The following is a 144,179-nucleotide window of genomic DNA, read 5'->3' as shown; positions in this document are numbered from 1 at the left end:
ACCTTAGAGAGTGTTGTGGACGATTGGCTAAGGCGTGGGACTTGTGATCCAAGGATTGCTGGTTCGACTCCTGCCTAGTCCATTACGTTGTGTCCTTGGGCAAGATGCTTTATCTCAATTGCCTCTCTCCACCCAGAGGTTAAATGGGTACCTGTGAGGTAACTTGTCATTGGGCGCAGTATATAACTGCAGCCGCCTGGAGGGATTGTCTCTGGGACAGGTTATCATTGACCAGTGGTAACATATCTTTTTTAAAGTGCTTTGATACCTATTGCTGGTATTAGCGCTATATAAAAGTGAAATATTCTGTGGGTCTGTTTCAAAACCTGCGTGTTCAAAACCTTAGAGAGTGTTGTGGACGATTGGCTAAGGCGTGGGACTTGTGATCCAAGGATTGCTGGTTCGACTCCTGCCTAGTCCATTACGTTGTGTCCTTGGGCAAGATGCTTTATCTCAATTGCCTCTCTCCACCCAGAGGTTAAATGGGTACCTGTGAGGTAACTTGTCATTGGGCGCAGTATATAACTGCAGCCGCCTGGAGGGATTGTCTCTGGGACAGGTTATCATTGACCAGGGATAACTTATCTTCTGTAAAGTGCTTTGATACCTATTGCTGGTACAAGCGCTATATAAAAGTGAAATATTCTGTGGGTCTGTTTCAAAACCTGCGTGTTCAAAACCTTAGAGAGTGTTGTGGACGATTGGCTAAGAGGACGGACTTGTGATCCAAGGATTGCTGGTTCGACTCCTGCCTAGTCCATTACGTTGTGTCCTTGGGCAAGATGCTTTATCTCAATTGCCTCTCTCCACCCAGAGGTTAAATGGGTACCTGTGAGGTAACTTGTCATTGGGCGCAGTATGTAACTGCAGCCGCCTGGAGGGATTGTCTCTGGGACAGGTTATCATTGACCAGGGATAACTTATCTTCTGTAAAGTGCTTTGATACCAATTGCTGGTATAAGCGCTATATAAAAGTGAAATATTCTGTGGGTCTGTTTCAAAACCTGCGTGTTCAAAACCTTAGGGAGTGTTGTGGACGATTGGCTAAGGCGTGGGACTTGTGATCCAAGGATTGCTGGTTCGACTCCTGCCTAGTCCATTACCTTGTGTCCTTGGGCAAGATGCTTTATCTCAATTGCCTCTCTCCACCCAGGGGTTAAATGGGTACCTGTGAGGTAACTTGTCATTGGGCGCAGTATATAACTGCAGCCGCCTGGAGGGATTGTCTCTGGGACAGGTTATCATTGACCAGGGGTAACATATCTTCTGTAAAGTGCTTTGATACCTATTGCTGGTATAAGCGCTATATAAAAGTGAAATATTCTGTGGGTCTGTTTCAAAACCTGCGTGTTCAAAACCTTAGAGAGTGTTGTGGACGATTGGCTAAGAGGACGGACTTGTGATCCAAGGATTGCTGGTTCGACTCCTGCCTAGTCCATTACGTTGTGTCCTTGGGCAAGATGCTTTATCTCAATTGCCTCTCTCCACCCAGAGGTTAAATGGGTACCTGTGAGGTAACTTGTCATTGGGCGCAGTATATAACTGCAGCCGCCTGGAGGGATTGTCTCTGGGACAGGTTATCATTGACCAGGGATAACATATCTTCTGTAAAGTGCTTTGATACCTATTGCTGGTATAAGCGCTATATAAAAGTGAAATATTCTGTGGGTCTGTTTCAAAACCTGCGTGTTCAAAACCTTAGAGAGTGTTGTGGACGATTGGCTAAGGCGTGGGACTTGTGATCCAAGGATTGCTGGTTCGACTCCTGCCTAGTCCATTATGTTGTGTCCTTGGGCAAGATGCTTTATCTCAATTGCCTCTCTCCACCCAGGGGTTAAATGGGTACCTGTGAGGTAACTTGTCATTGGGCGCAGTATATAACTGCAGCCGCCTGGAGGGATTTTCTCTGGGACAGGTTATCATTGACCAGGGATAACATATCTTCTTTAAAGCGCTTTGATACCTATTGCTGGTATAAGCGCTATATAAAAGTGAAATATTCTGTGGGTCTGTTTTAAAACCTGCGTGTTCAAAACCTTAGAGAGTGTTGTGGACGATTGGCTAAGGCGTGGGACTTGTGATCCAAGGATTGCTGGTTCGACTCCTGCCTAGTCCATTACGTTGTGTCCTTGGGCAAGATGCTTTATCTCAATTGCCTCTCTCCACCCAGGGGTTAAATGGGTACCTGCTAGGTAACTTGTCATTGGGCGCAGTATATAACTGCAGCCGCCTGGAGGGATTGTCTCTGGGACAGGTTATCATTGACCAGGGATAACATATCTTCTTTAAAGCGCTTTGATACCTATTGCTGGTATAAAGCGCTATATAAAAGTGAAATATTCTGTGGGTCTGTTTTAAAACCTGCGTGTTCAAAACCTTAGAGAGTGTTGTGGACGATTGGCTAAGGCGTGGGACTTGTGATCCAAGGATTGCTGGTTCGACTCCTGCCTAGTCCATTACGTTGTGTCCTTGGGCAAGATGCTTTATCTCAATTGCCTCTCTCCACCCAGGGGTTAAATGGGTACCTGTGAGGTAACTTGTCATTGGGCGCAGTATATAACTGCAGCCGCCTGGAGGGATTTTCTCTGGGACAGGTTATCATTGACCAGGGATAACATATCTTCTTTAAAGCGCTTTGATACCTATTGCTGGTATAAAGCGCTATATAAAAGTGAAATATTCTGTGGGTCTGTTTCAAAACCTGCGTGTTCAAAACCTTAGAGAGTGTTGTGGACGATTGGCTAAGGCGTGGGACTTGTGATCCAAGGATTGCTGGTTCGACTCCTGCCTAGTCCATTACGTTGTGTCCTTGGGCAAGATGCTTTATCTCAATTGCCTCTCTCCACCCAGGGGTTAAATGGGTACCTGCTAGGTAACTTGTCATTGGGCGCAGTATATAACTGCAGCCGCCTGGAGGGATTGTCTCTGGTACAGGTTATCATTGACCAGGGATAACATATCTTCTGTAAAGTGCTTTGATACCTATTGCTGGTATAAGCGCTATATAAAAGTGAAATATTCTGTGGGTCTGTTTCAAAACCTGCGTGTTCAAAACCTTAGAGAGTGTTGTGGACGATTGGCTAAGGCGTGGGACTTGTGATCCAAGGATTGCTGGTTCGACTCCTGCCTAGTCCATTACGTTGTGTCCTTGGGCAAGATGCTTTATCTCAATTGCCTCTCTCCACCCAGGGGTTAAATGGGTACCTGTGAGGTAACTTGTCATTGGGCGCAGTATATACAGTAACTGCAGCCGCCTGGAGGGATTGTCTCTGGGACAGGTTATCATTGACCAGGGGTAACATATCCTCTGTAAAGCGCTTTGAGACCTATTGCTGGTATAAGCGCTATATATAAGTGAAATATTATTATTACTATTTTTTTTTTTTGGGGTAATAATAATTAACATTAGGGGCAATATAACGTCATCATCAAATGATGGCATGATTTTTATTAAGCAAGAGGAATTTGTGCTTTGTTGCTGAAAATTGAAAAAATTATGACAGGTTATGAAACCTTAAAATTTAGCAAAAATTAAACAGTTTAGAAACTAGGAATTCCCCCCCAAACTAGGGTCTGGTTTATTCTTGACTTAAAAGTGGGGTTCTATGAAATATTAAGCCTCACATTATGATATAGCTTTGAATAACACTGAATTTAATTGAACCCTTTGCATTTTTATAATCAACAGGGCATCCTATGCATCACTTTGGGAACAATTTAAAAATTTTGTGATTCTAGAAAAAAAATCATAACGACTAAAGACTTACAATAATTATATGGAAGGTATTAAAAAAGGACTATATATTAAGTCAGAGTGCTAAAATATTGATTTCAAAAGCTCAGATATACCTAACTTTAAATTGTTAAATTGGGACAAACAAGAAAGAAAGTTCTCAAATGCCAGTCAGAATGCTCAATATGGATTCCCAGAGCTCAAAAATATGCTTTTCTCTAAAAATTAAAATGTTAGTTTATGGAACTTAGAGCCTCTAAATATTAAAATGATTTTGAAATGTTTTGTAATAACTTCATTCAAATTAGGAATTGATTATATCGTTGTTGCTTAATTCAGAAAGACATCCTCTATCTGATGCATTATTGTGGAAAAACTTAGAACCTCATTATTTTTGCCCAAAAAGTAAAACATATTTATAAGGTTTTAGCCTTAAAAAATTGTTAAATTTGGACATACAGAAATAGAAAGTTCTCAAATGCCAGTCAGGATGCTCATTATGGATTCCTAGAGCTCAGAAATATGTTTTTCTTCTGAAATGTGTTAGTTTATGGAACTTAAAGCCTCTAAATATTTAAATGATTTTTAAAATGTTTTATTACATCTCTTTCAAATTTGGAATTGATTATATCATTGATGCCTAATTTAGAAGGACACCCTCTATATGATGCATAATTGTGGAAAAACCTAAAAGGTCAATAGTTTTGGCAAAAATTAAAACAAAATTATAATGTTTTAGCCTTACAAAATTGTTAAATTTGAACAAACAGATATAGAAAGTTCTCAAATGCCAGTCAGGATGCTCATTATGGATTCCTAGAGCTCAGAAATATGCTTTTCTTCTGAAATGTGTTAGTCTATGGAACTTAAAGCATGATTTTTAAAATGTTTTGTTATAACTTCTTTTAAATTAGGAATTGATTATATCATTGTTGCTTAATTTAGAAGGACCCCCTCTATCTTATGTATCATTGTGGTAAAACTTAAAATGGTCATGATTTTTGGCAAAATATTAAACAAAATTATAAGGTTTTAGCCCTACAAAATTGTTAAAATTTGGACAAAAAAAAGGTTCTCAAATGCCAGTCAGAATGCTCATTATAGATTCCCATAGCTCAGAAATATCCTTCTCTCTGAAGTTAAAATGTGTTAGTCTATGTATTTTTATGCTTATTGAAATGATTTTCAAAATGTTTTATTATAACTTCTTTCAAATTAGGAATTGGTGATATCATTGTTGCTTAATTCAGAAGGACACCTTCTATCTAATGCATAATTGTTGGTAAACTTAAAAAGGTCATGATTTTTGGCCAAAAAATTGTAAGGTTTTAGCACTACAAAATTGTTAAATTTGGACAAACAAAAGTAGAAAGTTCTCAAATGCCAGTCAGGATGCTCACTATAGATTCCCAGAGCTCAGAAATATGCTTCTCTCTGAAGTTAAAATGTGTTAGTCTATGTATTTTTATGCTTATTAAAATGATTTTCAAAATGTTTAATCATAACTTCTTTCACATTGGGAATGTATGATATCACTGTTGCTTAATTCAAAAGGACACCCTCTATCTAATGCATATGTGTAGAAAGAACTTAAAAGGTCATGATTTTGGCCAAAAAAAATTAAACTCATAAGGTTTATAGCCATACAAATTCATTAAATTTGGACCAAAAAAAAAGTTCTCAAATGCCAGTCAGGATGCTCATTATAGATTCACAGAGCTCAGAAATATGCTTCTCTCTGAAGTTAAAATGTGTTAGTCTATGGATTTTTATGCTTATTGAAATGATTTTTAAAATGTTTCATTATAACTTCTTTCACATTGGGAATGTATGATATTATTGTTGCTTAATTTAGAAGGACATCCTCTATCTAATGCATATGTGTGGAAAGAACTAAAAAAGTCATGGTTTTGGCCGCAAAAAAAAAGACTTGTAAAGTTTACAACGCCTTACAAAACTGTTAAATTTTGGGCAAAAAAGAAAGTTCTCAAATGCCAGTCAGGATGCTCATTATGGATTCCCAGAGCTCAAAAATATGCTATTCTCTGAAGTTAAAAGTGGTAGTGTATGGATTTTTATACTTATTAAAATGATTTTCAAAATGTTTCTAAAAATTCCTTTCACATTGGGAATGTTTTATATCATATTGCTTCCTTCAGAAGGACACCTTCCATCTAATGCATCACCGTGGAAAGAATTAAACTGTTCATGATATCTAAATTGGGGCCAAAAACTCAACAAGTTCTCCAATGCCACTCAGGATGCCCATTACGGAACCAGAGCTTGGAAACATACTTTTCTCTGAAGTTAAAAGTGGTAGTGTATGGAATTTCATGCTTATTAAATGATTTTCAAAATGTTTCATAATTACTTCTTGGGAGTGTATTTTATCATTGTTGCTTTATACAGAAGGACACCCTCCATCCTATGCATTATTGTGGAAAAACTTAAAGGTCATGATTGTGGCCACAAAAAAAAAAAACTTGTAAGGCTTACAAGGCCTTACAAAACTGTTAAATTTGGGACAAAAAAAAAAGTTCTCAAATGCCAGTCAGGATGCTCATTATGGATTCCCAGAGCTCAAAAATATGCTATTCTCTGAAGTTAAAAGTGGTAAGTGAATGGATTTTTATGCTTATTAAAATGATTTTCAAAATGTTTCTAAAAATTCCTTTCACATTGGGAATGTTTTATATCATATTGCTTCCTTCAGAAGAACACCTTCCATCTAATGCATCACCGTGGAAGAATTAAACTGTTCATGATATCTAAATTGGGGCCAAACACTCAACAAGTTCTCCAATGCCACTCAGGATGCCCATTACGGAACCAGAGCTTGGAAACATACTTTCTCTGAAGTTAAAAGTGGTAGTGTATGGATTTTTATGCTTATTAAAATGATTTTCAAAATGTTTCATAATTACTTCTTTCACATTGGGAATGTATTATATCATTGTTGCTTACTTTAGGAGGGACAGCCTTTGTCACTTACGCATCATTGTGGAAAGAATGAAAATGGTCATGATATTTTGTTTTGGTGGAAAATTTAAAAATTCGTAAGGCGATATGAATAGTCTTACTAAATCAATTAACTTGAACAAACAAAATGTTCTCAAATGCCAGTCAGGATGCTCATTACCAATTCCCCGAGCTTGGAAACGTACTTTTCTCTGAAGGTTAAAAGTGGTAATGTTTGGATTTTTATGCTTATTAAAATGATTTTCAAAATGTTTTTCATAACTTCTGTTACATTGGGAATGAATTATATCATTGGTGCTGAATTTAGGAGGACACCCTAAATCATATGCATATATTTGTGGAACAACTTAAAAGGTCATGATTTTGGTAAAAAGTAAAACAAAAATCATTAAGCTTTAGCATTACAAAACATTAAATTGGGACAAATATAAAAAGGTTCTCATATGCCAGTCAGGATGCTCATTATGGATTCCCAGAGACCAGAAATTTGCTTTTCTCTGAAGTAAAAAGTGTTAGTCTATGGAACTTAAAGCCTCTAAATATTTAAAATGATTTTTAACATGTTTGATTATAACTTCTTTCAAATTTGGAATTGATTGTATCCATTGTTGCCTAACACAGAAGGAAACCCTCCATTTCATGCGTAATTGTGGAAAAAAATTAAATGGTTATGACTTTGGCCAAAAATGATAAAAATCATAAGGTTTTAGCCTTACAAAATTATTAAATTTGGACCAAAACGAAAGTTTTCAAATGCAGAAACATGTATTGAGTTAAAATGAAAAGATAAAATGAGTGTGTCCAAAAACAAATTGAATCACAAGGCTATTGCCCATTACATAATAAATAATTGGGATCAAATCATTTTAGAAACAGGTCATTATTTTGGCAAATAATAAAAAATCATCATAAGGCAAACAAAATAAGGTATTTATAAGCATGTACAATATCATTATAGTTCAAACAAAATATGAAAGTTCTAAAATAGATTCACAGAGCCCAGAAATGATCTTTTCTCTGAAAGTTAACCTTCTAAACATTAAAGTGATTTTCCCCAAGAAATGTCTATAACTTCTTTCAAGGTAGGAACTAATATAATTCAGAATGACAACTTCCAATCTAGGTATAATATTAGAAAGAATTAAAAATAGGTCACGATTGTAGCCACAGAAAGAAAAATGGAGTTAAAGGTGGTAGTCTTTAGAAGTTTTACCCTCTAAACATTAAAGTGATTTTACAAAAAAATGGCTATAACTTCTATCAATGTGGGAACAGATCATATTACTTAATTCAGAAGTAATAATAACTCAGAAGTAATAAGTACTCAGACGTAATAAGTCAGAAGTAATAATTCAGAAGTAATAATAACTTAAATCAGAATGACAACTTCCAATCTAGGTATAATATTAGAAAGAATTAAAAAAAGGTCAGAATTTTAGCCACAGAAAAAATGGAGTTTTAACCCTCTTAAGATGCCACTTTTAGCTTCAGAGAAAAGCATAAAATTCTTGGTGCTGAGAATCTAACTTGAATGATTTTGTGTTATATGAAATTATTTTGATAATTAGGGACTACCACTAAAATAAATGCAAACCAGGGCTCTAGGAATCCATAAAAAGCATCCAGACCTGATAATTGAGAATAAAAGACATTCTATGCATAATTTTGGAAAGAATTATTTTTGCTAAAGAATTAAAAAAAAAAGTCATAGGCTATATATGGCCCTACAAAACTTTCAATTTGACAGAAGTTTTCAAATGCCATTGTTGCTTTTTGCTGAAGGACACCCTCCATCCTATGCGTAATTTTGGAAAGGCCTTAAAAGGTCATGATTGTTTTCAAATATTATCAAAAATCATTCAATCATTCAATTTGGACAGAAGTCAGGATACTCATAATGGCATCTCAAAGCTCAGAAATGTGCATAAAATGATTTTCAAAATTTGTCATAATAATTTCTTTCAAATTTGGATTGTATTATATGATTGTTGCTTAATTCAGAAAGACACACACCATCCTATGCATCATTGTGGAAATACTTAAAAAGGTCATGGTTTAGCTAAAGAAAATCATAACTTAGTTAATTTAAATTTAACTTAAATTTAATTTTACAAACTTATTTAATTTGGACCAAATAACAATGCCAGTCAGGATGCTCATTATGGATTCTCAGAGCTAGGCCTCTTATAGTATAAAATAATTTTATGGTTTTAGAGTAACAAAACTGTTAAAGTTGGACAAACAAAAATAGAAAGTTCTGATGTAAAAGTGTTAGTCTATGGAACCAAAAGCCTCTAAATATTACAATGATTTTTTAAAATGTTATATTATAATTTCTTTCAAATTAGGAATTGATATAATTGTTGCTTAATTCAGAAGGATACCCTCAACTTAAAAGTTAATTTTTTTGCGCCAAAAAATAAAACAAAATTATAAGGTTTCAGCCTACAAAACTGTTAAATATGGACCCAAAAAAATAGAAAGTTCTCAAATGCCAGTCAGGATGTTCATTATGGATTCCAAGTTAAATAGTTAGTCTATGGAACTTAGAGCCGCTAAATATTAAAATGATTTTTAAAATGTTTTGTTATAACTTCTTTCAAATTAGGAATTTATTATATCATTGTTGCTTGTGGAAAAAACAGGAAGGCATGATTTGCCACAAAAAAATCATTAGGTTTCAGCCATGCAAAAATCATTAAATTGGGACAAACAACAAAGGTTCTCAAATGCCATTCAGGATGCTCATTATAAATTCCCAGAGCTCAGAAACATGCTTTATACTGAAACTAATAGTTGAAGTCTATGGACTGTTAAACCTCTAAATATTAAAATAATTATCAGAATGTTTCATTTCACTTCCTTTCAAATTGAGAATGTAGCATATTATTTGAACTTAATGCAGTAGGACAACTTCCATCCTAACCATAATTTTGGAAAGAATTAAAAAAGTCTGTGATTTTAACCAAAAGCTAAAACAAAAAAATCATCAGTCAATAATATTAATAATAATAAGTAATATTTTAAGCGCATAATCAGCAACACTGCTCAAAGCGCTTTGCAAATGTAAAACCTAAAAACAAATAGTAACAAAAACTTAAATATTAAATATATAGAACCAATAAGGCATAAAATGTAAAAGCCCAACAATATAAAAAACACTCGTACTAAACGATAATAAAAAAAATACAACCTGAACGCATACAGTCCAAAACAATTTCAGAAGTATGTAAATAGTAAAATAATTTTAAAAACTTAACAAAATGCACAAAAGATTAAATCATAGTCTATGTTTATAAATATAAATAAGTGTGAGAAACAATAGCACAGTAAGACAATTATTGTAAAAGCCTAAAACAGATAGTAATAAACACCAAATGCTAAAAAAAAACACAAATTACTGCATAGTAAAGCATATTTCTGAGCTCTGTATGAAAACATAGGGAGCATCCTGACTGTCAATTGAGAACTAATTGGGTGTCTTTCTTAATTCAGCAATAATGATATTCTCTCTATAGTTTGACTAAAAGTTACAAGGACCCACTTTGAGAATCATTTTATGGTATAAATTCCATAGACTGCCACTAAACTTCATAGAAGAGTAAACTTGAGCTCTTGGAATCAATTATAACCATCCTGACTGGCATTTGAGAACTTTTGTTCTCCAAATTCACTAAATTTGCAGCCGTATGGCCCACATCATGACCTATTTAATTCTTTCCACACATGTGCATTAGATAGAGGGTGTCGTTCTTATTAAGCAGCAATGATATTATTCTTAATTTGAGAGAATTTATAAATGAAACATTTTGAAAATCATTTTAATAGGCTAAATATTCCAAAGATTACCACTTTTAACTTTAGAGAGAAGCATATCTGGGCTCTTGGAACATTAATGAGCATCCCGACTGGCATTTGAGAACTTTTTTATGTCTGAATTTGATGAGTTTGTATGGCTAAAGCCTTGATTTTTGGGGGAGGGGGAGAGGGGGGTCAAAAATCATGACCTTTTGAATTCTTTCCACACATATGCATTGTATAGAGGGTGTCCTTCTTATAAAGCAACAATGATATAATTCATTCTCAGTTTGAGAGAATTTATAATGAAACATTTTGAGAATCATTTTAATATGCTAAAAATTCCATATGCTACCACTTATAACTTCAGAGAGAAGCATATCTGGGCTCTTGAGCATCCTGACTGGCATTTGAGAACTTTTTTTGTCTGAATTTATTGAGTTTGTATGGCCAAAGCCTTACATTGGGGAGGGGGGAGGTAAAAATCATGACCCTTTTAGTTCTTTCCACACATATGCATTGGATGGAGGGTGTCCTTCTGATTAAGCAACAATGATATTATTCATTCTCAATTTGAGAGAATTTATAATGAAACATTTTGAGAATCATTTTAATATGCTAAAAATTCCATAAACTACCACTTTTAACTTCAGAGAGAAGCATAACTGGGCTCTGGGAATCCATAATGAGCATCCTGACTGGCATTTGAGAACTTTTTTTTGTCTGAATTTAATGATTTTGTATGGCCAAAGCCTTACTTTGGGGAGGTAAAAATCATGACCCTTTTAGTTCTTTCCACACATATGCATTGGATGGAGGGTGTCCCTCTGATTAAGCAACAATGATATTATTCATTCTCAATTTGAGAGAATTTATAATGAAACATTTTGAGAATCATTTTAATATGCTAAAAATTCCATAAACTACCACTTTTAACTTCAGAGAGAAGCATATCTGGGCTCTGGGAATCCATAATGAGCATCCTGACTGGCATTTGAGAACTTTTTTTTGTCTGAATTTAATGATTTTGTATGGCCAAAGCCTTACTTTGGGGAGGGGGGGAGGTAAAAATCATGACCCTTTTAGTTCTTTCCACACATATGCATTGGATGGAGGGTGTCCTTCTTATTAAGCAACAATGATATTATTCATTCTCAACTTAAGAGAATTTATAATGAAACATTTTGAGAATCATTTTAATAGGCTAAAAATTCCATAAACTACCACTTTTAACTTCAGAGAGAAGCATATCTGGGCTCTGGGAATCCATAATGAGCATCCTGACTGGTATTTGAGAACTTTTTTTTTTGTTTCCAAAATTTAATGATTTTGTATAGCTTATAGCCTTATGAGTTTTTTTGGGGGGCCAAAATCATGACCTTTATAGTTCTTACCATGCATATGCATTAGATAGAGGGTGTCCTTCTTATAAAGCAACAGTGATATTATTCATTCTCAATTTGAGAATTTATAATGAAACATTTTGAGAATCATTTTAATAGGCTAAAAATTTCATAGACTTCCACTTTTAACTTCAGAGACAAGCATATCTGGGCTCTGGGAATCCATAATGAGTATCCTGACTGGCATTTGAGAACTTTTTTTTTTTGTTTCCAAAATTTAATGATTTTGTATGGTTATAGCCTTACGAGTTTGTTTTTTTTGGGCCAAAATCATGACCTTTATAGTTCTTACCATGCATATGCATTAGATAGAGGGTGTCCTTCTTATAAAGCAACAGTGATATTATTCATTCTCAATTTGAGAGAATTTATAATGAAAAATTTTGAGAATCATTTTAATAGGCTAAAAATTTCATAAACTACCACTTTTAACTTCAGAGAGAAGCATATCTGGTCTCTTGGTATCCATAATGAGCATCCCGACTGGCATTTGAGAACTTTTTTTTTTTGGTCAAAATTTTGGGGATTTTGTATGGCTTACAGCCTTATCAATTCTCTTTGTTTTTTTTTTGGCCAATTTTTTTTAGTTTTTTCTACACTGTATAGAGGGTGTCCTTCTTATTAAGCAATAATGAGATTATTCGTTCTCAATTTAAAGAAAGTACAAAGACACATTTAAAAATCATTTTATTAGTGTTCCATAGACTGACACTTACCTTCATTGAAGAGTATACCCGAGCTCTTGGAATCCATAATGAGCATCCTGACTGGCATTTGAGAACATTTTTTTTTCTTTCAAAATTTAATGATTTTGTCTGGCCAAAGCATTAAGATTTTATTTCTCATTTTTGGCCAAAATCAGAACACTCACAATTTGAAATAAAGCACAAGGAAACATTTTGAAAATCGTTTTATTATGTGAAACACTTACAATCCCAAACCCTGCCACTTCATTGAAGAGTTTACCTGAGCCCTTGGAATCCATAATGAGCATCTTGATTGGCATCTTAGAATTTGTTTTGTCCAAATTCATTGATAATGTATTTCTTCACCCCACATCCTCCCCCCCCCCAGGCCCCCAATTTGAAAAATAAGAATAATTTGTTAAAAACAGTTGACACATCATACTGTAGCTCTAGGAATCAATAATCAAATATATAAATGAAAACATCATAAGGCTCAGCTATAGTCCTGTTGAATTCCAACCAATCAGTTTTAATTAATCTTATCTAATCAATGGTCTAATCAATCTCTCCTACAGTGAATATATTAGTGATTCTTATTTTGATATTTTTATAATTTTCTTGACATACAAACTAGTAGGCCGGGTTGTCAGATGGGCAACCAGTCAAAATCCGTAAAAAATTTGCCCCTAGCTTACATCGTAGCATGAAACATCAACAGAGAGGTACTAGCATTCAAATCTTGTTCAGATTACATATTGAATTGATTGCATATATAATAAAATATATATATATATATATAAATATGTGTTTTAGACTCTTCCATTCAACGTGAGACTTGCATCATCTATCTCCTCACGAATCAACCCGTTCTGCTTGTCCTCTCTCTATCCTCTTTCAGGAAGATACACGTCGCTCTCTGATGTCTGGAGTTATGGAGTACTCCTCTGGGAGATATTCTCCAGAGGTAGCACTCTGTACCCCGGCATGAATAACAACGAGGCCAGAGAGAAAATAGAGGGCGGTAAGTACTGAAAAACAATGAGAGAGGAATATGAAGTCACCTTAACCTTACCCTCCCCCTTTAAGGAAAATAAGAATATTGGCCAGATGAACTGGAAAATAATAGTACTCACTGTATACAATTAAAATAAAAAGATGATATATAATAGATAACAAAAGTTACACCAGGTGGTCCTCAGTTGGTTACTATAGTTACACAAGAAAGCCACAGTAGGTATAATAGAGGGTTTCCAAAGCTGTACCAGACAGTTAATGAATTATTCTTTGGGGGAGTGGAGGGGGGGGTTAATTTTTTTAAAGCTGTAACTGCTTCCATATTTTCGTCCTCAAGAAAAATGCCACCTTAATTTACGTTAGATACACTAACTACTGCTAGTTACATATATATATGAATGATACAAATGATGTAGAAAAAAGTCTGACATTCTGGAAATATGCCTAAAATGTCTCGTTATTGACCACTACCATAGCGACCGTTAGATGCCTGTGCCAGTTTGTTGTTGTCATGGTTATAAGCCTATCTTCTCCTCAATTTCAGGCTATCGGATGAACCAGTCTCCGGAATGTCCAGATGCCGTCTGGGAATGGATCCAGGCCTGCTGGAGGAAAGAACCAGAGGACGGACCAAACTTTTCAGAAATCAAGACAGCGATGAAGAAGATACATAAAATATTTAAATAGAATGTAATCTCTTTGTAAAAAATACAATTATTTCAACATCCAATAGTGTGAGATTCAGTCTGATACAACTCAAGGGTACAGAGGTGAAAAGCCACCATCTTTACAAATCTATTGCCAATGTTTTGCTCAGGAAACATCCCAGAAATATGGCCGCCGATAACGTGAATCCTAAAGAATGTGATTGAGAATGTTTCATGTTAGCCGGTGTTTCCTGGTGAGGAAGAGAATGGATTATATGGGTTGCATGGTTCCCCTATCAAACACTGGATTCTTGGAACGATTGGAATCGATAACAGATTCAAAATGGATTATACATAGCATGGCATTTACCTACGTTAAGTTTGTTCAGGACAGTACTCATCCAATCATCGTAGAATGCAGTCTTGTTAAGAAATGATCTATTTACAAATATTTGTCACCCTGTAGAGTTAATTGTCATTTATACAGTTTGAAACAGTTTTGATTAAGTAAGTGTACCTAAGTAAGTGTACCTAAATTCCAACTGATATACATTAATGGTAATTCTCGTTAACTATTTTGTCGTGGGATGACACCAGGTCTTTTATTTAAAGGTGAGATGTTGTTCATTGTCACATTGTGACGGCCATTAGCATATTTACCACAGTTACCCTGATATAGTTGATGGCAAAGTAAATTTGATCAGTGAAACAACATATATCTTTGTGTTCCAACTCTTTTTTTTCTGTATCAGGAAATTTCAAATACTTCTTATAAATTAATTGGCAACAAAAAAGTTTGATCAATAACATCAAGGGAAATATATCCAATGAGTTTTTAGCCATGTTGGAGACACAAGCTGCTTCTTTGGTATTTGCTTTTGCAGTATTTGCTTTGCAAGAAAAGTTTGTATCACACTATTGGACCATTTGCAGGCAAAAAGCTGGATTATTGATTTGAAACTATTGAAAAAATTTGAAGAAAAAAAGATGAAAATGAGGTTCATATGCAAAAGTTAATATTGATTGTCCCAATGTGCACAAAACATATTGATTGTTCAACATATTGAAATTCATACAGGCAGAGCTTCGTTAGTGGATTAATAACATGAATTCAATTTTCATAATGAATAATACAGTTGTAATATTGTCTTGCAACGTAACAACAATAGATAATAGAAAATAGAAAACACATACTGCTAAATGGTTACTCATTACAATGGGGTCTATTAAATAGCTCATTGCTGGATAATTACACGTACTGCTAAATGGTCACTAATTTCAATGGGTCTATGACATAACTCATTGCTGGATCATTACATGTACTGCTAAATGGTCACTAATTACAATTAGTTCGTAAAACTAGGTCATTGATTTGTATTAAATCCAAAATAGTTTTGGATCGAGTGCTCATTAAGATGGCTATTTTTTTTCAGCATTTGGAAAAGAAATGCATTTTCTTTATATTCATTTAAGGTTAATGGGCGATTCATGTTCTCCCCCAAAATTAAAAATCAATGTGTTACACATAATAACTTTTTCATTTCTGATATCTCATCATAATTTTGCAATATTTATATGTATCCCAGAATTGCTTGGAGGACTTTTGTCTCCTTTTCTGCCATTGTAGATATTTTTTTTATTTACACAGGAATAGTTTGTATTACATTTTACAGACCAACATTCATAAAGTTTTTTTTTCTTTTGTGTTACAAAGTTAGTATTTTTTACCTCTTAGACTACATTACACACTTTGTGTTTTACTTTCTGTTCTTCAATGGTAACAAATTTGTTGTATCAGAAAAAGAGTTCCTTGTATTTTCACTTCCTTCTAAGTGTGTTTCAAAAAAACTTTATAAAAACTGCGCACGAAACAAAAATGTATATATGCCATAAGAAGACATGAAGTTTCATTCTTAACAAGAATTAACACAAGCAGAACTGGAGGAAATGTATAAAAATGAGTTCTAAGGCCATGTATAATTTTGAACAATAATGCAACAGGTTAGCTACATATTTGTATCAATGATTTCTGTATTGGGGTAGGGGGGGCGTTTACCTCGTAAACAAACCAATTCATTTTACCCTATATGAATAGGACTTACAACAGGAAAGGAATAAATTGCTTTCAACCAAAAACAACAACTTTCTTGGAACAATTACAGAAGCTTTATGCGTTTAATTGTAAATTTAATCAAGCCGACAGTGGTTAAAGTGGTTAACAAATCCATTAATCTTCAATATTTAACACTCAGATACTTTTCATATTTTAAGCACAGAAATCACATGGATCTTGTTTGAAATTGTTCCACTTGGAATACATTATTTGAGGTTAAAGTTGTCTAAGTGAAATTAATGGCCTTCAGTTGCATGGGATTTTAGTATCTTGACAGGGCCTAAAAGAAAATTGAACTTTTCCTCAAAATGCTCCTTTAAACATCTGGATATGAGCAAGGTGCAATATGATGTATGTTATGTTCAAGATCTCAAACAATAGCAAGATTTTTTGGGGGGTTTTTGTACATTTTTGTCATTTTTATGTTTTAAACAGTGTTCTGTTTTTTTCTGGAAGAGGGAAATCTTAACTTCCAGATATATATTATTTTGCAATCCCATGTTATTATTATCAAAAGTAAAGTTTTTGGTTCCTTGCTTTTTGCAAAGCAAGGAACCTATGCGTTCAACTTGGCGTGTGTGTGTATGTGTGTGTGTGTGTGTGTGTGTGTGTATGTGTGTGTGTGTGTATGTGACGCTTGGCTTGTGTACACGATATCTCAATAAGGAAATGATGTATCATCATCAAACTTGTTGGGTGGATAGCCCATAGTAAGAGGAAGATCCCTATTTTTTTTGGTGCCCGCAAAGGTCACCAAAGGTCAGTTAGATGCCAAAAACCAATATATTAAAAACAGCAATAACTCCCATTGACAGGGTCCCACATGATTGATATTTTGGGAGTAGTTGTGAATGGGGTAAGGGATCGTTTTCAAACATAACGGTAATGTGATCCAAGGTCAACAAAGGTCAATTAATGATAAAAAACTAGTATTTTTGCGATAACTTGAGAACGAAATGTCCGTTAGAGTTGGGAGTTGCTTCAGTGTTATCCAATTGTCGACCCGCATCTGGGTGACCCTTGACCTCAATTTGACCTCTGGTGACCTTTACGTGTTTTTGGGGATTTTTACAGTTTTGATGCTATTTTCAGATGTCAAAGGTACCTTCTGATCATAAATGTCAATAGGTTGACCCCGTGTGACCTTTATGTGCGAAGATATATGGGGTCAAAGTTTTTCGGTCGGAGTTAGGATGGCTGTACAGACTTGTCGTTTTGTTTTTTGGAATCAGGAGATTAAACTACATCTGAAACCAAGGTCAAAGGTCAAATTAGAAAAAATGTGCTTATTTTGGGAGGAAACGAGCAAAAAAGAAAATGTTAGGTTTTGATGCTAGATTTGGATATCAAAGGTACCTTCCGATCAAAAATGTCAATTGGTTGACCTTCGTGTGACCTTCGTGTGCGAAGTTATACGAGGTCAAAGTTAATTTTCAGACATTTAATGCAACAACTCCCAGTTCCAAGGTGTGACATGCTTGATATTTTTGGACAAGTTGCAATTGGTATAGGGGAATATTTTCAAACTTAACGGTCATGTGATCCGAGGTCACCAAAGGTCAATTAATGTTAAAAAACTAGTATTTTGGGGGTAGAAAATGGGCAAAGAAAAAAATGTTTGAATTTGTATAGTTTGATTCTCTATTTAGGTCTCATCAATCAAAAATGTCAATAAGTTGACCCAAGGTGACCTTTGTGTGTTAAGTTATATGAGGTCAAAGTTAATTTTCAGACATTTAGTGTAATAACTCCCAGTGCCAAGGTGTTGCACAGTTGATATTTTGAGACAAGTTGCAAATGGTATAGGGGAATATTTTCAAACTTAACGGTCATGTGATCCGAGGTCACCAAAGGTCAATTAATGATAAAAAACTAATATTTTTGCAATAATTTGAGAACAAATTGTCTGTTAGGGTTGGGAGTTGCTTCAATGTAATCCAATTGTCGACCCGCATCTGGGTGACCCTTGACCTCAATTTGACCTCTGGTGACCTTTTTGTGTTTTGTGGATTTTTACAGTTTTGATGCTATTTTCAGATGTTAAAGGTACCTTCTGATCAAAAATGTCAATGGGTTGACCCCCGTGTGACCTTCGTGTGCGAAGTTATATGAGGTCAAAGTTAATTTTCAGACATTTAATGCAATAACTCCCAGTTCCAAGGTGCGACAAGGCTGATTTTTTTAGAGAAGTTGCAAAAGGTATAGGGAAATATTTTCAAACTTAACGGTCATGTGATACAAGGTCACCAAAAGTCAACTAATAATAAAAAACTAGTATTTTTGCGATCACTTGAGAACAAATTGTCCGTTAGGGTTGGGAGTTGCTTCAATGTAATCCAATTGTCGACCCGCATCTGGGTGACCCTTGACCTCAATTTGACCTTTGGTGACCTTTTCGTGTTTTGTGGATTTTTACAGTTTCGATGCTATTTTCAGATGTCAAAGGTACCTTCTGATCACAAATGTCAACGGGTTGACCACTGTGTGACCTTCGTGTGCGAAGTTATATGAGGTCAAAGTTAATTTTCAGACATTTAATGCAATAACTCCCAGTTCCAAGGTGTTACAAGGTTCATTTTTTTGGAAAAGTTGCAAATGGTATAGGAGAATATTTTCAAACTTAGCGGTCATGTGATCCAACGTCACCAAAGGTCAGCTAATGATAAAAAAGTAGTATTTTGGGGGGAGAAATTGGGCACAGAAAAAATGTTTGAATTTTGACAGTCATGCTCTATTTAGGTCTCACCGATCAAAAATGTCAATTGGTTGACCTCTGGGTGACCTTTGTGTGTGAAGTTATGTATACAAGTTCAAAGTTAATTTTTAGACATTTAATGCAATTAAATCTCAATGTCAAGGTGTGACATGGTTGATATTTTGGGACAAGTTGTGAATGGGGTGGTGGAACATTTTGAAACTTAAAGGTCATGCCATCTGAGGTCACCAATGTTATCATATCTGTTGACACGCTTGTAGGTCTGTTATATTTCTTACATTTTCGACGCCATATTTAGATCTCAAAAGTGCCTTTTCATCAAAAATCCGATCACATTTTGTGATCACAAAAGTGTTGGCTACAGTGTTGGTTACTTTATGGGAACATGTAGGACCACCATAACTTGGACTATTTGAGCCCAATCTTGCTTGATAATATTATGTGTATTGTCATATACCCTAAGCAAGGAACCACAGTGCCCTTGGGTTCTTGTTAATAATTATTTTTCTACAAAAATGTGTGAAATAGTTCTTTTTTTTTGAGGAAGAAATCACAGAGATGGGCTTTTAACTATTTACTTCCAAGTTTATCCAATCATGCAACATATTTAGAATATTTCCCTCTTAATCTGTTTATGTAGATAACAAAGGTTACTAGATGAGTGAATAGTGAGTGGGGGTGGGGAGGTGGTAGACGAGGATTGATGGGTGAAAATAGGGACATTCGGTGCCAGGGACCAAAATTTGTAATATTTCATACAATGCATTATATCGTTTTGTAATATTTGATTTCAACATTATTAAAGGAAAATAAACTTGAGAAATATAAGATCATACATTCCTTTGTTATCATTTACTTACAGTTACATCTTTTATTTATTGTTTTTAGAAGAGAAAGATTATTCACAATAAATGGTTCTAAAAGTTTTGAGCAACAGAAAAATTATTTGAGGAATGAAGCAAAGAGCATTAGTGACCATTATTTAATTTCTAGCAGATTTGGTGGTTAAGCAGATGTTCTAGAAGGTTGTTATAAATTCATTTATTTCTGTACACAAATCTTGCTTATATTTCATTGCATATTTTCTAATTTCTACCACATCATGTTTGGCCACTATTAGCTTGTAAATAGTTTACCAAGTATTGACAACTTCCATTACAATTTGTAAATTAACCTCACAGTTTAGCAAGACTCTAAAAGTTTAGTAGCAAGTAGTTTTAGCTATTTTGCGGTAAAGTATATATTTTATCTTACAGATTCTCAAGGTTATGTACCTTACAATTAATCCCATGAAAGGTGATATTATAAACATTGCTTCAAATTATAATTTTTATAATTCTCTGGGTCTTTGTTTAGGGTTCAAATTCCTGGTAGGTCTAGAACAGTTCAAAAGTGTTCATATTTTTAATAATTTCCACAAATTCTCATGTTCCAAATAGCAAAATATTTGAAGCTTTGGGCAGTTTCCTTCATGCCTATTTTTTGGTTTTACTTAAGACTTCCAGTGGGATGGCTAATTAGTCTCTACCAAATAGAGCAACTTGTATCTTCATACTGAATCCTAATTCTCAGTCTTCTCTTGAAAACAAAGACTGTGGATTCAGTCTAGGCCTACAAACCTTGACATGCCTTATGTACACCCCCCCATGAGAGTACCATACACCCCCCATGAGAGTACCATGCTGAAGTCATCCCTCTAGTGATTACACCAGGGAGTTGTTACGTTCCATAACAACTCCCTGATAACACCACTTGCTAGCCGGTTTGGACAAACAGAAATTACTTCACAGTTGGAACAAAACAATGACCTTGTTTAGACTCAAGTAACCAATGAGGTCATTTGATAAAAATTTCACTAGTGTTGTAATAATATATAAATCATGAAAGAAAGAAAACAGAGTTCTCGTATTTTACTGACCTGTAATGTATGTGCGAAGGAGTTCTTGAAAGTCTCAAGCATCAAAGGAGTTTTGTGCTCTGCTGCCACAGCACATATTTGTCTTCTTCATAGTCACATGCATAGCTAAGTATCAGTACTGTATGACAAGTACTGAACTCCAGGGAAGACATGAAGGTGATATTAGTATAAACTAACACAAAGGTTAAATTAAAAAAATGTTATGAAATGTGTCAAACCAAATAAATAGTTGCAATTGAATAATGAGGTTACGACAACATCCAAGGTTTCCTCAATCAAATCTCATTCCAGCAGAAAGGGTTTTTAAACTTATCTTTAACGTTAGAAATGTGTTTAGTGCCAGCAATGTGTTTGTCGCCAAGTCTACACAGTTCAGTTACAACATACCACTCTGTTCCCTACATCAAGTGAAAACAGTTGCAACATCCATTCAGTTTTCCTTAATGCTGATATGAACTTTCACAAGTTAAATTCTGAAAAAAACATCATGACTAAGACTTTATCTTAAACATGTTTCTCCATACCCTATAAAACTTTAACAAACCAGTCATTTTTTACTCATGCCGTGCAATTTCTTTCTTACCTTCTTTCTCCACGGTAAATCTGTTTGCCCATAGTCGTACCGGAGTTCTTGACCATGTTTCATGTCTTTTAGGGCAAACAAACAGAGACAGACTCTTCCTTCAAGTATTTGTTTCTTCATAACAGAATTGGCCTCCCTGCCAATCTCATCATTTACCATCTTTCCAACACAGGCTGTGTCTGTAGCATCAATACTGAGGGCAACAAATTGAAAGTTTAAGTGGATTATAAAAACAATTCAGAAAGACTATGAAACCAAAGGAGCAGGACTGAACAACTGTAAAAGTTGAAACACTGTCTAGAGAGCTGCATAGACAGATCACTCCAATACATAAGATAGTCAAGCCAAAAGGATTTTTTACATGTATGATAGGAAAATGAATGTAACATTCTGGAGGAATTTGCATCCAATTCTTATTGAATATAACCCCTTTTTATCATTGATATTTGTTGTTTTTATGCAATGGACACATGATTGCTTATTAGACTGTTATTCTCTGTGATGTCTTTAATTATGCTGATAGCTTATATATGATTCTTTGTGTAGTATAAAAGTTATTTCAAATTTAAGACCAACAACAACATGAAAAAGATTTCAAACATCTCTCAAATTAGCTTGAAAATGGAAAACTATCAAATGACTCCATATCAATACTTCTTTAATTCCCTGTTGCCCACCCCAGTCCTTGCGCACCCCCTCTTCCTCAGTAAATTAGGCTAGCATCCACTGCCAGATCACTACATCCAAAGTTGTACACAAGTCTATGCAAATTTTACTTTTGTCAACATGTGAATAGGCTGGCTTCTCCCATTTGACTGAGTGTAGTGTTAAGCAAAATGTGGTTGGCATATGGTGCCAGCACTCCCTTGTCCCTACCTTATAAACACCCATCCCTCTCTCCCCAGTCCTCCCCTCTTCCCAATTTATTATTCTTAGTTCCACGATCCACTTACAGGTGACTACATGTAAAACTTGTAAGCATGGCTATGCATTTGTTTTGTTTTTCATAAAAAAAATTGTTTTTTCTTCTAAACAAATGTTTAGGCTAGATTTTCTGCACTTAACTTAGTGGATTGCTTTGCGCCAGCCACTCCACTCCCTACCTCTAGAAAAAAGTCCCTCTCTCTCTTCCACATTCCACAAAACATTAAATATCAACCTCTGGTCATGCTACCCTGAATCCTCCCCCTCCCCCCCTCTCCCTCCATCTGACAAATCTTCTGAAAGGAGACTTTTATTTGTAGAAATGTGTACCTAAAATTCTAGGGTAAGTTAGGTTACTCCCCAAAAATTACTAGTGCCTTTCATTTTCTCCTGGCAATAATAACATCCTTCTCACAAATTAGTGATTGATATAGTCAAAATTTGAACCCTGGATGTTGTGAATATTTATAGAAAAAAAAATATGCATATTTTAAATTGTTATCTTTGATGTTGTGAATAGTCATAAAACAAATTAAACATATACAGACCATAAAATGGGAAGCAAACATTTTAACTTACCATTCTATAATTCCACCATTCTCATACAAGTACATGGCGGTGTTGCCAGCTTTCTTGGTTCTAGCTCTATTGGATGCCTCCTCAGGAGAAATGATTTCTCCTCTTTATTCTAGCTAGAAATCACCTTGCCTGATTTCCTTTGTTGCCAACACTTCCCTTCCTGTCAAGACCTTAAAAAAGAAATGTGTTGAACAGGGAAAGAAAATAGAAGAATTCTTTGATGTTGCATTCAATGTCTTCAACCATGGACAGCCTCACTCCCCCATACCAAATCGGATTGGGAACAATCACAGAATACCATACACAGTTTGTGTTCTGCAAGTGATTCTGTTCTTAAATAATCTCCCTTCTTTCTGCTCACCACCATCCCTCCATCTGTACAACCATTATAATGATACAGTAATGTTATCAAGACCAACTCACCCACCCCCCCCCCCACCCCAGAAAAGGAAAGTGTCATAAAGTTCCATAAAGCTGTTTCAACAGTACTCTGCATTACCCTGGTACTATACATATTACAAAATATGAGACAGACACTGGGCATGATCCAACCCCCCTCACCCCCACCCCTTCCCACAGGTGGCAGGATGGAAAATTGGATTGTCTTGATAATAGTACTCCATTGAGCAACAATAAATGGAGGTACTTTCCTTTTTTAAACTTGATAAATTTACCCCAATTGGACATTCAATCATTTTATGTGTTCATGTAGAATATATGAGAATAGTTTGGATAGTAAAGATTTCCAGTTGGCCTTTCCTATGTAGTATGTAAGCTAATGCTTGATCAATTACACTTTGAAAGCCAAAACTACATTCTGTAGAATACTTTCAAGTGGTTACTGTAAGCTCTTGTTTAGGGTTTATCATTCAGGTATGTTATTGCTCCGACTTTTCCAACATTTGAATCCCACAATCAATAAGAACATTTCTTGTCAAGTTCTATTTATTTTACTAAAATACTTTTCTCTGTTACCTTGCTGATTGATTTCTAGTGGTGGTCTTTCTTCAGGAAACACTTACCACAGTTAGAGGTTGAAAAAGTTAGAGATATCTTTGAAGCCCTGCGAAAGGTTAAAACCCTCTATCATACTTAGTCTTGTTAAGACCATAGTTTCAGCTGCTTCAGTGTACACAGAGTACACCTTCCTTCTTTACACAAAGCTGAACACATCTTTGCTCAGAGTGCCCCCCCCCCATACTTGATGTTTATATTCATTCCTAGGGTCTTGAACATTTCTCAATAGTTATCTTATCGTTCTGAGCTAAACGGTCTTTTCGATGTTTTAAGGCAGATTTGCCAAAGTAAAGTGAAGCAGCTAAGCAGATAGTCAGAAGGGCTCACTCCTTCATACATTCATGTATGTCCTGCATCCCACCCTCATGATTTGCTCTGTAAACACTGATCACCATGGCAGAGCAATTTTGTACAAATCCCGCATCTCTTATATGAATAAAGATTCATGTTGTTTGGAGGAATGTCCAAGATTTTTGTAACGGACAGAATCCTCAGCCAGGTGGTATTCAGTGAACGATCTCCTTCAGATAATGGGTATACTGGAATTTATCTTAAACATGTTTCTCCATACCCTATTAAAGTTTAACTATGAAGTAAATATTTACTCATGCCTTGCAATTTCTTCTTACCTTCTTTCACCACGGTAAATATGTTTGCCCATAGTCGTACCGAAGTTCATGACCATGTTTTATGTCTTTTAGGGCAAACAAACAGAGACAGACTCTTCCTTCAAGTATTTGTTTCTTCATAACAGAATTGGCCTCCCTGCCAATCTCATCATTTACCATCTTTCCAACACAGGCTATGTCTGTAGCATCAATACTGAGGGCAACAAATTGAAAGTTTAAGTGGATTATAAAAACAATTCAGAATGACTATGAAACCAAAGGAGCAGGACTGAACAACTGTAAAAGTTGACACACTGTATAGAGAGCTGCATAGACAGATCACCCATTGTATATGACAGTACAAGCCAAAATGAATTTTTAACAGGTCAAATAGGAAAATGAATGTAACATTCTGGAGAAATTTGATTCAAGTCATATGTTTTGATGTACATTTGAAGTTGTCTCTTTTCACACAAAAGTCAACCCAAGCATAAAGTATGATTCCTGATTTGCAAGTTATTCATTCCAAGGTGCAAACATACAGTAGTTTGTGAAAGGTAAAAAAAAACGCTTTGTTGCCAGTGCGTAACTCTGACATCACCCTTGTTTGCTTCAAGTCCACTTCTGGTGAAAAGTCAGTGTAATTCAAAGGTGATATCTCGCTCCATCAGACAAATCTTTGGAAAGTAGACTAGGTTTTATTTGTAGAAATATGCAGCGAATATTCTCAGGGAATTTAGGCTACGCCATGAAAAATAGTAGTGCCTTTCATTTTCTCCTGGTAATAATAAAATCCTACTCACAAATTAGCAAGTAGTGTGACATTTGAACCCTCCATTTTGTGAATATTTATAGAACAAAATATGCATTTCAAAGTTTAAATTGTTATCCTTAATGTTGTGAATAGTCAAAGAAAAATAAACATTTACAGACCATAATATGGGAAGCAAACATTTTACCTTACCATTCTATAGTCCACCATTCTCATAAAAGTACAAGAAGGTGTTGCCATCTTCCTTGGTTCTAGCTATTTTGAATGCCTCCTCAGGAGAAATTATTTCTCCTCCATACTCTAGCTAGAAATCACCTTGCCTGATTTACTTTGTTGCAAACACTCCTCTTCCTGTCAAGATGTCAAAAAAGGAATGGATTGAAAAAGATTTTCTGATACAGGGGAAGAAAATAGAAGAGTTCTTTGATGTTGTGTCCAATGTCTTCAATCTTGGACAGCCTCACTCCCGCGTTCCATATCGGATTGGGAACAATCACAGAATACCATACACAGTTGGTGTTCTACAAGTGATTTTGTTCTTAAATAATCTCCCTTCTTTCTGCTCACCCCCATCCTTCCATCTGTACAACCATTATAATGATACAGTAATGTTATCAAGACAAACTCTTCAAAATGAACACCCCCCATCCCCCCACTCACAAAAAGGACAAAACAAAATGAGAGAGACACTGGGCATGACCCCCTCATCCCCCACCCCACCCCAATCCCAGTGGCAGGAAGAAAAATTGCTTTGTATTCATAATAGTATTCCATTGAGCAACAGTAAATGGCGGTACTTTCCATATTGGAACTAAATCAAATTACCTCACTGGGACATTCAGTCATCTTGTGTGTTCATTTAGAATATGAGAACAGTTTGGAAAGTAAAGACCTCAAGGTCAGTGCTTTTTGAAAACTTCTAGCAATTTAAGCATGCCAAAATTTAGGGCCAATACAGACTACCTTTAACATACTGTACTCCAATGTCAGTAAAAGCAATTTGACCAACGTTCAAGTTGAAATTTTTAGTGTTAGTTTTATAGTTTAAGCTGTGGATAATTTCCCACTTGAATTTGATGCCTATCATACATAATATCCTAAAAAGGCATTAAATGATTTTTTTTTTTACATCTTACCAATGGTATCAATGATGAACCTCACTTGAAAGTCTTCCTTATCACACTCTGATTGTACATGATGGAGGCAGTCCTGGTGTAGGGTGATCTTATTATGAAACTACATAAAAAAGAGAGATAACATCACAAAACATTTAAAATCATAAAAACAATATACTGTACATGCAATGACATTGAAAGCAGTAAGTTAAAAGCAGAAGCAAAACTGGATGATGTCCCATAAGTCGCCGCTTAAAAAATAATTACTACTGTTTAAGCTAATAATAGGTAGAAAGTTTAAAGAAAGAATTCTTTAATAAGGTTTGTTTGATTTTTTTTTTCCATTTTGTATCAGAGACAAGTTGCTCTGAAAATGAATATTTGTTAAAAACAAATCCAAGTGGCAAGGTATGATCCAGAGTAGTTAAGACTCACAGCAACTTTTGCTTATTTATAGCTTCCACACCAAAGATAGCCACTATAAGTACCAGCCATAACTAGTGATTATCTAATGGCAGATGATATTTCCTTTTGCACAAGTGTAGAATCCAAATTCATTTATAATCAAATGAGTTATTGGTTAAATGATAAAAAACAGGTTGTAGTGGAAATTTACCCTTATAAAATAGGAGTTTTCATTTGCATTCAGTAATTTATTTTGTTATTTTGAGGTTAATAGTAAGGGGCTGGTTAAGAAAATATCATGGTCCATGGTAGCCCCCTACTTTAAAGGTACAGAAATATTGCAGCACTCTATCAGTACCTGTTGGCCAACAGCCGGCTGTATGTTTAAAGTGAGGTTTTGCAGCTGATAAACTTTTGCAGAACTTTGCTTAAAACTAACTTGTTAGTTTTGTTGAAATACCAACAAAGACATCATGGTGAAATTTGTCAAATGTAGAGATAATTGTTTATAGACCTAACTTGATCAGTACCTCTAAACAAAATTGTGATCTCTAGAGTGACTCACCATGAACCAACTGGAATATGCACTCAACAATTAGCTTTGAATATATACACACATTTTTGCACAGTAAATGTGTGAAGAAATTCTAGTTTCTGTATGTGACTGAAGTTACTGTTACATTTTCTTGAAAGTAATTATCAAAATATATGAAAATGCATTTAAGAAGTAGAAGCTTCTATACTATGTTTTCATTCATCAACATTTTGGCAGTTTGAGAAGATAACAGGTCATTTTGTCCCACTACCAGTTTGCACACTACCAGTGTGCCTATCAAGTAGAAATCCTTTCAAATTCCCACATACCTAACAGTTTGCCTCCTCACATCTATCCAATGTGTACTTTTAAAAATTGCCAGATGCTGTTATGAATATTCAAATATTAGGATTAACTCTCAGATATTAGTGACAAAATGTCATGTTCAGCAAATTTAGAGTGGAATATCATATGTTCAGACAGGTACTTTATTGCTGAGAAGTGATGAAGGTCAAATGTGGGTCATCAACATGCATAAATTTGATGTGATTTAAGTAACAATGAAGTTTTAATTTCATTGTTTAGATATAAAAAGTTGTAAATAAGGACAATGTTCCACATGAACAATTTACTTAAATGGCACAGGCCTTGGCAACTCATGAACATATGCCATCAATGCCAACAACCAATCAGGTGATGAGATGAGACTTGTAATCACATCAGCAACAAGGAATTAAACCAATGCTCCCTTTTAAGATCACTACTCTCAGCTAATTCATCAGAGTCATCCAGGCACCTGATAGACAACAGCAATAGGACAAACCAAACTTTTCAAACCTACTTTTCTAATATCAAATATCACCTGTACTCATATACACATTCCATCAATGACAAGGACCATGTGTCGAGCTGAGACTTGCAATCTCATCCACTCAGGAAGGATAATTAATATTCATCATATAAGTAAGATATTTTGTAACATTTTAGTTCAATAACACTATTTTCATTTTTAAGATGTAATGGCTAAATTGTATGCATTTATGATGGTATTTCTTTGCTCTACCATGTGGTGAGCAAGTTGAGCAGGAGCCAGTAGGAGTCAGCCTAGCTAGAAGTTAACTTTTGACAAAACAAAAATAATAATTTGCATGCAGAGAGGAAAAATGTTCTTTTTCAATCAGTTTAGTTACTGAAATATAATGGAATATATGCATTCATACTGTCCAACAAACATGTCATTTTGGGGTTCAATTTTTTTAAATTTGATTTTGAATTCATCAATCTTTTTCTTCATTAGGATCACAACAGGAAAATGAGCATTTTATCCACTTGTGTAATCTTTGTATGGACACTTGCCTAGTGGCCCTGGGCATGCTGGGTGAGACCTGCCCCAGCTGACAGCCCTTTCAGCTGCCCTACTAAATTGGGAGGGTCATAAGGAGAGGAGAATTGTTTTCAACAAGGAAAACTAGCTAGACTTAAATGTCAATATGGTACTATCCATGATTAGACTCTTGCTGGTAATTGTTAAGGAATAATTCATGTTTATAGATTTTGTGTAGTTTCATGAATGAAAGTTTTTTGGATCACCTCATGACGGCATCAGCAGTGGGTTTGGAAAGTGGGGTGGCCAAATTTGAATCTTCTCACTTAACAAGTACATCAGTGGCGCACAAAGCATGATATTTTCTTTGGATCACACAAATAGCTGCATAGAGCCTTGATGTCTGAATAAGGGGCAGGGGTCTGAGGGGAGGGGTGTCCATAGCTTATTTCCCAGATTTAGCCATGTGTTTGGCTCTGAAATTATGGTATCTGCATAAAGTGAATCAGAGAAACAAAACTGAAGGTTTTGGGGAAAAGTGCAATGGTCCACCCTTTCTTACCTTCCCTCCTCCCTCCCGTGTTATCCAATCCACCCCCCCCTCCCTATCACACCTTCTCATGTTATAGATGTTTAGTGGGACAAGATTAAAGTAGAAGGCAGATACTGAGATACCAATAGATTAGCACTAAAAATTGGAAACGCAAACTAACATGGCCAAAGCTATTTGTTATAGGCCTCAGTAAACCAAGCCCAATCACTAATATTCATGAGTTGTGCACCAAAACAATAGGGATCACCAACTTCCCAACTTATTAACCAAGTATGGTATCACTCTAGTATGCATTTTGTAGAGGTATTTTGTTCACAAGCTCATTGTCACATACACACCCAGACACCAACTTGATTGCATAAATTTTAGTTGCCTCCAGTATGGGAAGTAATTAACAAGGAGCCAATCAATTGTTTCAAGACAATACAACTCACTGATGTATGGTGTTGTCTCCTTCTTCAGCATCATAACTACTGTGTTAATATCTTTGGCATCAATCATTTTGTCTATATAAAAGAAAAATATGTAATGACAACCTAGACCAGTAGAAATATCATGGCTTGCTTGCACTACTGATCATTATTTCGCTTGAAATGATAGTTAGTGTGAACTTTTCATTGTTTACCAACAATTAATCACATAATTAAATTAGTAAGGGATGAGTTTGCATATGATCAACCACCAATAGAAATGACTTCCTTGCCAAAACTGAGCTATTAGCCACAAAAGTTGTTATTAATTAACTTTTACTAAAAAGTGCAAATTGTTCAAATCTGCATTGTTGATAAAGTAATGATAATCATATTTACATGAGTTCAATCCAAATGGAAAATATAAAATAATGTTATAGCCATACAGGAATTAACATTCTAGTTTAGCAAATTTAACAAAATGGTTAAATATTCTCCAATATGATAATTTCTCAGTAGTACATGTTAACACCTACAGTAATCAACCAAGAAAATTTGGTAAAAAAAACCACAATTATTAAATGTAACAGTCATGATATGTTTTTGGACTAATTGGCATTAGAATGGAATGATCCACACAACACAAATACAACTTTATGAAATGTAACAAAACATTCACCCAATTATTGGCATGTAGAAATCTTGTATTGGTCCATAAAATTGGTTTTTACATTTTATGTTTGAGTTATAATTAAGTTTTGAAATTTTGGTAAGGTCAATTTATGTTGTACAGCAGCACATTCCATGCTTGATGAAATTTTACCTACTTTATAGTTGTGCATATATTGAAAACTTAATTCATAATTAATTTATGGTATGAGTACCAACAATCCAACATAACATGGCATATTGGCTCATTTAACTATATAACCCAAGATTCCATTATAAGACATACACACACACATAATCACACAAAAACATGCAGACTTCACTATGTCTGATCAAACCTCTCACCTCTAATCTAGGATTTTAACTTTCTTGCTGGTCTCTTCGCACGAGTCCCTTGAATGATGATCTTTGAGCTTTGCATGGTGATTATCACACTGAAAATAAACAAGGTTTGAGGTAATAATGATGCATTCATAGTTTTAAACAGCTATGGACAACTTTTCTGGGAGTCCTCCTGTTCCAAAGTTTAATCTTTCCCTACCCCTCCTCCACACCCGTACCCACCATTCCCAAATAGCCTCCTTTACTCTCTTCTGCCCCCTCCCATACAATATGACAGGGAAAACTTGTAATACATGACTCGTAGACTGCTTCATTAACACTACTATGCCAAGAGTTTTAAAATGTCTTTGAATCCTAATTGTCACAAGCAGTTGACAAACTGTCCATACTTATCATGCCTTATCGATAACACAATGGCAATCCAATATTTGCAAATATTTAAGTACAATCACAAACAACATTAGCAATGGCAATACATCCAGGCCAGCCAAGTTGGTGTGATCAACAAAAATCAAAATTATGTTTCATCTGGATTCTCGACTCTGATATTCTTGTCCCGGCCTTCACTCTGATTCTGACACGGCTTGGACTCAGGACATGTTGACTTGGACTTGATTTTGGACAAGTGAACCTGGCTTAGAGCCCTGCTATATGCCTCACTGTTGGTTGCTCAGATCATATTAATTAGGTCACATGGGAAAATACTATATTTTATGAATTTTTAAATGGTAAATCTGAACTTCTTCAAATTGGCTGGCCTGGAGATACTGCTACTGAAGTTGTGATTTTACTTAGATATTTGTAAAACATTAGATTGCCATGATTGTAGTTGTATAAACAATGATGAACCATATATAAAAGTGCTTTTCCAATGTAACAGCATGTTGGGCAAGGAAATGACAGCTAAAAAGGAAAGAGAACAGAATTAAAAATTACAGGACAAACATGAAATTACAACCACAAAAATTGAAAAATTACAGAAACACATTCAACATTAATCAATAACAAAAGCCACTGTAAGCTTGGATAAAAACAGTTCAGCACTGCAAGCAACAATTCCTGCTTTCCTGAAATGATGCAAGTGAAAAATAGTATAATTGACCCATGAGCAGGAATTCCGATGCACAGCCTGACTGGACAAGCATAGCCAATGTTAGCTCACACATATAGTCTGTATGAAAAAATAATCAGAAATGCCTGCATGCACATAGCCACAACCAAAGATGTACAAATCATCAAACAAGAACATGAATACGTAAATTCAGCCTGAGAGTTGATGATGGGATATTTTAGGTTACAAACCAAAATTATCATCAACTCATGCACCAGTGCTCAACCTCTGACCAGTGAGAACTGCTTAGGCATACCTGATATTTATATAGGCTATCATTAATAAGAGAATGCTGAACTTGGTCTGTCATTTCTCCATAACCTCAATTTTCGAGACTCACAAAACACACATCATTTCTATTCATAGCAGACTTAAATCAAGTATCCATAGGACACAGTCTGCCCTTTTACAGATGCCATGAAAATCCCTTTCTAACCCCTCTACTTCACCAATTTCTGGGAGGACCACTTTCATTATGCCACAAATGAGCTTTCTGCCAAAGTCTAACTGGACATACAATATATGGCCAAAAGGCTAGGTAATTAAACTACTGATGAACAGGACACTCTTGTCAAAATGCAAACATTCTACAGCCTCTGATATGGCAAGGTTCATCCTTGGCTTGCACAATGACAGACTGACTACCCATATCAGAGACATTCATCCTTACAATCTGACCAAGTTTATAAACCATACTCACTGTCTCAGACTGGAACTGTTTGTAAGTTGATCCTTAACTGTTCCAGCCATCTGTGAGTCTACCTAGGTCCCCATCTATCAGTCCTGAGACAAGAGACACACCCCTTCACAGACCATACTTCGCTATAATCATGTCAATTAGTTCATTTTTCATTGCTATTTTATGTCTATTTGAAACTCATCAGTTCAACAATGTTATATGCTTTGAGGATGAATTTGAAAATTATGTCAACAAACATCACACTTTTTACAAAATATTTAACCAAGGCATAATAGCGTAACTGATGAATTTGATTTGGATCCACCATGTTGTACGATATCAATATTTAAGCAGGTAATCATTTAAACACTTTAAGATGGCAGCAAAATGAATTGATTAGCTGCAAACTCTCCTGTCCATCAAAAAATCACTGCAATATGCCATATATTCAAGTCACAATTCATTCTCTGAATACTTTATTTCAACATACTTCCATCTATTTCTATCTGCAGGTTTTCCTTCCAGTGTGTCATCACTTAAATTCTTTACTCTAGTCGCCATCAAAATCTGAGTAACTACTGTACAGTATAGGATTGCCCCTCTGTGAAGATACAAATAAATTAAAATTATGGTTACTATCTTAGAAACTTACATAATGGGTTATTCAAATACATTATGGGTCCAAAAGTGTGGCATTTTGATAAAATATTTACTTTCAAAATTTAACAAAAGTATTGTGAGTAAATATTATGACATAAAAATAGTATTTTTATTGCATGTGCTACCAAGACACCAAGCTCATTATCTCCAAGTTAATAAAAGTCTTCAGTCTCAAAACCTGGTTTGATTATACATATTAGCTTCACCTTTTTATAACATTTCATACTATTAGTATTATCTCAACACAAATTTGTTACAGTACTTGGCTATCAAAGATTTCAATAACTATCAGGGTTGAAACTGAAATTTCTTTACTTTTCCAGGATTTTCCACTGGACAAATCAAAGTTATCCACTGCCGAATAAAGTTACTGACTGACTGGAGTAACATCACACAACACAAAACATGGTCTAGCCACTTACAACATCTTCAGATCTAGCTGGAATAGAGTTACTGACTGACTGGAGTCACATCACACAATATGAAACATGGTCTAGCCACTTAAAGTACTGCATCTTTAGATCTAACAGGTGAGACCTTGTGAACTGTGAAGGGTTATTTCTAACAGGAGACCTTTTGAACCGTGAAGGGTTATATCTGAAAGTAACTTGCAATAAAAGTACTTTTGATTAAGGGCAGAAGTACAGGATGCTACTACAATTCCATGCTGATTGAGCAGAAAAGGAGAGAGCTAGATGCTGTCATTCAAATTGGAAGAAGAATGTGAGTTCCTTAATAAAAAAAGGCAGTAATTTTACTTGTCAAAATATTAGAACTTTACTTCTTACATTGTGTGAATATGATACTTTTCACAAACATTTGCTACTTACATTTGTCCTCACTAGTACTTAAGCCGCAATCTTTGGCCTTTGTCCTTCACCTGGTGTTGCCTGGCTACATGGTATGCAAGGTAGAGGACATGCTTCCCACAACTGACACACTGTATTGAACATCTATTCTCCATATTTGCCTATAGGAGAATATACGAAAATAAAAAAAATTGCTGTATCAAAGATTATATGAGATTCTGTATGGAAGAATCGATAAACATTTTGCCTGTGAGTCAAGAAAAGTATCTCAATGGGACATAATTAAAGTAATCGTGAGTTGAAGCGGTGAAGCCTTGAGAAAAGTGAGGCAAAGAGCCAGATCATTTATAAGTCGTCATACATACATTGTCCATTTGTCTTTGAAAACAGAATTTGATTTTACCCATTTTTCCGAAAGAGTAGGTGTACTTTTCACAAGAGAGACATGTTACGGTGACCAGATCAGAGTAGTAATTACTATACTCCTGACTTATAAGAACCAACTTTGAAACATTTTCTCGCCTCTTATGAACAAGTGGAGTGCTTTATGCAACTTTTAATGTCTGGAAAGTGTCATTTCCGGTATCAGAGAAGCATATGGCAAACATTTTCTTGCTTGTATTATTTTAGTGCTCCACTCAGATAGTGTCATAGTTGTCCCAGGAAAATGCAGTGAAGAAGCAACCCGCCCTCCACCTTCCACCCCACTCCCCTCCCTCTTTCCACACACCTACTTTTGTGTAATATTTCCATATTAGTCTGTGCATGCAGTTTTCAGTTAAATGTTGCAAAGTGGGTAGTAGATTATGCAGGATAACAGATCCCACCTTATGAAGTGAGAGTGTAAACAGTTTGATGCATATCTACATTCAGTCACATATTATCATCAATAGATGAGATGTTATCACGAGTAGTGGCTTGAGTGTGTTGTATTGCCTACAAAGCTTTGTCCAAACATGGTAAGTGAATATCATTAGGCCTTGAAATCATAGTTGAGTAAATTTATGCAAATTGCCTGTAATTAAAGTTACTATCCAGAACATACCTGGCTATAGGCTTTGGCCTAGCCTACCTCAAGACTCAGATTACTGGCTAGGCTTTAGCCTGCTTTACTGCTTAGGCCCTATACCCTTAAAATTTTGCCACACTAACTTGTGAATTGTTGGGAATATGTTGCAAATGGAGAATGTGTTTGAATATTTGTACAATTCTAGTAGATATATTTATAGACTGAAATATTGTAGGCTTCGTTATGACCTAGGCGAACCTACATTAGAATCTTACTCTTCAGACTGGAAAGTACTTTGACCATACGCCAAAGAAATACGCCAAGGTGGATGTGGTTTTGTTCTGTATTTGTACGCCACACTATCTAAGCGGAGCACCACCATCGGTTGGCGTGGAGCGTTTTGGTCAATAATGCCTCCCAGATCACAGGAAATGGCACTTCCCGGACCATATAACTTACATCTGTAATTGTATATTTGGAGGTTTCGTGCAATGAAAATTTGGCTGAAATCATCATGCGTAATGGGGATAGTAATATATTAGTACCACCCTGGAACACATCACATGACCCTCCATGCATGGTATGCACGTATTTACTGTGTGAAAGTTTCTCCAGATTTATTAAACTCGATGGTATGAACCATGTTGCGTCACTTGCACTGTTGCGGCTGAATTTTCCTCCACGCTTACGCGATACGCCACGCCAACTGTCGTACTTTTCCCTGGGGCAGTAATGTACGCCGTAGGCCAAATTTATTGGCGTACACTTCCATACGCCAAAGATCTTTGTGTGAAAGCTCGTACTTTCCAGTATGGCTCTTCAGTAGACCTAGGGCAAGCTAGGCTATGTAAATGTCATCTTCAGTTATTCTGGCATGTGGATCTATCGTTAGGGATAAAGTTTTAAGTAAAATGAGGTGGTGATAATTGCTGTCATTAGGCTTAAGTCATTTCGCATCCAAAAGGAAAGCCGTATAGCTGGTCTAGGCCTAGGGGCCTACAGTAGGCTAACTAGCCTACATCCAACTTTCCAAGGTCCAGTGAATAGCACTACTCACTAGATGGGCAGACGACACTAAAGTAATTATATTCCTATGTAAATGCTTCTGCTATCGCTTCTTAATAATTACCTGTGAAGCTGCAGTACACTGCCACATTTTTGGCGAAATGCGGCACACGATATCACCATTTGGAGTGATTTATGTAAACTTTATCACTTTAGTTATGTCAAGGCATACCGCATAGTGTTTGTACTTCGCGCTGGTACTTTCTTGCCGTACAAAGCAAGGCTGAGGTTAGTTCCGAGGTGCCATAGGAATACTAGTGAGGGCTTTTGAAAACGGAAGTACGTCACAGTTCAACTTCCCTGTTGTCGAAACACCTTGGAACTAACCTCAGCCCTATTTTACCACCCTGTGTGGGCGTTTTCCCCACTGATCTGTACAGATCAGTGGTTTTCCCTCTCGACCAATCCAAATCGGTTACATGGTTGGCCAAACTCTCTCTATATACGGCTCTGGTAAATAGCAGAGCCGTATATAGAGAGAGTTTGGCCAACTGGCGATTTGTGACGTCACACGCAAACCATGGGCATCAAAATAGGTCCAGTTGTCGTTACCAGTTGCGCGAAACACGAAAAACACCACACACAATATATAGCAGCTTTGCAAACTGTGCTCGTTGCGAACAAACGAAGCGACTCAGAATGTCAGATTTTGACAGGCATACGAGGAACAAAATGGATATCAGGTAATGAATTAGAGTATGCGTTAGTTAATGACATTTACGTTTATCTTCACACCTGAAATGCATAGAAAACTAGCTGAAAACCTGTCATTACACTTGTTTTATTTTACGCCTCATACTACTAGTCCTACTTTAGTCATACAAACGAAAAGCACACATCACAGTCCTGGCTAGGCTAGATTACAGACGCACAACTATAGCATCAGGCCTACATTAATAGATCCTTCAATTAAATTAAGTAGGCCTACACATAAAATGACAATTTATGCTTCACTGATCTTTTCAGGTTTGCCAAAAAGTAGTTGTACCAGAGGTTATTGTATTAAACTCCAGAAGTTACATAGTAGGATTAATATTCGGCATAAATTATTCTCTAAAGTCTAATACAACTTATACAAAGGGTTGTGAATGGATGGAATGGTTTGCCTGAGAAGGTTGAATTGCAAGTAGTGTGAATGGGTTTAAGAATACTTTGGATGAGTACATTAAGCATTGTAATTGGGTATGACATTTGATGGCCTCGGTTTTATTCCTCTCATATAGCCTTAGGGTCCTTAATGGGGACTTGAATGTCTCTCCTGGTCTTTTTTTCTACTAAACTAAACTATATACTTGAGTGTAGGAGTTAGCAATAGTTGGGAGTCTGTGGGCAAACCTAAGACAGATATTGTGGTGTTAATTTCTCAGGAATGTAGTACTAGGCTATAGTAGGTGCAACAGATTGAATGGGTCTGTCGAGAAAAAAAAAACCTGCAACAACTGAAGACTGGTGTATGTTGTAGCTTATGTATTTTCCATTAACATATATACTATAAGGTCATGTCCTTAATAAGGTTTCATGGATCACACTGACATAGTGTGCCTACTTGTCAGTGTTGTCAACTGAGCACAGGGCTGATGACATCATTCAGTTTGTTATTATGCAGACAGCAAATGGCCATAATGATAATTATTAATTGTTACTTATTCTTCATACTGCCCTTACTGGCCTTACCTGAACAGTGATGTATAAAAATGCAAGAAGTCGTTAAGCTTTCCATTTAAGAATCGTTTCAGCCTGTCCTATTTCAAACATATGATTGGCAGGTTTCCACGTTAAATAGCTTATAGGAGCTGTTCTGTAAAGCAAGAAAATCACACATATGCATGCATACAAACACACTCATATATAACAATTTCTGAATATCTTTTCAGCTGCCCAAAGGTACTGGAATGCAAGCTCTGTTGGGTGAATTAAAAAACCCTCATTGTACTCTTTTATCATGGTCAGCGTAGCTGGAACCAGCAATGATGGTGATGTGGATTTGACTTACCTAGACAAGAATTCAATAGCTGCTTTGTGTTGAAGTGGGTTCAACTTGCTCAAGGCCATGACAGGATGACGACTAGACATTAGGATGAATTATCTGTTGCAGAGCTCTATAAACCAGGCAGTTGTTAAAACATCCATTGGGTGACCCTCACAGTCTACCAGGCACTGCATCGCAGAAGCAAAATGAAGTGTGTGTGATACCTTCATCTTATGAGAGTGGAATGGTATCAGTGTGGCCTCTGTCAATTTGGCTTCAAGTCTTTGTTTTCTTGAAAGCTGAGAAGATCTTTCAGTGGTTCCACACTGACCTCTGTACTTGACAATTCATGTGTATTTGCCAGCTCAGGAGGAAGCCAGATTTTAATTACATTAACCAATGCTGACTTTTTTTTGGACATGTGGTACATCTGCAAGGAGGTGAAGGAAGCAGTTGGAGTTGCATGGATGTGGAATCTTGTTGATAGTCTGGCAGTCTTATCCACAGATTATCCCAAAGTTTCTCCACATTGCCACATTCAGAACTTATTACATTGATAAACTTGAAAATTGCAGGAATCTAACGAAGCACCCATCAAGGGAATTTGTTTGAATAATTATTGAAAGCTGTGACCTTCTGATGTGACAGACTAATGTGAAATAAAGGGCAGTAGATTACCTTGTAAATGAACCTTGTCATTTGTTTGATTGTATCTAATGTTTGCAAAATTTTAAGTTGCATGCTACCAATTGAAACATAACTCTTTCTCTATTAATGAGATATAAATACTTCTCCTTAAAGGGTGTGAAGACTCCCGCACAAAGAAACGTCTCATGCCGGTTATCTGACCTAGTTTCGAATGTGGTGTAACAGAAGTGTTAGACACCACCATTGATCCCAGAAAATACACACACAGCTTGCTACCATCTGTAAATAGACATTAGTGTACAGTCAATACAAACATCACAGTCAATACCCACAACACAGTGCACATAGCAGCGTGGACATCTCAGGTCTAGAAAAAAGATAACAAGGTATCAGGTTTCATTACTGTCTGCATTTTGTAGCGACACAAAAAAAACTTCACTTGCAAGCAACGGAAAGTAAACTTTTTCAGAGCGCGGCATGCGGTTTAGGGCAAGTCTTCAATACCTTTAAATATACTGCATGGGTTGTTGTCACTTGATCATTTGCTTGTGTGTGAGCTAAACAGCTTAAATAATATGTAAAAAAATAATACAAACTTTCAAATTGCCAGATATTTACTTGTTCAAAATCATTATCCAATCATGATTTGTTGCTATCCTTGAGTCCATTATTCAGATGATGAGGCAGATTCCCTTCAACTCTCCATGATGAAGGTAAAACCTTATATCTTAACCAACTGCCATTGAGTGTCCATTTGAAAGTTTCAAACACACAAGTGCATTGATTAAAACAAAGACTTTATTGCTGTGGTTGCAGGAACTGGATTTCAGTCTAGTAGTCACTCACCAGGTTTGTCTTTATCACAGTCTGCTAACTGTGGCTTTTTATGTTAGGAGTTTTTCTTCAGAGCACATGTCACCTTTGATTTGTAAAAAAAGTCCTGAAATTCAGGGAGTTAAAATTTACTGTCTAAAGATAATTTAAAAAGATTTTTTTAACTTCAATCGTCAATGTGGGTGTCAATTAAGGGAATAAGGAGGTACTGACGCAACTTTGATAAATGATAGTTGACTGCATCCAAATTAAACCAAGGCCTAGGCTATACTTTTGAAGAAGAAAAAATTAGGCTGAATTCATGTTAGCCTAAAAAGGCTAGGCCAATGCTGACAATTAACACAAACCAAGATCATTTAACCATTTGGGCACTTGTTTATGGCATACTAAAAGGGTATATATAATAAGGCCTGTATGTGTACACAACCCACAAGTTGCCAATGAGTATAGACCTAGCCTAACTAGTTTAGGCCTAGGCTATTTATGTAATGTGCTATAACAGTTGTAGTAATAGCAAGAATGGTCCAGGTCTAACTAAGCCCAAGGCTTAACTTTTGCTTCGGGCTTAACTAAGGATTAGGGCTTTACGTGATGCCTAGAGGCTAGCCCACCCTTTTACATTAAACTAAAAGTGATACTTTTTTAGGCTAGGCATAGCCTAGGCATACAATAACTAGGAATTAGGATAACTATATGTGCGACTGAAACTGCCATGCCTATGATTAGAAGAGCTGGCATAATGAAATCGAATTTGTGGATCGTAAAACGAGAGAGAATAGCCATGCATGTAATTACAGAAACCAGTCTGAACGTAAAATTCTCGCATTGCTTGTACATTACTCGTATTACACTAGGGCCTATGGCTAGTAATAGTATGGGCCTAGGCTACACAGACTTTTTTTCATTAGATATCCATCTTGTTCTTTCTACTTCCAAAAAATTCCTCTTCTTTTATGGTCAGTCTGAAAATCAAACAACAATATCCATGTTCTGACCGATTGCAGCATCCCCAGCACCATTTCTTTCCTAATTTCGTACTTTTTCCGTGTACACAAACGATAGTCTATACACTGTGAGTATGCGTGTCGCCTGCTAAAAAGTTTTCAAGTGGACCTATTTTACCACCCTGTGTGGGCGTTTTCCCTCTCGACCAATCCAAATCGGTTACATGGTTGGCCAAACTCTCTCTATATACGGCTCTGGTAAATAGCAGAGCCGTATATAGAGAGAGTTTGGCCAACTGGCGATTTGTGACGTCACACGCAAACCATGGGCATCAAAATAGGTCCAGATGCCGTTACCAGTTACGCGAAACACGAAAAACATCACACACAATAGTATATCAGCTTTGCACACTGTGCTCGTTGCGAACAAACGAAGCGACTCAGAATGTCAGATTTTGACAGGCACACGAGGAACAAAATGGATATCAGGTAATGAATTAGAGTATGCGTTAGTTAATAATATTTACGTTTATCTTCACACCTGAAATGCATAGAAAACTAGCTGAAAACCTGTCATTACACTTGTTTATTTTACGCCTCATACTACTAGTCCTACTTTAGTCATACAAACGAAAAGCACACATCACAGTCCTGGCTAGGCTAGATTACAGACGCACAACTATAGCATCAGGCCTACATTAATAGATCCATCAATTAAATAGAGTAGGGCTACACATAAAATGACAATTTATGCTTCACTGATCTTTTCAGGTTTGCCAAAAGTAGTTGTACCAGAGGTCATTGTCTTAACCTCCAGAAGTTACAAAGTAGGATTAATATTCGGCATATCTTTTTCTCTAAAGTCTAATACAAGGGTTGTGAATGGATGGAATGGTTTGCCTGAGAAGGTTGAATTGCAAGTAGTGTGAATGGGTTTAAGAATGCTTTGGATGAGTACATTAAGCATTGTAATTGGGTATGACATTTGATGTCCTCGGTTTTATTCCTCTCATATAGCCTTAGGGTCCTTAATGGGGACTTGAGTGTCTCTCCTGGTCCTTTTTTCTATTAATTAAACTATAAACTTGAGTGTATGAGTTAGCAATAGTCTGGAGTCTGTGGGCAAACCTAAGACTGATATTGTGGTGTTAATTTCTCAGGAATGTAGTACTAGGCTATAGTAGGTGCAATAGATTGAATGGGTCTGTCGAGAGAAAAAAAACCTGCAACAACTGAGTACTGGTGTATGTTGTAGCTTATGTATTTTCCATTAACATATATACTATATGGTCATGTCCTTAATAAGGTTTCATGGATCACACTGACATTGTGTGCCTACTTGTCAGTTCTGTCAACTGAGCACAGGGCTGATGACATCATTCAGTTTGTTATTATGCAGGCAGCAAATGGCCATAATGATAATTATTAATTGTTACTTATTCTTCATACTGCCCTTACTGTACTGGCCTAACCTGAACAGTGATGTATCAAAATGTAAGAAGTCATTAAGCTTTTCATTTAAGAATCGTTTCAGCCTGTCCTATTTCAAACATATGATTGGCAGGTTTCCACGTTACATAGCTTATCAAAATGGAGCTGTTCTGTAAAGCAAGAAAATCACACATAAGCATGCATACAAAGACACTCATATAACAATTTCTGAATATCTTTTCAGCTGCCCAAAGGTACTGGAATGCAAGCTCTGTTGGGTGAATTAAACAACCCTCATTGTACTCTTTTATTATGGTCGGCTTAGCTGGAACCAGCAATGATGGTGATGTGGATTTGACAGTACCTAGACAAGAATTCAATAGCTGCTTTGTGTTGAACTGGGTTCAGTTTGCTCAAGGCCATGACAGGATGACGACTCGACATCAGGATGAATTATCTGTTGCAGAGCTCTATATACCAGGCAGTTGTTAAAACATCCATTGGGTGACCCTCACAGTCTACCAGGCACTGCATCGCAGAAACAAAATGAAGTGTGTGTGATACCTTCATCTTATGAGAGTGGAATGGTATAAGCGTGGTCTCTGTCAATTTGGCTTCAGGTCTTTGTTTTCTTGAAAGCTGAGAAGATTTTCAGCGGTTTCACACTGACCTCTGTACTTGACAATTCATGTGTATTTGCCAGCTCAGGAGAAAGCCAGATTTTAATTACATTAACCAATGCTGACTTATTTTTGGACATGTGGTTAATCTGCAAGGAAGTGAAGGAAGCAGTTGGAGTTGCATGGATGTGGAATCTTGTTGATAGTCTGGCAGTCTTATCCACAGATTATCCCAAAGCTTCTCCACATTGCCACATTCACAACTTATTACATTGATAAACTTGAAAATTGCAGGAATGTAACCAAGCACCCATCAAGGAAGTTTGTTTGTATAATTATTGAAAGCTGTGACCTTCTGATGTGACAGATTAATGTGAAATATAGGGCAGTAGATTACCTCGTAAATGAACCTTGTCATTTGTTTGATTGTATCTAATGTTTTCAAAATTTAAAGTTGCATGCTACCAATTGAAACATAATTCTATCTCTATTAATGGGATATAAATACTTCTCCTTATAGGGTGTGAAGACTCCCGCACAAAGAAACATCTCATGCCCGTTATCTGACCTAGTTTCGAATGCGGTGTAACAGAGTGTTAGACACCACCATTGATCCCAGAAAATACACACACAGCTTGCTATCATCTGTAAATAGACATAAGTGTACAGTCAATACAAACATCACTGTCAATACCCACAACACAGTGCACATAGCAGCGTGGACATCTCAGGTCTAGATAAAAGATAACAAGGTATCAGGTTTCATTACTGTCTGCATTTTGTAGCGACACAAAAAAAACCTCACTTGCAAGCAACGGAAAGTAAACTTTTTCAGAGCGCCGTTTAGGGCGAGTCTTCAATACCTTTAAATATACTGCATCGGTTGTTGTCACTTGATCATTTGCTTTTTTGTGAGCTAAACAGCTTAAATAATATGTAAAAAAATAATACAAACTTTCAAATTGCCAGATATTTACTTGCTCAAAAGTATTATCTGATCATGATTTGATGCTATCCTTGAGTCCATTATTCAGATGATGAGGCAGATTCCCTTCAACTCTCCATGATGAAGGTAAAACCTTATATCTTAACCAACTGCCATTGAGTGTCCATTTGAAAGTTTCAAACACACAAGTGCATTGATTAAAACAAAGACTTTATTGCTGTGGTTGCAGGAACTGGATTTCAGTCTAATAGTCACTCACCAGGTTCTTCTTTATCACAGTCTGCTAACTGTGGCTTTTTATGTTAGGAGTTTTTCTTCAGAGCACATGTCACCTTTGATTTGTAAAAAAAGTCCTGAAATTCAGGGAGTTGTAATTTACTGTCTAAAGATACTTTTAAAAGATTCAATTGTCAATGTGGGTGTCAATTAGGGGAATAAGGAATTACTGATGCAATGAGTTTCTGTCATAAGTGCATTTATAATGTGTTAAAACTTGAAAGGTGTATCATACTGCATCCCCCCCCCCCCCCACCCCTCTTAATTTGCACTCCGTTGGAATGCACAGACAGTTTTGCTTTTTAATGAAATACCAGTTAACACTAAATTTTCAAATCAATTCAAGTCTTGCTGTAAAAAGTCAAAGGAAACCATGCATTGCCCAAGCTAGGCCTACGCAATATTTTGAACATTTCTTTATCAACATGTAGTGACAGAGCTCTTAAGATAATTCAGTGACCAAGACAAGAGTGTAGGGTAGTCTTTGCAATAAGCATAACTAAGGCTAGGCTACCAGTACCATAATTAGCCTTGGCCTAGTGGTCTTTGAAATGTAGCCTAGGCCCCTGCTACTTTGATAAATGATAGTTAACTGTATCCAAATTAAACCAAGGCCTAGGCTATACTTTTGAAGAAGAAAAAATTAGGCTGAATTCATGTTAGCCTAAAATGGCTAGGCCAATGCTGACAATTAACACAAACCAAGATCATTTAACCATTTGGGCACTTGTTTATGGCATACTTAAAGGGTCTATATAATTAGGCCTGTATGTGTACACAAGTTGCCAATGAGTATAGACCTAGCCTAAGTAGTTTAGGCCTAGGCTACTTTGTTTTCCTTAGGCCTAGTTTAATTGGGCCTTATACTGTGCCATATTATGTAATTTGCTATAACACTAACAGTTGAAGTAATAGCAAGAATGGTCCAGGTCTGACTTAGCCCAGGCTTAACTTATGCTTCGGGCTTAACTTAGGATTCGGGCTTTACCTTATGCCTAGCCCACCCTTTTACATTAAACTAAAAGTTATATAGGCTAGGCATAGCCTAGGCATACAATAACTAGGAATTAGGATAGCTATATGTGCGACTGAAACTGCCATGCCTATGATTAGGAGAGCTGGCATAATGAAATCTAATTTGTGGATCGTAAAACGAGAGAGAATAGCCATAAATGTAATTACAGAAACCAGTCTGAACGTAAAATTCTCGCATTGCTTGTACATGATTAGGCCTACTCGTATTACACTATGGCTATGGGCCTATAGGCTACACAGACTTTTTTCATTAGATCTCCATCTTGTTCTTTCTACTTCCAAAAAATTCCTCTTCTTCATGGTCAGTCGGAAAATCAAACAACAATATCCATGTTCTGACCGATTGCAGCATCCCCAGCACCATTTCTTTCGTAATTTCGTACTTTTTTCGTGTACACAAACGATAGTCTATACACTGTGAGTATGCGTGTCGCCAGCTATAAAGTTTTCAAGTGGACCTATTTTACCACCCTGTGTGGGCGTTTTCCCTCTCGACCAATCCAAATCGGTTACATGGTTGGCCAAACTCTCTCTATATACGGCTCTGGTAAATAGCTGAAAAGAGCGCCATCAGTCCATTTGAGTCTGTCAGGAGGGGGGGGGGGGGACTGAATGGACGCTCCGCCACTGTTGGGAGCGCAGTGTAGGAAGAGAGGGGGAGGGGCGGTATTTTTTAACGGTTTGGGTGAGCGTCTGCAATGATTCGTAATGACATGTTATCGCAAGCGTTCAACATACTCAAATAAAATGAATGAATGAGGTGGAATTCATGTCACTTTTCAACCATTTTTTTGAAATAAATTGAGCGAATTGATCGCTAGTAATCTTGAAATTGATTTTATCACGGTCATTGTCATGTTTCCCATATGGTCATTTCTCATAGAAAAGGATGGAGTGCGAATCTGTACGTAATGTAATCAGAAATACTTTTAAAATGACACCAAAGAGACTAAAAATTCTTTTCGACTTTGTTAATAATAATGTCTTTTAAGAGACACCGTAGATAAGTTGCTCGGTTGGGTTTACTGCAATAGTGGCAAATGGAGACCAATATCCGCACTTAGTGGACCTAATGTTATAGTCGTGCATTGACCTTGAACAGAGGGGCCTACCGTGAAAACGTACGGAAAATTCATCCTTTCATATCTCAGCGAGACAATTCCACTGGATACAGAAATACGACTTAAAGTTCCTTAGATGTGGTCATTATAACAATCACATTTAAAAGATATGCATGAGAAGCAGATTAAAGATATGATGGAAACTCAAATGTGGACCAAAAAACGATGTCCCTACGGATGCCGTTCAGTGACATTTACATATTTTGTGTGTAGTAGGTCTGTAGCTCTTTCGTGGAAAAACGTTGGAATATGCTTAAAGTTAAGAGTTCATCCATGCTTTAGATTAATAAGGGACATATATCATCATATCTTTTCTGGTAGTTCGCGACACGCTGATTACGAATCTGAAGTTTATTTTCGAATCGGGTACCAAAAAGAGGTGCTTTTTTAACTTTTCAAGACAAAACACCTATTTTTGGCGCAAATAGAAATAATATAAACAAAAAGCCTTTCCCGGTCAGATAATTACACGAAATTGGTGTATAACAAAGACAAGGGTGTCTTCTACTCCACGTCTAATTTTAATGTCGATGGGTGTTTCAGAGAGGACAAGCGAGGGGGCTGAAAAGAGGATGTTTTCCAAATTGTGCACAGTCTTATAAAGAACACGTATTTCTATCTTGTACTCTGGGACCACGTATCTCCCGTACGGAAACAGATATGGACCTGGGAGTTGCAGATTTGGGCTCCCGAGCATCGATTACCCCCTGTTACGTCATTTGGGCGAAATCGAGTTTGGGTCAATTTTGGCAATTTCAGCAAGGGGATGGGAAGGAGGAAAGGCAGAATATTAAGATTTCAACTTCTGGGGTTTGAACCTTAGACAAGGTGTTTAATATTACAGTTAAACAGCACTTAAAGGGTGTGAAGACTCGCATGAAAAGAAACGTCTAATGTTGGTAATCTGACCTAGTTCGAATGAGGTGTAACAGAAGTGTTACACACCACCATCGATCCCAGAAAATGCACACACAGCTTGCTACCGTCGGAAAATGAAACAACTCAATACCTATGATTTAATTTTAACTTTTTATTCTTCATCCCAAAACGTGGATAACTTTAAAAGGAGCAAATCATGTTAAAAACACAAACATACAATCAATAAGGTAGTAGATATTTCACCTGAATTATAACTCAAATTTAAATACTTCTACATTTCTCTGTACACGGTTTCATCAAGGTACTACAATTAATTTCCCCCACCCCCTTCCTCTCCCCCACCAAAAAAAATATCTATCAATCTACAATAAGGCAAATGGTGAATGATTTAACTAGGCAGTGCGATTAATTGGCAATATGAAAATGGAAACTAAAAGAGCTCCAATCTTTTTTTAGAGAGAAATACAAGCCCAATAAAAAAGATGGTATTTTTTTACAATGATACGATAGCAGCACCCACTGTGCTTAGTATTCACACATATTTTGTTAAATATCAATTCATGGTAAAATTTTTCCCAGAATGGATGCTACGATTCAATGCTGTCTAACATGAAATATTAATCATCTTATATCTTAGTCTTTCCAACTGAAGTACAAAACCAGAGATGTGGATTCATGTACAGGAATGGATATTTAAAAAAAAATAATGAATACATACCTCAAAATTTCAGTTAGCCTTTCTTTTTAGTTCCATGTCCAAAATGTTATTGAGAAAGATAACATAAGTTTTCTGTTTTTACTTTCATGAAAGTATTTCACATAAAACAAAGTGTCTTACGTTTGTTTCTTTGCCAGAAAAATAAATATTTACACATCTGTTACAAACGAAATTGAGGTGACAATTAAATAATTCAAAGGAGTTATTATGTGATAAAAAAAATCTAAACGGGGAAAAAAAAATAGAACAAAATACGGAACAAAGAGGTGACCAAATATTATTGCAAATATACATCACATCATTTAAACATTAATTTTTCAGTGAAAATAGAAAATTTTTGTGTGTGATTCTTGCTTTGTGTGCATTGCAAAGAAACACTGTGTATGCTGAAAAATGAAACAAATGTTAATCGCTATGAAATGAACAAAAACTAGTTTTTCAGCATTATCTTAAGTACTTAATGCACAGCTGAGGAGAAAATAGAAACAAAAAAATCAAGAGATATTATTGACAATACTCCAAGAAAAAATTTAAAGCTGAAAATGCAGAGAATTGATCAATAATGGTTCTGAATTCTTCCACAAGTTAGGGGAATAATAAAAAATAAAAAAAAGCTTGCATTCTGTGTGGAATGGAGGAAGAACAAAAACAAAATCCGGCAACAATTAGCAAGTTCAAATCTAGGGAAACAATTGCTTCAAGTACTAAGGTCTGTGAACAATGGCCCTATTATATCTGAAGATGTGGAATCCATCCCTTCCACAGTCCCATAACCCTGCCCTCCTTACAACCACCCCCCCCCAAATTGGTGCTAAATATGGGAATTTTTTTTTTTAGAAAGGCCTCAGATTTATTGATCATTGGCCATTGATCTGGATACTGGTGACATTCTCATTTCAAAGGATCCATGGGTAAAATCATTTCAAAAAGTAGGTCTAAGAATAATTTCTCCCTCTTAACAGGTCTCCTGGAGTTGGTGCCAAGAAGTTGTTACAAACAATTTGTATATGATGAAAATAAAGACAAAGAAATCACATTTCAGTAACACAGCAGAGAAAAAAACTTTTGGCTTTATGCATATTCAAGGCTTGTAGCACCTCAGTAGAAGCACACAACCAACCCCCACCCCCACCCTCCACCCCAACCATCCCCCACCCTCCCCCTCCAACCCCAACAAGCACCATCTCTCTCTTATTCCTCCACTGAAATGGAGAAATATGTAGACCCCAAAAAATGCTTTCTTAGCACTAAGTTCACAAAGATCCACCCCCAAAACCCCCACATTTATCAGCTTAGAAGAGCTGGACAGCAATCTCATACAGTTGCCATTCTTCCAAGGTACATATCAGATTTAAATATTGAGTCGACCAACAAGTAATGATTCACAAAATTTGTGGCAGAAACAGCAACCGATTTCTCGGTTGGGGTTTGGTGAGGTAACATTTACTGCTGGATTTCTTTTAATAGTAAATATGTATGTATTAGTGTTGTGACACACAAGATGTACCTTTTGGTTCATACCTTACTTTTGTCAGAAAAAGCCCATCTGTTATGGTAAAGCACAAGAATTAAAAAAAAAAAAAAGCTGTGAAGGGCTGTCAGTGCAAATGGTTGAGGATTATAACAGCTAATAGAACTTTTTTGAGGCAGAAGAATTAATTTGAAAACATTTGGTATGGAACATACCACTCTCATCACAATTTAAAGGATATCCATGCTGTGGTGGTTTACGTTACAAATATTGTAACATTTTCAAGGTTTCTGGCATTGTTGAATCTTGGACAGTGATCATTATCATCAAGGTTGTTTTTTGCAGAGAAATTTACAACTCATTTTAGGAAATAGTCATTTCAAAAACAAGGTAGCCTTCCAAGCATATCACATTTTACAAGTTATCCCGACATGAAACGACGAGTGGCTTCCTTACAAAGTAACTTACGGATTACCTAGTCTAATTTTTGCCACAATTGTTGGAACAAGAAAAAAGCACTTCAAAAAGGGGGGCAAAAATTGGTGGATTGAGAAAATGCTAGCCTTATATATAATACAGTAAAAATTTGGTAAAAAATACAGTCAGACCAAATAATACAATTTGTAACTAACAATTGGCCAAGAGTACAAATGTGTATCCTTAAAAGGTAAATCAAATGGTCTGAACATTGTAAATTTCCTGATAAGTACATGCCTCGTCATTTTTTTCAATTCGAGTATCACAAACTATAACAAACTATGGGAGTACTCTATTCGATTAAGCCCAAAAGGGTTCCTTAGTTTACTTCCTTTCACATATTTTACTTATTTGTAGTTATATTGTCTTGTTCACCTTGTATTACCATATGTGTTGAAACAAATAAAAAATAAATAAATAAAAAAAAAAAAAAAAACAGTTATTCGGGAACACTTTTATCTTCTATCATTAAAATTTTGACTTGGTATTTCAATATATATTTCATGTCCTGATTACCCTGTATGATTAAGTCTTCTCGGTACATTTACTGGCTTAGCTCATGTCCAAGCTCACATAACAGACTCATTCTTGGGCATAGGTCTTCTCGAAGGCTGTGAAGGATAAAATGGGGAAATAAAAGGAAATTGGATCATAATATAGTTATCTTCTGCAAGGTCAAAATTAGGTTAATAAAATAACCTCACATTTTAAAAAGAATCTGGTTTCAATACAGACTTAAACGGCATTTTACTACGCGAACTGCCGCATTGCTTACACTGGTTTCAAATCAGATCAGAAGAGACGTCAAAATCTTTTTGTTAACTCATGAAAGCATTGCATAATCTCATAGCACATATTAATACAAGAACATGCAAAGGTTCGTCTTGTCCCACAGTCACCTTCTATTCTGTAAATAACTAAACAACAACAATATGATCTGCTGCTCCATGTTCAACCACAGATATATCATCTGCGAGTTTCATCAGGGAATTAGGTTAAAAGTTTAAAGTTGGTTTAAACTGAATATTTAATTCAGATTTCTTTGTTAAATAGGTGCTCTATACTTGATCAGTCTCTTCGTGCAAACACACCAAAGATAACGCTGCAATGTTCTCCGAAAACTCTATGAAATGTCTTTTCTCAGCATGTTGATGTCGTATATTAACTACAACATCAACCCCGACACTGACACCGAAGAAAAAGTTGTGTACAATATGGAGCATGAAGGAAAATACAGCACTGTTGTTGTAGTCATTACTTCAGCAAGGGCAATAGTTTCAGGAAAAAGTATCCCAACTTAAGTAAACTATTGAACCACTTTATCCAGGCAAAGCAAAATTTTCTTTGTATATAACCTTTAAAGAAACCAACTTGTATGTCTTTTCTTACGTAAAGAGAATGGCTCACGGTAAAAAAATGAAATGAAAATCACATATATGTTATCAACAGCCAACTGAATGTTTTAAAATTTTTGTTATCAATTCCAATAACAAAAATAACTTACAATAAGGAAAGAACTTTAACCTGATCTCTATGTTTTCTGCTTGTTTCAGAATGTCCACAGCCTTGAGGAGATAAAAACAAAAGAGAAGAGACAATACAATACAAGAAACAAATACATTAGTTCCAAGGACTATAGCTAATAATTTCCGGGCAGGTTATTTGTTATATGTCGACAGGGTTCATGGACTGGGGAAACAATTTTACTGAGGAAAGATTGTACTACTCTAGCAGTTTTAGAATCCATGTTTCTGGTCATCAGAATGTGCAATTTGATTTCATCTCCACTGAAGAGGTAGATACAGTAGTAAAGGAAAAGAAAGAGAGTGACATTTGAAATGTTCTTTTTTTACATCAGATTAATAAATAATTTGCCAAAAAAAAGGGGTGCGTATTGGATGAACATGCAATTTCAGAAACACAATTCTGCAAACTGCAAAAGTGGCACTGAGGTAAAGATTACTGCATTGGCTTTAAGTTGTAACACATTGTGTCCACCTTGTTTAGATAACTGTAAAGTACTACACATTAAGCACAGGAATCCCCCCCCCCCCCCAAGATTCCATCTGGACGATCTGGTCCAGGTCCAACTTTGTGACATTATGTTTCTCATGTACATGAGAAACCAACACGTAACTAACCGTTACGGCAAGAAAAACTGTCCATATTACGGTTTGAAACTATTAAATCTATGATGAAGTTTTCTGGTATCCTCAAACAAATTGCATTTTATTACTAGATACCTACAAGGCTCAGAAAATGTCTAATTGGTTAACAGAGTGATAGAGAAACCACAAATGATGCAGCACCCCCCCCCCCCTCTTGCATTTCCTTAAAGTGATGGTGCTTGGAGAGGGTGAAGCAAGGATGCCTTTTGCACCTCTGTGATTCTAAAGCCTTTTGGAGGGTCACATTCATAATGACATCAAATCTCTTGTGATACAACTCGATGTGACAGAAATTATTGACAATCACACTAGCTTAATAAGATCCTGTAAGTTACACACATTGGCGTAACTACAAAGCGGTTTGTTGTTTATGTAATGTAGCAATAACCCACACGTAACATATGAGCACAAATTTAATGTAGATTGTTTGCTGCATAGAAATGACAAATATTTGCCCACTAATTGCATCTTCTCCACAAGTAGGAACATACAGTTTATAGATTAAACATTTTCTACCAAATATTGCATCCATTACTTCAATTCATTTTAGAGAACTGCTAAACTGCTGAAGAATAAGTACCTCCTGTAGGGTTATGTTGGCAAAGTCTATTCCATTCACACTGAGAATTTGATCCCCTGGTTTCATTCCTAGCCTCTGGGCACTTGATCCTTCGCTAACCTGCCAAAGATGAAGGACGACAGTAAAATAGCATTGATAATACATCAACAATAGTCATTGAATGCATACATTTCCAGGACTGTATGACATGACAGCAACCCTGTTTTAACTCTGTAATTAACAAATCATCATTATCATAATAGCAGGGATGAGCCTTGGGTAAAAAAAAAAATCATGGAACTTTGCAAAAATTGCGGTATAGGCTCCAGTTTGCGTATGCTACAGTGTGTTAGGATAATAGTTTTTGTCCCCGAGGTAAAAAAGAAATCACAGATATTCCGCGAATTCGCGAATAAACCTCATGTCTGTCATAGAATCCGTGCCAGTAAACGTGCCAGTACGACATGATAGAAAATGGCTCTTGGACTTTGCATAACCTGGTTAGATGCATCATTGTTGGTCAATGTCAAACAAACACTAATGGGTTTGCTTGCATTACTCCCCACTGAAGATGTCTACAGTACTCTTGACTGTTGTCGAATATGGAGAAAAGACTGAACAAATTGCTAGTCTACTGCCAATGACTGAGGAATCATACATATCCAAGACTCTCCAAGAGCCCTTACTCATGAATGTTTGACAGATGCTGAAAAACGGTGGAAAAGTGTATTGTGATGACGCCTTACACAGGTGTGCAAACACAGCACTGCTTTAGATGGTGGCACAATTGAGGATTTCGTATTGCAAACTTGCCTACCGTTAGTTCCAGATGTTTTTCTTCCACCCGCTCCTTCCCCCCCCCCCCCTCCATTTTTCTTGGGAGAGGATGGAGAAGTCAGCAAGGAGAGAGATGGAGAGCCAAACTTGATGGACATTACATGGTGACATATCATGGCTGCCATTAAAGTACAGCTTTATCTTTCAATTATATACAAGTGTAGGATGCAAAGATAATACTCTAAGGAAATATTCTTTGATTTGCAAATTTTTGTCTTTCAAACCAAGTCTTGAACGAACATCAACATAGCGTACAACTTCTTTTCGACTAAGCTACATTAAAATCGGAGGAAAAATCAGCACACTGATATAGCTCTGGTATTCCCCAAACTGAATAATCCACTTTAAGTGGTTTTAACTATCAGATTCCTCATTCTAATCCTCTCCAAATTCAGTATACGGTAAAAGAGTAAGCACTCTACCTTTGAGACAAAAAGAGGACACTTATGTTCTGTTCCACCTCTTATGAGAAAGCCAAGCTGCAGAAGAAAAAAAAATGCCAAGTAAAGTGTATGCCTCTTGCTCAAAAGTTGATGTTTCACATTTAGTGTCAATGTAACTAGTGATAAATAATAGTCATTAGGAAAAAAAAATATTTTCTGGCAGATATCCCCAAAAACTTCTCTAACAGTAGTTTACTAAATTGCAAAAAACATAATGAAATTAATGCAAGCGAAACCAAAATTTCGCAAAACCAAAATGATGGAGAAGAGGCTACTTGACATAAAGGCTAAATCAATCATAAGTTAGTTCAATTAATGTTTAAAGGCTCTTCTCACTACCATACCAATGGTGATCATTTTAACACACACAGATCTGTTGTACATTCACACTGAGAGCCCCATTGCTTTTTTTTTAATTGTTCAAATCACATACCCTAACCTTAACAATACCTCATAATCAAGGAATTCTTCTGAGGTCACTGTTAGTGTGATCCTTGTCAAGAGATGCCCGAGGATTTTGTCTTTGTACGAGACATCGGTGAGAATACAAAACAAGTTCACATACAAGGACACACACATACATGCAAATACACAATTCCACAGAATAGTCAGGTAGATGCTAATTATATTTCTGTAAATTACATACAAACAGAATAATACCAAAAAGGTACATGTATTAAATGCCTTCTTCACACATCCCAAGAATTTGTTCTGTAGCGATGTCTCGTCATATATATTGTAGAGCATTTGATATTTACCGGAGCATTTGTCCTCTTAAATCTGATAGATCTCATTAGATAATCTGAGAGGTTGTTGTCATAATCTGGATGGTCTTTTCTCTGAAAGAAAGTACAGAAAGGAGAGAGAGAATTCTATTCAAATTTCTGACGTTTTGGCAATAATAACTTTCTTACTCATGTTTTTGGAGAATACTCAATTCCTCTCAAAGAATAATTTGAAATTGTCACTCATTACTTATTGAAATAAATTTGTCAAACTGACATTATTGATCCGGTAGGGTACAGTATAGTAAAATTCCTTTTGCTAAATGAAGAATTTGCTATGTACATACATATGAAGATGAATGCATCTGCTTTTGACAAACACCAGACCTCTTTACTTAAAACTGTTGCCTTGTAACGTTTTAGAGCGAAGTTTTTCAGTGGATTTGATATTTGGGGTTTGTGAATTGGGATCTGTGGTTTGGTTCTGTACTTGCAATGGTCTCAAAACAAATTTGTTCACCATGTTAGCGGCACTACAGTAATGATGATTTAAGTGCCTTCACCTCCTACTGTATTTAAGACAGTGGTCTGATGTTGAGGTAAACTCTTGTCCGTCTGATTGGACGTTTACTAACACCCACGAACAGGAATGGGTGTAACAATTACATGCCATGTGACACTCTCCGCAATAGTGGAACAAAAAGAAGGCTTTTTACAAGCTGGTGTGCATGATCTTCATGTGGATAATGTTTCAAATGAACTTCTGTTGGCTTCCTCACTCTAGGAAATTTTACTAAGTTATAAACTCAGAATTTTACGATGTACAAAATTCATAAGCTGATGTGCAAAATTTAAACTAGATATTATTCACTTTGCATAGGATCATAATCCTAACTAACCACATCTGCATATAGGAGACTTCAGTGCAAATTTGGTAACGAACCACACGTCGAATCACCAATAAAATAGAGAAAGGAACAATTAAAAACGTGAAATAAAAAAGGGAAAGACAAAGCAGACAAATGAAAATATGTGGGCAAATAATTCACTTGTGTACTCCCTCCCTTAAAGAGTAGTTATGATCTTCTTACCTGGTGTGGAGGTATAAACCTTGGTGGTGGCTCGTACAGAGGGAGTCCAACAGTATCTTCAACAAATCCATTCATGGTGAATCTAAAGGAAGCTAATTGAGTGAAATGATAAAGCTGCATTAGTAAATGTTAAATTGAAATTTAGCTATTTATATTCTTTTCGTTTAGAGGTGGGTATTAAGTCCGGTGACTATTCATAGCCAAGTCCTCTTGATTTTGATCTCTGTTTGTAGTTGCATGTTTAGATACATGGCGCCACCGAACAAAAGTGATAAAACATAAAATATTGCTTCTTGATGTATCTTGTCCATGACGTCCTTACACGTGATAGCCAGACAAATAACAAACCTATAATGTTATTCATGAAAATAATATTTATACAGAACATGTAGCTTTCAACATGTGTTTCCTTCTTTGACCAGGGACTGGGGGTATAACTATAAGGGAATGGGTCATGTTATTGGTCCCACAGCTGGATGAATAACAAGGTTAGATGCCTTACTTGTGTGACTAACAGCTCAACAACATGACATCTTTGTTATTCACTCAGTAGCCAGGGAAATAGTGGAAGTACTTTAAGTCATTACTCATCTCGCTGCCAGGGGAATAAGATAAATAAATCTTTCTTCAGGCTAATAACTAAATGGGTCTCTGAATTTTCCTCTGGCACCCCTGCGAATAGGCACGCCCTTAGGGAATTCCCAGATAATGTTATTTGCCATCCTTCTCAATGCAGCCTAGCCTAAGCTCTTTTTATGGAACTGACTAAAAGTTTAACCTCTCTGTTAGGATGCAAAACAGCCTAACCAAACCTTGAACTGTAGTAAATCTAGGCAAGCCTAGTCCTAAATTGCTGATGGCATTCTTGGAAGATTTACAAAGTCCTAGTAATCGTACTATCAATTCATAATTGATACTACGAGTACGAGGATGATCGGTATCTTACAGCATTCGTGGAACTGGTACAAATTGGCACAATAAATACTACTGTAGGCCTAAGCCATAGTAAGCCTAACGTTACTTACGATCTCCAAACCTTTACAAAGTACAATCGGATTAACAGCCTTTTCTCTTCGCATCAGATCCTGTTTATATATATTCTGGACAAATTGCGAATGAAACCAAACCAATTTTCTCCGAGTCGCAGATAAACTTCTTTGCCCTTTTCACGGATTCTCACCACTGTACTGTACTTTTAATGAACTTTCAATGAACGCCTCAGGGGATCTGTGTCTGACCAGAATAACACTCAAGATTCCGCCAACCGTGAAAATAGCCATCTACTGTCGCGTCATGCATATCGATCTATCTCGTTAATTGCGACTTTTATACCGAAAAACTTTATACCGAAAGACTAGAACCATATTCTTAACATCTTGAAAATAATGTTTCTAAATTTTATATTGGTCTTCGAATAATTCCAGTAATTGTGGCCTGCCGTGGCTCCTAATAGTGGAGTCATTTTGTCCTGGTTAAGGATAGGATAGGCTACTAAGGATAGGGGTATCCCTTAAACCTCACATGACCCCCGGTTACAACGTTTATAAAGTATTTTGAAAATTTGATAACCATAGCTCAAATCGTTTATTTTGTGGTTCTACTTCACCAACTAAATATAAGATTCTTTTTTTGCCACTATTCAATACATATTGTAATACTTCTGCAAACACAAAAATAATATATTTTCAACATTATATAAAATCAATGGCATCGAATAAAATGTTCGATAAACGATCATATCACCCAGTAATTATCTCCAAACAGAAATTGCCACCCTTTCCCTAAGAGAATGAGGCCTTCACCCTTAGGATATTAGTCGGTTGCGCATGGCACATGGCACTTTCTGGAAAATTTGCATTTCGTCATGTGGCTGAAGAGCGGAAACTGGAAAGCACTGTAGTGTGGAAAACGAAAATGGAAACGTTTTCGCAAAAATCGTGTTTTTTTTTCCATTCTGTATGCAAAATTTGCTGGCCTATATCATAGTTCTTCACTCCAAATATGTTAGAGTTAGTGTGAAAGAGGACCCATGACAGCTTCATAAGCCATCTACTAGTAAATGTGCAAAACAATTAAAAAGTTTTATTTCGTACTCCTGTAAACCTAGGTTACATCACCATTACGAAGTCTTTAAGGACTACTGAGAGATAATTTGTGCTTAATTTCCCTTTGTATCAATTTTCAAACAGGCACGATGAAAGCGCTTTGCCATATATTTTGTGTTATCTCGTAACATTTTCAAGCTGAAGAAAGAGTCCTAGCTGGGTTCCAGACGGGGCGAAACTTCAGCCCTTTCAGATATTCCTAGTTCCCTCATGCTAAATGAATTCAGACACAAACTTGTCAGAAACAGCAATCACTCTGAAATTTGTATCGAACATTTCTCCTTAGTTCATCTTATATTTAGCAAATTGATGAGGAGTAAAGACGTACCCTCACCCCGTGGTCCTGTCCAGGCCTAAGCCCTCTATGCCAATGATTGTAGGCCTACAGTACAATACAATTATATCCAAAGGACTCTCAAAGTCTGCATCGTTTTAGGATAAATACATCATTTTGAAGATAATGTAACATTTTTCCATTAATGACGGTGATTGAAGGGAAACATGTGAGACAAGTCGTATCGGATGTTGGCCATATGGATATGACGAAGTAATCTGTTAACTGACGTGTGATAGTCAACATATGTAATTCAATTATTGAGTAGGCGTGTTATATGAAGCCTGTATTCAAGTGATGGTGACAGTCGAAGATTTCAGACAAATTGCCATGATCTGCCCTTACTCAAGAAAAACAAAATTCACCTACAACCAGTTCTCATGTTGCAAGTTGAGGGAACAATTTCATGTTTCACATCGCCCCCCCCCCCTCCCCATAAGTGAATTATATAGGTTGACTGTATGACACATTTGTTAACACACGACTTAATGATTCCTATGGCCAACATCTGATACGAGTTGTCTCACAGGCTGCCCTTCTAGATCACAAAAGTACTGAGACGAAAGTGTTACGTCAGTGATAGTGTCTGTCTGTGACTGCCCCAACAACATGTGACATCGATAGGGCCGGGTAGGGGGTGGTTGTGGGCATGGAGTTACAAAATAGAATAAAACAGAACAAAATGGTCATTTTTTTCTCACAAAGTTATATTGTACCCAAAACACTAGAATTTCAAAACCTTCACAATTGTTAAAATGGATATAAATTCAAATTTTACTTTACAAAAATATCAATTAACACTTCGAGTAAAAAAAAAACAGAGAGTAGAAGAGTGAAACAACAGAATAATTGAACAGATCATCTAGGATTAATTCCTAGGGTTCGATACTTTGTAAATGTTTACTGCTCACAAATTACAGGAATTCATAAGCATTTACAAATTTGGGAGGAATGTAGACCAGCTTTTTCTGCTTTTTTTTTTTTTTTACACAATTCTGTATGAAATGACAAATGTTGCAATATTAAGACGGATTCTTCAAAATTTGTAAAGCATATATTTTCAAGTTCATGATTTAACCCCCTTTTCTTTAACCTTTCCTGCTTTAATGACTAAAATGAAACAATGCCAAGATGCTGTACCAACATTGAAATGACATTGCAATTAATACTGATTCAAATTTTAATAACTTAAAAATTTAACCACACTTTCTTTTCACTTTCTGCTCATTATTATTAAACAGAAACGATGCCAAGATGATTCCCCAAGATTGCCTGTTGGTTGGTTTTCATTTAAGTTTAAAAAAAAGAAAAAATTGTTTTCTTTTTTTGGTTACAAATACTATGGAAACCATGAGAATTATCAATAAAAGTAAATTTAGTAAGTACCTATACTTTGCCCTACTATCACCTGCTGACAATCACATTTAACCAGAATTTCACATGACCAAAAAAAAGGCCAATGGGATGAGGGGTAAAGCCTTTGCATTAGAGGATCAGGGTATATGTTGTTGAGATTGGCTTTGAAAAGGTATAATTTAATCTCTCAAATGCACACACCACTTAAACATCAAACTTAAAATACATTTAGAGACATCTATCAATGGTAACCAGGTATATTACTGCAACTTACAATAACTTTAATGTTGAAGTAATTATCTTGATGAAAGTATCTTAAATGTTGAAACTGTTATCTGGATGAAAGTATCTGGTGAAAAAGACAGGAATGCCATATCAAGAATTTCCTGTGTTTTTTTTTCTTTCTATTTTATTTTTAGAAAATATAGAAAAGTAACCTTAATAGACACAGGAAAGCCTCTTCAAAAATGTTCTACTTTATTTTAAGAAAATATATTCACATATGTTCACATATGTATTCACATATGTATTCACATATATATTCAAAAATATATTCACATATATTTTTCCCCATTAACCAGTTTTTAACATTTTTTTTTTACCAAAGACAGAGTGGTTAAATATGTTGTAACTTTCAGTTCATAATTAAACAAATCAAGTAACTGGATATTGATGTATTATTTATAACTCTAATTTACATAATTTATGCACACTTTATGACTTCTCTTCACTGATATCTATTATCAAATTTTCTCTCATTTTTCAAAACAGGAAAGTTTAATGTTGCAACATTATCATCAAACAGCACAGACTGTACAATATTCTTTCCCCAATTTAAACTATAAATTAATACGCAATCTATTTTCGCAATCTAATTTTGCTTTGAAACTGTAAGCTGAAAATGTCAGCTCTCCTGTATATGACCAGCATACACAAATCACTCTCCATACTGCCAGGGGATGATATATGTGTGTGTCGGGGGGGGGGGGTGGTAATTTTGTTTTCTACCATGCATATTTGATACAAAATTCCCCCAAATAATTTATAAGCAGGCTGTAAAAGTGTAAGCCTAGTTGTGCGACAAAATAGAAAACCTAACAAGGTGTGACATCAAAACAAATGTCTTTGTCCAGTTTTGCTTATAAGTCACCAATAACTGGACCTGGTTCCTCTAGGGTGTAATAAATATATTTTTCCTCAAAGTATACCATTAAACAACCAATTTACAGCATTAATCCATGGTATCTACTTCCTCCCCCACCCCCACCCGACCCCCTTCAAACTACAAGACTCCTAATTCCATAATTTGCTATAAAACTATTAACAATAACAGAAGGTGCCATCATTCAGACATATATACTATAAATAATGAACATAATAATAATAATACCTTGACATAGTGACATTGCAGAAGACCAAAAACAAACAAAAACAAGAGAAAACAATACAAAGTAATTGGAATGTAAATAGAAAACCTTAGTCAGACCATAGAATAAAAATAGATAAAAATAGTACCTTAATGGCAAATAGCAAGGTGAATGAACAAATTTCAAAATCAGATGGTTAGGGTGTGAAAAAAAATCTACTAAGTAAATATATATAACAATTAACATTAGAAAGAGAGTAGAACCTTAATAACAACATTGATTACTCTTAATTAGAATCCATTGAAATTAAAGAAGAAAAGACCCCCCCCCCATAAAAAACAACAAAGGATAAAAAAACAAGAAACATCAAAGCAGGATAAAAAGAATGAATGAATTAAAGGAAAGACAATCTAATTTGGCAAACCACTTTTAATTGATGAAGAGAATTTGAATTTTTTTTTTGGTTAGGTAACACAAGGCTAGTGGGGTGCATTATCATATGAAAAACAGAAACAAAGACACAAACAGATATGATTATGTAAATATAAAATGTGAAGAATGCAATGAATGTTTACAAAAGTCACCCACGATAGAACCTGTGCATTTATGAAGAAACACAGACAGAATGTCCGATGAGCCTTGGCCAAAATTCCCTGTGAAGCAATAAAATGCCACAGTAGGATGCCAGAAAAGCTGCAAAGGTGATGAAATGTTACAAAATATGTTTACCTAGGACTAGGAGTCATGTATGCTAGAAGTAAACTAACCTAAAATATTTAGATGAGACCCAGTCTCAAACAATTTACACGGTAAATAATAAAAAAGGCACACAGATTGAAATATATCGGGTGTACAAAGCCTTAACAGTTTCACTTTAATTATATCTGACCTCATATGTCAGAAAAGCTGCACTGGGATTTACTGCTGCATATCTAAGAGTCACTGGGAGACGTTTGTCTATAGTAAAAAACAAATTATTCAATACTGTACTATATTTATATATATTAGCATAATGTGTATAATGATGTAATACCTTAACAACTTGAAACAACAATACAACTAGAAAAATTCCCATGAAATTGACCCAAAGTGATTAACCAAAATGTGAACAACCCAACTAAGTTGGAAAACAAAGCCTATCCTCGTTTTGAAAATAAAAGCTGCCAAACGCCTTCCCTTATTTCGGAAGGCAGAATAATAACCAGAAGTCAGAGAGACTGCATATTTTACTCTGTGTGAGACACGACAGGTTTACTAATACATCAAATTGGTTAATTTTCAAAGTAATTACAACAGATTTTTAACAAACTCACTGCAACCATGATAAGAGCAGTCTATCAGGCTTTTTGGGGTTTCTGTGAAAATACATTTGTATTTTGTTCTCTGAGGTATGTGGGTAAGGTTTTACATGCATCGTTACTTGGAACATTACTTTAGGTAAACATTCTGGTTTTAAGGCAAAAAAGACAACAACAACAAAAAAAAGGCAAAAAAGACACCGATTGACGACCAAAACTCTGTCCACCGTCAAATTACTTTTATCTTTTGAATGTTTACGCTTCACCGTGCCTTTGAAACATGGATTAATATTTCGTCCGACTTTTGACCGGTTGACATGACCGGTCTTGATGGCACTATATAGTTAACGAAAGATGATAAGTAGTATTAAATTTACAGTAACACTATACAATTAAAATAAACGTAACAAAATTTTACAAAATATAACAAAGTAAATATAATTCAAGAGGTATTTTAATATAGATATATAGATATAAATATACAGTACTAATGTAATACACATAGGTATGCTAGATACCTTAGTTGCTATTCAACCACAGACACTACTGATTAAAAGTCACTGTATAAAGGCACACATGTAGTCTAAGCACACTTTAATGTACAAACACTTAGGCTAAAAAAAAAGGACATATAAAAATTGAACAAAAAATGCATGAATTTTAGAGCTTTAGAGGACAATGTGCATAACTCCTGTTTTGTCAAAATTGCTTTCATTGATTGATAAAATTCCCCTATCAAATTAAATTTTAAAATGTTGTTGTCCTTGACAGGATGTTGAATTTTAAGTTCACCTTCTTCACAGTCAGGTTCAAGCATAAGGATACATCTTATAGAAAATGCATTTCCATGAACAAAGAACACGCTTCCTATGCAATGTATTCTTTATGCAGAAGAAGAATGCTTCCTAGGCTTTTCCCCCTCTCATGGGTATGGGTAATAGGATGTTCAGTTCTAGGTGATCATGAATATGCAGGCTGAGAGGATCATGAATATGCAGGCTGAGAGGGTCATGAATATGCAGGCTGAGAGGATCATGAATATGCAGGCCAAATGGATCGTTTTGATCTCCTTATTTGCGCTACCTCTGCTGTCTTTTGAAGACATTACAAAAACGGTGTTTTAAATTGTTTAAAATGTTTTAAATTCTAATATATGCACAAGTGAGTTTTTGATATCTCAGGTTTTTTGCATAAAGTGTAATATTACCAAGTAAACTATCCCTGATAAGCTATTGGGGGAGGGGAAGGGGGTCGTAGAAAGGCTACTGCTGTACAAAAGGTTAAAATGAATAATTTACATCATGATGTCATATTTTACTCATTGCAGTCAATTCCAGTAACGTTGACCTGTTTTATTGTAACTAGAACAATAGTTGAGAATTGGCTTTTGTTATTAAGCCAGAAGACGAAACTTCCTAATCATTTACCTTGGTTGTCTCTCCAGACTTAAATCTTTGCGACTAAATGAAGCACTTTGTTGATTTTCGGCCACTCAGACCTTCTCACCCAGGACAGCAAATCTGTATTTGCACAACAATTCTGTTCAGATATTTCTTGTTCTGTGGGGGAGGGGGGACTCAATTTCAGGGGAGAACAAATCACTGACTTGATTGCAGTTCTGATACATCCTGATTGACCTCATTCTCAGTAAACTGATCCTAACAAACATTCAAATACATTTTTCATAACTGAAATCGTACATCTTTGTGCCTCAATCTATCTTGTCCTGTGGTAGTATCAACTTCTGAGACCAATGCAAGCAGTAACTCAACTGTAGTTTTCATTACTTCTGATCGACCTCATCCTCAGTCCAGTGATTACAACAAACATTCAACTACGTCCCTATGACTGCAATCATTATTCTTGCCTCAATCTCTCCTGTTCCCTATAGGAACTCATTTCATCTCCAGAGGATGAAGCAACCAACCATCGACTTGATTGTCGTTCTAATTAATTGATCCACCTCATCCTCAGTCGACTGATTGCTACAAACATTCAATTACATTCCCTATGACTGCAATCATTATTCTTGCCTCAATCTCTCCTGTTCCGTATAGGAAGTCATATCATCTCCAGAGGATGATACAACCAACCATTGACTTGATTGTCGTTCTAATTAATTGATCCACCTCATCCTCAGTCGACTGATAGCAACAAACATTCAACTACATTCCCTATGACTGCAATCATTATTCGTGCCTCAATCTCTCCTGTTCCCTATAGGAACTCATCTCATCTCCAGAGGATGATGCAACCAACCATCGACTTGATTGTCATTCTAATTAATTGATCGACCTCATCCTCAGTCGACTGATTGCAACAAACATTCAACTACATTCCCTATGACTGCAATCATTATTCGTGCCTCAATCTCTCCTGTTCCCTATAGGGACTCATATCATCTTCATATGATGATGCAACCACTGACTTGATTGTCGTTCTAATTAATTGATTGACCTCATCCTCAGTCGACTGATTGCAACAACATTCAACTACATTCCCTATGACTGCAATCATTATTCGTACCTCAATCTCTCCTGTTCCCTATAGGGACTCATATCATCTTCATATGATGATGCAACCACTGACTTGATTGTCGTTCTAATTAATTGATTGACCTCATCCTCAGTCAACAGATTGCAAAGAAAGCAATTCAAATACTTTTCCATGACTGCCATCAAATTGAATTTTTGCCACAATTCTCTGTCCCATTTTGCAGGAAGCATCGCCCTTCATAGGATGATGCGATCACCATCTTGTTTGTAATTCTGCATCATTCTGATAGATCTCATTAACGAAGACAATAACACGGCCATCGTCTGCGCCTGCCTCAGGACGTCTTGAACCATGTTACTGTTGTTTGCCTTACCCCTGGATTCAATGACCAACTGAAGCACGGAAGTAAAATGATCAGCGACATCACAAATCTGTACAAAAACAAAACAAAAACAAAAACATATTTCAGTAACTGTTTATTGTTCATTATCAAATTAAAATTGATCTGTATTTAGCTATGATGTCAATTAGGTCGTGGTACAATAAACACAACATTTTTGGCTTTAATTTTGGTCAGTTTACCAAATGCACAGGTTATTACTTAAAAAAATTAGGATGGCAAATTCATCAACGATGAGATCCAGATTTTGTTCCTCAAATAAAGGTTAAAGCAAACCAACAATTTACGAAGTTACTTTTATTCCAAACATGTTGTTCCCCAGGAACTATTCATGCTACCAGGCATCAAATAAGAAAGCCAAATTAGAAAATGTTCAGGTCTTTATTTTCTCTTTCACGATTACTCCCAAAAATTCCAAAAAAAGTTGTCTTAATATTTGTTTGGTTCTTTTTCAATTGCAACCTATCAAAGTCTTTGCATTGTCTTTGTCATTCTCATTACAACTTTGCTGGACTGAGAATAGCGTACCATTTTTTCAAGTTACGTTATTATAATTTCAATGGTAGGCGCCCCCAGGTGCCAAGAGGTTATGGCAATTTGAAATGCAAACTGCAGCTATTTTAGGGTCAGAGGCAATGAATGACCTCAAAAACTGTAACAAGGAGTTTCTTCTCCTACCTTATGTGTCAAACGGCTGGCAATCAACTCTGAGTGCAGGCTGCAGACTATCCGCTGTCCACTCATCACCAACCTCGCTAAGGTATGCATGCATTCGTTCATCGACGACATCAGACTCTCGACAGGGTGGTTTAGACTTGTCACGAGCATCTTGCTGTTGTTGGTGAATTCTCGTATCTCTAACATGAGGTGATCCTTGAACTGGTTGAAACCTTCCGTCGTCACAGCAATGTCGCGCTTGTTGTTAGTGGTCGTTTCCAAAACATGACAGAGCATCTGAATGTCCATGTAAACGTCTGGTACCGATTCTAAAGTGCCGTACTCTTTACATTTCACATGATTTATGACATCTTCTGCAATGGTTCTTTTATTCCCAACCGGAAGTGATGATGATTTAGCCTCCAGCAAACTTGCACTCTCTGGAGGTTTGGACAGCGGGAGAGGAGGCGGGGTGGGCGACCACGTCTCAGAGTCTCCTCCTGCTTCATCAAAGTCTGATTCAACCGACCTTGTAACGTTGACCTGACTTGTAACAATATTGACTTCCTGTAAGCTGCCATGTTTTTTTGACAAAGCAGGATGGCCAGGGACTGGAGGTGCAGGCCTCCTTGGTGGTGGGGTGCTTATCCCAGCTTTACGCCAGAATTCCTGCTGCAAAACCACAGTCTCGCAAGTCTTCACATCCGGTATCATTTCATCCGTGATCTTCTTCTGTAGACTCCCCCCGACGGATTCGCTACGGCGCAAGGTGGAATTCAACTTCTCTCTGATCATCGGAGCTGCAAAGTCATCGTCCACTACTTCCTCGTCCAAGCCTCCTAAGATGTCCTCCATGGACTGACACTTTTGCACCTCCTCGTCGTCGGCTTCCCCCGAGGAAGTCTTGGGCCAGAGAGACTTCAGGCTCGTTCTGGGACGTGATTTGGTGGCCCTCAATATTATGGATTCCTTGAAGGAACTCCATGACCTTACCGGTGAGAAGACTTTAGAGATCGAGTCGCCGATGAGGTTATGACGATTCCTAGGTGATGAAGATGGAGAATCCTGCAACAGTTTACCAGAAGGAACATTTCCGTTTCCACTGTTAAGTCTCTGATCTCCCGTAGAGTCATCTTCTCCCAGAGTAAAGGTAGCACTGCGCTGCAAGGGTTTCTTTACCCTTCCAGTCTCGCCGACAGAAGAGCCATCTTTGTTACCCCGATTTGGATGTCCTGGACTGCTACTGGAGGATTTCCTCGAAAACCTCCTTCTCGGAGGTGGGGTAGGAGTAGACTTCTCTCCATCTTCTTGCAGTCCATTATTGTGAATTATTTTGTTCTTTGGAGCCACCTCTGGTGGAGGAATGAACATAAGCATACGCTTCCTCCTTGGTGGTTGGATGGGTGGAGCTTCTGCAGGGGTTTCGTTACTCTCAAGTTCATGGCCGGGAACAGCGTCTGTGTCTCTAGAATCTCGTTTGCTAGCCAACGAGCTCTTAGAGGATGGGGCTTTGACATCTCCAGTGGCATCAAGTGGATGATGTTTATCTGGTAAATCTTGTACTTCACAGCCATGTGATCCATCGTCAAAGCATGGCGGAGGCGTGATGACGAGCGTGTCCTCGTCCAGAGTGTCGTCAAACCCAGGAGGAGGCTGAACTGTCAGAGAAGCAATTAGGAAATCAATCTGTTCCAATCCTTTCGGACTTTCATCTCTTGTAACTTGACCTGCATTTTGGTCTTCATTTGAGGTCTGTTCCAGCTCTTTAGAGAGGTCTGAAGGTGTGCCTTCTCTATGCTCGCTGAGGGTTTCAACGTCTTCTGTCCCTGCACTGACGGAAAGGAGGATTTGCATGCTAGCAAGTGTATCGTGATCAATGGCAACACCAAGACCATGAGACCCAGCATCCACATCTCCTTCAACTGCCAGGTCATAAAACGTATTGCAAACATCTCCAACTGCTACGGATGCATCTGCTGCTTCTGCGCCCATGGGTGCATCCACACCGATCAGACTGTTTGGTTGTTCGCTGGACGGGCCATCTGCACACTCTGAGGCAATGGTCTCGTTACCAGAGTCCGATCCTTCTTCATCTCTTAAGAGTGGCACCCTGGGATTCACTGCCTCTTTATCCTCCATACTGGCATCCAGAGCCAAAAGAGCAGCCAGCTGAATTCCGTGGGCTTCATCCAGCAGCTGAGGTTGAAACCTGGATGGACTTGTCCTTTCATTCTTTTCTTCCTCTGGAGAAGCAATGCCCGCATGTTTTCCTCCATCTATCTCTGGATGAGAGATCTCTTCCTCTGGTAAGGGGATGTCACATGGTGATTTCATTTGTGTAAAAGACACTTCATTGTTTGCCTTTTCTTTCAGTGAAACTAGTTTCACCAAATCACTATTTTCTCTTTCACAACTCTCAGATGGTTCTTTCTCATCATTATTTTGCGGGAACTCATCCACATCTCTTGCACTTGTAAAAGTTTCAACTCTGACACCCTCTTCATCCTGTCCTGCTTTGCTTCTGCCGAGGACCTTTCTACCGTCACCTTCAGTTTCCACAGAAGTCTCATCAGAGGAAATCATTAAATCTTTTACCAAGACCATGTCCTCACTTTTGTATGTGCTCACCAGAGTTAGTTCATCTTGGGAAGTATCTTTGCATTTTGAGGGATTACCCTCTTTATCCGCTATGTTATCTTCTATGTTAACTTCAGTTTTGTCCAGCAGTTCTAATTCTGGAAGTGAAAGAACATTGTCTTTTTCATCCACCTCATCATTAGTGGCAGAAGAAACCACTTTATTTTCTGTTAACATGGACTTGTGATTCCCATTTTCATCTGATGTCCTAAAGGCATCGTCCTCTTCTTTAGAGTTTGAGAACTGCCGATGATCAACCACATGTGAGACTGCTATCAGAGCTTGAACGAGTCCCTTTAGACTAGTCTTTGTTCTCCCTTCATCCGTTTTCACCACAGGGTCTTTGTGGGCCCCAACCTTTTTAATCTGATCCACTCTAAATGACTCCGCTAATGCATCAAGGGACTCTTCTACGTCGGCGACATTCGGCGACTCTTTATCTGCCGTTGATTCAGTTTTCTTGCTTTCGTTCTCTATTATATCAGCTTTGTTTGAAATTGCACAAATTTGCTCCTCCGGGATTGGATGATCTTCTGCTTTAAATGATGCCGCAATGCTTTCCAGAGTTTCCTCACCCTCCTTCAGGTCTCCTCCATCTTTCAAGTTATCATCATCTATCTCTGGCTTTGCTATTGCAGAATCTGCTTCTTCTGAAAGGTCAGGGGTTCTAGGTGGAATGTCAAATTCTATAAATACTTCTGGAGAGGACACTGGATCTGGGGAAGGGATATCTATCATTGAAACAGGAATTTCATCGTCTTCTTCGTCTTCTTCATTATGCGAGGGGGATACGAGGACAGGATTGTCGATTGGGGAATGAATACTACTGCTCTCACTTAGATTGTGGCATGTTGCACTACTTGACCTTCTACTCCTTGCAAAGGCATCGTCGTTGTGCCAGAAAATGTCGTGATTTCTGAAGCTATGATCCAATTCTGAAAGACATAAACTCCTGACTGATGAACTTTCACTACTGAAACTATCCACAGATGGTCTCCTGTCTATCAAATCTCCGACGGATCTGGACTTTCTCAACTTTGCAGTGCCGTCTAGCACATCCTGGACGTTGTTTCCCTCTTTGAAATCGTCCTGCAATATGAAGAGCAACTGTGCAATGCCGTCGTCCTCGTCTTGCTTTACGCTATCCTCCGTGGGTTCTCGGATGTCGAAGCTCATGTCTGTAAGAGATACGACACTGCCAGTATCCTCCTCGTCCCTCTCTTCCTGAGCAATCGGCTCGGTGTCGGTCAAGACTGCTGCAGCACCGTTGTCTGTGTTCTTTGGTTCTTCACTAGCGTCATCTGAATCAAAAGACAGGGCTACTTCATCACTGTCGGAGCCATCAGTCCTCGGTAGAGATAACTCGCTGCGAAAAGTAAAAAGTAAATCAACCATATGAGAGTTAAAACTCTGAACAAAATGTGACCAAACATGTCGTACATGTCTGATCAATTTCTGCCAAAATGATGTGACTACACACTTTGAAACAAAAAGAGTAGTTATCAAAAAAAAAACTGTTTTCGAACTTTCAACATTTCTGATGACATTCCACAGAGTCCTTATCAATTCTGGAGTACAGAATATACATCTGTACTCCATATCTTCCCCTCTCTACTTGACCAGTATTAAAGCGGATGCCCTGTGACCTAGTATGAAGTCCTATGTGTCCTGAGTAATAATGTTTCTTAGAAAAAAACAGAAACTGTAAAAATGCTAACTCTTTGACTCAATTTAAGTGAAAGGAAAGAAAAAAAATGTTAAAAGTAAAAAAAGATGAAAATGTCTGTACAGAGCTCCCCATACACTCAGGTCATTAGTGGCTATACCCTTTAGTTGAATTAAAACAAAACACGTATGTATTTATTCATTCACTTCTTAACGATTCATTGTGTGACCACAAACATATGGTTAAGCTTGTCAAGTCTAGTTTCAACATTGTTAACAGTCTTGTTTTTTGTCAACTAATCACGAAAGATATGGTAAAGTTACTGAAAAAATATTGATCAAAATATGTATAGCTGTGTAGCATGTATCTTTCTCTGTTCGATACAACTTTTGTAAGATAATTGTTACATTTTCAGTAACTAAACTAAACTAAACTCGAAGAAAAGACAGAAATCTGATGACAATACAAGTCTGTTTTGAAAATTTACCTCAGCATTAGTTTCCCAAGCAGACTGAAATGATCCTTAACCTTAAATTGTAAAGGATGCAACTAGTAGCAATTTAAAAACCAACATACTATCTGTCTCTTGAGGTCAGAGAAAATCAAATCTTAATATTGAACTGGGGCAATTATAAACCAAAAAAGATTGCCATATTTTGCCCGTTTTGAGTAACTAAATATTTATGACTATCTTGCAAACAAAGCTCAGTAGGTTTATTATAGTATTGACTTAATTCTTGTAATCTACATTTTTATTTTATGCATGTGATATCTACTCTTTTCACAGATTACAATGTTACTCCAAGGAAGGATAATAGAAGTCAGATTACCAAGATTACCAAGAGACTTTGACAAATTTCTGTTCAGTAAAGGAACACCACTGTTTATTACTTGATTCTCTTTTTCATCTATTGTCTCTTTCTTCATCAAATATTCATATAAAAGATATAAATATTCATATAAAAGATAAGGGAAAAAAAACAGATATCCTTGCTCTGGAGGTGTTATCAGCTCAAAGTCTCGACTTTCAAGTTAACAGTGCCTTCTCGACACTTATTCAAATATTTTTACTTTCATTTATTGAATCCTTCTGTACACCCCCACTCTCATTATTTTTTTAATAAATGAGATATGTCTTTGTTCTTTAGCACGCTCACATAACGACTAACTATAACGATAGTCTCTTCACGAGTTTAAAACTAAAGCAGGTCACTTTTCATTATAAAATGCAGTCAGATATTCAAAGACTTCAAGTGGAAATATGCTGACGGAGATTGCCCCTAATGAATTTCTATTTCTCTCAAGGAAAGGAAAGAGCATTTTTAAAATTATCAATATAGGGTTGTTCAGCGAGGGATAACTTATTCACACTGGGAAAACAGACAACCTCTGTACTGAGCATCATATTACACTTTTAATTAAAATTGACAACACATTGTCTGACTGAAGGTAAGGAGTGCTTTAAGTCTTTGGAACTCTGTTAGTTTGATTACAATCCACACATATGGGTTAGTGCTAAGGGCGAATTATTCAAATAATGCTCAAATCACGTTTTCAAAGAGGAGAAAAAATGAGAGAAGGAAGTGGGGCTCAGAATGTAATATGTCATAGAACCCTTTAAAGATGGAAAATCATTAATGAGAGGACAGCAATGAGACCTGTTATAACCTGAGATAACACCTTCACAATACACATTATTGCATGATCTGTGGCCTACATGAAGTAAAGAGGACATGTTTTCTATGGAGTCCTTAGCCTTTCTACAGGAGTGAACACACACAATGTCAATGCAGTGGGATATATATATATATATATATATATATATATATATATATATATATATATATATATATATATATATATATATATATCACAATATTTTGTGATATCACATTGAACAGCAGAGGACCTACCTGTGCCTTGCTCTATCACCCTTCAGGGTAACTCTTCTTGTATGACATGACATTTCTCTACCTTGGACCACCAGATAAATTGTGAAAAGTCACTCTGAAAATCTGACTACACCCAAGAATGTATTACAAGCTTACTCTGAATTTCTGTTGAGGACGCTGTCGTATGTCGGAGGACCTTCTGTTAGGTCAATCAGGTACTCCAGATCCGTGTCTTCTTCTGTCTCGTAGATCGGGTAGTCGTCGACATCTGGGTAGTTCCAGCCAGCTGGTAACACACGATGTTCTCCCAAATACACTGGGGTACCTGCACAGGGCAAGAGAAAGCTAGAACTTAGGAAAATAAATGTCAGAAAGGACTTAAATTGATTCTTTGGGCTTGAGAGATATTCATCTTTGATATTTTCATTTGTTTGTAGAGAGATATGAAGATGCGGTTACTCTACATTTGGGATGTCTACTTATACCGGAGACCAAACTTGTTGCCTGCTCAAGTACCGTACCGTTTGGAAAATCTAGTTCTAGATGCTAGTGCACAATATAATAGTACTGCTACTTGAGGCTTATACTCACACTTGTACTCATGCAACAGGGACTTCTACTTGTACTAATATCAATGCGGTTGTATATGTGCTAGAAGTTTGCCAGAGACATTACTTACATGTATCTACTCTAATTACTGTGTGTTCACTCTTAATAATAACCTCACAAACAGAAAAAAAAATAATAAAACAATTATTATAAATTTTTTTTTTTTTGGGGGGGGGCATGCATTTATTTTGCTTAACACTTTAACTTCACGGTACCTAATCAAAATTAATAGTTGTTTCATGATTACAGATGTGACTCACACAAGTTTATCATGCCTACAACTACATTATTGATATGTGGATTATTTTTATAAGTTCTGTAGGCTGAAATAGCCACTGAACCTAATGTGAGGGTAATATAATACATAAGTGAACCAAAACTGTACATGGAGAATAACACTTAGCATAGGGCCCCACAAAACCCTGGTAGATCTTTGCATTGCTCAGTGCCACTTTCAAAATTCAGGAATAACATTAGTGCCCTTTTCTTCACTTCCTACCAGTAAAGAATTGATATTCATTGATACCAATCCTGCCCCCCACCTCACCCTATCTACACTTTCAGGGAATAATTTAGCGCCCAAATTTTGCGTAGTAGTTTCGAGGACTTTGAATTTATAATACTCCAATAAATTCTATGGTTCCTTTGTACTAAATCTGCTATGCATCTTTGCACTTGCATCTAGCACAATGCTGTTTGCATACAATTTGGAGATGTAATATCTGATATTAAGATATTCCCAGACTTTTAGTATTTCTAGTTTATACATAACAGATATGAAGAATGTTTGCCTCTTCTCACAGTGAAGAGGTCTGTTTCTTATTTTATATACTTGACAGGTCTGTTTCTAAGCTGAACTCAACAAACTTTTCTGTATTGAGTTCAACCTAAACACACATCTCTGTTAACACTATGGAACAGACCAGTCTGTTTCTTCTTCATGATAAACAGACCCGTCTGTTCTTATCTTGTACTGAACAGACCTGTCTACTGCTTCTAATTCACACTGAATCAGACTAGTTATCAGACTATATCAGACTAGTTATATCTGATAGTTATATCTGATATAGTCTATATCAGACTACTTATTTCTAGTTCATAAGGAAGACAAACAGCTGTCTGCATCTACATCAGACTGTTCTAAACTATACTCAAGAGACTTGTCTGTCTTCAGTCCATCTTTAACATATTTTTGTAAGTATGTATGTATTTTAGATCCTCCTGCAAGCAGGAACTCGCGAAGAAGCCTCATTGGCTTACCAAGGCCGCAAGCTGACCGAAGTCAGTCTCTTAGTTTCATATTTAACGTCCATGATTATGAATTGTCAATAGCTTTCTTCTGTTAACATTAAAATTAATAAAAGACCTGTCTGTTTTCTATCTCCTATGGAATAGACCTATCTGTTTCTTGGTCACAACTAACAGACCCATCTGTTTCTTATCTTGCACTGAACTGTCTGTCTGTTTCAAGATTGTATCTAACAAACTGGTTTGACACACATCTCTGTTCCTATATCCTATGAAACAGACCTGTTTGTTCACGATAAAAGTAACTCGTCTGTTTCCTGGTTGTAATCCATCACTTCAATTCAAACATGACAATACGGTTACCTTTCATGTTAGTTTCAAAGACATGTACTGATTACATACTTCTGTGGCTTCATGCTTCTTGTTCACCTTTGCCCTACAAGTCTTTGAAAGGCTACAGTTTGTTTCTTTAAAGAGAAATGTTAAGCTAAAAATATCTGCTGTAAACAATCCCAAGCGGTTGGGTAGCAATTAGTGTCTACTTACATATGCCATTAGTAATGAAAAACAAAATAAAAGACAAAACAATATAACACAGACAAACAAAATAGGATAAGAACATATCACTATGAACTGTGAAACTTGGATGGATTCCAGTCAAATAACAGCCTGAAATTTTAACACCCCTAGAAATGCCTAATTAATTTTACATCACACCTAAAGAAGACTCACGCTCTTCCATATAGTTTTTCACGTTTTTTCAACCTTAAAAAGTGTCCTTATTTCCTCCGACTTTGAGTGGGAAGATTTCGGATTTGACACAGTTTTAATTCTTAATGGTAATGTCAATTGAAAATGACTAGTTAAAGGAAGTAACCCTAATCCCTGATTTGACTTGAATTTAAGTAGTGAAAACACTGCAGCAGCTGTAACAATACTTTAATAAGTCATCCCGGTGATGAGATGAATAAATCATTTTAACTTAAGTAACGTTTTTTGGGGGGTATTGGACGTGGCACTGAATAATGCATATGTTCACTTCATTTAGTAATAGAATGTTTAATGTTGACCTACAAACTACATTCTGAAATGTCAAATATTGTGGGTAAGATGATGGTGAAAGAGGGGAGAAACAAGAAGGTTGTGAAGGGAAAGACTGGAGAGAAGAGGAGAGGAGGGGTTTGGAAGGAAAGGAATGAGGAGGAGAGGATATAAGTTTAAAGAATTATTTCTGTGTCTAGAATTGCTTTTGACATCTTCAAAGTGACATATCACCGCTGAACTTGGCAGAGCAGTACAACAACTATGTAGCTGACATTACTAAATGGAATATATGTGTTGGGCAACATGGGGAAATCGAATTCCACTAAATAATTAAAGTGAAATATTCCAAGAGTATTAAATAGCCGACTTTGAACGATACCCGAATTGTGCAACTTTCATACAATTCTCGTCAGAACTACTGTAGACCGGAAACAAGTATAACTCTACCTATCGGAAACATCTAAAATGGGGTCCATTGTAATCTGCTCTAAAATTAAAGGACATAATCATTCAGTTGAACTCTGTATCTGTGCCAGTGGTAGTGCTCATGAGGCCTTTTTCCACATCTTTTCTTCACATTCACTTCACTTAAAGGGTGTTGAAGACTCGCGCAAAAAGAAACTTCTAATGCCGGTAATCTGACCTAGTTTCGAATGAGGTGTAACAGAAGTGTTAGACACCACCATCGATCCCAGAAAATACACACACACAGCTTGCTACCATCGGTTATTAGACACTAGTGTACAGTCAGTACATACAGCTGCGGTCAATACCCAAAGCACTGTACAAACAATACAGCGATGGACATCTCAGGTCCAGCTAAAGATAACAAGGTATCAGGTTTCATTACTGTACTGTCTACATTGTGTAGCAACACGAACAAAACGTCACTTGCAAGCAACGGAAAGTTAACTTTTTCAGATGGCCGCACACAGTTTGGGGCGAGTCTTCAATGCCTTTAATTCATGAATACTTTCATTTTGCTTGCTTTCATTTACCTTTCTCCTTCCCCGTTTCATTCTTGTATATACATTGTAAATTTATGTGAATGAGTCTCTAACTCTGCTATGAGGATTACACAAGAAATAAACTGAAACTGATTCAAATCCACAAAACTAAAGACTACTGTACAATGATCTGTAAAAGTGTAATGTATGTACTTTTGCTAATAATTACCCTTAGAATTATGAATGGAAAATTACTAATTCACCTCAGAATGTTATATGCAAATTAGGTTAGACAATATATTCTATTGTTAGAATCTTAACTTTAGAATTATGTTTCAATACTTATATCCAAAAGTGTGAGAAAGCAAACGAGGAAAAAGAAAAAGGAAGAGGAGTGACAGAATATGAGAAACTTGGCTGGGATATAACCACATTTTGATAGGCACTGAGATATTATCAGGTAGTAGAGCTCTTAAAATTGGCTTTTGAAAGGAGGATATAATTGTTAAGGGGATTTAAACTGGGCTCTGCTCCAGAAGGCACTTATGTAAACTTAACAGTATGCTAGCCTTATGTACTTTTCATTACAGGAAATACTATGTGTACAAAAATCACTTGATGTGGATGCAATCGTCAGGTTACTAGTTTACTATGGTAGGTAGATGATGTGAAACTTGGGTGATGGATAAAAGCAACTTTAAAAGCCCACTAGAGTACTTAAAAAAAATTAATAATAATAAATGAAAACCTAAAGAATAAAAAAAACATGCTGTAAATAGTTTAAGCTACTTTGATGAAACAATTGTCTCTTTGATAGAAAGAAAAGAAGAAAGAATACCATAACTACAAAAGTGCTGGTTGTGTAATACAGTGTGACTAACTCTTGGCATCAAAACATACTTCACACAGAAACTATAAAAAGTATTTTGTTGCATGAGTAATTTACAAAACCCCAAATAATGGTACATTATTAATTTCATTCTGAGACATTTTAAGAGAGTTCCGATAAGTTATCAGCAAAACTCATGCACGAAGCAGCGTTCTGAAGTTGATTGCAAATCTTTCTGCAGTTGTAACATAAAAATAAAAAACATTGCAATTGATAAATGTCGGACACCCTCTGAGGCATTTGTTACTTGGTATCCTCCCATCACATATGTGGACAAAAAAGCACAGTTTTTCATATTTTATTCTTAATCGGCGAAAACCTTGTCGCTATAATAATGTCCCATCTTTCTTTGCTTTTATTGTCCAAAACAAATAGTTTGCTATTAGTCACCTGAGAATATACAACTATTTCTTCAGTAATTGGGGGGGGGGGTGGAGGGGGAGGGGGAGGGGAGGGTTAAAAATGTAAATGTTTCTGTCTGTTTACCAGAACTGGGATCCTGAATAAATCTGCTGTTATCGATGCTCAACACCTTCTTCTCGTCATTAACGTAAATCTTGTACAGACCGCTCACAAAGTAAGAAAAGTCTGTGCCGTCTGCCTCTGTGGTAACCAAGTGAAATTTCTGATAAAAAAGAAAAGAAAAAAAGCAGGGATTCTGTTATCCAAGGCTCTTAACCATCTGTCACCTTTGAAAATTAAGAAAATTTCATCATTCACTTTTTTTTCTCATTTGTTCTCTAGATATAGGTTCATCCAAAATTCAATTATTTCCCAACGTAACGTGAGCTCTCAGCTGGAAAAAGGATAATGTTTGCAGATTAGAAAGTTTGCTTCATTTCATTATTACAGGAATAAAATAAACATTAACAGGTGTGCACCTGGGTCCTTCCTTTTCATGGAAACAAAGGGGAAAAGAAAAGGAAAAACATGACCTATGTTCCATATTTCAGAAGTATTGTACTTTGGTGTGGAGGAAGGGGGGGGGGATTGAGGGGGCAATGAAGGTGCACCATACTCAACACTGAAAGTATATTTGAAGGTGTGTTCACAAGACTGCCAAACAAAGTGACAAGTCTTCATTGTAGTCTTTGATTCGGTGCTTGTACAAGTTGTCCAATTTGATATTAATACTGTTCTGTTTCGATGGAATCAATCAATTCGCTATCAAATTACATTTCGGTCTGAGATGTTTGGGAGAAGCAAAACCTTTAGCGTCATCCTTATCCACTTATTTAGTTTCCTTCATTTTAATTACCTCTTCCCCCCCCTTACCTCCCACCCCAACAAATCAGAGGAGGGGCAGGACAAGTATTGCAGGCTATACTGCTAGTCCTATTTGGCCCATGTGGCCTGTTAGCCGTGCTTTATGACTGACCTGTCCGTCCACTTTGATTAATTCCACCTGGCAGACGGCATTCACTGTGTCTTCCTTGACCATTGGTTGACGAGACAGCACCAAAGCCTCTATACCTTTGAAGTCCGATATTTGGTTGTAGACCTCATTCTCCTTATCCTCCACTTTACAAATTCCTATCCTAGGGTTGACAATTATCTCGCATTCAGTTTTTGTGTCAGTTTCGTCGGAAACCTAAGTTTACGAGTGGAGACAAGAAAACAAAGAGTAAAACATCAAATTCCCAGGTTTAACATCTGGATAGCTCTAACAGAAAGTTGGCAGCATTTGTAGCAAATCAAACGGTGACAAAATCAAATTAAAATGAAAAGGGCATAAAAATATAGGAACTGAAAATACACGGATGGTAAAATGAATCAAATCATAAAGAAAAAAAATAGAGAATAACGTTATTATTTTGCACTAAGAAAGCTAGGAAGCCTTATAACTTCTTGAGTCTTTAGAAGTCCATCTTCAAACTAACACAGTTTCAGCAATGGCTTTAGCTGGTCTATGATAGAACTAGGATTATTACAATCTTGCTACTCTCCTTTAACGATGTGTTCGATATACTCAACACGGTTGTTATACAAGTGCAAAGTTTTTCTTAACAGGAATCATAGTCCTCTTTTAGAGACAAAATCGGCTGAGCTAACATTTCAACTCTAAATTGTTCCCTGCTTATCCTGTACAAGACTCTTTCTTTTGACTGATGTGCATATATCTCATTGTATGATTTCACTTAATTACCCACCCCCCTCTTTTTATTTTTGGCATTACTATATAATATTATTATACAAAACAATTTTACACAAAACGCTTGCTGTAATAGCAAACTGAAGCAACCTTGCCCCCCCCCCCCAACCCAACCCCAAATGGAGATTTTGTTGATGAAAGTGGAGAGAATATTTTACAGAACAGAATAACATCTAAGTTTTCTCCACATATTGTTATCCAGAAAATAATTGAACATCTGTGCACACATGAAGGAATGTCACATTGAATCCTCTGTGTTTTGTTAAAATCTATTTCAGTTCCAGGTTTTTTTTATTATATAACATATATATAACTATTTAAATATATTCCATTGAATGATAATGGACTCTAAATGACTTAGACTTATCTGATATATCTGGAAGGAGAAGATCTTGGCTAATCAATGTTGGTAAAAATTTAATAGCATCTTTTAATGGCTAACTTTCATATGAGTTGTCAACTATCACAATTACAAAACAACCGCATGGATGAAGGTTTCAGCATACATGTCTAACATATTTATGTACAGTCAATTGTTTATTGTACTTAGTGACATAAAAAGCCAACTTTGCATCACTGATTTTAATAAACTGGTCCATACTAAAGTGTGAAGAAGTTCTGGGTCCCCTGCACACTTATAAACAACATAACAAATTATGTTAGTTGTGAAGAGGACTCCCACCATCCAAATCAATTTAAATGCAGTGTTTTCGTAGCTTCTCACCTAGACTACATCAAATCCGTACAAAGTTCGTTTTCCCTATTGTTAGGTATGAAATTGGTCTCTCTTGGCTTTTAAATCAACAGAAACCATTGAAAAATGAGGGGAGGGGGTTACTAAGAGAATGTTCATTTAAAGTGACATGGAAATTTCATCAAAACAGTCGGGAAAAAAAATGACCAATTGGAACATCAATGCACAGTGCTATATCAGTTATTAATAGGGCAGGGGTGTGCATCTGGGAGTTCACATGTGCCCCCCACCCCCCCCTGGGTGCAGACATCATAAATCGATACACAACGGCCAATCGTTTTCCTTTCGCAGTGACCTTTGACAATTTGCAGTATTAACGCAACTTGTGATCAAACTGAACAACAGCTTAAAATGCTCCTTCTCACTAAATGCTTGCACCAGGAATACCGGCCTAATAAAAGCTGATACACACCTCCTTTCAAAGTCTACCTGTTTTCACAGATCTGGTATAAGGTTACAGGTTCCCCCCCCCCCCCCCCCGATACTAGAACGAGTGGGTAATTCATTCTTGCCTGAGGCAATGCACCTGTTCAACTCGCTCGCTTGCCCAAGCGTTTCTGGCCACAGAGCATCATCTGTCTACTGTTACTACAGCCCTGGCTTTACTTTTAGTTTACTTTTGTAGTTCTATACAGTTATGTTTGTTTATTGTTTTCCTTTGTTTTGTTCCCTGTCGACGGAAAACAATTTTCCGTCGTCAACAAGTGGATAATAAAGCAGATATCTATCTATCTAACATGCAAAGAAGGAAGTTTTTTTATTCTCCAACTGCATAATTAATTAGGTTTTAGAAAAGGCAACATGTGGAGAATACAGCAATCAGATCCAGTTTCTGTCTAATCTTGTTACAAGCCAAATAAAAATAATCTCAAAGACCAAACCCCCCCACCCCACAAAAATAAAATAAAGGGGGGGGGACAGTTCTTATGCATGCTTATGTGCAACTTGTGCAAATTTAATCACCTGCTTCCCTGATAAGTATTTGAAAGTAGCAGAAACGAAAGTAAACAAAAGTCAAATTTCTACACAGCATGAAGGCTTTAAGATGATACCTAGACATAGGATTAATCTGTGATTTACAGATGGTGGTGCAAACAGCATGAAGGGATTTATACCATCTTAGAATTTTGAATGAAAAGAAAGAAATAAGAATGGTTTGTCTTCCCTTTTCTGTCACTTTGGAAATCTAAAAATGTTTGAAGGGCTCTCAACAGGTCAGGAACTAAGATAAGATCAGATGATATTAGCAAATGACGTGATGAGCTTTATTTCTGTTACATGGATTCATGTCGACTTACCCCACAGGTAACACAGTAGTTTCTGCAGGAAAACAACTTCAATTCTGCGATAATTTTTAAATAATGCAGCTTGGCTTGTACCTCGGATAGACACTAAAGAAAAACAGAGAATGATAAAAACATGAGAATGTGGGGCAGGGCAGTAATAAAGCAGTCTGAAGCTTTCTGCTGTATTCTACAATATATACATAAGTTTGTTCGTGTACAGCTTGATAATACTTGTGCTCGGTAAAGTGCGCAAGGGAAACTTATGCAAGTAGGGTGTCATGTAGAGGGTAAGCTGTCACATGAGGATCAGGTGTCACACGGACACTAAAGAAGAGGATCAAACTAAAAATAAGAACGATGCAGGATAGTAATAAAACAGTTGGTAGCATTTTCCCTGTAATCTACAAACTATTCCAGATGTGCGTAGCTTGATTGAACAGAAATGTAGGGAAGTCGGTTGTCACATGAGGGTCAGGGGTCACCCGAGGAGTGTGATGTGACACAAACTTTAAACAATCTTGCGATTCCCTTACACTTGCAAAATTTGAGTTGCAAACGGAAGCTCATGAACAAAATTGAAAGGGCTCACACACCATTTTTTATTTCAACATCACAATAGTTTGAAAAGTTCAACTTTGGAGAGAGATTAATTGTTTAGTTGTCATGCCTAGTTTTAGTTATGACTCATTTCTGAGCTATTTCTCAATAGTTACGATGTTGTACACTACTAATGATCAACTCATGGTACTAATACTCATGCCAACAGCTGGCTAATTTTGTTGGAAATAGTTAGGACCGATATGACGGCACCCTCCATTGATTTTGGGCCTTGGCTGGGGGAGCGCCATTGTAACATTTTGCAGTAACAAGTGTACAAATGACTACTTGCGGAGATAGTTGGCTATTTGTCGATACAAACAAGAGTACTTAGTCATTGGCCTGCAATGCTTACACTAGTAATGTACTCAGGAATCTCTTCTCTGCCTATAAGACACAGGGGGCAGAAGTTGCTAATGCTATGAAACCCGGATAGTTAGTCATAATCTGTTTATTCCACCAAAATCGAGAACATGTTATGTTATTCGTGGGGTTTCAGAGGGAATATTCTGCTGGTAACTTGAGTAAATCTGGGATAATTTTAGAAGCAAAGATGTCAAAAAAGAAAGGGGAAAAAAAAAAAAAAAAATCTAAAACAACAACAAGTGGATAAATTAAACCTTCACAATCTCTCATCAATAGTTTTAAATTTACCTTTTGTCCTGGTGGTGTGAAGCTTTGGTTTTGTTTTAGGTGAAAACATAACTGTTTGCGGAGCTCCTTGCCCTTGTGTGTTTCAAGAATACTCCGAGGTAGAAACAACTCCAAGCCATCTTGCTTTCTGAGAAACAAAAGAAGAAGAGGAAGGAAGAGTTATACAAAAAACCATAAAAATAAAGAAATTGAAAAATAATTGATCAGGATAAATAGTTACAAAAACCAAAAAGATATATGATTGAAAATGGTGGTATTGACAAAAGAGGAATCAAAACAAAGACCACAAATTCATAGATATGTTTCATTGAATCGAAACACAAATAACTGTCATTTCTACAAGTTTCCTTTACATAAAAAACAAATTAAGAAAAAGCTGGGAAAACCCCCAAAACAGCCAGATTGTCTTTCTCCTGTTTACAGTATAAATAAAACTGTTTTTGATCAAAACTTTACAAAGAGAATGAGATGAATTACAAGGATGATATCCCATCAATTGATGAAGTGTTGTTAAGGTTCTCGGAAATAGAATTTAAAAAAAAAAAATCCTTCCATACCAATCAATGTACTATCAAATTAAGAGCTTTACAGAATTGCAGTTTTATTAAGAAACGATTTCCTTAACACATTGCACAAACAAAATCCTGGAAGTTATTTCAACTCATCTGGTACCATATGGTGACTGACAACGTTACTCATTATGATGTTGCCCGAACCGTTCCATACTTGACAAAACTACAGCGAATACAAACTTGGGAGTTTGACTTGAAGTTCGGCCATTTTCCAACTTCTGCTATTAAGGGGACATATACACCAGTTGATTATTTTTAAAAAAAAAATTAAAAAATTTAAAAATTAAATTTAAAAATGGTGTGATTTTTTTTCTGGCAACATTTGAAAGTCTCATTCTTTCATGCGGTTTTAATATAATCTGTAACATTTGTGACTGTACCTATCAACATCATATATGTCAGTTTATACATATATATCTTATTATATATATTGCATACGTGTGAACTTCACCATGAAAGCAGGGCTGGAACTTTCTAAATCTCTTTTTGTCATAAAATCAGTTCATTCAAAAAAGATATCCTATTTCTTATGTAAAGTTGTGTTTTCACGCAAAGCCTCAAACAGGAACACAATGGCAGCATATAACAAATTGAATCTCATTTCAAGTAAATAGCAAACATAAATGGAAAGAAATAAAGCTTTTTAAGAATATTTGTCATTCGGCAGAGATCTCACAATCCATCACTGTGATCCTTTTCCTTACAAGGGTGAGACATCTGGCTAAAACGGATGTCCTTAAAATGACCATATTCTAATCAATTTGAAGAAAAAGATGTTAGAGGGAAGGTTTCAATTTGTATTGAGGGTAGATACTTATCTCTCACCCCTCCCCCCCACCCCTTATCTGCCTTTTAAGTAAAGTACTCCAAATCTCTGAAAATCCAATCCAATCCAATGTTTCAGCTTTAATGGAAATAAAGGGTTCCTTTTTAACTTTGTTCTCGACAACTTTCAAGACTTAATGATAAAAATACACTTGATAACTTACTGCAGCATCTTCACCGAGACTTTCATGGACTTCTTATTGACACGCATCATGTGCTGTTGAATATTCAGCGAGGCCAGCCGGAGAGCGAGGTCAAACTTGAGTTCGTCCCCGAAACGTTCACATATAACATCATTACGACACTGAAAGAGGAAGATGTCAGAATTGATAAAAACTGAGAGAAACAATAAAAAATATGATTATTACAATTTATATAGATATACAGTATGCGCACTTCAAAACACAATGGGGACTTTTTCGTATTTTCCAGTTCTTTTTTACACCTACTAGCGTTAAGATGAATTATACTGCAAATTTTTAGAATGACTGTATATGACCCCTTCCATAGGAGCAGGTTTCTCCTTTATTTCTTACCCTGTTCCTTTATTTTACGCTCACTTTGATTACTCTATGGAGTACTACTGTGATACACTATGTGTATAAAGGAATTTTATATTTTTGAAGGATTTTGATATAAACATGAAGAAATGTGTATTCATATATTTGATTTTATAGTACACATCAGAATATGATCTCTTTTCAATGTACACATTTTGGGATGGATTTTGTGATTGCCTCCACTGTGCTTTTATTCATATAAATCCCTACATACATCTATACCTTATGATTCATATCATGCATTAAAATGTTTTCAATTATTAATTTAAATTTAAAAATTATTAATATTCATCTACGTCATCTATGTCACAGATGAAATTCGAGAGAGAGAGTGGAGAAAAAAAGAAAGAGGAATAGAATGGAAGGAACAAAGAAATGGGAAGGAAAAAAGAATGCAGAAGTTTTGTAATAATCAAATCTTATAAGCAGTCCATAAAATGAGACGGACTCTTGAGATTTCACTCTTGAAGCTGTCAAAAGGTAAAAAAGGGCTCCATTTTCCTCCAATTTTATAGGCCAGTTCAAACCTGTATTTCTTCTTGTTAATTGTCACCCAGAGGCTAGGAAGAGAGCCTAGTTTATCCACAGGTATTCCACATCCACTCAGCAGGGAAGGAACTAATGATAACAGGTATACTAATATATCAAACACTCTAGATTTAACAACTTAAAGGAAGCATGTCAGTGCGTGGGGGGCTTTTGAAAACTTTAAGGGAGGTCTACGCAAGTTCAGACACTGCTTTCCATATCTGAAAGAAATCTTCATTGTTTCTTTTCTGCTAATTTGATAGAGATACGTACAGGTGGTAAAAGCATCTAACTGCAGCTTTATTTTCTGAAGTGGGTATGCCAAAGGATCAGCGAATATTAACATGCGTAGAAGCACGCAGGTTTTCATTCCTCGACAAGATGCAAACACAAAATCCCGATGCTAACTACGACAGAGAAATCAAGTCAACTTATTTATCAAAAAGGTAAAAGAGTCTCATGTGCCAATTAAGGTTGTTGACGAAGATGTCCTTTCGCAGATATTCATGAATTTAGTGCACTCCAGCAGGTTTCTATTTACATGAGACATCGCATGAAAGCACCCAAACTCGATTCTTTTCTATCCAAAGTGGAAAAAGGATAAAAACAGGTAATACACAGCATGAGTACCTTCCAATTCTAACAAACACAGCATAGATACAGGATCTTGAATGTAACGGATATGAGGGAGGTAAGTCCCAAAATAAAAGTAATCTTCTTGTACATGTAATGCAAATAGAGAAAACCTAACTCGGAAAACTGGCATTCTAAACTGTAAAAGGGAAGAAAAGTTAACCCTCCCTCCCTCCCCGCCCCCCCCAAAAAAAAGACACAAAAGTTCAAAGGCCCAACCTAACTCTAAAGACAGGCAATCTAAGCTATAAAATGAGAAAAAAAAATTCAAATGCCCAAAATTTGAGTTTACTGTGACATAAAACTTGTCTATATGTATGTGTTCTATGCATATGTACTATGTTCCATTGCTGAATTAGCTGCAAATAACACACTATAAACCAGAATATTAAGTTTGTTCCTACATGTGTGCCTATATCCACTATAAAAACAAACATCTAATGCCGGTAATTTGACCTAGCTTCGAATGAGGTGTAACAGAAGTTTTAAACATCACCATCAATCCCAGAAAATACACACACACAGCTTGCTACCGTCGGTAATTAGACACTAGAGTACAGTCAATACATAAAGCTGCGGTCAATAAACACAGCAAAGTATACAAACGATACAGCGATGGACATCTCAGGTCCAGCTAAAGATAACAATTGAGGTATCACATTTCATTACTGTCTGCATTTTGTAGCAACACGAATAAAACGTCACTTGCAAGCAATGGAAAGTTAACTTTTTCAGATGGCCGCACGTGGTTTGGGGCGAGTCTTCAATGCCTTTAAGTTTGTTCCTACATGTGAGCCTGGGTCCACTATTCAAAACTCGAGATACATCTGTCAGTAGTACTACAGTGGGTACTGCAATGAAACACAACGCTGTGTTCATTTTTCTATGGTCCCTTTTTTATGTACTATACATAGCTGAATTACAATTACCACAATTAGACCAGAATGACCAGGTCCTACGATGACGAACATAAGGCTCAACAGATTACAGTTTCCTTTTAGTTTACAACTGATGTGCCTTTAACAAGCCTTCCTTTGAGTCCCGGGATTACCGGTGTCTCAACCTTTACTACCTCAAACAGGCTTTTATTTTTTTTCTTTCCTAGAAAACACTGTCCTCGTTTGGCTTTTTATTTATATTGAACATGAGGAAGCTTGATTGCACAGGGTATTCAGAGGCAACTATCACATGTCTTCATCAGGGATGGTGGGCTGGCAAAGCAGATTCAAGAAGCCAGTTTCATTGTTTTTTAAACACACATTCAAAACTTAATTAGCAATCACTTAACGAATTGCCCCTGGGATTGACATAATTGCACAGGGATATTTAGACAGCTTTATTGGTGTAGATCTAAGACGGAGAAGTGCTGAGAGTCCCTACTGGGCAATTTAATCTACTCAATATGAGGCTTTGAGGTTAGAAAAAAAAGAAAAGAAAAAAACAGGTCAAACTTCATTCCAATTCTTTAACTGTGAGGGTTAATCTTAAAGCATACGTGTTTGTATATATATGCAGTATATATATATATCGATATATATACACGTTTGGTTGATTGGTATACGTTATATATATACGTTGGTTGATTGATATATATATATTATATATATATATATATATATATATATATATATATAAATGTAAATATATATATATATATATGTAAATATATATATATAGTATAGTTTAGAAAAAGAACGAATGTAGGTTTACCTGGCCCTGCTTACGATTTGCTCAATGGTCTTTGAGGTTGATAAACTTTGCTTAACCTTAAAACAATAAAATTACCATAAAGGGTGTGTACAATAATAATAATAACAAAAGACCCACACATCCTTGCACAAGTAGATCCATATTACATAGCATTTTGGTATGTGCTATGCCATTAAAATGCCATGAAATCTCAGGAAACTGCTGAGAGTACCTATCTTTCAACCTCTCCCCCCTACCCCCCCCCCTACTTTGCAAGTTGTGGTTTAAGTCATTTTATTTCTATGTACACTGTTAAAAATCTAATCCTATCCTAAACAACTTGTAAAAAGATGTCAGTTGCCAAAAATTCAGAAAAATGACATACTGTATCGGGAAAACAATTTGTATCTGAGGAAATCAGTCTTTCTGAAATGTAGACCTAGAGCTCTGTAAACCAAGACTGTCAGTATTTATAAAGAGTGCAGCTCCCCACTGAGTTAAACCATCTGTGACGACCCAATGTGGTGATTGAATGTTATCTGCATTGTACGTCAAGGTTCATAAGGTCACGGTCTACCACAAAGACTCTTGCACACGTAGATGGAATGTTCTGAGCAGGTAACCCCTTTAGCCCGAGCTACAAACTGCCACACTTGTTATTGGAACCTGTCTGAATCCGACCGTCCTAATCTTGGAAATGTTGGATTGTCTGGTAGTGTGCAGTGCTTAAACGAGATAACCACTGATCAAGACTGGCAGTTTGACGTTGTGCAGACTCTGGGCACGTCTGACTCATCAACGAGTCCTGTCTTACCAGAAATGGCAGTCCCTCAGGTTTGCGACAGTTCATGACTTCAAACTAGGACACTTTTACAGAAAATAAGCTTGATCAACCTCCCTGTGATAAATTTTACCCCCCCAAGAAAACTCACGAATCGAGTCAAAATGCTGCATTAAAGATGACGATCTTATGGCTTATACAAAGATCTGTCAACATTAACTTGATGAAGCCTTTTCTTGTTGCTAGTTTGGCAGAGTTTCCAAACCTAAAAGAGTATTACTCAAATTGCAATCTGATCAAACTAAGCTGCTGAATCCCCTCCCCCCCTCCCCCCTCGTGCATTTCTCCACCTACTACTAAAGGGTTACTGACTGAGTAATTAATGAACCTGATTGAAATTGTTTGTGTCGCCTGGGTAATTTTCATATTTAGAGTTAAATGTATCTTCCAGCAAAATAGACTTTCAATAATTACGCTTGATGAAAATGAAAGTTGACGATATTGTGAAACATTGCTTGCCTCAAATATGACCTTTTACAGCGACAATCTTTCGGCTCTTCCAAAAGGGCTTGCACCGTGATGGCATATTTTACAATTTTTTTAAATTTTTAAGCGCAACAAGGTACTACTTGCAAAATGAGAGCAGACAATTTCGGATACTGTACGATGGAAAACAGGAACTGTTGACGGGTTCGGAAAACCTAGGAAGGATTCGTGAGATGGCCTGATCTTTACGTTGCTTGCAGCTGTGTGATACGGTGCCGTTTCCTGAAGCAAAATATCTTTCATATTTTTGATCCATGAATTTAGTTTCGTAGTGGGTGTTAATGATTGAGATAATTATTATGAGCATGTCTACAGCAATTTGATTCAAGTGACATGACAGTTGCAATTACTAACAGGTGAATTTTAATTTCCTTAAGGGCATTACCCCAATGGTAGGGGCACTGAAGGGTAAAGGCACTTTGCTGTCATTGCTGTTGACTAATATGATGCCTGGTTGTTTAAGGGTATTTAAAGGGTATTTAAAGGGTATTTTAAGGATACTTAAAGGGGAATGTGTTACCTGGTGATAAAAATAATCAAAAGCAGCAGAGTCGTGTAGCAATAACTCGTAAGAGTCCTTTGGTGGGAAGGTCATCCGATACAGACATCTCCAGTATTGGCTGTCTGGTTGTGATGAGACCTGCCAAAAAATGATCAAAATACAGATATTATAAATATGTACAAATTTAAAAAAATAATTAAAACATTAAAAACATTAAAATTTTAAAAATAAATCTGTAAAAATATCTAAAAAAATACAGATATTAAAAAGGTAGGTATGTAAATTATTATGTTACATTTTCCAAAAAACAAATTGTTGCCACATCTTACAGGAATTAAAAACATATATATATATATATATATATATATATATATATATATATATATATATATTTATATACATATCTATATATATATATATATATAGATATATATATATTTATATATATATATATATATATTTATATACATATCTATATATATATATATATATATATAGATATGTATATAAATATATATATATATATACATATCTATATATATATATATATATAGATATATATATATTTATATATATATATATATATATATATATATATTTATATACATATCTATATATATACATATCTCTGTAAACATGCATTTATCCTAGGGGGAATGTTTATTTATATTCAATTCTTTGTGACACAGATGCAATCCACTGTAACTTTACTTGAATGGTTTTCCAACTCTTCTATTTATATTGCAAATTTATACAAACCGACTTAAAACAATAATCTGAGATTGGTTTGGCAAGTTTTTTTTAAACTTTTCCAAGACTAATGCATTTCCCTAATTAATTGAAAGTGACGTTATGCACTTAATAAACCTATGACGACAAAACCCGATCATTTCACTTAATGAAGGTTAACGAATGAGACCTTCGTAAACTTTACGCTACTCTCAACATTTTATCACTCTGGACAGTTTTTCGTACAGTAAATAGTATTTATTAATATATTATTATATATTAATTTTGTTAGAAAAATGTTTATCTCATTAACATAATTGAATACTCCTACAGTATATATATGTTTCAAATGAAATTTGTCCAGCTACTGTAATTAAATAAGTTGTAATATATAGGACTTGCATATTGTATCCCATCAAGAGAATTGATGAAAAATAATTGAAAAACCTAGATTCATAGGAGTATTTAAAGTTTGGTTCTTAACCTCAATATTTCCAATATTCCAACATGGCTATATTATTACTGCACTTACTACTGCATTTGTAAGATTTAGTGAAACAGACCGATCTGCATGAATTTCATTTCGCTTCAGGTCTCTTCTGAGAGAATAATTGGGTAATTTTCCATTTTTGATACATTTTTAGTAGCCCGGGACCAACATATAAAAGGTTCAGTAACGCACTGTAATGTTTCATCCGAACCATCCCCTTTCTCATATTTCAAAGATTTTGAAAACTTCTCTGTTTTAAGCTTTGAAGTTTGAATCTTGACGTTACAGTAGGTCAAACCATGATTCACAATCGTCTGAAATGTTTCGTATAATTAATGTTATCAGAGTACATACACAGTAGGTCAAAGCTCTTTCCTGCTGCATTAGGTTAGTTTGAATTGTGAAAACATTCATGTCGATTAATGATAACATGAGAGAAATTATGTGCTCATTGCTTTATGTGAATAGGAAAAAGGAAATATGAAGACCATACTGTACTTGACCTGATAACAACATCTCAAATGAAATCATTCATTAAACACAAAAAGCTTCCTGGTTAATTGGTTAGTTTTAGCGACACAATGAAGAACCACTTACTCGGTTGAAGAACCACTTACTCACAGTTAAAAATTCATTAATACATGCAAATCAGTTTTGCACTTAAATGCCTAGCTGTGAAGTAATGGTTGTAATGGTACGTAATGGTTCATGTTCAAAACACTGTGAAACAACAAACTGTAAATGTTTGCCCTGTTTAGTGTTGTTCAGTAGTTATTTACACGTTAGAGTACTCTTGAGTTCAAATAAATACATATTTTACTTTGCATGTTTGTATAGTACAACCCTGAATGGAGAGGAGATAGTTACTGGGGTAGGGAAACCTCTCAGATCATACTTTAATTAAATACTAGATGGCTTATTGATGTTATGTAACAAGCACACATATATCACATGGTGCATGCACAGGGGTTGATCCAGGAGAAAGGCAGGTGGCCAAGTGGTGCAATCCAAGGTGTAGTTAGGTGTAGTAGGTCGTCTACATGCAAGTTAGTGCTGATACATACTGTACAGTCCCACATGGACATGTGCCTCGCGCAAACACAAGCAAGCCAGTAGTAAATTTAATACTCCATTCATGTTTCAATACGAGATAGATCTAGCCATTCATATCACTTACGATTCAACCAATCGTTGTTTAGTTATATGTTGATAGGTTACCATAGTCGGACCAGACTTTGTTCTACACGGATGCTAAATTGACAAGGGATCAGCGCCAATGCTGTTACACTAAATGTAAACTAACTTTGACGTATGGTAGAAAAGGCTCATGTATATACACTAACGAGACTTTTAATTTGATTTGACTGATGTCATTACAAAACAAGCTTTCATGTTGTCCTGTTATCATTCATTTCACCAAGTGAATAAATGGTCCCGCACCCCTGTTGTCTACCAAGGTAAAAAAAAAACCTCTAGGTCTGTCTTGGGAGTTTTCATATCCAATCAGGAAGTATAAGACCCCTTCCCAAGACGGCCTTTAATAAACATTCATGCCTTTATCTAAATCATGCCGTCGAAGTAAGAGTTTGGATCCCCCGCCCCCCCCACTATCCCTACCCCCTCTGGAACTTCAAATTCTTTGCACGTCACTGATCGAAAACTATTAGTCTACAGTTTGAAGTTATCATGATGGATTTCTTCTCCTAGATCTTTTAGAATAGTATTTGAGATTTCTCTCTGACAGAGATACTTTTTAGGGGTGAAGCAGGGAGGGGGGGGGGGTTGATTCATATGCTATGAGGAGAAAGAGAAGCAATCTGCAGGGGATGGAGTGATTTCACTACTTCCCGACTCTGACTAGCACTACATGTGACTATGTGTTTCCTTTGCCAAAGTATATGACCATTCAGTATACATAACAACATCCACAATGCAAACCAGAAAATTTCAATTTCATTTTAGATTTCTGTGTAACAGACATTAATTTCCTTTTCTGTTCTTTTCATATTCATTTTTATCTATAATGGAAACAAAAAGACTAAAGCAAAAAGAAGCCAAAGAGAAAGTAAGTGCATTTAGCAATAACTTTGATTTTCGATGAACCCAACTAGGACAGGTTGTTACTGGATGATAGGACATTATTAACTTGTCCCAGTTTCCTTTCTTTCTTTCCACCCTACCTTCTTTTCCAAGGTGGATATAAAAAGGGAAACAAAAACCACAAGAAAAAAAGAAGCACGATTAAGCAACAATTTTGATTTAAGACATCATTAACTCTGCACTTTGCCCCTATTTACATAAACTTAACTTGTTAGGTAATCTTTATATCATGACTAGTCCATAAGGTTTTGCTATTTCTGTGACTCTAACACATTAAAAGCATTCAGATGGCATTTTATCCTTCATGTAAAGAACTGCTGACCCAGGTCACTAACTGCCAGGGCTTGAAGTATGATGACCCTAACCTGCAAACTTGATGAGACAAGTATGCCACTTGATTGGACGTGATTTGAAGTGAGTGGTCAACTGTCTAGAATTTTTCGCCATGAGCAAGTTTGAATTTGATGACTTTACCAAATGTTTACTTTCAAATCGTCTTACACAGATGAAATATTAGTCACAAGTATCTCACACACTGGTCACATTTCAAAACAAACAGGTGTCTCTTGATCTTGGTCAAAACTAATAAAATAGAGTACCACAATATCCTCTCCACCGCCCCCCCCCCCCTGCCCTGACTGGATGGACAGGCTTTAGGAAATATAGCCAGTCATTTTTTGGTGCTTTTCTTCTCTTTCTTTGTTTTTTCTCCAAAGAAAACTGACTTTCTGTTGGACAAACATTAGATGTATGTAAGAAGGTATTTTTGATTCTTTCAATACTGTTAAGGCCAGGCCATTTATCATTGCTCTATGGCCTTGCTGGAGTTTTCTGAACTCTCAGATACAGCTCCAGTCCATTGAGTAAACACCCCGGTGATTACTAGCTTCACAATTCCCAAATGACAGTTTCCCCATTACATTAAGACCAATGTTGCAGTCGGCATGACAATGAAATACGGCTTGAACATATAGATTTGTGACTCAATTTCCAAGTTGCGCCAAAAACTTGGATTTCAAAATGGGCAAAGAACAAAACAAAAAGTGGAGAAAAGAAAAGAAGCAAAAAGGAAAACAAACCTGTCGTAATGTCATGTCTTCACATAGAATGTTGAACCTCTGGCGTGCATTTAACCGGACATCTTCTGTCACCAGAGCGAAATGTTGATGTCTCTCTATGCCTAGCTTCGTTGATATATTCTCTAAAACAACCTGCCACAGCAAAATTAATTAATAAATAAATTAATGGAATTAATAAATCAGGAAGACAAAGACGAACAACGACACTTGAGAGAACAAAATAGATAAACTGAAAAATGAATAGATGGTAAAGGAGGTATGTCAGTAATTGGAAGGGGGACTCAAAAAGTACTTAACATACTTCAATGATTACAACTAGTGCTAGTCAAGTGTATTTTCTTGGGATGTTGTGCACTGAAACGTGGCTGTGTTTGGTAACGAATGGAGATCTGTGGTAGACAATTGTCAGGAAGGTGGCAGCCGGTGAACATGATATTTGACGGTATGACAACACAGAGCTGTATGGAGGAAAACCAGAGGCGAAGCTTCAGGAGGCATGACAAATACTGAGAGAAAAAACGATGGCCCTTAGTAGCTAAATTGACCTAATGGGCTATAGAAAGTTCACCTGGTGTGAGTCCATCCAGGAGGCATAGCATGTCCCACCAAAAGTGCAAAGGGGTTCTGGTGATTGTCTACTTATCCTCACAACTTCACTATTTCAGGTTTTGAGAGAGATTCAGTAGGGTAATAGTCTTAAGTACCCTCATGACCTCACTATTGCAGGTTATGAGAGAGGCAGGATAATAGTCTATCTATCCTCACAACCTCACTATTGCAGGTTATGAGAGAGGTAGGGTAATATTCTACCCATCATCACAACCTCACTATTGCAGGTTATGAGAGAGGTAGGGAGAAATATTCTACCGATCGACACAACCTCATAATTTCATGTTATGAGAGAGGCAGGCTTATGATTCACCTTTCCTCACAACCTCACTATTTCAGGTTTTGAGAGAGATTCAGTAGGGTAATAGTCTTAAGTACCCTCATGACCTCACTATTGCAGGTTATGAGAGAGGCAGGATAATAGTCTATCAATCCTCACAACCTCACTATTGCAGGTTATGAGAGAGGTAGGGTAATATTCTACCCATCATCACAACCTCACTATTGCAGGTTATGAGAGAGGTAGGGAGAAATATTCTACCGATCGACACAACCTCATAATTTCATGTTATGAGAGAGGCAGGCTAATGATTCACCTTTCCTCACAAACTCACTATTGCAGGTTATGAGAGAGACCTACTGTACAGTAGGGAGCAAAATTCTACCGATCCTCACAACCTCATAATTTCAGGTTATGAGATCTTTGGTTGTTTCAGTCTTAAGATATCTGCTAAAAGTCACAGGAAAGGTCTAAGAGCAGTATGTTCACCCCTCCTCCCCTCTGTAGTGATGAGTCATAAACTGCATGCATGATCAGTTTATTATCTGTAGTGATGAAACATCACCCGCATGCACAATCAGTTTATTATGAAGATTGTAAGAGGCCACATCAGAAATATCAAATGCTAGAATCTATTGCAGAGCAGGGAGATAAGAACACACCAAATCAATGGCATGGCTATAAGACACAACGGACTGTGGGCATCACTAAATAACTAAATATAACAATTTAATTGGACCTCAAGCCGTAAACTCCTGAAAACAACAATTTTCCAAGTCCTGACAAGATAAATCTAGAAGCAGTCTTCACAATATGGAAAAGAACCTGAACTTCAATTCTTTGTGTTTCACTGCATATTGATCGTGTGAGATGTGCGTTTGGGGAAAACCCATCTCGACCCATCAAAATCGAACCACGGTCGATCGGAGAAGAATTGCATAACATAGACAACCGGAACAAACATATTCCTAAAACAAACTAAACCAAGAAGCTTCTAGCACACAAAACAGACAACTCAAAACAGACACAACACTTACACCCTTCCACTTCAGAGATGATCCTGTGAAAACAAGCATGCTACTAAAGCCAAGTGTGGCACAAAAAGGGCACATATTGATGGGCTAATTTTACAAAATAATGGTAGACTTTAAGTTGGCTATATGTAAATTCCCTCTTGTGAACTCCCCCCACCGCCCCCCCCCCCCCCTTAAGAACTACCTCTGATTTTAATGAATGCCAACACTAAGTCCTTTGTCAAACTGAAAACCCATCAGATGCACGGTAAGGGTCTTGAATCTATTTTAAAATCCAGTAAGACTGAAATGGTGGATAAAAAATATTCCCTTTGCTCCATTCTTCACGGTGAAATTTGGGGATAAAGGAGCAAATGAAAGAATTTTTTTTCATAATATATATTAAACTAATACCGATTTTTTTCTCCCCAGCTGGTGCTTGTCTGATTATGTTCGTCTAGCAGTGCGTCATTGGATGTAAATACTAAATATTACATCAGCCTACTAATTGGATGAGTGCATTAATGCATGCACATAGGTATGTACTTAAAGGTATTGTACAAGTTAAAAGGAGAATGTCACATCTGACAAAAAGAGTTCAATCCATCAATAGATTAATCAAATCCGTCAACGACATTTATAGAAGAGGTCGCTATCAAATGTTTGAATACTGCACAAATGGGTCGCCCCCCCAATGCCCCTCCAAGCAGTTGGTCCTTGCAGCCCAACCATGCTTGTGATGCTTCTGCAACCCCCTGAAATGGAACCGGGCTATAATCTCGCCAAAAAGAAACATACTTTTCTCAGCTGATTATTAACACAACCAATCATCTCTTTCATTATAGGCTGTGTGGATTAACTTCTCATTTAGAATGATAAGACAGAGTTAATATGTATACTGTATGTATGCTTACCTTCACTGTAGTGTTACCATCATATCGGAAAGACTTGGTTTGACCATTCTCAAGATAAACTTTAAGGATGTTCGGAAGATACGATAAGCTAGCTGGTACCTTGTGCTGTGAGGGGAATAGAAAATGAGACAACCACTATCAAATTAAACCTGTATTCATACCATATTAGAAACTACTTACAGGGAACACAACTGACTGCTTACACAAGTCATTCTAGAATGCTGCAGTGAAAATAAGGTACTGTTCTGCAGCCCTTCCAGAACCCTTTGTCATGGAAACGAGCATTAATTACCGAATTATTAAACGATTACGGTTAATAATAAAATTCCCTTTTTCATCCCTCAGACATTTTTCTCCACATTACTTTCACCGTAGGTAAACTGTACAGTAAAAGCCCAACTTGGCAATTCAGGAAATTTGTAAATTTGTCTTTATCGCTCCTTCAGAAATTGAAATTTCCATTTTTTCAAAAACTGCAAGTATTACCTGAAAAGACAACTTGACTAATCATACTGATATCCTACATTGGTCAACTAAATCAGCCTCACTATCAAAATTACTCTAAAATCTGTGCAAAAAAGCTGCCTGAAATAGGCGGGGGATGGGGAGGGGGAGGGATTGTTACAGGTAATCTTCTAATTCTAAGTGTATTATCCTTCCTTAAATTGTCAGCGCTCTAAATACTGTAAATAATGGAATTACGGTTTAACCCCTTCGGCAAAAATAAGAAGAGGGAGGAGAAAAGAAAAGAAAAAGGGCAAAAAGCAAACACTAAATCAGCCCCAGTTTCCTTTGTTGTTCTTTTTTCTTTCTACTTGAAACCAATTAGATCACCGGGGGCAATTTCTGACCTCTCAAATTGAAAGACAAAACACCTATTACGCACTGCTTCTTGGAAACTCCCACACGGTAATCCTGTCCCTGTTTCTACCGGATAAATTACAGTAGGATGTTGAGGCTTACCAATATTTACTGGCCAGATCAAAACATTGGAAAACCAGAGTAAAGGGCATTTACAGACTTACTTATAAATAGTAAAGTCTCATTTTTTTTTCTCTCCTTGAAATTGTAAATTTTTACAAATGTTTAGGTAGAGCTCTCTTGTGATGCGGCCTGTGCTCAGAATGCTTTTGAAAAATGTATATTTTCTTTGAGAAATGAGCATACTCCTCTTGGGATGCAAAGATCTGCACATATTTGAAGAATTTAACCAAACATTTTCAGCTTATTTGGGACGGATATATGTCTTTGACATACTATGTCAGCACAACAAACCACATGTTGCCAATAATACAGTACTTAACTAAGTAATTTAAGTAGTTCATTTTACGACGCTAACAGCGACCAAGAATGTTGGAGAAGCCCGGAAGGGCTTAAGGATTACAACTTTCCACGTCGGGTTGCCTTCCAATTCAACATTTTAGATCATATTTGGAATCTTTTCAATTTAGAAAGTCCTGGGAAAACCGTAGATTGTTCTTGGATGAAAAACCCACCTTACTATGACCCGGCCGGGGATCGAACCCGGAACCTTCCGATTGCTAAGCCTCATTACTTCAAATGCCACCACTTTTATCTACTCGGCCACATCACACAACCAAAGGAGACTGTGTTTTTTGCTGAGTACTCTTAATTTACCTGCAGCACAATACATTTAAGCACATCTACACAAGTTTCGAGTGAAGTTCAATGGCCCACCCACAGGGAATATTATTACCACCCCCTGGCCTAAATTTGATAAACCTGCACATGGAGCAAATAGCCCAATTAAATCCTATTAAAAATTTATATAATGTATGTTAATATCAGCAGAATCAAAAGAAATATCTTGCTTTAGGTAGGCACTGAGCACCTGCAGTTGATCCAATCAGCTACCAACGAATGTGGACTGGTAAATAATAGAATGATTGATCAAAGATGATTGTCAAACAAGGGCACAACTTAAAGTAAGACTTTTTTTCATAAACAAGAACAACCATGGGTTTCAGAAAAAAAACAATCTGTTATCTCACAAAAGGATCTGTATGGTATTTGCATATATTTAAAAGCTGTTTTGGAAAGCCAATCAGTCGACCCATTGCGATTCCTGTGATTTTAGCCCAAACATTCCTATTATTTTTAGCCCCTTTTCACCAATGACTTGATGACGTACACGCAGTAAATTTGACGATCAGAAATTTATATATTTGACGAGTAAAAGGAGATCATTTCCATTTCGTTCCTAAAAACAATAAAAGTTATAGCCAAGATGACTGTTAAGAATTTGTTATTTATAAATTTGATGACACTTTTTTGAGGCTCCATGCTCCTTTTTGTTTTCTATTGCAAATAGATTATGCAATTTCTTTTTGGCAAATACAATAAATGTAGGCTTGTAAATAGATACTAAGTAGAGAGGCACTTAATCAGGCAGGTTGCATCTACTGTCCAGTAATTAAAACCTGAGCATTATTATTTTAACTATTAATCCCAGTAGTCTGAAATCTGACAGGAGGGATGTTGACAATTTACAAAGTCCCTTTCTAATCCCAAATCAACATGTATCTAAGCTTGCACGGTTTCGTGAAAACTTACAACCGGTTTTTCTCTAGCAAAAAACCGAATCTGGCTCAAAAACCGGTTTTTTTTCCACCTCCCGAATTGCATTGAAAACATCCAAATCTCGATCGCTAAGATGCATATTTTTGAAGCTTTACCAACAGCGGTTTCAACTCTGTTTGTTCGCAGTAAAGGGTTAAAAACAAGGAGAATAAATTCAAGAAATGTTACTGCCTTCATGACTCTCATTTTATAACCCACGTTAACTAAACTGAAGTAAATATGTCGAAAAGAAATGTGTTAGTGAAATTTTTTCTTAAAGTTTTAACATCACGTACACCTATCGTTTGTCTTGTGTTAACTGTACTTCACGAAGTTCAAATTCGTGTAAAATATCACGGTCATGTTATATTATATTATATGTTATATTTTCGGAGATGAGGGCCGAGCGTAAACCCCATTATGACCAATTGGAGATCGTAAAAAAAAATGCTTTACAATATGATTGGTCCAATATATTCAGTAGTGGCTCACAAAGTGGTCGAATGTACCAAATTGCACGAGGCTCTAGCCATGTTCGCGGGTGGTATCTTGGCGGTAAAAAAAATTCTCTTCAAGGAGTGAAGAGAATTTACAGTCTACACTTTCAAGTACAAGATGAAAAACATCGCTGGCAAAAGCGGGGATTAGATTGGCAAAGAATATAAATTGTTAACGTTTAAGTTGAAAACATGTGTTCATCAACGTAAACGAAAAACAAACTGAGAGACGCCTTGTCTGATAACTGATAAGAAGAAATGTTGAAAGGAAACTCACAAAGAAAATACAATCTATTAGCGTAGAAAGGAGAATTGTCCCAACAGCAACATCTGTAATTTCCAGCCATGTATGCAACATTTTTACTCCTTTAATATTCCTTGGCTCAAGCCTGACGCCAGGTCTCTTGTGAATGATGGACTGTGATTGTTCTCATGTTACTTGTTGCATCTTAGTTGTTAAACTCAGAGCCCCCCCCCGTGATTGTTACTTGTTGCATCTTAGTTGTTAAACACAGAGCCCCCCCCCCCGTGATTGGTAATGTTACTTGTTGCCAGTGTTCGACTTATGGCCCAAAAATTGCATAGCAACAAATTTCGACAATTGCTATACAATTTTTTTGTTGCATAGCAGTTCCCCGATATTGAATAGCAGTTTTGAAATTACCACAAAACGGACCAAATGTTGGCGATCAATGTCTTAACTAGAAAATGTGTGTTTATTATTATTATTTATACTAGTGTTGCTACGATAATCGTTTTCAATATCGGTATCGGCCGATATTTGCAATATCGGCAGCATATCGGTATCGGTAAAATTTTGCCTAATTGCTGATAACAGCAGACCGATATTGAACTTTTCTTTTTAACAGCAGAGCTACCTGTACTTATTTATACTTGCAATGATTTGTTAATCTGCCCAAGACGATCCATTTCTTTGGCGTCAGTTAAACTCAAATTCATTTTCGATTAATATCCATGGAAACCTGACTCTCCGTAACATCTAAAAACACGTCTACGGCGCGCGAATATAACCAATGACCTTCGCGAACCTTGGCCTACACACAGCATTAGTGCAGCATATATACACTGTACTAACCATTCATTTCCTCAAAGGCCTCCGTGAAAACCTTGAACACGATGCATACAGTAACTGCACAGTTCAGCAGTGTTGGAAAACCTTGTTCAATTTCCCGTGAACACACTGCCGATTTCCCGCCGGTGTTCGCCTGCCTAGCACGCGTAAAGTGCGAGCATAAAGGCGTGGTGTCCAGGGGCCCGTCTTAGGGCTATGGTGGGGTCATGGGGTAGAACCCCTCGTGGGGATCCTGGGGGAGAAAGCCCCCGAAAATTGTTGTCATTTTTTGCGATGTCTGGCGATGAAAAAATTCGCAGTTGAGGATGCAAAATACTGACAACTTTTTTTATTTAAATTGTCACGAAACTGATGAAAATTTTAAAATGACAAGTTAAAGTAGCTATATTATGTCATAAAATGAAAAGCGATTTAATCTGTCTTTCAATCTTTAAAAAGTGCAACTTACAAAACTTCCGATATTAACAACAAACAACGTTCAGCAAAGCCCCGTTTCTAGACTGCCTAACAATGAATAGCGTGCACTATGCGTACATTTTTACAACTGCAGTGTTTAACCCTATACCCAACTACTGTACCACGGTACATGTGCTGCGAATTTGCCCAGGTACCTTCCCAACAACTGTGAGCTCATCCCCTGTGTAACACCTGTTTGTTAACATTTTTTTGGCACGTTGCCAGGGAACCTTTTAGTTACGTGAGATCCGTAACCGCCGAGGTGGTTAGGCTATTTGCTTTACACTTAACCATGGTAGGATATTATTTTTTCAGGTTTTTTTTTTCGCTATACGGTCAGGTGAATAAGTTGTACATTGAGTATAAACTCAATAAATTATAACTTCTACATTGTGATCGACAGTTCGTAAGTTAAGGTTTGAGTGTTTGCTCCCAAATCTGACTAGGAATTTGTATCGCACAAATCGGCACAATGTGCGATGCTGATTTGGAAACGTCTCGCAAGTTTGTCGTTTTGGATCGCATTTTGCGATGCGATACCGGAAAAATCGAACACTGCTTGTTGCATCTTAGTTGTTAAACTCACAGAGCCCCCCCCCCCCCCGCGACTGTACATGTCGTATGGTATTGTGGATTGCGCAATGTACCTTTGAAGTTTTAACGTTTATTTTTTGAACACGAGCTGTGATCAATGTGTTTGAAAAGATTTTCTCCATATACTCTACCAATAAATTGAAGTTAAATAATAAGAACAACACAAGGAGGACAAACACGTTGGATATAACAATTTACTTTGAACTGCATCTCGTCATTTGAGTGTGTACTTCTCACAACTACTAACGTTGGCCACCAAGGTCAGTTCAATACTACAAGGTCACCTAACTGATGCACGCATATAAGGGCTGCATAGCCTAATGTTAGGCCTAGCTATCCACCCTCAAGCACTGGTTATGGCGTGTGCCGATCGTAGCTGACAATGTCGTCTATCAGAAAAGCTTTCTCTTGTTGCAATTTACTTTCATATTGCAAAAAAAAAAACGGTAAATAGGAGAAACCAAAGTCAACAAACTCTGTTTTTTCCAGTTTTTGCAATTCAAATTTCGGTTTTTACCGGTTTTTTCGGTTTTACGGTTTTCTTAAAATAAAAAATAGTACCGAAATTCGGTCGGAAAAAACCGGTTTCGGTACTAAAACCGGTTTACCGTGCAAGCCTACATGTATCATACATGCATGCATGCAAATTTTTAACAAGTTTTTCACTTTTCTGGCTGAAATTCAAACCCCTTTTCACTTTTGCTCCAAGGCTTTCATCAAAGTTCGCATCCTATAAATCTACATTCTACCTTTGTGGGAAGATAAATTTCTAAACATTTCTTGGGGCAAATTTCGCTGTTAACTGCTTAACCTGACGCGACCATGTCAGCAGGCAAAGAGTAGAAATCAATCAAGATTTTTTTTTTTTTAAATGAATGATAGGAAGGCTTTACAGCTGAGAAATATTCTTGCCACAAGGTGTGTGTTCAACTTTGCCGTGTGCAATGAGAGTTGAGGAAGTATTTCATCGAATCAGTTTATCGCTCACCTGACAGGTAAGATTGTGAGAACACTAAGCTTTAAGATGTTACTCCCCAAAAAATAATATCTTTAAACATGAGTGACAAAGGGTGTGCATAAGGGTGGGGGGTGGGGGGGAGGGTGAACAGGTATAACTTAAAGCAGTAATTTCACTTTTATGTTAGGAGACAAAACAAACCCCATAATGAACTCTATACAGTCAGTATTTGTTCTTTGTTCTTTCTATTCTCTGTGATATCTGATCCTGTTTCTTAAAATATCAATTAATTATATCGAATAGTGTCTTAGTGCCACAGAATTCTGCACTCATGCAAGTAACATCTAGATGTACCGTACATGGGAAAATGCATGATTTAAAAGCAGCCGATACTGAAGCAGCCCATACGGAAGCAGCCCATATTGAAGCAACCTATACAGAAGCAGCCCATACTGAACAGCCCATTTGGAAGCAGCCCATACTGTAGCACCCTATACAGAAGCAGCCAATATTGAAGCAGCCCATACAGAAGCAGCCCATGTCCATACTAAAGCAGCCCATACAGAAGCAGCCCATACTGAAGCAGCCCATAAGGAAGCAGCCCATGTCCATACTAACGCAGCCCATACAGAAGCAGCCCATGTCCATACTACAGTAAAGCAGCCCATACAGAAGCAGCCCATACTGAAGCAACCCATAAGGAAGCAGCCCATGTCCATACTAAAGCAGCCAAAAACAGAAGCAGTATCCGTAGAAAACATGATGCTGAAATGAAACACACAACAATATCAATATATGCCTCAATAGCCAAACAATCCTTTAGAAAACAAATTCACACATGATGAATGATTTTAATACTCACAGTGTTGGGGGAAAACGTCCGAATGTTGTCGGCAAAGCGAACTTTGAGCGGTCTGGCCATTAACCGCTGCTTTTTGTTATGACTGAGGAACCCAGACTTGATTCCATCTTTATTCAGGTCTGGCTGACTAACGAGAAGCTGTACTGCATCCGTTGCACTCCTTAATAAAGAAGAAAAATAACAGAAAAATGTGTGCTGAGGAGAGAATCATTTTTTCAACATTGGCATCTTTTACTTATCACTACAGTTTTGATTTTATGAGCATTGTTTCTGTAAGTTGACCTCACAAATTCTTGAACACCTCTGCTCATGCAAGTCTTATATGCACAGTGCACTTATGGGGGGTCTTGGGAGTCTAACGGTCTGTAAATATCAAGCATATGATCTAAAACCTTAGGCTCATTGGAAAATTTGCCCTTTAGTAAGACTACCGTTCATTTTCGACACTGCCCACTTCTTCGCCTTCAAAGTTATTGGTCTGGAACATTAGCCGGTGTGTTACGCGATCAATTCGCCAAGCCTAGCAAAGGAAACGAGCGTGGAAGAGTCACTTCCACAGCTCAAATTTCCTGCGGTCTACCTGGAGAGCCTATTAAATTGCCCGAGGCAGGTAAACTGTTCTGGTAGTGGTATTAAAGGACGCATTGCAAATGAGTGAATCATATGCCGTCGCTACATTGCATGAAGGCTATGATGGAAAATGCTCAAATCGTAGGCTCTAGACGAAAAATACATTGCAATTAGTACAGTAGTTATGAAACAACATCAATACAAAAAAAAAAATTAAATATGATTTTTTTTCAAATAAGTTTTCAGACTAAGCTTCAAACCCTAAGGGCTTACAACACCCAGGAGGGGGGGGAGGGGATATCTAGCATTGATATTTTATGTATAGCATTGATATTTTATGTATAAATACTTTTAAATATCATAAGAATATTTTGAAAGTTTGAACACAGATATATTTTAAGTTATTCATTAGATGCTAATCTGATGTGATCAGAGTTATCCATAGTACGAAACTTGTCATCATTCCGATCAAAAAACAAAAAACTGGTTAACAACGCTGAGTTAGATAAGAAATTTGCCTCAACATGTACTCGGCAAAAGAAAGCAAATTTGTTTGAGAAAGAAGAAGAATACTGTGATCTTGATCAGTAAGCACTTTAAAACCAGAATTAATAAAGTGAAAACAAAAAACCGCAAGCATTAAAAATGTTTTAAGCATCCAGTTCAGTAATTATGTATGTTTGTAATGGTTTTTATAGATAAAGAAGATAAAGAAGGCTAACTAAACATCTCCCACGTAGACAGGAATTATGAAACAAACATGTCAACGTGTCATTATTTCAAAATAAAATATGAAAACAAAAATTATGAAAAAATAAGGAGTTTTCAACAAAACAACTCTAGTTTCAGAATAAATAAAAAAAAAAATCCACTCTTTATTAGTCATGAGTGTCAGAAGTGTTCAAATAAGGTATTTTCATCAATTCCCCAAGAGTAAAACAAAATTCAACAACTTTCATAACCAAAGAAAAGGGGTTCTTCATTTTCACTTTTTTCCAGACTTTCTGCTGTTGTCTAGACCGGGAAACGTTTATGAAAAGACCAACATAGGATAAACCAAGGAAGAGGGAGGGGGGGGGGGGTGAGTAATCATGTCGCATCTAGGAAACTGACCAAACGGTCTAGGTGTATAAGAGCCACTTTTAGTCGATGAAACGCTGCCTGTTTACAGATCATTTCTCAACATTTTAAAGTGGTAAAGTAGTGCTTTTTAATGTACATCAACGTATCAAAATGATTTCTTTCCGCCATAGGCCACCCTTCCATCCATTAACTCTATCAACTTTTCATCACCACTTGAATTCTCACCATCTGTTTCTCATTCTCTCTGAGAGCTGTATATTGGAAGTGTTTCTACATTACAGCCCTAACATCAGTGTTGACATTAAAGGCTGTATTTTTAATACCAACAGCCCATTAAAAAGCCTGCTCATTGCAGCACTTTCTATCATATGTCTGATGATGCCATCTGACATTCTATAGTACTATAGGCATACGGAAGGTAACCCAATACCTAAACATAATTCACCACTTTACAACTTTCCTCTTTGATCAAAATTGCTCCCACAAATTAAGCTGCCCAGTACTATGAAATGTGAGTCATGTTTTACACGCCCACGCCTTGGGTTCTTAAAATAATTTTTTTTTTATGTTAGCGACACAAAAATTATGGGTGGGAGGGGGGGGCAGGAGGGATTGTTGAAGTCTAATGGTGTTGTGTTTACAGTTTTTAACGGATGAATTTCAGCACAATATAATGAATGTGCTTGCCAGCCACCTGCCAATGTTCAGTACAATCCACCAGTAATGCACTATAATTTGTCAGTACATATTTCCCCTATCATTGAATAATACTTTAATAATACTGGTCATGGTACTATACAATAGTTATATGGAATATTTATTGTCTTAAATGGGAGACTACTAACAGTTCTTGAGTTTCTTGAGTTGCAGTTTGATTAGTAAAATCCAATACAGTATCATGCAAGTTAGTAACTATGGCCAATGAATTTCATTTCAACTATTGTAGGGTCAAAGTAAAATTAAGGTAAAATAATATTTTTTTCTCATTCTTCCATTTTTCATCCTCAACCATTTCATAACATCATGAACAGGTTGCTAACTGACTAATTAGGTACCCTTCATTTGTATGTACATAAGTTTTTCAGACCTTGACCTCAAATGACCTTTGACCCCCACGAATTTCAACAGCATTCTTTGAACTCACCGAGGTCAATCTGCATACCTGCTGGTAGGTATACTACTCACAGAACTTACTGTTGGTAAGTACTTCTCGAGTTATCTTGTGTACACAACTGCTGTATGTGCCGTTGTCAGGCACCACATACATACAGTACATAATGTGGTCTACGACATCATTATCGCATCTAGATTCCTTTGGCCATCAACAAGGAATAAAATGTCCACATAACAAGCTCCATTCCTGACTTTTACAGCAAGATTAATAAACATGTTGTGCAATTCTCCTTTTCAACATGTTTAATTAAACAATGATATCACACAAGTACTTCATAGATAGCACTTTCCTCTTTTAGGAACATTTTTTTGATCAGTTGCATATCCTTGCAAGTTTGCTGAGCTGTCCAACCAGGTTGCAAACAACATATTTTGGGCCAAGATTGGAAGTCACAGACATCGTTAAAAAAAACATTAATCAAATCGTTTTGCCTTTTATACACAAATTAGTATAGTCATCTAGACGTCCTCAAGAGATTCCGATGTTGACGAATGTAAGATGCCTCTTAAATCTCTGAGGACCATCACCGCATACTTTAATGAAAATTTGAGGAACTCTTTACCTTCCTCCCAAGAGCTCTATGAGTGATACTTAATTTATGGAAGTCAAGAGTGAACTCGTGGAAATGACAACAAAAAAAATATCTCGTAGGTAGATCGTTGGCCTCCATACAATTGTTGTGGCACTACAAACATGTACAAAATTTATCTGCAAATTCCAGCTTTTTGCTTTTTATGGGCTATTTATGTTCACAACCCAATTATTATAATGGGGAGTGAGGGGGGAGTGAGAGGGGTGTAAGGAGGGAAGATACTACAGGTTGGCAAGTGCTCAGACAATAATAAGTTTTGTCTTACTGCTGGCGTCACACTGTCCCGAATATGACATCAGATAGACACACGATAAAGAAAATGTTCAAATTCGGCTCTGATCGTAAAAACATCGGGCCATTCGTGAGGGCATCTTAAGTCATTGCATGACCGCGGGTGGAGTTTTTAAGGCTCCGGCAGCAACTTCGTGAGCGGTGGCAAAATTTTTGGCATGTCAAAAAATTACCGGAAGACCTTGCCAAGGTTCATTTTCGTGTTAATTCGTAAGGCCATCGTGAGGGCATCTTATCAAATCATGTCATCTTCATTTTTACTTCGTATGATCATCAGTGCCATCGGGCATTTTCGCCTCACAAAGACAATACGAAGGAAACAAGAAGCTGCCTGATTGTCTTATGAAGGCAACACGACTACGTGAAGCCCTCCCAATGCCGTCGAGTAACCATCGTATTATAGTACGATGACATCGAGATGGGACCTCAAAGTTGAGAACCTCAAGCGTTTCCCAGGTGTCCTTGTAACGTAGACAAATAAAGGCCAGCCTCAGAGCATCTTCCTCAGTCAGTCCTGAACTCTACAGAGCAGAGGCGTGTGTAACTCCCAAAGCTACAATCACAATCACAATTAACTACAATTCAGTTCCTGCAGAATGGCATACTTTGGTGATGAGACAACCAGGAAAAAGAAAGCAGCAGCATTGCTTTTTTTTGATGTACCTCAGAGAACATGATGAGCAACTTTTACAGGCCCAGCACCTCCTCTTACAATAAGAAAGCATTATTTTATTTCACTTTGTCATTTCTTGCTATTTGCCTTACTAGCATTCGACAATGTACTTATCAATACGTCGTCGTGTATAGCCATCGTGTGGCCTTCGTGTGGCATTCGTGTGTCCTGCAGGTAAACTACTTATATAGAAATGCACATCTTCGTGTTGCCTTCGTGTGTGGTTCGGGTGCCATCGTGTGACCTTCTGTAGGCATCGTACTTGCTTCGGCTTTTGATTGGCTATTGACCCAGTTCGGGACCATCTTCGTGCGAAATTCAAAATTCCATATTCGTATGGCCATCTGGTGTCAACTTCGCGACAGTGTGACGCCTGCTGCATTCAAGTTCGTTGTTTGCTCTAGGTTCTATATTGTTTATAGTTTGGGATGGTACCGTACTACCGTTCTGTCAGTGTCTTGGCATCAACTGGGTTGCATATCTGGATCCGGTACTGACCCTCCTTGTCCCTCTTACAAACGTAGTTCTTGTTCTAACTAAGGCCCAATATTTAACGTAATAATATCTATTATCATAAATTATAATAAATTCTAACAATATCTATTTCTACATACCAAAAACTACAAATGGCTCGTGCAATAAAGCTTCAAACACATTGGTATAACAGCTCACCCCCTCCATGTCCAGCTTTACTAGACCTGTAATCCTGCGCAGTGGTATTATGGCCCAGGCAGCCTTCTTCTGTTTATACCAAAACCCACTAACCTTTATCTTTCCTTCCACAGGCTATTAAAACTTATGATATCAATTTTAATCGTTAGGCTGTGTCTCTTAATTACAGCCTGCTGCTTTCAATGTTTTCTTTCATTTTAATTTGACTTCTTAGTCTTTATGTTTTATTGCCTTGCGAGCACTGTGCTCTCCATTTAAGGATCAATAAAGTTATTCCTACAGTACTTCTTCTTCTTCTTCTACTCCTTAACACGATGACTTTACTGCCTACAGCTGCTGCACTAAGTGATGACCAATTTCATCTGTTTCAGTGGGACAGTTTACTTGTAGTCAAGGTATGAAAATCCACTTGATTCTCTTGGAGAGGAAGGTGAAGGATTAAAAATTTGCACAAACTGGGACTGTAATGTTTATTGCAAATGATGATTTCATGCATGCACAACATGCTTAGTAAAAATTGTCCCTATTTTTGGCCTTGGTAACAGAGTGCCCTATACATGGGACGATAAAAATCATGACAAGTCGTCTACGATTTGGTGAAGATTTACAAGACAAAAGGGTCACATGCATTTCTCGTCGAAATCTCCGGGCTAACTCTTTGCTTGTGAGTACTATTAACGTAAAAGGAAAAAGGCAAGACCTTTTTCACACAACCATATTTAATGAGAAGTAATCGGTCGATAACACTCCAATGTATGCGTATTATATCTGCGAGGAGATCTTGTTCAAAGTTCAACCGTTAGGACCTAATTTTGATTTGAATGCAATAACTCAAGAGGACACAAGAAGAAATGTACTTAAGAGACCATCTCTACTTACTGAGGTATGAAACCCACATTATGATTTCCTTGAAGTTCCCAAAAATTAATATAAAAGTCTCATAGCCATCACAAAATGCGGTGGCTTCTGACTAAAAGTTTAGCTTCACGACAGTCAGTGCCCTGGCACGGTTTGTGAAATGAAGAGGGCGCAATTCCACAGTGACTTCTGTTTATAAAGAGTTGAAGGGTTGTACCACAAACTTTGACTCAATCCATTAAAGTTCTTCTCATGTTTCACTTGTGGGTGGATGACTTTCAGTACTTAAATGTAATTATACTTATGAAAGCTAAAGTTTTCCCACACTATACGAACATTTACCAAAAGAATTCTGTGTCAGCATTTTCACCCATGTATTCACACTCTTACTACGATATATCGATAGGAAATGTTCTTCTTTGTGAAGGATACTGTAATGTACATACACTTGAAGGAAGTGTGTTCTTTGTTAATTTCACGGCAATGACTTTCTATCAGCTATATCATTACAATTCAACCAAACTAAAGGCCTTCAGCCTCCCACCTACCGCCCCCCCCCCCCCCTCCGCCATCCTCTTTGAAAGGAATTTTTGGTTTGAATGATATTTAGAAGCTTTGCTTATCTGTCTCCACAGTGCTCAAGCACTCTCAGTATGTATTTAAACTGTAAGTCAAATTGAGCATTACAAATCAGTTGAACTACTGTGCCTTCTCAATGTACCATACACAAACACAGAGTAACCTCATTATGGCAAAAAAACCCACTCAAATTGACTTTGAGACAAAATCGACTCAATGTCGTGAAAGGATCCGAAAAAATTGTGGTTGGTAGCGTCCGAGGCAATTAACTTCAGATATCGAATGACACATCGACGACATGAAATTGTTAAAACATTCAACAACTAGTGAGAGCCCTCAAATGATACTTAAAAATATTAGATAGAAAGCTCATACAGTATACCACAGACAATATATATACAAAGAATATAAAATGGGAATGGAATGAAAAGAAAGAATATACAGTACAGTAATAGAATATAGGGGACTCTTATATGGGAGAGAGTGAAGAACCACTTATGTACAAGATTTCAACTAATTTACACTGGTTTTATACCTTAAAATTGATGTGAATCGATCCACTGCCGATGCACTATCCCTCATGAGGTTTGGTTCCTCGCTAAGATACTTCTGTGCCATTTTCCGGCAGGCTTGAGAATCATCCACACCAATTTGATAAAATGTATCATTCTTTTTCTTTGGTCGATCAAGAGACAAGGTGTATTGTAATCTATGTATAGGTTATATATATCCTCACGGAGGAGAAGAGGAGGATCGTGCAGTATTCAAAAGTAGAACGTCACAAAAGAATGAGCAAAGTGAGCTAAGTTTTTTACTTTCTCCGAGTTTGCAGTTGAGGGACATTCTGATCGATTTAACTCTGCGTCCGACGGATTCCGCTACTGTAGTTGCACAATATATATTTATTTCACCGTCCCATAAATCTTTGCCATCGAATAGGGAACGATCAGTTCACAGACCTTAGATGTGACAGTTATAACAAGACGGTTTGATTCACAGAGAGATACTTTCAACGGGGGAATGAAAGAAACATGGATGTTGTAAAATTCAAGATGGATGTCGTAAATTTTACAATGATCGTACGCCAAATGACGCATTTACAGAGAGACGAGACGCACTGGTCAGAGACACTTTACGATCTGTCGATTGATGACAACGGCGACGACCAATGACAGCGTGGTTCCTCATAGGTTAACGACCCAACAGCTATATAAAAAATTCAAAACTAGAAAAACACCCGAGCAAGGTAGCTACAGCTGCATGAAGGTCATGTGTGGGTTGTGATTCATGAAAGTCGTGGTAATTCACAAGTAAAAACAAAAAACGAACGAGAAATTGCCACAAGACTCTGATGATATTAATTCTGTTAATGAAATGACATGCAGTATCATATGCATCACTATTTGGATGAGGTCCCTATCGAAATGAGACAAGCATGGAAATGTAAAAGGTAATGATCAATTCTCCGATCCAGATGAGAGAAAATGATGCAAAAAGCGGTTTGTCGTCAGCAAGATAAAACTGTCACTCAACGTCAGAATGTGGGCAAGGTTTACGAAGACCCCACGAGGACGACGGATCGGCGGGAGTCATCATCATAGTTCGTCTGTTGCATGATTGAAGTAACAACTGCATGTGTTTGCATATAGACCTGGACTAATTTACATATAGGTCTAAGCAGAGTGTACTGAGTAGTCGTACAGTAAGTTGTTCCTAATAAGACACTTGAAGTTAGTTTAACAAGTCACCCATCTATGTAATATGATCAAATCGAAACTGTCCAAAAAACTTGTAATAATTGACAGCAAAATCTGTAATGAAAAGAAAGAGAAACCAGCCTACCTAACATTTAATCAGCTACTAAATAAGTCTTTGAATTGAATTATGCACTTCTCATTTCATTGTTTCCCATTGATGTGAAAACGATACAGTAATTATGTAACGAGGCTGCTGAAGAAATTATATTCTCAAACGACATGTCACTATGGAGAATTCCGGGGGGGGGGGGGGTAATGAGATATAGTACAATGCACATATCTAGCACTTTAGTCTGCACATATGTATATAAATTGTAGAAGGGTAGTCAACCTTGTGGACTACACTGTACTTTATAAATCTGTATGGCATTGCATAGGAAACAGCTCTGCAAAATTGTGCCACAGGTTACCAAAAAGAATGCAATAATGTACCATATACAGTATTGCAGTTTTAGTTTAATTAACAATGGACAAAAAAAAAACCTTAGAAAATGACAAAACACAGAGATATCAAATAACTAAAACCATCCAAATCTTTTATTGCCTGAAGATATGTGACAGATGACCCAGCAGCACTGTTACAGTCACAGATCTACTGTTTGTGATTGGACAGTCCATGTAGGAAGAAAGTACATAAACCATGGTCACTAAAATGAGATTAAGGTAGCCCCTGAGCTAACCAAACTTGGAAACACTGAACCAACAAAAATTGAGTAGGGACTCCTTTCTTTCTTAAATTTAAGATAGATAGATGCGAAGGTAAAATAAACACGGGAATCATTTCAAACAGATTGGCGGTCTCTGCCGCTTCCGAAGTGCAGCAAATCAAGTTTAATAGAAAGGTAGAGATGAATTCCAAGAAATTAAAGATTAAATAGATCATAACCAAAGTTTGTGAGGTCAAAGAAAAGGCTATGTGAAGACTCTGCTCGGAAATGATAGATGTGAAGTGACAAATTATGTGAGTAATTGAAGGTACAGAAGAGGTGGCCATAGGACTGGCATGAGCATGGGCAATCCCACAATTCAGTGAAAGGATTTTAAGCAAAATGTATTTATGAAATCCTACAGTTGGATGCAAGAACTAGACATGCTCAAAAGGCTACTTGTATCTGTATTGGACTGCCTACGTATATTTCAGCACTGCGCCCTCAACTTCCCACTTTCAAGACACCGGTTCAAAAGACGATCACCGACTCAAGAACGGAGCCAAAATTACCGGGTGAAAAAAAGTCTGCAGAAAATGGACTGACTTCTGAAATTGTAGATTGTGAAGAAGAAAGTGGAAGGTGTCCCAGAAGTTGGATATAGAGGGCGCAGTGCTAGAACGTTTCCAGTCATGTACGGAGTTAAGGTAGATGAGGAAAGTGCATACAATGTAGATTGGAGACAAGTAAGAGAGGATGGAAGTAAATTTGCAGAGCTCATCCTCTTCCCTCTTCTTCTGCAATGTTCTTTTGTAGCTGCTACAGTAGGGTAAAGAAAAGTTCTGTCTCTGGTGGAACAGGTTCATGAAAACTTCACCATCACTCATCGAAAAAAGAGTAAAACATAGATATCTAATTTGACAAACACACTCGGTGACCTCGAGAAGACTCCGAAGTCATACGAAGGCTGCACTGTAGCCATCTGATGACCACTGCTAAATCTTTAAATGCTAGCAGGAGAAGAATGTAGAATGCTTCTTTCTTTTTTTTTCAAACTTACATAATCATGTCGATGATGTATAATCGTTTGCTCTTCGTCACATCCTCCCCATTAATTTCTAGGATGTGATCTCCGGGAAGAAGCTTGTCTGAGGAAGGGCCATCTGTGGTGAAGGGAAGAAAACGAAAGAAGGAATAAATACTTGTTGTTTGACCTGAATTGAGAGCACATTGTTTTTATTATTATTAATTGTTTTTTTGAGGGGGAGGGGAGGCAGGGGACGATCAGTCAAATGGTTCATTCGGTCCAAACACAACCACCACCTATAATTACATGTTACGACCAGAAACACACTTGGCAGGGTAAAGTGAGAGTGTCCAGGCAGTGAAGAGAAAGGCAAGCAAGGAGCGATGTAATCGTTGAAAACCCAAACTCAATATAACTACCTCAAGATATGGTTGATTGAATGGAACCTATTTCCGCTATATACTGTATATTATTCCCTGGTCCGGATGACTGACTGTAGAGGGTCTGTGAATGTCGCAATGGCTAATATTTTTCAAAAAGCCTTGCTTATTCCTATTATATAATAATCTTCAGGTTGATTTATCCTTTTGAAACCTGATAAATTTGCTACCTTTGAAAGGTTCCCTGTATTTTAGAATTTCATCGAAATCAAACTTTCTTGTAGAGAAATGATATATATTCCTCCGACAATGAATGAGTTACAAACTATAAAGACAAACAGAAACATTCTTAGCTGAATTGCAGATGCAAGGAGATCATTCACCTTGCTGTTGCTAGATCGCATGCACAAAATATGTATCAAATTTTGAAAATTTCATATCTTTGCTAAAAACCTAAAGAGGCAAAAGAATTCCAGCATTTATTTTATTAAAAGCATTCCACTTCAGCCACCAGATTATCCCTCTAAAAGTTTTTAAAGTGATTTATGGTATTATTTATGATACGACACTGCAAGATTAAAAGAGTTACCAGTTTCTGGGGGTGGGGGAGGGGAGTGGGGACTGTCGAAACAGTCCCCACAGACCTGAGTGATTATAATTGAATCAAAAAAATTGCCTAAAGTTTAAGAGTCTGAGGAAATTTGGATAATTAATATCAAACTTTTAGCTACAATATTTGCAGAAATATTGAGACCAGATGTTGTAACCAGAGGAGTGATAAGTCTGGTGGGATTCAGCCCAGAACCTAACAATTCCAAGACAAAATGACTCGATTACCAGCGTTCAGTCTCGATGGCACTTACTTTCTGTAACGGATCGGACTACCACAGGGGATTCACTGCCAGCAATGAAACCGAACCCGTGAGTATCATCTCTTTGTAAAGTCACAAGTCTTCGTGTCGGTGGAGGTTCTCCCACTTGGAGAATGTATGGATGACATGATGTTGTAATACATTTCAAATGGCTAGAGAGAGTTTTAAAAAAGAAAGGAAAAGAAAGACATTTGTTTTGATGGTAATGTGTAGTTAGTTTGCCTCATGTATTTTCAATGTTCAAAACAATTCCCATGCCTTCGTTCCCATGGGCCTACGGTAATTACCAAAATCTTCCTTTTTCATTGACACGTTTTCAAATGTCTTCTTCTGGCAGCAGGCCCCCCCCCCCCCCCGTGCACATCAAAAATCACTGGCACTGTGCACTTTTCTTATTTTTCTGTAGATGTTTTTATCTGTTTACTTTCTTAAACTTGATTTAAAAAGTTTAAAAACTTGTAACTTAGGAATACAAACATACTTAAGACATATCAGGCCAATGGCTGGTCTCCAGATCATAAGATGCCAGGGATACAATTCTTTGACTAAAATAGCTTAGTAGACAATGATGCGTAACGTAACTCACCCTGCAAACTTTCACAAGATACAGTATTAGACAGAAAGCAGATCCATCAACAGACAGAGAGACAGACAGACAATAAGGCAGACAAACAATTAAGAAAGATGTTTCATAATCCTTACCAAGATATTCACGATGCTTCAAACAAATATTTTTGCTGCCTATTTTATTAAATTTCACTTCTTTAATTTAAGTTCACTTTCATGTATTTTTCACTTCTACTTCATGTTATTTATTATTTGTAAACATTTAAATGCATGTTGTGAAAACAAAATAAATGAAATGAATTAATTTCCAATGTCAGATTGAAAGGACATTGACGTACAAAACTTACCTTATGTAATATTTCTTGCCGTATTCTGTTACTGCCTCTTCCCATCCGTACGGTAAATTTGTCTTCAAGGGCCAGCACTCTACTGGAGGCAACCACTGCGATACTTTGCTCGCATGGCTGTCCAAGAAGAATGAAACGGAAAAAAACGTTACTCATCTCACTCTCAGGCTGTTGCCTTCTCTACCGTATCAATGTACAGTGACCATGAACTTCATCCAGGTTTTAAGTTAACTTGTCCTATATCCGATGCAAAGATCAAATTCTTCCTTTATTTTTGAAGTTCAGTGGCCCTGTAATTTTGTTGTACTGTACCGAATGGAACTTCCACTTTGTAGTTTATATTACAATGTAACAGACAAGGATAACCTAGACAAACTTAAAGCATGTAATTTCAGTAAAAAGAAATATATATCCAATGAAAATCAGATATGTACAGTACTTCAACAAGTGTTTTGACTGGTAAAGTGAGGGCAGATGACAGATTAACATATAGAAGTTTCTCTGCACAAGGACATCTGCTTTGTGTACATGTATACAGAAACAGAAGTTCTGGTCAGTCATGAATGGTGAGAGGTCAATACGAAAAGGTCACCAGGTCACTCTAGAAATGGTCTAGGGATAGTGCATGAGTTGTGAGTGCACAGGTAACTGACAAAGCAAAAGTAAACTAAGAAATGTTTGGAAAAAAACACATATACGTTGTGACAGCTCCACACTGTAACTAGAAAGTTTACACACTACTCTGGCAGAGAAGTATATTGTATTTACAAGGTACAGTAGTCATATGAGATTTCAATCAAAATGAACTGATCAGCACTCAGAAAAGCTGGAATAACAGTTGATAAAGATGCGAGCACTTCTTGGACAATAATGACCACTGTGTATGCTCTACATACATGGGCGGCGATCATGGGGTGGACGGGGGGGACATGTCCCCCCAATATTTTTGGTGGGGGGATAAAGTATCTAATATTCCACCCAATATTTGGTGGCATGGTTTTTTTAGCATATTTTTTGATTTTTTTTTTATGACATTGCTAGTAATTTCAAAATAGAAAATGCTTACTGTAGATGCAACTTACAAGGCCTGGGAAGTGCCATTTCCTGCGATCCACTGTGGTGCTACGCTTAGATAGTTTGCCTACAAGCCTTGCCTCTCCCTTGTCAAATTCCTCTCAAGGCCCCTGTCTAACTGTGTCACAACTTGCGTGCGGGAACAATTTTGAGGATGAAAGTTGCTACGGGCCTGCACCCAAGCAAATGTCCCCCCCCCCAATATTTGAAACAGATCGCTGCCCCTGTCTACATATACATGCATAGGGTAACTGTTAAGAGGCTATTTGAATACAGGGAAAAATTTAGTGGAAGTTCTGAAGGACTTTGTCTCTTTATATAATGGTTCTTGTGCATACAACTAAGTTAGATGCATCTCTGTACACTGCCATCACAATTTGACCATTTTGCGTAACACGTGTCGATGACCGGATAAAATTACTCCCTAGAAGATATCACTCAAAGAGTGTAAAAATGTTGCAAATTTGCTTCTTACCAGTGATCACGTACAGTAGGTATACTTGAAGTGTTTACTGATGATATTAATAGTAAAATGAAACTATGTGCAAACAAAACATGCACTGTACTGTAGGATGCGAGAATGATCATTGATCATTAAAACCAATAACACTCTAAATTTAAAATTAATGTTCACAAACTGTGAAAGAAACCTAAGTCTGTAAAGTACAGTAGGCGGGCAAACTACTCATTATCAGTCTCAATACATTTCAGACCAAGCTGTAGACTGAATGTCTGGCAATATTAACACTATAATCAAGTACTTATACTTATACAAAGGAGAATCTTTTCCTTTTCTCCTCATTTTTAACTCATATTTGTCCCATCTGTTTTTGCCCTGAGGCTGATTGTCACATCTGTCAAAACAAATCAACCCTGTGATATGTCACTCCTACACATTCCCTTTAACTTTAGTCGGTCACAATGATTTAACTTGAACCACAACTCAAGCTAACTTAAATAAATACTCATTAGGATGTTTACCCAAGGCAAAGTACCCTAACATTTCATAATTAAGAGTATTTATAGACACTTTTATGGTAGGATGAGAAGGGAGGTCATTGGCCAGTTCATGCTCATCAAGGTAGAACAAGAGTGCTGAGGCTGTGAGGGGACAGGTTTAAGCGAGGAGCAGAGTGAATAAGCATGTTAAAACTGACTGTTCACTTAGTCTACTGTACTTGAGGAACTGGTGTTTTAAAGTTTCATTGTCGCAAACGGTTAAGTTGAACTCAAAACTTTGAATCATTCCGTCAAATCTGTTGCTGACCTATTGTACTTGACTAATTTAATGTACTTTTTGTGGGACACAAAAATACTGTAGAAGTTTAGAACTTGATCAGTTCTGCAACCAACACATACTCTAGATACTGTGCCTTGGATCGAGGGGAATCTCCCCCCCAAAAAAAGTTCTTTTGAAATGCCCCCAAATATAAATTGACTGGGGGAGTTCCTCCACCCCCTTTATCCTAGCACTAACAAGGGTACACTGTGTACGAACTTTGATGAACTAGGAAACCATTATCCATCCTTGTGCAGTACTAAGCATTACAGTACACAGTATGAAGGGTGACAAAATATCAATTATTATACAATTTTTCTGAAAATAATTTATCTACCTTTGACAAAAGAGAAAATTTGGTCCTGATTGTAAATTGAGGGAAGATACGCTTAATCAATTTTTATGGACAACTGGGTTAACCTTAACACTTTCTTCACACCAAAAATGATGTATGGTACTACTGTACAAGGGTACTGTGTTCATAAGCTGTTGTGGTGGTTACTGTAGAGTAAATGAAGGCCATCAATTGTGTGGTCAAATATCAGGCAAATCCTTAAATCCAGGGCTCTGGTCTCCTAACTGTAGGTAGAGTATATACTGTAGCTTCCTAGCAAACAATACAACACTTGTACAGATGTCATTATAGTATTTTCCGTGCAATTTAACGAAATTATGACTTTTGCAACATTTGACAAAAACTGTTTGTCATGGAAATTATCTACACCAACAAAATACTATAATGTTACAAGCCTTATAAAAAATTTAACAGAATATATTAGTGCCAGTTGGGGATTTAACATATATGATTCATTGGATCTTGGCAATTAAGAGCGTACTGTAAGTACAGTGCGTGGTAGTGCACACACAGTATTTGACCACACCTACTGTACAGTAAACTCATAGAGTTCTAAATCCAAAGTAGGGCCACTTTTATACAGTCCTCACACCCATCAACCCCCCCCCACCACTTCCCCACCCTTCCCAAGTCACTCCATGCCTGACACTGTTACTGCATAGCAAAATGTTTCCCATGCAGTCTCTGTGCAAAGCTGCACTGCTAACCTGTAAACTGTGTAGTCTTAAAACTATTCAAAGAGGATACTGTATTCATGCCAATGTGTATTTATATAAACAGTATGTACTGTATGTTGCCACAAAAAATGATGAACCCCACCATGTTAAAGTACTGTTGCTGTCTTATTTTGTAACACCTTTACTGGCCAGCTGTTGTTTGTATGTATACTGTACCAGGGCGCAATCTATACATTTCTAATCAAGAGGCATTAACTGGCAACATGGAGCAAAGCAAATTGCAATTTAATCCAAATCAAAGCAAAAGATACAAACTGGATCAAACATGCATGCCACCCAAGCAGGTACTGTAGCGAGTAACAGCAGCCTTTGCAGGCATGTTTCGTCATCGCTGATGATCTGTCATACTTAATATACCCTTCAATGACTCACTCGGATGGTTTGGAAAACCCAGGCTGCTGAGGGATTCCCCTACAAGTACTTCACATACAGTATATCCATAAAAGTAATCAATTAATGCAAACCATGCCCCCATTCAAGTCCCATAAATACTGTAGATTCTGTCCCTACTGAACCCCCCCGCCCCGCCCCCCCCCCCAAACAAACAGTGAACAAAGACAGAAACAAAAAAACAAAAGAACTGCAAAAAGGAGAAGAAAATTATGCAATAAAATGACTTACTTCAAGTATAAAAATCTGCCAGTTGAAGTGACCTTCACTTGCCATCCATCAGGTAAAGTCCTGTTAATGGTTTCTTCCAGTCTAACAATGGCTGGCATTTTATCCCCTCACCGCTACCACCTCCTATTCCAAAATGGCATGATAAGAGTTTTCCTTCTTCGATCTCACCCACCACCTCTTGGCTGCAATATCAGCAGAACTGTTGAACCGTGTATTGCAATGTTCCACAGGTCTAATAATCACATACAATGACAGTGTGAGTGTTTTTGCCTGCATGTGCAACTAATATAATATTAAAGGGGAACGACGGGTGTGTTTATTTCTTCTGACGTACAGACGTAGTTTGCAAGATCAGCAGCATCTGTTCGACTCTCTTTCACTGCATGCTGTACGTTGTCATTCACCTTCTTATGACTGTGTAAAAGCAGAGTTTTTTAGGTGACTTTGTCTGAGTGACTACGTCAGCATGATAGTGTATACGACCGTCCAGTCTAATTCCCGAGTGTCTTTATCAATTAATTGTTCCTCTCTCTCTTTCTCTTTATTGTTCTATATTTTGGCTTCTTCAATTCTCTTGCTAATCTGAAAGTGAAACACACAAGAAAGAAGTCATTAGGGTATCTGTATGTGGGAAACAATCTTAAATGTGACAAAAGTTTCCAAATGCTGTATGGATAATGTATACTGTACTGTACACACACAGTTATTACTGTACAGTATTCAGTGTATACACTGATATCCAGAACTTTCAATACATACATATTAACTTTATAGAGGGATCAGACATAATAGCTTTTTAGAAGTTCAGAATAGGTTAACACTACATGATGTACAGCCTGCAGGGCTTGACATAACCAACGGTAAAAAGCTGTCATGCTCTCGATGTTTGACGAAATGCCCCTGAAAAATACAGCCGAAGAAAAAAGTTGCCACCATGCCCTTTCTTGTCTTGCTGTCGGTGCCCTGGGCATCTCTCAGTGCTGTACCTTCCTTGCAAATCCAAATCAAGGGATAGCTACTGTACAGTACACCAATGTGACCAAATGTTCCTTCTTCTTTCTCTGATGACCTAAATATATTTTATGCATGTATGCACGATCTCTTTAAAATGGTATATTTTGCAAATAAATGAGTCAGTTTGAATAGATCACAGGTTTTAGCTTACATGTCAAAGCAGTCTTGCCTTGCCTTCATTAAAGTAGCTTTCTGAGTTGACTTTAGTGGAAGAATGTTTTTTTTTTTTTATAAGGACGACAACGACGATGCTTTGGTTACAACAATCCCACAATAATGAAGTCTCATTTATACAGTAGTTTGACTAGAGACGTTTCATTTCAATGAATGGGGTAAAAATAACAAGTTTCAACCAATGTTTTTCTTGCTTAGCTGGAATCAATTGGGATTGTACTGCATTTTGTGTACCTACACAATACATAACATTTGGTCAAATTTAAGTACTGACAAAATGCAGAGCTGCTTTAAAGTTAGTATATACTGCAAAGAAACAGTATACGGCCATGGCAAAAGATGCTGGTTGATTTTCAGATTTCTTTGTCCAAACAGGATCTACGTATATGCAGCTACAGTAGGTTATCTACACTTCCTTACACAACAGAGCAAGATCCTAGCAAGATCAAATGTAATAGTGTACAATGATACTAACGATGATATAGTACTATAGCATAGTAAACTTGAAATCCTTCAATGCTATGAAGAGACCAGCAAAAACAAGTTGGTCAAATACTCCACATGAACATGCATACATGTATTTTAAGGACAACGTTCTACTTTGAATTGACAACCCTACACTTCCATTTCAGTACATGTATGGCATGCCACCGATTGCCACGGTTGACATTTTTTCCCCATCAAATTTTGTTGGCCCATTGACGGAGATCGAGCGAACATTGAATTCAAACCAAAACAAAAGTGTCCGCTGTCCCGTTATTTGTTATAGAAATGTTTTGTTCGAGATGAAAGCATGCGTCCAATTAATGAACGGGACACCTTTGTTTTGGTTAGATTTCTTTTGCTTTCCCTCAACCTCTGCGTGCGAATAGGCCAAAATTTTGACAAGAAAGTACTTACATCATTGTGACAAGTGTGATAATGTACTACATAATGAGTATATACTGTAAGTATTGCAAATACAAATTGATTAGACCATTAGAGACTGAATGCAAACAGGTTTGTAATTGGTATTGATCACCGTAGCTAATATACTGTGCTTGTGTGTCTAAAGGTACTGTGGCACTAACAGCCATGCTACTAACCATCTTAAGCCAACATTCTACTAATTAATTCTACTAAATGGCGCCAGTTGGTGGCACTTGGCATATCTGTCGAAGCCTGCTTAATACTAGACTCTTTCAATTTGTGATACCAGTGTTTATACTGTACCTGAATCATATAAACAGAGTTTACAACATTCACCCAAACTTCAGTACAGTACTTGGGCAAATTGTGTAACCATAGCGAACAGCAGTAACTTAAGGACATTACAGTAAAATATAAGTGCAGCTACTGTAAAGTAAGGGTTATTATCACATGCCGTAACTGTCACGTCCATTAAACATACTGTTTCCACCATAAGACTCGGCAAACTGACTCTGCAACATCCCAAGGGACAGGTACAGTATGGGCCACCACTACAAGATAGACTTGGACACCATTAATATACAGTATGTCGGTTGCATGCTAAAAGTTTAAAGGATAACACATTAAACAAGCCTGATGGAAAAGTTGCATCAATCATCACCAGAAACAAAAGCTTGTGACAAATTTTATTCAGATCAGATTCCATGAGTGGAAGAATTTAATACTTTTACAATCGATACAATGTGGGAAATGTAATGATACCACATACAAAGAAAGATAAGATATTGATACGAAGATGAAGTTCACAAAGTTAATGAACAGTCACAGGAAGAAATGTAATAAATAAAGACCTTTTGCTACAATATGGAGTACAGGTCAACTGTTTTTATAACAGAAAAAAGAGGGGGAAAAAATTATCCCTAAATAGGAAAAGTTTCTAATTTCCTAAATATTTTGTTGACATACTGTACGTGTATTTGTGTGCTGAAAGTGTCATTGGCATTTTCCAGGGGGACTTCCTTACAGGGTGTGAAGACTCGCGCAAAAAGAAACGTCTAATGCCGGTAATCTGACCTAATTCGAATGAGGTGTAACAGAAGTGTTAGACACCACCATCGATCCAAGAAAATACACATACAGTACAGCTTGCTACCGTCCGTAATTAGACACTAGTGGACAGTCAGTACATACAGCTGCAGTCAATAGCCACAGCACAGTATACAAACGATACAGCGATAGACATCTCAGGTCCAGCTAAAGATAACAAGGTATCACGTTTCATTACTGTCTGCATTTTGTAGCGACACAAAAAAAACATCACTTGCAAGCAACGGAAAGTTAACTTTTTCAGATGGCCGCACACGGTTTGGGGCGAGTCTTCAATGCCTTTAAAAGCTTCCTCAGTCATTTGTACGTTGTTTTTATGTTCTGTGAGCTCATTCCTTCTCCTGCTCTACAGTCTATTATTTCACGTCATACATTAAGTAATGAATTTGATACAAGCTGTACGGTCCAGGTACAGTGTGGATTGAGTGGCTCGAAAGCAAGATCCTTGGTGCTAGTGGCTAGAAACACATAAAGTACTAGAATGTACAATCATGCCCAACCAGTTTCTTCCGGAGTAGCCATGTGTAAACGAAACAGTACTATACATATATTAAATCATTAAAAAAATTGTTATCTTAGAAGTTACTAATTTCACATATTTCTTATTTATGTTAGTACTGCACATAAAGGTTGTTTTCTTGCTTTATATTTTTTCTATTTATGTATACATTTTTTTGTTTTTACTGCGTCATACAGGTTATGATAATGACAACTACAAAAATATGTTTTACAGATCACTTTCTTCTGCAATGTGCTGTATAGTGTGTCTTTTAATGTACATCCTTACAGTACATACTGTACTTTTGAAATATACTTATTCAGTTGTGATAAAACAAATAAATGAAATGAAATAATTAAAACCGTGGAACTAGGAACTTCCATGTGAGTAGTTACACAGAATACAGTATGATATGTCCAGAAGTCATGACAGCAGTTACAGAAGGGAGGTCTCTGTGTAGAGTTGCAGGTAATAAGTGACTACAATGACAAGGGCCATTGTATTGTTACTTCTACTGTTAATGAACAGCATTGATATATATGAACATCAAATTCAATAACAAATTTCTGCCATATACTTTAAATAAAAACCATGTGTGGCTTCATTTATAACCTTCCAAAGCACCAATACTTGTTCTCCTCTTAGTACTGTATGTATAGTGGAGCTGCTTTTGAGTCTGTTTACAGAAGCATGCATCTAATACCTTTTCACTTGAGTAGCAGCTTGGCCAATTTTGAATAGCATTTTTCTGAGCAAATTAGCAGACCTATGCAAATAACTGTGCTTACCGGCTGTACATGTACAGTATACTAACTTTTAACACTTTCGGTATACAGCATCTAGTGCATGTTAGTACAGAATCTGACCTACAGTATTTGGTCTTCCTCCCAATCTTCACAAACAGTTTAACTAACAAATTTTCACAGTTAATCAACCAAGAGATATGACATATGAGAACTTTGTCACTTTAAATACTTGTGTTTTGAGTTTATAATTGTTATATAACAATGTGTATGGCAACTGCTCCTTTAAACTCTGCTAGTCCAGGTCGACATGTAACACGAACTGTGCCTGAACTTGTCAATAGCATATATACCTACAGGAAGTGTTTGACTCCCTTCCAGTGAACACAATCGTCAAGTGTCATCGTATTATGACTTTTCAACCAAGTGACACTTTCAAGCGCGATGCTGTCAACAGTCCAACGCAATTGAGGAAAGGTTTGTTGAACCGTTTGTGAGAAAGTGCTGTCCATAGTGTGTGCAGCTAGGCTTTTGAAATGTTTTGAAGACAAATCTTATCAAACAACTTGTGAAAAGGAACTGTTGAACTTCACCGAAGGCCTACCCGTGGCAGTTATTAAACATCCTACTACCTTCCTATTACAGAAGCCCATAGATTCTATCCCATAGAAATAGTGTAAATATTATTTATTTGTATGATATGGAAATCTGCACAGTATTGAATTGAATGGCCTTGAGGTACAATATTCAATTACAGAATTTCAAAGTGTAATAAATAGGCCAAGTGTGAAGCAATGCCAATTGCCAATGCAACTGAAAGTTTCAAAATATCCTTAATTCATGGTGTTCCAAGCACACAATAAATTTGGTACTTTTTAGAATCTATGTCAAACCATTCCAAACATATTCTAAATCTAGTGATTTGATATGGAATGACCCTATTATATATGACCCTATTGTATACATTGGAATGACCTTATTGTACAATATGCACCATTGACCTCTGTTCCAGAGTGAATCAGGCAGGATTGCTTTCATGTTAGCTGTTCATGCGTACTGTTATACTTTAAAGAGCAGAATACAAACTGAAAGTACATAAGCATTGCATATTAAATTGCTGTGTTTCACATTTGGCAGTTCGCATGACAATGTAGTAGTTCATGAAAATTAGACGATGTGAAACTGGTAATTGGCTGAATCGAAAAAAAAAACTACACTGAGAGAGGCCTTTTCTTCTTATGGCCGTAGGCAAATGCTTGAAGTTTGTTGAAATGGACTTTTTTTTTGCCTGATTAGTTTTTTCTTCTTTCTGCACACGCAGAAGGTAGAACTGCTGAGACTGTACATAAGTTTGACCACTCAAGATGTACCTGTAGGGAACATTGATGTGTTTACTACTACAGCATGATTTAAAGGGATAGTTAAAAGTACTATGTGGTTTTAAGGACACAACATATATATACAGTATTCAATATTAAAACGAAGATGATCAGTTCATCATTGCTTGCTTCCCCGATGAAGTGTAAAGTGCAGTCCTTCATGTTGTTGTTTTCGTTTGGAACTCAAAAACTTGCAATATCACACTGACTGTACACGTATACACATTAAATTATATGTCAATATTCGTTTTTTCCTGCAATTCAGCCTCGTTCCGAATATTTGGTGAGAACTTCACCAATGTTGGCCTACTGTACTAGCATGAGATTGATCTGAAACACCAATCACATTGCATGTGACACATCTAAATAGGTTAATGAACCAAAATACCACAGGGGCACTATAAAGTACTATACAGAGACATGTTTATGCACAACACCCAGTGTCATTTAAATGCAATGAGAGCCATGTAAAATTTTGCTGTTTTGTTAAGATGGCGACTGACCCCAGGCAATAATCGTTTTGATGTAGTGCATGCATTAGCAGTGGTGGTCACTGAAAGGGAGAGAAGGGGGGGGAGCCAAACATGTCAATAACACAAATGTTGCTATTGTGATAAAATAAACACTGATACATGACTAGCTTCGACGTCTTCTAAAATGTTAGCTTTTAACAGTGAGACTAGGATGATGGCTTTGCATCCTTATGGACATAGTGGTGTTTATACTATATGGTGCCACTTCTCATACATGTATGACAAATGTAACATACAGTACATACTACATGCTGTAGTTTAAACTAGCTGAAAATATAAGCCTACAAAACAGGAGGAAAACAGAATTATTTCCCATGAGTGTGATCTACAGTACATAACATAAGCTATCTGCATAGAATTTAGGTACATAACCTAGCATTATTTACATGTGATGATTAACCTACTGTACAGACCTGTGAGAGGAGAACATTGTCATACAATGTTCTTTCAAGGACAATGATCTACAGTATCTTACTGTACGGTGTGGACGACCTTTGACCTACTCTTCCAGCAAAACCTTAAATGATGCTACAATACCAATGGTTATGTTGGTAGGTATATATGATTTTTTCTTTGTACGAATTAAGATGCTTTGCACATTTTAAATAATGATCAAAATCTCTCCAAAACGACTGGTCAAGGGTCTTTGTATCATGAACATCCAGAATGTCTCGCATCATCTGGGAATCATTACTGTAAGAGTGCATACAGTATATCAGAGTTGCTTACAAATCCATGCAAGTTTACAAGACAGGAAACATTTTGTATGTTTATAATGAGTCTGTGTTTACGCAGTATTTACATAGATGACCATAGATGATTAGAGCTCACCAGTAGTGTTGATGTGAGCTACGATCGAGTACCTCTATTAGTGTACACACTGTAGAGTGTGACTTACAAAGTTACATGCTGTTCCGGGTTGTGCATTTACAATGTTCAACCAAGTCATGAAATAACAAGTGTGATGTAGCAAGTACGTACAGTAATACTTGATTTTTTTTTTTTTGGGGGGGGGTCTTTGTTTTCTGCTTGTTACACTCCATGTCAACAATGACAGTATGAACTGTGCTTGAAATATGTTACATACCACTATGTAAAGTAGTTGAAATGCACTCCTACCAAATAAATTTGCTGCTACAAGGCATGAATATAACAAACATTCTCTGCCAGGTTTGGGGTATTTATAGAACTTACAGTACTGCTGATCAGTCTAGACTATTACTTACACATTCCCATCTATTGTACTGTACCTGGCCCCCAAACTGTTAACATATTATCACTGCATCCCCAACCCCCCCCCCCCCAGTCCATTGACACACTTACATACATGTCAATGCTGATCACCTCTTCCTTCCAAAGCTTCACAAGTGTTACATACACAATACATGCAGTGATATACTACCAAGGGCGGCGGAACCGGGGGGGCACAGGGGGCACGTGCCCCCCCACTTTTCCTCAGGTTAAAAATGTGCCCTTTTTCTAAATAAAAATTTCTAAATAAAAAAAGAGTTTACAAAGCGAAACCCACGTCGAATGAAATATTTCGGGAAGTTTTAAATGTTTACTACCATAAGCGTAGGAGCCCAATTTGATTTGGGGGGGGGGGGGAGGCTGTAACGACTTGCCCGAAAAATATCACCAAAATTTTTCGCGCGCTCCGCGCGCGTCAAAAATGTTAATGTGCATATCATATAGGCATGCAAAGGTTATTACATCGCATGCCAATAACATACAATCATTTGCCATGTTATTAACCTTCCATATTGGTTAGAATTATTGGGAAAGTCGTTACAATAATAATGTTGAGAATAATATCAGTTTAACCATTGAAAAACACATAGCAAATTATTTTTCCTTCAGGAGGTGCCCGAAAAATTCTCAGCATATTGCCCGAATTTTCACAAAAATTTTGAGTTGGGGGGCTGCAGCCCCCCCCCCCCTCCCGCCTCCTACGCCTATGTTTACTACCACAAGGCTTCTAACATTCTGGTGAGTGCCATTATGCATATTTAATTTGCCAAAAAAATCCTAATACATTTCCAAAAATGCATTGCTATATTACATTGTGACTTTGTAATAAGCAGAAGCCATTTATAGCATACTATGAATAATGAGTAGCCTATAGTTTTAATATCCCATAACCTACCCCATCCTTTCGTATTTTGACATATTTCATTTGCTTTCATGCATGTATCGATCGCGTACGTGTGCAGGGACTTGGACTTTATAATGATTTCACCTCATTTTGTCTCGAAAGAAAACTTGTTCCTTGTTTCCCAATTTGCACGTGAGATATTGCAGTGCTAGTATGCATTGTTTCCTTGGGGGGGGGGGGGGGGGGGCGTTGATGGAGTGATGTAAATAAGATAATACAATAAGAGTTATAAAGGGTACTAAATATCAGGCTGCATCAGTCCAATCGAATTTCTGCAAAGTGCCCTTCGACGTTGGTGCCCCCCCAGATTAAAACTGCTTCCGCCGCCCTTGTATACTACTCATGACAGTTCATGTTAAGTACTCTGTGATAAACACAGTCCTGTCCTGCACATTTGGATGTACACACATGTGTATACATATTTATATCAGGAAACAATTGTAAGAGATTCCCAAATGTAAGTTGAACACTCAAAAACAGGGAAACAACCGACAAGCAACATGCAACACCACGACTGGATAGTGCTATAGTTTCTAGTGAGGTTTGTAGTAGTCTACTGTTGTAGTATCAGTTTCTGTAATTTAAGCAACTCGGGCAAGGCACACTAATTAATATAAAAGTATAACTTTTTTCAGGTCCATTACTTTTCATCTCATTCATGAAAAAACTAGGATCAAACATGTTTTCTTAAATACAATAGAATTCTTGCAGGAATGACGGTACTGTATCTCAAATTAAATTTTAAATTAGGAAGCTTGTCATCACTGAAATATGATTGTACAGTAGTTTTGGTTTTTAACATTAAAATTTCATTTTCATTCCTTTTTGATCAAAATCTGAGTGAAACAGTGAAGAAATATGTATGCAATATTTGTGTTATCAAACAGAAAAGATGAAACACATTTCCTGAAAATTCAATCTACAGTGGATATGGAAATAAATCTACAGTTCTATATTAAGGTTAAAATTTTAGAGTTAGTTACTGTAAAAAAAACGGTGATCAAATGCCTTTAATAAACAATTCACAAAATTGTCAATGTTACATGTAAACCAGAAAAAATACATCTTTATTTAATCATCTTGACAAAATGACTGACATAAAGGTGACATACAGGGTTAATGGGATCAACTTCTTCATCAATATGAAAACACCATTATTTAGTGCGGCCATTTTGGGAATGCACTTTGGGCCAAATGCACTAGGCTACATGACTAGAGAAATTAAACACTTCTATGATTTCATGGTTAAAATTACAGTAGGTTTCAGTTCCAGGGAACAAATATATACTTTTAATTATGGTAAGAGAAAAACTATATATCCTTGATATTTCCTTGTTAATTTCAGTCTCAATATGATTTATCCTTGTTTTCTTACTACTTTAGTACTTAGGCCTTGACTTCCACCTTTGATCAGCAGATTGATCTTATTAATTATTCTTTAACTGACTTAGGCAAATCATTAGTTTAATACATGCAGATCAAAATCAGAAACCATGTTCAATTTCTTGCCAATCACAGAAGTACTTTCTATTGGCATTGCACAACAGCAGTTTTTTTTGGCAATGTTAACTGCTGCTTCTCTTGCTTAGGGCCTAGGGTATAGTATAGGCCCAAGCCTATTTTGCTAAAGACTTAGCCATGGCCTACTGTAGCTTAGCTTACTGATAAGGTCTAAACTAAACATTATTTATATTTGGACTAGGCTAAGTGACTATGCTAGGACTAAATCTTCAGAAATATCTCTTCCTGAAATTACTTAGTCTTGGCATAATATGGCTTTGTTACATACAGTATGTCACGCCTAGCGGCGTATTCTTATCAATAACCAATTGGATTCACGTTAAGATAAGCATTTAGGCTAGGCCTACAAAAGCAGTTGAAAGTGAAAGTAGGCTACTGAGTACTGTACTTTAGCTACTGTATGCCTCAGACCATGTATCGGAGTTAGCATAAGGTTAATACTACTACTAGTAGCAACATTCTAAGGTTTTATCCCACGGTCGACTCAAAGCTGAAAAAATTACCTGAATAGTATATGCTGCATTTAACTGGAATCCTTTTGTGTTATCAGATAAAACTTAGACGTGGAACGACACTCCAATCGTAGGACTAAAGTGTAGGAGCGTCAGCGTCCGTTATTGTCAAAGTAACCAGTGCTAAGCTTACTATGATTGGCAGCAATATGTAAACAATGGCTTTGACATTTAATATGGGACGCCAATATTGCCATTTGAGTATCAAGCACAAAATTCTGCGGATGAAACCGCTTTATGCATTTTCCATATTTAAAAGAAACAAGAACAGTCGAAATATCTTATTTGGCGCCATTATGTATTTCATAAGCGAAACATCATACCGATGCATTTTCCCTGAAATGTCGGCCCATTCGCAGAACAAATTAACTTTCATTGTTTACATCATGTGTCCTGTGTGAGTTTAAAACGGTTTTCAGTTCAAAATATTAACCGGGCACATGCTTGAGCAATTGTCTTCAAATAATAACATAATATTCATGAAAATCAATGAACATAGTGAACAAGTTTCACCACAGTATCGGACAAATGAACCATACTCTAACACATGTTGATCGGAAGAGCGCTCACCTATGGAACGCGAAAAGGATATCCATATATGTTGCTGACTAAAGTTCTGTATTATGTTAGTGCTCCTAACCATGTTGTCGTCTAATATCACATTGATTCACCACAAGTTGTTGCCTCAGCATTTGTTCATATTCAGCTTGTTACCTTACATAATGTTGTTTTCCAACATTACGCTCGTATGGAATTAGTGTTATAATATGTTGTTGAAGAACATCGCGGGATTTTAAGATACTTATCTATCAAACCGTACATATCCATGACTTTTCAAAAACATCACTGTTAAACGTGTATTATGAATATCATATACCAATTCACAGCTGCCTTCCCTTCCACCGACGCACCTCCACTCACATCTACCTTTTATCACCTTATTTTGCTTCTTATCCTTCGTCATGATTGTAAGACTTGCCTTCACATCAGTCCTTGTAACAGATGATTAAGACCGCCTTGATTGGTATCTTTTATATCTTATGCATATATAATGAACAGTGCGTTTTCGTCTATAGACTGGAGTCAACCAGTGTCGTATAGAAGGGAGGTTTACAGAGTTAACCCCACCCCCGTGAAAAATAACATCAGTTATATAGGTACGTTATTATAGGAACGGTTGTTTTGCATCTGTTTATGCATATTCATTGACACGTACACGTACCTGGTGGTTTACGTTTCCTTCATAAAACATTCACTGAACACGACGCAAAACAAAATGCATATACATGATTCCAGTTTGCAATGTAGGTCAACTCTGCAATGTCCGTTGGCCTCTTTGAAAGATTAAACTGAATCGTAATCCCTATCTGAGTTGATCAACAAAATTTAGAGGGCACTTAATATGTTATGTTTATTTTTTATGTTTATGTTGTTGTACCTTTGCGGAAGAATCTCCCAAAAGATGGCAATAAGGAGCCCACCATATTATCATGATTGAATGCTGCCTAAATCAGTATTGTAATAAATGATTTAATTATTCCAAAGCGGAAGGCTGTTTGATTAGTCCGCGTTTAAACTCAAATGAAAAACATACGACTGGTTATTTATATGTAAAAAAATCTAATGGAGGCAAGTTTCCTGAAGAATAAATCTCGTTCATTTCTAGGTTCATGCAGGGGCATTTGAAATTTCCATCGTTCTGCACTTTTCTCGCTTATGCAACGTATACATTGCTCAACTTTGTTGACAGTTTAAAATATCATCAGTATATAGAAACACTTAAAATGGCTGCCGATATTATGGTGCACCTCTTGCGGTTGTGTTCAACTTCATCGGTGAGAGGAGCAACAAAGGTGTCTGTATTGGCAATGTGGTGCAGAGAACCTTAAGGTAGGGGCGGGGAGGGGAAATTTCCTTCGAGTTAGGTAGATTCATTTGCCTTTATGGAATGACCACAGGCGTATCAAGGTACAGTATTTATAATGGATGGGGTCTATTGGGTCCTCATCTTGGGATCAGATGGTCTATTATGAGGCATATTGAGACTATAAATGGTATCTGAGGTTATCCAAGAATGACTCTTGAGCTTTTGTGTAAGGTTAAAAAGGTGAGTGTACACCCGTATATAGAATTGCTCTCATTCTCCCCGAACGAAAAAAAAAAACTATTCTCTCGACTGACGATGGGAGGTCCTCAACCCCCCCCCCCTCCGATTATTTGCGCACGCCACTGTGTCTCGGTGTTCACCGTCTGTCTGTCGTAACGTCACTTTTGCAGAGGACGAAAACCGTTTAGTATATACACATATATACCTCTACTACGTTCCGGAAAGACAAACATTCTATGAGAGAAATATCCTAGTTTGCATTAATTATAACATCACAGCTTTACAATATTTATATTATAGCACAGTCCAACCATGCATGGGTACCGACATGCGAAACTATGAATATCATTTGTACCGATGTATAACTTCTTTGGACATATAGTAGATGATAGTACAGTAGACCATTTATACAGCTAACAGTTTCATATTCACTGACGATAGTTACTGATGACGTCACACCGACCTCTTGACTAACATCATGTGTAAACAGTACAAAGAAGATGGATCCTTCATCATCGCTTAACCTGATCATGTGTGTATATAGTATCTTTGAATTATGTCCCCTTTCTAAGGGACTCGTGATATTATTCACTCGTCATGATCATCTACCGTTACAGTCTCGTCCTAGATGTAAGATGACTAGGATTCAGAGTGAGAAGAAGCGTGAGTTGTTTGGTTTACGTACCGTACCTATGCAGGCTCTACTGGGTGACTTTATTTGACATAGGTTAATATAGGATGATCACCACGTGTAACACCATGTACTAGTGTCTTGCGTATTATATATATATATATATATATATATATATATATATATATATACATATATATATATGGCCTATATATATATTTGGACTATATATATATATGTATATATTAAATTATTTATATATAAATATAGGTATTTGAATACTTAAGCAAGAGCAACTTGTAAATACCAACCAAATGACAAATCAATAACGACGGTTGCAAGATTTCCGGGTAGTGAACGGGTATAGCAGAAAAGCCAAACCTGCAATAATATGTTTGCTATTTCTTGACATTTACCGGATCATTTCCCCACCATTTTCGTTATATTGAAAAACTAGTTTTCACTAGTAGTGCATTGTCTGTATATATTACATCAAACTGAATGTCGAGAACGTTTCAATTCAATTCGGTTTAGACTGACCAATCGACTTTTGAAACCCTTAGCACCTCACATTTTCTTTCAACTCAGCCAAAGTTAATGATGCATGTAAAACTTTCTCGGTCGAATATCCTCAGTTTCCGTAATCTCCCTCTGACTGCGAAGCGCCACACGGGTCCCTTCGAAGATATCACTGATGTATCTAACTTGCAGGACATAAGGTAGGAAAGCAAAATATAACGAGATATAGCGAGATAACCTCTTTCTACATCTTTGGCTAATGTCTGAGATCTAACGATAAGGACTCCCCGTGTTCATAAAATAAAATGATTCTCCCAAGTCAAAGAACACGTCTGCGTGTTCCGCTGCAATAACTCTAGTTCGTTATTCGGAAACCGGCTCCATAGATTTATCAGAAACTCCCCACCCCCCACACCCCTAAAAAAAATCAACGATGCCAAGTCAGCCACCCTCAAATTGCTCCGTAGAAATCTTTCTTTCTTGTCTCTTGAATTTAATGACATGACTTCTGTGTCTGTAAAGTAGGCGACAGTCCATGAGACGATCCTAAGACATTACAAAGCTTTATCTACGGGCACCATGGGGTGCAACAACGTATACCCTACCTAACCCCCCCCCTCTCATCATTGGTAGACAGAATATTACAACACAGTGGCGTAGGAAGGTACTTTTGAGTGGGGGGGGCTGAAGACTGATGGCCGGCCTGGGGGAGGGGTCTAAGGGGAGGGGGTGTCCCCCTCCCCTTTGGAATTTTTTGCATTTCCAGGTGGCCTCAGATGCAATTTGGTGCAATATAGCACACTTCAACACCCACTCCATTTTGTAAACTTAATTTTGTATTTTCAGCTGGCCTTAAATGCAATTTGGTGCTCCAAATGAGATTTTTTTCTCATTTGGAAATGAAAAAGGGGTTTTCTGACTTGCGGAGCGGGGGGGCGGAATGATACTTCCGCCCCTCCACATTTTTCACTGGGGGGGCTGGCGCCCCCCAGCCCCCCGGTTCCTACGCCCTTGTTACAACAACAAACTTCAAAAGTTAAAAAGTATAGCACCATTTGGCATCTTGCACTCTCCAGTTACCAAAATTTCCGTTCCATGTGTATGTTGCGCCGTGCCTGGACAACGTAAACCCCACCCGACCCCAGTGTAAAGGATACTGTGGTTGCGCGCCTGACGGGTACACTAAATAGTAGACGAATATGGAATACAAAATCTGGCGTAAAAAGTGTCAACCATTAAGTTTCCATGATCAATCCAATATTATGTTGTATACGATATGTGTTTGTCGTACAAGTGAGATTAAACTTACCTTCTTATTTGACATTTCCAATCCGTTTATGTTGAGGGGTCTAACGACTCCTTTTGATCAGCAGGCCAAGTCCGTTGAGGCGCTGTTTTGATATGAGGGTATTTATACGGTATACTTTAAAAGCCATCACAAATATTACGTTCAACCATTGCTTGGCGCATGTATACTGCATGGAAATATGCGCCATCCCGTTGATTATGACGCAATCTGCAGGGTTTACAATTTAATGATTTTGTTTTTTATATTTAGAGAGTGGATTAGACTTGACATGATTTATTGTATAGGAGTAAACACAAACACTGCATGTTAGAGAGCCCGAGTGACACGTATACCTTAAATTTACTCTGCTTTTTCCAGGCTCCTGAAGACAGACACAATGAATACTGTTTTCTAAGGACGAATATATCTTTCTTCTTCGAGGAATAAGCGCGATGTAAATTTACGAATGTGCCGTACTTCATCATTATTGCGGCCGTCAAATAATGGTCACCGGTTTCTCATATTTCAACATGTTTTACTGCAACAAACCCGAGACATTTAAATGTTTCAACCGAGTTCTACTCAATGTCGGGGAATGATATGGGGCTTCAGAGCCTCTAGGATAAAATTTTACTTTTGGATTTTTTTTAGCATGCTAAAAGTTGGGGCCAATGCTGATGACTAGTAATATCAGTCAGTAACACCACTGGCAGATATATTGTTACTTTTCGATCATTTAAGAATTATACTTATCCACTATAACAATAACCTTTTAAAGGAAAATTTCCTTTTGATAAAGTCCGTGGAATACCCCTTTTTGTAGATATTTGATGTGAAAACATTTCACCTTGTATAGTCTCTTTCTCTCTCTCCACTTCTCTCCCACCTCCCCCTCTCCCCCCCCCCCCCATATGCCCCTCTCGATCTCCGTGGCATAGTGACAGTTCGAATCCAAGTACGCTAAAAGTCATGCTACGTGCACTAGCATATTTCGACAAAGCGAGAAAAAAATAGGAGGGGGGAGGGGGGAGGAGGACTGTTGGATAATTTCAATTATAAATGAAACGTGATGTTGAAGTTCAGTCAATTTCTGTACTTTCTAGGAAAAGTAGAAATGTCACTCTTTATTAATCACTTTTTCATTTCTAACTATTCTGTACTGTTAGACACGCGTCCACGGTTTTAATAGGTATCCGCTCGAACGACCGAGACAAAATTGAAAAGGACACGTAGTTTCAACTTCTCAATGCTAACATAATTCAATGATATGTCATATAAGGCAGTGATGCCCTTCAAATGTCACTTTCAAACAATTATATCCTTTTCGTAATTCAGTATGGTTTGCATAAATTAATAAACAGAAGAATTCTTCTCTGACCCGTACTATGGGGCAATTTTAGATAATCAACTTTTATGTTTGGTTAGATTTGCCAGTTTCTTTGAGTTAGAAAAAAAAAACACGTCCCGGGATTTTAATTTTTGTATAACAACGGTTATAAATAAAGTAACGCAACAACAACTAAAATTGCTTTCCAGCATTGAAGCTTTTCAGCATTGACGCTTTCCAGCATTTCCTTGGCATTTTTTCTCCTTCAAAATGTGCGCCGATTCGTTTGCACTTCGAAATGAATCTTTACCAACAACCCTTATAAACGTCATCCTTGTTGGATCTCGAATTGAATCGAAAATTTCACAGTGTTCTCAACCAGCCCCCCTCCCCACCCCCTGTCACTACTTATTTAAAAAAATGCTTTAAACACTGCGTAGAAGTAGTTTTTGAAGGAATGGAGCTTACACCGTAGGATGATTTCTAACCAATGAACTCCGGGAAAGTAACCAATGCATTCTAGGCCTATACTTATGGGCTGATTAAATAGGGATGCGGCACTGGGCTGGGGATAAGGTGAAGACGGGGAGGGGGGTTATCTCATTTAATGTTCAGAGCCGTGACACTAGTGTCACTTTCTACACAATTGAAAACTGGTTTGGTTTCTCAACACTTCCCACTCCCCACTCCCCCCCCCGCCATCAAAGGGGCGGTGAAAAGTACGTTCTAAGAAGCCGGCCATAGGCCCATATCATAACGGGACCTCGAACGAAATCCTTTCCCCCAACAGAGATAGACTGACAGTGCTATATTCGGGCGTTTAGAGGTGCCAAATATGAAATATTGATCACCCTCCAATCCCAAACCATGATTGAGATTGGATGACTGTGGAATACCCTTTGGGTGACGATTCATATTGCTGTACCGAAGCTCTGTTGCTGGTCCTTGGTATACCACTATCGGAGACACTAGATAGTTTTGTATTGGATTCAACAGTTAGTAATTCGCTTAGCACTAAACTGATGAATATAAACCACATTTGCGGATGGTACGTATTGGTTAACCATATCAGTGAATTGCGCTGTCGCGTGACAACCTATATAAATTCATGAACGTACACGCTACAAAATGGAATGATAACAAAAACAACAACAAACAGAAGATTTCTGCCGGCTTTTATACGCATGAAGAAAGACAAATAAAACTTACATTAAGTATTTTCTTCAAGAGACAGAGATTTCACGTAACACCACTATGACACCTCTAAAGCGAGGAGTTTTCTCTTTACTTGGTCACCATCTGTAGACGTGTGAAGTTTTAATGTTCATATCCCACTGAGCAGAATATATACTTAAATCTCAAGAAAAACAGTCTGTACAATAACAAACGAGAACTAACATGGACATCAAAGATGTGGAAGAGGATGGTGAAAGGATTCACGGCAATGGGAAGGTCAAAGTAATGTATAACTTTCTGATCAATTTCTCGTACATGGACGACGTCTAGTAGACAGCTTCCAGCAAGAAAGGTTATCTCTTAAAAGATCGCTTCTCGGCCTTTTAGCTAAGATCATGTGTAGTATCCGTTCCCTTTCGATGGGAATGGTGATGCACACCCGACGATGATCACACAGTCCCGATGCAAGGGAACTGGGGCTGAGAGCGGATCAGTCGTTTGGTAGTTTGGTTTTCGTGCCCAGGTTCTTTCCTGGGCGACTTTTCCTTAAAATGTATCTAAAAGAAACTGAGTACAAAATCACAAAATAATCGCAGTCGCGACACAGAAAATGTACAGACGTACCAAGTTTGAAGTCCATGCGTTTTACCTTTTGACCTTTGACACTTTTTTTCATTGATATCAATAAGCCAATTTTCATTTTGGTATTAGTATGATACCCAAATATCACATTCTTTTGGATTTATTGCTTTTGACCTCTGACCTTTGCAATCGTGGCGTAGTTATGTCACAGAGGCTAACAGAAAATGTCATTACGAACACCTATACTCAGTTCAACGTCTACACTGAGCGTACAACGCAAGAGAAGTTCAGACATACTTGGTTAGCATAAATTTGACTAATTCAACCTTCGACCCCATTAACCTTGGCACCTTTCAGTTTTCTTTTTAAGTAGTGTGAGATAAACGTGAAAAGCCTTATTGCTGATATTATGTAATTTGATTTTGGATATTGTCATCCCGCAGAGTTGTTTTGGCTTGAGCGAACTCTGACCTTTGACCTAAGATTGAAACATTTATTTGTTCACACGCATGTACTCACACATTACTTTCTACCCATCTTTTGCTGTCTTTCCCTGTAGAACACCCCTACCCCTTTAATGCACACTATAGCCCACCAAATTTCAGTTCGTAAGTTCAGTACCATAAGGACTATGGGGGTAACACGAATAGTCGGTGACGTATAATAGGACGTCCTCAGTACCTTGACGTTTGTGTTCTTCCATTCCGCACCCCAACCCCCACCCCAATCCCCACCCACCCCACCCCACCCCATCCCAACCCCACCCCAACCCACCCCACCCACCCCACCCTCTCTTACAAGAGAGACAAGAAAACAACATTGCCATCAAGAGCTGATAAACAGTCTAAAAAATTGAAGTTGGCACAATAATAAAATATTGTTTACGTTCATTACGGTTTAGAAAAAAGGAGAATACTTGATACTTTCTGATAAAAACAGAATGTTTACTCTCACACAACAGGCGTGTCACCTACATAAGATGAACATAAAATAACACCAAATCAGTGAGGTCTCAATATATTTATTTCTCGCAGTGTGAGAATGTTCCGGACTCTCCCTCTCTCTCCATATTATATATATATATATATATATATATATATATATATTTACATATATATATATTTATATATATATATATATATATATATATATATACATATACATACATATACATACATATATATACATATATATATATATGGGTGTGTGTATTCAACTGTCGCTTAGAATGAAGCACCGGTATCAATGTTTTAATGTCGCTGTATTTATATATATATATATATATATATATATATATATATATATATATATATATACATATACATACATATACATACATATATATACATATATATATATATATATATATATTTAATATATATATATAAATATATATGGGTGTGTGTATTCAACTGTCGCTTAGAATGAAGCACCGGTATCAATGTTATAATGTCGCTGTAAGTAACATTTCTTGTCTCATTTTCTTGCAAGTCGAAGTTAAGATTTATATTTCTTTCTGACAAACGAAAGTGCACCCTAGGGATGTCAACGGCTGTGCGACATTTTATTGAGGGAGAAATTGAAGAAAGCAAGGATTTCAACCGGGGTGTTTTTTTAATAAGGTAATTTTGCCGTATACTCTAGACTGAAATATGTCGGCTTTGATTGATATAAATAACAAATAAGCAACCAAGATGGCATTTTACTTATACAGTGTCAGGAAATAACAGGTAAAAGAGCTACCGATTGAATGACGTATAAACCTTAATAAAATAATGAAATAAAACAAAAAGTGATATTTATACTGACTCAGTTTGACTCAGTCAGAGAATAGATATATTGATTCAATACTAGTATATACTAAAGTTCTTCTTTTCGCCTTGGAATTTGACATATGAAAACTAAAATTCTGCCGTAATTAATCTTTTAAAGGAATTATAAAGTGGCAAATAGGAACGTTACCGAAAACAATATTTTGCTTGGTTAGAATCGCCATTAAAGCTTTTGAACATGAAAACTGACGCAATTTGAACATGAAAATTTACGCAACTTGAACATGAAAATTGACGTAAAATAATATGACTTACAATGCAACTAGATATTCCAGAACTGGTAAATAACTATTTAAAACGGGTCTATGATGTAAGGTTTGGAAACTTGGTAGCCATTTTATAACGTTATATCTAGTACTTTTTTTCTTTCTCTATAGCAGTGACTGTTAGTATTGAGTCTTCCCATCCTTATACATATTGTGAAGTCTTTCCTGAAAGCAAACAAAACAAATTAAAAATGTTAATAAATAAATAAATAAATTATTAAAGAGGGAGAAATCATGCGCGTAGACAGGTTTTGGATTTCGGGCTGATTACAACTTGAATCATGTAGGTCTTATTACATATTATTTATTCATGATATAAGTTGGCATAGAAACAACATGTGAATAAATTTTGTTATAGAGACATATTTACCATAAATGAGATTTTAGAGCGATAAAACCTTTTTTTTTTCAGGAAGAGTTTTCACATACTCTAACGAGAATGTCAAGTCTTCCAATTTTGAGATGAAGTTTATTTTTACAAATTGTGTGCTATCTTGTAAAAGGCCTCTAGCAACAGCAGAATGGATGATTTCATCAGTAAACTTCAGCAGAAAATGTCTCTTTTTTAAATTTGGCAATCATTTCATCTTGTAAATTTCCGTGCATTATCGTCACGGGAGTAGGAACACCCATTAAAGTGTTGCGGCACATGGATTAACTTACCACGCATCACATCGCACAGTGGTTCAATTGGAGGAGATATTGCCTATGTCTCTACACATCGTGAAATGTTAATGAGGTTTTCTTTTTTCTCGGCTTCAAATTGTATTTTGGGACTAAATCATTAACGAGACTAAGTGGTATCAACAGAAAAGATTGTGCCAAGCATGTTGAACATAATAGGGTATATATATATATATATATATATATATATATATATATATATATATATATATATATATATATATATATATATATATATATATATATATATATTGAGTTAATATACTGATTCCCATTACTGACTATAAAGGCCTTACCACAAGAATGCATCTTTGTCAAGGTTCATGTATACCTAGCAGAGTGTATGTTTTTCATAAGCCGAAAAGTTCTAACGCATCCTTTACTAATATAGGGTATACTACTTATATATGTGACTTGTGCTATATTTTATTACTATAGGCCTATAGCCTAACGTACTTATCTATCGGGGGGAAAAAAATCAATAAATAATTCATAAAAACCTGACCAATGAAACATCAGTTATATAGTTGTTTAGAAACACTCAGCCATCCGGTTGTATACTATTGTTTAATTAATACTCTCGAATCAACGAGCTTAATTTGATTTCTAGTGATTTAGGATTGGGTAAACCACGTGGCGAGTGTACTAAAAGTTCGAACGCACTAAAATCGAATCTGAGCTTTCTGTAAGGAATTATTCACCTCGGTCATGTGTAATGGAATAATATTCCTACTCTACTTCTTCTTTTTATACGTCTCAATATACGTTACCACGGAAACCGATCGAAAGAAATATGTCTGAGGAACGCCATGAATTGATCGTCGTATATCTTTCTTTCTATTATTTTATATATAATTTTGTTGACCAAAACAGCTGCATCAATAAAATGTTTTTTTTTCCTTCAAAGTTCGGAAAGTGCAGAAGGAATATTCTACACATTTTCCTTCAGTTATGTACATATACACATGTACACAAGTATAGCCGACTTATCTTATATACACCACAATAAGAATACATCCATATTAGATTCATTCCAACACACGTTTGTATAATGTATAATTCATTCATTCTCTTTTTCGTTTCAATTATTTTTTTATGTCTATAAGGAACGGTAAATTTCCGGCGGAAATTTGTAAAACTAGTGTAAGTACTTTCGTTCAAGTGGACAATGATTATCCGAGTGTGTTATCTTATCCCCACAATGACTGCCTCATTTGGACTTTGAAGATAGCATCGCAGTAAAAAAAAACCTTTAAAAATTGGTCGTTAGGCGCATTGATGTCATTCACTGATCGTATATGTGATGTAGGTATCTAAGATCTCAAATAAAGCAAACGATATACAGTATAACACATAGCTGTTCGTTTCTCAATTAACTGTCGGTAAGATCAAACCCAAGAATATTCGCTTGTCTTTGTTTCTGCAAGTTTAGATGGAAGTTAAGGTAATTTTGTTTTCTTCGTATAATGTAACAATTCCCCGCATTCCATTAATTCTTTTGGCCAATTGTTACACTAGACGTTCGATCATACATAATATAGTCGCTTTCAGATGCGAAACGATTATTGTATGGGCCCGAGGGTAAGATGGATCCCCTAAAGCGAACGAAGCGAGCAATTGCGAGACAGCACTAGTGCAATGAGATTAGGTTCCCTCATATACTTGATGATATGGAACCTATCACTTTGGAATGTATGCATGTGCTGTGTGTAACGTTTCATATATATATATATATATATATATATATATATATATATATATATATATATATATATATATATATATATATATATATATATATATATATATATATATATATATATATATATGTTAACGCTTGGAGCCAATAAGGTACCGGGGCACATGACTTCGCCCTCTCAGCCCCTGGCGTTACGCCGTTGTACACTTTAAGCATGATTAATAAAGTAAACCGGTTTGTCATACGGACGCTCTCTTCTGAGAAATGCTGGATCCGCCATCGGTTACAATTGTTACACGTCATTTAACTATCGAGTTTTATACGGTTTAATGCATACAGAAAATGCCGTGTGTCACAAAACTAATGTGATGTTTTTGTGCCGTTTCAAAGGCAAACAATTGTGGGCCACAAAGGAGCAGATGTTATCTTTCCCACTTTAAATGATGACTTGAGAAAGAATTTAGGTTTGATATTTTATAGTCCAAGACCTTTCAAATACGTCTAAATCTATGGAATGCTCATTTAAGTCCGTTCTCAGTGCAGTAATTAATACTATTGGTTAATAATTGTTTATTACATTGTTTATTACATTGTTTAATAAATTTTAATAACTCAACCAAACATGTCCTTTTAAAGGCCCAGTCACATCTCACCGGATTGCACGAACGGACTGGCCAAAGACAGAACAGCCTCCAAACCTTTCTTTTGCGAGTTCTTAATTCCATTTAAATGAAATTTCAAAAATCACAACATCTTTCAATACTTTAACCATTATTTTCAGATGAAATTTGTCTAACCAATTTATATAGCGAACTACTTAATGCTCTTAGTTCAGACGGGTATCTGTTATTTAGAAATGTAGCTAAAAGGCAGAATTTATTATTATTATGATTTGGAGAACGTAAGTATATACAGCCAAATAAATGCAAATACGGATGCTTTTACGGTAGCCTATAACGTTCACCATACAACACAATGTCACCAGAGATTGATCGGTTTATAAACATTATTGTCATGGAATCCTAAAATGCAAATTAGCTTACTTTCTGTCAAGGACTCGCTCTCCAAGCTCCTCGGACATAACAAAAAATTATCATCTAATGACTTTAAAAGAAAAAGAAAAAAAGAAATATCTTGTCGCAATGACAGCAGACCTCATATCTGAATATAAACAAACGAATCGTTGTAAACCCCGATAACAGAGAACGAATTAGATCAGCAAGTGTGCTATGTAACTTAAGGGTATCTGTATCGTGTAACAAAAAAAAAGTCTAATCTAATCTAATCTCACCTAGACTATTCCCTTTTAGATGAGGGTATACATATACATACTGCTATAATCTGGTTTATTGAAGAAAAAATATACGGGACACTGCTACTGCTGCCTACAAGACAGCACCTACGCACAAGTTGCTTTTGTTTGAGTTGCCTAATTATGAAAGAGATTACGTTATCACTGAAGCTAACCTTCAAAATATCACATAGAATTTTTAAACCCGCTCTTTTTATTTAAGGACGGTCAATATAAGATTGCACCTTGTTTATATGAGATCTTTGTATATGCTTATGTATCTGTGCAGTATTGTTCTCTGCATGAATATTGCTTATCCAACGATTACACCATTATAATATGCCTGCAGGTTGCATCCATAGTACGCTCGATTGACACTGTAATAAGAATACGTGGTGAGTAGCGTTGAAGCAGAAAGACAGCAGATGAACAACGCTGTGGCGTATACATACCTACTTTACCTACTTTACATACCTGCTTTACGCTTTACGTAGTAGTGGATATAGCCTACCTAGCCTATAACATGTTTACTGTTACGAAGTGTCGTTCAAACTGTAACATTTTGCTAGTACCTATAAGTGGTAAGGTACCCCATGGACAAATTCAAGGGACTGGACTGATTGAGTTAAACATGCCACATGTATACGTCTGTGGTGCGCCTAGCGTATACCAAAATTCATGAATGAGATCGACATATGTCGAAGTAAAGTATGGATTGACATGTGATAGAATCCTCCAATGAAAGTGCGAGAAACTGACATATTGCAATACTTAATTCGACACAGGCCGATTTCTTCCAACCATGGAACCCTAGAATGTGAACGCGCCAATTTGAACGCGACAATCATCAGAACACGAGAATCTGTCAATTTTGTGGGGAAATCGTCGGGTTGTCGATTTTTCGCACATATGGCGATTTTGTGCAATATAACTGATATAAGTCAATGTAATTCGACCTATGTCGATTTCAGAACTTATGGCACGATAAGCGATCCGTATACGACGTTCATAAAAAAATATATAAAAAATCGGGAGAAAAATGCGAAAGAAAGACAACGCTTATATACATGAAACCAGGTTCATTACTAACTTAAGGCGCCCAACATTTCGATCCAAAAATTTGACGATGACATTTTTGAACATTTTTGACAAATTTAGTAGTTTGCCAATACTATCGAATTAGCACTGGACATTACGTCTGGACGAAGCATTTGACGTCATAGCCAACTTAAAGGAGCGTTCCAAATATATACGTCTATTTCTCACAATGGTCAATATTATGTAAACCAGTCATGACAGGTACAAAGCTATCACATATATTCATTTCTTTGTTCTCCTTTATTTATATTTTAACAAAGTGTCACGATAATTCTGACTTTGGATCAGATCCTTTAAACATATTCCGGGTAAAATGGTACTATGGGACAACC

The 144,179-nt window shown here is 36.8% G+C and overlaps 2 protein-coding genes, 3 long non-coding RNA genes and 1 pseudogene across 9 annotated transcripts; 3 read left to right on the top strand and 3 right to left on the bottom strand.

Moving 5' to 3' along the window:
• LOC139980069 (tyrosine-protein kinase Fer-like) overlaps positions 1–19,917 on the top strand; it is a 23,292-nt pseudogene extending 3,375 nt beyond the window's left edge.
• An 8,394-nt stretch (positions 19,918–28,311) lies between these two features.
• On the bottom strand, positions 28,312–36,507 carry LOC139980389 (uncharacterized). The gene is made up of 5 exons (XR_011797555.1): positions 36,241–36,507; positions 34,124–34,263; positions 33,124–33,234; positions 30,847–30,935; positions 28,312–28,341 (listed from the first exon to the last, which is right to left on the bottom strand). It is a non-coding gene; the product is annotated as an uncharacterized lncRNA (long non-coding RNA).
• A 105-nt stretch (positions 36,508–36,612) lies between these two features.
• Positions 36,613–38,831, top strand: LOC139980390 (uncharacterized). The gene is made up of 2 exons (XR_011797556.1): positions 36,613–36,859; positions 38,051–38,831. It is a non-coding gene; the product is annotated as an uncharacterized lncRNA (long non-coding RNA).
• A 2,045-nt stretch (positions 38,832–40,876) lies between these two features.
• On the top strand, positions 40,877–43,018 carry LOC139980391 (uncharacterized). Its single transcript, XR_011797557.1, has 2 exons — positions 40,877–41,060; positions 42,247–43,018. It is a non-coding gene; the product is annotated as an uncharacterized lncRNA (long non-coding RNA).
• A 3,997-nt stretch (positions 43,019–47,015) lies between these two features.
• Positions 47,016–56,601, bottom strand: LOC139979741 (PDZ domain-containing protein 11-like). Its single transcript, XM_071990812.1, has 7 exons — positions 56,394–56,601; positions 55,369–55,460; positions 54,311–54,391; positions 53,532–53,588; positions 52,294–52,392; positions 51,050–51,110; positions 47,016–50,156 (listed from the first exon to the last, which is right to left on the bottom strand). The coding sequence occupies exons 2-7, from the start codon at positions 55,441–55,443 to the stop codon at positions 50,128–50,130; spliced, it is 402 nt and encodes a 133-aa protein (XP_071846913.1). The 5' UTR covers positions 55,444–55,460; positions 56,394–56,601; the 3' UTR covers positions 47,016–50,127.
• Positions 56,602–58,573: 1,972 nt separating this feature from the next.
• Positions 58,574–129,480, bottom strand: LOC139979458 (uncharacterized). Of its 5 annotated transcripts, none has more exons than XM_071990256.1 (17): positions 129,339–129,480; positions 118,802–119,383; positions 114,736–114,852; positions 113,813–113,973; positions 112,603–112,705; positions 102,647–102,806; positions 95,607–95,711; positions 92,791–92,922; positions 88,411–88,530; positions 83,318–83,457; positions 81,757–81,883; positions 80,518–80,610; positions 77,692–77,904; positions 76,800–76,938; positions 71,733–71,901; positions 65,403–69,384; positions 58,574–64,755 (listed from the first exon to the last, which is right to left on the bottom strand). In XM_071990256.1, exons 2-17 carry the CDS (start codon positions 118,897–118,899, stop codon positions 64,561–64,563), a joined length of 6,054 nt encoding a protein of 2,017 aa, XP_071846357.1. In that variant the 5' UTR covers positions 118,900–119,383; positions 129,339–129,480; the 3' UTR covers positions 58,574–64,560. The 5 variants fall into 5 exon arrangements, with proteins under 5 accessions (XP_071846357.1, XP_071846360.1, XP_071846358.1 ...); XM_071990259.1 differs by lacking the exon at positions 129,339–129,480 and adding an exon at positions 123,601–124,077; XM_071990257.1 differs by lacking the exon at positions 129,339–129,480 and adding an exon at positions 123,605–124,077.
• Between the last annotated feature and the right edge of the window lie 14,699 nt (positions 129,481–144,179).

This window comes from Apostichopus japonicus, chromosome 14 (genome assembly GCF_037975245.1).
Source record: "Apostichopus japonicus isolate 1M-3 chromosome 14, ASM3797524v1, whole genome shotgun sequence".
Lineage (NCBI taxonomy): Eukaryota > Metazoa > Echinodermata > Holothuroidea > Aspidochirotida > Stichopodidae > Apostichopus > Apostichopus japonicus.
The sequence above is the reverse complement of the archived record's forward strand: the minus strand, read 5'-3'. Positions and strand labels throughout refer to the sequence as shown.

Excerpts from the sequence above, each read along its gene's own strand:
- LOC139979458 (XM_071990256.1), bottom strand. The coding sequence starts at position 118,899 with ATGCCAGCCATTGTTAGACTGGAAGAAACCATTAACAGGACTTTACCT. Across the intron at positions 88,531-92,790 it reads AAGACATGACATTACGACAG|GTCTCATCACAACCAGACAG; the intron begins GTTTGTTTTCCT and ends ATTTTTTGGCAG. Across the intron at positions 81,884-83,317 it reads GTCTCGGTGAAGATGCTGCA|AAAGCAAGATGGCTTGGAGT; the intron begins GTAAGTTATCAA and ends TTTGTTTCTCAG.
- LOC139979741 (XM_071990812.1), bottom strand. The coding sequence starts at position 55,443 with ATGAATGGATTTGTTGAAGATACTGTTGGACTCCCTCTGTACGAGCCA. Across the intron at positions 54,392-55,368 it reads GGTTTATACCTCCACACCAG|AGAAAAGACCATCCAGATTA; the intron begins GTAAGAAGATCA and ends ACTTTCTTTCAG. Across the intron at positions 50,157-51,049 it reads GTTAAAGTTCTTTCCTTATT|CCTTCGAGAAGACCTATGCC; the intron begins GTAAGTTATTTT and ends TATCCTTCACAG.